At 36.8% G+C, this 144,179-nt stretch overlaps 1 pseudogene; it reads right to left on the bottom strand.

Annotated features, from left to right (window-relative positions):
• Positions 1-13,991: 13,991 nt before the first annotated feature.
• LOC114903919 lies at positions 13,992-74,087 on the bottom strand (annotated as a pseudogene).
• Between the last annotated feature and the right edge of the window lie 70,092 nt (positions 74,088-144,179).

Genomic DNA, 144,179 nt, shown 5'->3' on the forward strand with positions numbered 1-144,179 from the left:
GCTTTCAATACTTTTTCTTTGTCTTTAATTTTTGCCAATTTGATTACTATGTGTCTCGGTGTGTTTCTCCTGGATTTATTCTGTATGGGACTCGCTGTGCTTCCGGGACTTCCTTTCCCATGTTAAGGAAGTTTTAGACTATAACCTCTTCAAATATTTTCTCTGGTCCTTTCTCTCTCTCTCTTCTCCTTCTGGGACCCGTATAATATGAATGATGTTGCTGTCTTCATTTAGGCTGTCTTCATTTCTTTTCATTTTTTTACTTTATTCTGTTCTGCAGCAGTGAATTCCAACATTCTGTCTGTCTTAGTTCTTCTGAGTCAGTTATTCTGCTATTGATTCCTTCTAGTGTAATTTTCATTTCATTTATTGTATTGTTCATCTCTGTTTGTTTGTTCTTTAATTCTTCTAGGTCTTTGTTAAACATTTCTTGCATCTTCTTGTTCTTTGCCTCTATTCTTTTTCTGAGGTCCTGGATCATCTTCCCTATCATTATTCTGAATTCTTTTTCTGGAAGGTTGTCTATCTCCACTTTATTTAGTTGTTTTTCTGGGGTTGTATCTTGTTCCTTCATCTGGTACATAGTCCTCTGCCTTTTGATCTTGTCTGTCTTTCTGTGAATGTGGTTTTTGTTCCACAGGCTGCAGGATTGTAGTTCTTCTTTCTTCTGCTGTTTACCCTCTGGTGGATGAGGCTATCTAAGAGGCTTGATGGGAGGGACTGGTGGTGGGTAGAGCTTACTGCTGCTCTGGTGGGCAGAGCTCAGTAAAACTTTAGTCCACTTGACTGTTGATGGGTGGGCTGCGTTCCCTCCCTGTTGGTTGTTTGGCTTGAGGCAACCCAACACTGGAGCGTACCTGGGCTCTTTGATGGGGCTAATGACAGACTCTGGGAGGGATCAGGCCAAGGAGTACTTCCCAGAACTTCTGCTGCCAGTGTCCTTGTCCTCACGGAGAGACACAGCCACCCCCCGCCTCTGCAGGAGACCCTCCAACACTAGCAGGTAGGTCTGGTTCAGTCGCCCCTCGGGTCACTGCTCCTTCCCCTGGGTCCTGCTGCACACACTACTTTGTTTGTGCCCTCCAAGAGTGCAGTCTCTGTTTCCTCCAATCCTGTTGAATTCCTGCAATTAATTCCCACTAGGCTTCAAAGTCTGATTCTCTAGGAATTCTTCCTCCTGTTGCCGGACCCCCGTGTTGGGAAGCCTGACGTGGGACTCAGAACCTTCACTCCAGTGGGTGGATTTCTGTGCTATAAGTGTTCTCCAGTCTGTGAGTCACCCACCCACCAGTTATGGGATTTGATTTTACTATGGTTGCGGCCCTCCTACCGTCTCATTGTGGCTTCTCCTTTGTCTTTGGATGTGGAGTATCTTTTATGGTGATTTCCAGTGTCTTCCTGTTGATGATTGTCTAGCACATAGTTGTGATTCTGGTGTTCTCACAAGAGGGAGTGAGAGCACGTCCTTCTACGCTGCCATCTTGGCTCCTCTCCATATATTTTTTCTTTTTCTCTTTTTATGAATGTGTATGTGTATGTTTCTTTGTATGATTTTTTCTGTATAGCTTTTACCACTTGTCCAAGTGTTCTGTCTGTTGGTTTTTTGGGTTTTTTTGCTTGTTTCTTTTAGTATAGTTTTTAATGCTCGTTATCATTGGTGGATTTGTTTTTTGGTTTGGTTGCTCTTTTCTTTCTTTCTGTTTTTATTAACCTTTTATTTTTAATAATATTTATTTTTTATTTCAATAACTATTTATTTTATTTTTCTTTCTTATTTTCTCTTCTTTTCTCCTTTTTCTTCTGAGCTGTGTGGCTGAAGGGTCTTGGTGCTCTGGCTGGATGTCAGACCTGAGCCTCTGAGGTGGGAGAGCCATGTTCAGGACATTGGTCCATCAGAGACCTCTCAGCAGCACTTAATGTCAAATGGTGAAAGTTCTCCCAGAGATATCTATCTCAATGCTAAGACCCATCTCCACTCAACGACCAGCAAGCTACAGTGCTGGACACCCTATGCCAAACAACTAGCAAGACAAGAACGCAATCCCACCCATGAGCACAGAGGCTGCCTAATATCTTAAGAATTTCACAGACACCCCAAAACGCACCACTGGAAGCAGTCCTGCCTGCCAGAAAGACAAGATCCAGCCTCATCCACCAGAACACAGGCACCAGTCTCCTCCAAAAGGAAGCCTACAAAAGCCACTGAACCAACCATACCCACTGGGGGCAAACACCAAAGACGATGGAGCTATGAACCAGCAGCCTGCAAAAAGGAGAACCCAAAGACAGTAAGGTAAGCAAAATGAGAAGACAGAGAAATACAAAGCAGATGAAGGAGAAAGGTAAAAACCCATCAGACCAAATAAATGAAGAGGAAATAGGCAGTCTACCTGAAAAAGAATTTAGTGTAATGATAGTAAACATGAACCAAAGTTTTGGAAATAGAATGGAGAAAATACAAAAAACATTTAACAAGGACCTAGAAGAACTAAAGAGCAAACAAACAATGATGAAAAACACAACAAATGAAATTTAAAATTCTCTAGAAGGAATTAATGGCAGAATAACTGAGGCAGAAGAACAGAGAGGTGACCTGGAAGATAAAATAGTGGAAATAATGATCACAGAGCAGAATAAAAGAAAAAAGGAAAGAAAAGAATTGAGGACAGTCTCAGAGACCTCTGGGACAATATTAAATGCACCAACATTCTCACTATAGGGGTCCCAGAAGAAGAAGAGAAAAAAAAAAGGGACTGAGAAAGTATTTTAAGAGATTATAGTTGAAAACTTCCCGAATGTGGGAAAGGAAATAGTCATTCAACTCCAGGAAGCACAGAGAGTCCCTTACAGAATAAATCTAAGGAGAAACATGCCAAGACACATATAATCAAACTATCAAAAAATAGATACAAAGAAAAAATATTAAAAGCAGCAAGCAAAAGAAACAAATAACATACAAGGGAATCCCCATAAGGTTAACAGCTAATCTTTCAGTAGAAACTCTGCAAACCAGAAGGGAATGGCAGGACATATTTAAAGTGATGAAAGGGAAAAACCTACAACCAAGATTACTCTACCCAGCAACTATCTCATTCACATTCGATGGAGAAATTAAAAACGTAACAGACAAGCAAAAGCTAAGAAAACTCAGCACCAGCAAACCAGCTTTACAACAAATGCTAAAGGAACTTCTCTAGGCAGGAGACACAAGGGAAGGAAAAGACCTAAAAAAACAAACTCAAAACAATTAAGAAAATGGGAATAAGAATATACATATCGATAATTACCTTAAATGTAAATGGATTAAATGCTCCAGCCAAAAGATACAGACTTGCTGAATGGATACACAAACAAGACCCATATATATATATACTGCCTACAAGAGACCCACTTCAGACCTAGGGACACATACAGACTGAAAGTGAGAGGATGGATAAAGATATTCCATACAAATGGAAATCAAAAGAAAGCTGGAGTAGCAATTCTTATATCAGACAAAGTAGACTTTAAATTAAAGACTATTACAAGAGACAAAGAAGGACACTACATAATGATCAAGGGATCAATCCAAGAAGAAGATATAACAATTGTAAATATTTATTCACCCAACACAGGAGCATCGCAATACCTAAGGCAAATGTTAACAGCCATAAAACGGGAAATCAACAGTAACACAATAATAGTAGGGGATTTTAACACCCCACTTTCACCAATGGACAGATCATCCAAAATGAAAATAAATAAGGAAACACAAGCTTTAAATGAGACATTAAACAAGATGGACCTAATTGATATTTATAGGACATTCCATCCAAAAACAGAATACACATTCTTCTCAAGTGCTCATGGAATATTCTCCAGGATAGATCATATCTGGGGTCACAAATCAAGCCTTGGTAAAGTTAAGAAAATTGAAATCATATCAAGTATCTTTTCTGACCACAACGCTATTAGACTAGATATCAATTACTGGAAAAAATGTGTAAAAAATACAAATACATGGAGGCTAAACGATACATTACTAAATAACCAAGAGATCACTGAAGAAATCAAAGAGGAAATCTAAAAATACCTAGAAGCAAATGACAATGAAAACATGATGACCCATAATCTATGGGATGCAGTGAAAGCAGTTCTAAGAGGGAAGTTTATAGCAATACAATCCTACCTCAAGAAAAAAGAAACATCTCAAATAAACAACCTAACCTTACACCTAAAGCAATTAGAGAAAGAAGAAAAGAAAACCCCAAAGTTAGCAGAAGGAAAGAAATCATAAAGATCGGATCAGAAATAAATTAAAAGGAAATGAAGGACACAGTAGCTAAGATCAATAAAACTAAAAGCTGGTTCTTTGAGAAGATAAACAAAATTGATAAAATACTAGCCATACTCATCAAGAAGAAATGGGAGAAGACTCTAATCGATAGAATTATAAATAAAAAGAAGTAACAAATGACACTGCAGAAATAAAAAGGATCATGAGAGATTACTACAAGCAACTATATGCCAATATAATGGACAACCTGGAAGAAATGGACACATTCTTAGAAAAGCAAAACCTTCTGAGAAGGAACCAGGAAGAAATAGAAAATATAAACAGACCAATCACAAGCACTGAAATTGAAACTGTGATTCAAAATCTTCCAACAAACAAAAGTCCAGGACCAGATGGCTTCACAGGTGAATTCTATCAAACATTTAGAGAAGAGCTAACACCCATCCTTCTCAAACTCTTCCAAAATATAGCAGAGGGTGGAACACTCCTAAACCCATTCTATGGGGCCACCATCACCCTGATACCAAAAGCAAAGATGTCACAAAGAAAGAGAACTACAGGCCAATATCACTGATGAACATAGATGAAAAATCCTAAACAAAATTCTAGCAAACAGAATTCATCAGCACATTGAAAGGATCATACACCATGATCAAGTGGGGTTTATCCCAGGAATGCAAGGGTTCTTTAATATACACAAATCAGTCAATGTGATAAACCATATTAACAAGTTGAAAGAGAAAAACCGTATGATCATCTCAATAGATGCAGAGAAAGCTTTCAACATAATTCAACACCAATTTATGATAAAAGCCCTCCAGAATGTAGCCATAGAGGGAACTTACCTCAACATAATAAGGGCCATATGTGAGAAATCCACAGCCAAAATCGTTTTCAATGGTAAAATACTGAAACCATTTCAACTAAGATCAAGAACAAGACAAGGTTGCCCACTCTCACCATTATTATTCAACATAGTTTTGGAAGTTTTAGCCACAGCAATCAGAGAAGAAAAAGAAATAAAAGTAATCCAAATCAGAATAGAAGTAAAACTGTCACTGTCTGCAGATACTATACATAGAGAATCATAAAGATGCTACCAGAACACTACTAGAGCCAATCAATGAATTTGTTAGAGTAGCAGGTAATGCACAGAAATCTCTTGCATTCCTATATACTAATGACGAAAAATATGAAAGAGAAATTAAGGAAACACTCCCATTTACCACTGCCAAAAAAAGAATAAAATACCTAGGCATAAACCTACCTAAGGAGACAAAAGACCTGTATGCAGAAAACTATAAGACACTGATGAAAGAAATTAAAGATGATACAAACAGATGGAGCGATATACCATGTTTTTGGATTGGAAGAATCAACATTGTGATAATAACTATACTACCCAAAGCCATCTACAGATTCAATGCAATCCCCATCAAACTACCAATGACATTTTTCACAGAACAAGAATAAAAAATTTCACAATTTGTATGGAAACACAAAAGACCCCAAATAGCCAAAGCAATCTTGAGACAGAGAAACAGAGCTGGAGGAATCAGGCTCCCAGACTTCAGACTATACTACAAAGCCACAGTAATCAAGATGGTATGGTACTGGCACAAAGACAGAAATATAGAACAGTGGAACAGGATAGAAAGCCAGAGGTAAACCCACGCACATATGGTCACTGTGTCTTTGATAAAGGAGGCAAGAATATACAATGGATCAAAGACAGCCTCTTCAATAATTGGTGCTGGGAAAACTGGACAGCTACAGGTAAAAGCATGAAATTAAAACCCTCCCTAACACCACACACAAAAATAAACTCAAAAATGGATTAAAGACCTAAATGTAAGACCAGACACTATAAAACCCTTAGAGGAAAACATAGGCAGAACACTCTGTGACATAAATCACAGCAATATCCTTTTTGACCTACCTTCCAGAGAAATAGATATAAAAAGAAAAATAAACAAATGAGACCTAATGAAACTTAAAAGCTTTTGCTCAGCAAAGGACACCATAAAGACGATGAAAATCAACGCTCAGAGTGGGAGAAAATATTTGCAATCGAAGCAACTTACAAAGGATTTATCTCCAAAATATATAAGCAGCTCATGCAGCTCAATATCAAAAAAAACAAAGAACCCATTTCAAAAATGGACAGAAGACCTAAAGAGACATTTCTCCAAAGAAGATATGCAGATTTCCAACAAACACATAAAAGGATGCTCCACATCACTAATCATTAGAGAAATGCAGATCAAAACTACAATGTGGTATCACCTCATACTGGTCATAATGGCCATCATCAAAAAATCTACAAACAACAAATGCTGGAGAGGATGTGGAGAAAAGGGAACCCTGTTGCACTGTTGGTGGGAATGTAAACTGATACAGCCACTATGGAGAACAGTATGGAGGTTCCTTAAAAAACTAAAAATAGAACTACCATATTACCCAGCAATCTCACTACTGGGCATATAACCTGAGAAAACCATAATTTAAAAGCATCATGTACCACAATGTTCATTGCAGCTCTATTTACAATAGCCAGGACATGGAAGCAACCTAAGTGTCTGTTGACAGATGAATGGATAAAGATGTGGCACATATGCGCAATGGAATATTACTCAGCCATAAAAAGAAATGCAATTGAGTTATTTGTAGTGAGGTGGGTGGAACTAAAGACTGTCATAAAGAGTGAAGTAAGTCAGAAAGAGAAAAACAAATACTGTATGCTAACGCATATATATGGAATTAAAAAAAGATCGTTCTGTAGAACCTAGGGGCAGGACAGGAATAAAGATGCAGATGTAGAGAATGGACTTCAGGACACGAGGAGGGGGAAGTGTAAGCTTGGATGAGTGAGAGAGTGGCATGGACATATGTACACTACTAAATGTAAAATAGATAGCTAGTGGAAAGCAGCCGCATAGCACAGGGAGATCAACTCGGTGCTTTGTGTCCACCTACAGGGGTGGGATAGGGAGGGTGGGAGGGAGACGCAAGAGTGAGGAGATATGGGGATATATGTATATGTATAGCTGATTCACTTTGTTATAAAGCAGAAACTAACACCCCATTGTAAAGCAATTATACTCCAATAAAGATGTTAAAAAATAAAATAAATTAAATAAAATAAAGTAAAATAAAATAAAATAAAATGGATAACTAACAAGGACCTACTGTACAGCATAGGGAACTCTGTTCAATATTATGTAACAACCTAAATGGGAGAATTTGAAAAAGAATAGATACATGTACATATATAACTGAATCACTTTGCTGTACACCTGAAACTAACACAACATTGTTAATCAACTGTTCTCAAAATAAAGTAAAAAGTAAAAAAAAGAAGATCCTGACATCTACTGTTATGTTCTTGTCTTCCCTTTGCTTACTCCTTCTGCATATTACATACCAGAAAAACATGTTCCATAATCGTTTGTAAAGAGCAGGGACTAATTATGAAGCCTTGGGAGAATCACTTTTCCTAGCTAAACATGTTTTTTTTATCAGTAAGATAGGAATAATGATATCTTGTGCTAGCTTCCTTACAAGATTTAGATGGAGAGAAAATTAAATGTTAGATAAGAATAGGGTTTCTAAAAGTAAAATAATTCCATATTAAAGGGAATTTTACTTATAATTATGAGATTATGACGATTCCTTACAATGAACTAAATTTTAATCAACTTCTTAGTCAACTATATATATATATATATATATATATGCTGTAATATTATTATCTCCTTCTATGACTTTGAAATATACCATATATATTTTTCTACAAAAGAGTAGGCATATCTATAAATACTTACATAAAAGGCAAAAATATATTTTACTCTGAAAATTCTCCTGTAGATGTGAAAGTGTATATAAGTAGGTAGTTGAACCTGTCGTCCCTTATAATCACGGTTACTGAGACCACCTCTATGTGAGATGCAGCAAAAATCACCCATTACAACAGAAGAAACCATATACTTCCTGGTCCAGAGAACAATTGTTAAAATATTGTAAAATACTGTCTTGGTAAAAAATTCTATTGCTAAAATTGAGGAGGAAGATTTTCATTAACCAAAAAATAATAAAAAATATTTAAACTTAATGTTTCATAAACTGTAAGACCTAAATTGAAAGAATATTTTTGGAAATAAAAGGAATGGAATCAGGTTTATGGGGCTGTTTTTTCTGAAAAAGTGAAACTTCGTTTTCTGCTTGAAACTGAATGAGGAAAATGTATGATTTTTGTGTCATTGAAATACTGTCATCATGTGTCCAGGTGAATAATGCTTTTGGAAGGAACTGGACCATTTTGCTCTAATCAAAACATTAGAAAATAGCTGTAAATAATATCTTTTTCACCCCCTGGAAACTTAAAGTTCAAACTTTATTCATCTGAAAGAAGGTTTTTCCTTTCCTTAAAATTATGAGAAGAAAGTCTTTATGTATGATGATACTTTGAATTGATTTATATCCTATGATGTTCCAAAAAAAAAAAAAGACATATACATATAAGGTTTAACTAACTGATATCTTACAAGCATACCTGAGAGAGCCTCTGAAGAATGTTGCTACATTCAACCTGAAAAGTTACCTGGTAATCGGTGTACACCTTAAATCAGCTACATTGTTTAATGTCCTAAATAAGAAATGTCCATAACTACAGAGTTTCACTCACATTTATTCACCTAACATATACCTACTGAGTATCCATTGTGTGCCGGTACCAGGCATGTCTCTGCAAACAACATCCCTGTTCTCTTGGAATAACCCAGTGCAAGAAGCATGTCAGACAGTAATATGTACTATGAAGAAAAATATAAGAAAATAATTAAGGGAGATGGTGGGGACTGTGCTGGAGAATGTACTTTCGTATTAGATGGTCAGGGAAGACCCTCTGATAAGGTGACATTTGAGCCAAGATCTGGAGGAAATAATGGAGTGAGTCACCCATCTCAGGGGAGGCACTCTAGGAAGAGTAAGTTACAGTGGTCAAAGATCTGAAGGCAGGAATATGCTTTACATATTTGAAGAAAATATGGAGGTCATTGTAGATGGAGTAGAGAAAAAGGAAGGGTGGTCGTCCTTATAATATTTGGTTAGGGCATAAAGTCCCATGAAGGTCAAAGTAAAGACTATGTCTTAATATGAGTGATATGGAAGGCACTGCAGCATTTTAAGCAGAGTAACACAATTCAGTTCACAATTTGAAATTAATAATTTGGAAGCCACATGAAAAATACACACAGGTGTGTGAGCAGAGAGACTAGCTAGGGGCTCTTGCAATAATGCAAGTGAGAGATGATGATGACTTGGATAGGATGTAAACAGGTAAAGATAGTGAGAAGACAAAACTGTCTAGATTTGCTGATGGATTAGAAGTGTGAAAAAGTAGTCAAAGATGATGGCAAGACTTTGGCCTAAGCAATCAGAAGAACAGAGTTGCCATTTACTAAGAATAAGATGGATCTGAAAGTAACAGCTTCAGGGACTGGAGGGAATTAAGAGTTCAGTTTTGGAAATATTAAGTTTGAGATACCTTCTCCATGGGTAAATTATTTTTTAAAGGCACTTAAGTCCTCTGTCATCATTTCCTTCTTTTGTTAAATTAATTAATTTATTTATTTATTTATTTTTGGCTGCATTGGGTCTTCATTGCTGAGTGCAGGTTTTCTCTAGTTGTGGTCAGCAGGGACTACTCTTCACTGTGGTGCACAGGCTTCTCTTGTTGTGGAGCACGGGCTCTAGGCACGCAGGCTTCGGTAGTTGTGGCACGGGAGCTCCAGAGTGCAGGTTTAATAGTTTTGGCCCACGGACTTAGTTGCTCCGCGGCATGTGGGATCTTCCCAGACCAGGGCTTGAACCCGTGTTCCCTGCATTGGCAGGCTGATTCTTAACCACTGCACCACCAGGGACGTCCCTCCATGTGTAAATTTTGAGTAGGCCCTTAAGTACACAACTTTGGAAAGCTAGAGATATAAATTAGGAGTTTGTGTTTAAAGATATATAAAACTTTGAGACTTGATAAGATCACCTGGAGAACGAATGTAGAGGGAAACAGGGAGATGTCCTAGGACTAAGCCCCAGGGCACTATAACATTTAGAGGTTGGGGACATAAGGATGATTCAGCAAAGGAGACTAAGAAGGAGTAACTTGTTAAAGGAAAACCAAGATAATTTTATCCTGGTAGCGAACTGAAAAAGTTGTTTCAAAGAAAGTTAGTAATCGAGTGTTAACTACAGTTGATTGGTTGAGTAAAATGAACCTGAAAACTGATCATTGTACTTTTGCAGCATCCAGCCCATTGGTGACTTCCAGTTAGGGCACTTTCAGGGAAGAGATGGTGAAGAAAACCTGATAGACTGAAATCAAGAGAGAATGAGTTTCAGTTCCAGCCAAAGTGGAAGATTTACCATCCCATTTGAAACAATCAAAAGAGAAAAAAATAAACAGACAAAATATGGGACAACGGTTTTTAAGACCCTGGATTTCAGGCAATGCAGGACAGTGAACCCCAAGACACTGGAACAAAGAGGTTATCCTATAGGTTCTCCATTTTATTATTTTGAGAGAGTTTCCAGGCTATAACACCACAGGGAGGAAAACAGGGCAGAGGGTGACAAACTTGTTCCAATTTGCCTAAGATTTTCCCAATTTTAAACGTGAAAGTTCTGCATCCCATGATCCCCTTCCACCCAAATTCTGGGATAACTAGGACAGTTGGTCACTTTACCTAGACAACTCGAACTGAAATGGAGCTGAGAATCCAGGAAACTAAAGATACTACAGTTCACAAAAATAACAAAAAGGGAGAGCGGCACAGAGAAAGAACTCCAGAAATCTCCATAAGGTCAGTCTTCAGTTTTTTCAACCTAGAGTCTTAATTAAAATATGCATGGGAGGGAATTACCTGAGGCTGGGAAAAGAGCTAACTGAAAGAATTAGAGGGAACAGAATGTGTCACTCATATAGGACCATGAATAATGCCTGTTCCCATCTTCCAGGTTGGAAAATATCTCACTTCACAGAGTATTAGGTAAAGGAGTCAGAAGCATCTTGCTTCAGTACTGGGGACTAGTTAGCCCTAGACTAAACAATGCTGTGGTTGCAACCTAATAAGTCTTAAAAAGAGAACCTAAAACAATCAAAGTGTTACCAATAAATTAACTACATCCCAAAACAAAGCTCAAGAAAACTTATAGGAACACAAAAATATGCAATACTCACTGAGGCAAAATTCACAATAAATGATATCCAATCAAAAATACCAGGCATGGGAAAAAACATATAAATACCAATAATGAGGAGAAAAATGGCAAAACAGATCCGGAACCAATATAATTACTAAAATTAGCAGATAAAGATATTAAAAGTTATTTATTTTTATTTACTTATTTATTTATTTATTTTGCAGTGCGCGGGCCTCTCACTGTTGTGGCCTCTCCCGTTGCGGAGCACAGGCTCCGGACGCGCAGGCTTAGCGGCCATGGCTCACGGGCCCAGCCGCTCCATGGCATGTGGGATCCTCCCGGACCGGAGCACGAACCCACGTCCCCTGCATCGGCAGGCGGACTCTCAACCACTGCGCCACCAGGGAAGCCCTAAAACAGTTATTTTAACTGCATTCTAGATATTGAGGCATGGAAGAAGTTGCAAATCAAATTTGTATAGATGAAAACTACAATGCACATAATGAAAAGTACATGGGGTAGATTAAAAACAGATTAGACATTACAGAAAGAAAGATTAGTAAACTTGAAGACAGAACAAAAGAAACCATCTAAAAGGAAACACAGAAAGAAAATAAGAATTTGAAACCTTAGAAAGGATTATTCTATCAGTATCAGAGAGCTGAGCATTTAGAGTATAAGAGACATGATACGAAGTTGTAACAGGAAAAAGGAGATCAAAAACATTTGCCTTAAAGAGGACGTGTCCATGGGGCTCAAGCCCTGGATGAGAGGTTAAAATAAAATTCTTGAATAAACTTGGGTGCTTCACTGTAATAAGGTGCAAAGAGTAGCTCTCTTTAGATTTTATTTTATTTTGTATTTTGTATGTTATTATTTATTTAGATGTTTCAGCTCTTACACTAGGGTTTTTACAAGCTGCTGAACACTGACAAATGATATCTTCCACAGAACTCTAACCACACTTTCCCGACAGTATAAATGTATGGTTGAAATAACATTAATATACATCATAATTTTATCAGTTAACAAAAAAAAAAACCCAATGACCAAGTATCCAAATATTTGGTTGCACAATGCAAAAGATATAAATTATTAGATGTCTACTCAATTCATTAGCAGAAACCCACTTTTTTTTGCAAGAGACGTTGGCAAGAAAAGGGAAAAAAGTAACACTTCAAAGAAGAATAATAGTTGGTGAGCAGCTTCCAGTGTTCATAAGAAAATTATAAGAATTTCAGAGATTTGATAATTGAAAATTATTTTAAGCAGGATAAAGCATCCTACCCTTTAAAAATATTCACTAAATTAAAGGATATATCCTACATGTTCCATACAAGACAAAGACAACATTTTATGAAAAATATTTAATATCCCCTCCCACTGATTTTTTCAGACCCTCCCTGTTAAGTTGTGCCATAAAGTACAAACATAAGCTGTAAGGTTTTTTTATCTGGAGTCATTAAAAACATGTGCTTCTGTACAATGTAGATTTTCAAAATGGAGATTTTCCATAAGAACATAAAAGGAGGACTTCCCTGGTGGTGCAGTGGTTAAGAATCCGCCTGCCTAGGCAGGGGACATGGGTTCAATCCCTGGTCCAGTAAGATCCTACATGCCAAAAAGCAACTAAGCCTGTGCGCCACAACTACTGAGCTTGCACTCTAGAGCCCGTGAGCCACAACTACGGAGCCTGCCTGCCACAACTACTGAAGCCCACATGCCTAGAGCCCGTGTTCTGCAACAAAGAGAAGCCACCGCAATGAGAAGCCCATGCACCGCAACGAAGAGTAGCCCCCGCTCACTACAACTAGAGAAAGCCTGTGCGCAGCAACAAAGACCAAATGCAGCCAAAAATAAATCAAGAAAGAAAGAAAGAAATTTATATATAAAAAAAAGAACATAAAAGGAGATACATATGAAGGTGTTAAATAATCAACATAAGATTTGGTAAAAATTCAGTAAATACCAATGGTTGTACGAACCTAATGTGGACTGGTACAAATATGGGAGATGTAAACATAAATTGAGCAGGCAAATAACCATATAGGCCCTACTTTCAGTGTTTGAAATGACTGAAGAAATGAACCACATAAGTACTAGAATGTTCATAGTTCCTGGGATTTCAGTTTTGCGTGATACTAAAAATATACAAGTATTGTGTTGGATATTTTGGCACCTGATATCCCTAATTTTTTTATACTTTGATAAGATTCTGGCATGAGAATCAATTTAAAGACAACATAATTCTGCATGATTTCAGGAAAGGAACATTCCATTGGTACAAAAAATAAGTACATTTTAAATGCTGAACAATGAGAACCTTTCGTTAAGCATCCAAATAGGTTGACTGTAATTGAAACATAGAGATTATAATTATGCCAAGCTTGCGATCTGGTAAAACTACTTTTCAGCCTGCTATGGAAGCTTCATTAGACTTGCTCACTAAGCCACCATGTTGGCTAGTATGGACGTCAAATTAGGACCTGTCTCAAGTTCCACTTCTAAGGCAACAGCATCAGGCATCCTGGTTTTGTTGACTATAATAGTTGTTTCTAAGGTCATTGGAGTTTTGAAGCACATCCATATTTTAGCATAATATTTCTTCATATACAAAAGTTCCTTGCTGTTAAAAGCTCCACACTACTTTTGTCTTATGAACTGCACTGCATCTTCATATTTCATTCCACCTTCTGTTAATACCAGGATGACAAACACTGGAGCTCTGCTAAGACCTGCAACTCAGTAGCAAACAGCAACCATGTTTTTCACAAAACTTAACTTTTTACAAGACTTAACCAGTCATCAGCAATCTGGCTGGATGGCGGGACACCGTCATCAAAAGGCCACTTGTGAACATGGATACCTTCTTTCTTCACAAGGGCAGTGCTATCCTGTTGTGATAACTCCTTACTTCTTAAATTTCTCCATAAAATGTTTAAGGTTGCATTCGTTAGACTGAATGTAATGGGAAATCTCATGTTCTTGTATGAGACTTCCACAGGATCTGGAAGGTTTATTCAAGCTATGTTAGTTTAGTTAAAAACATCCAATAAGGTTATGAAAAAAAAAATTTTAATTGAATAAAGAAATGACATAAAGAAACTGGTCTATTTTAATATACTCCACTTGAAATTCTCAGTGCTTTGAGTGTGAAGCTGGAAGTAATAGGAAATGAAGTGAACTTCCTAACAAGAAGCAGAAATCTTTCAATCCAGTAATACTGAGGCAGTGGATAGGAAGTACACTGAGTTTTATCCCATCTAGGTCAGAACTCATTGCAAATATTCTGCAGATTTCAATTCAACACTCTGTGTCCAGGTTAAATGCTCTTATGGGGGCTTCTTGGTGAAATAGTGATGAATTTCTATATTTCACTTGTCTCCAGAGAGGCCATGCTGTGCCTGAAAGAATCTCCACTGGCCGTCAGAAACTCCATAAATGTGGCCAAGAAAGGAATACTCATTAAAGGCTGTGGTCTAATCATACAGCTGGACCGTAGGTGGCAGGGACACAGGTGGTGGGGGGGCATCACTTTCTACCATGCAGTGAGAGGCCCCGAGGAGAGCCTGGTGCTAAGTTGGCCCACAGCAGAGGGAGCCAATGTGCATGCTGAGGCCCAAAGATTAACTTTTATTCAAAGAAGGGAAAGCTGGGAAATGAGGGAATTCAAATGCACATTAATGAAAAAATTTATGAACTGAACCTATTTAGTCAAGAGACTTAATGGATAGAGGCAGGATGTTTATGTGTGTTTTGCATGGAGAAATGTAAGGATGTACGTGGGGCTGGGCAGAAATGTCTCTTAGCTGTTTCTCAGGATTACTCTAGTCTCTGTTTCCAACCGGTAGACCAGAACTTCCTGGCTGAAAACTCTCTGCTAACTTCCCTTGTTTCAGAATAAAATCCAGAATTTTCATCACGCCATATATTGTCTGGCCACAGCCTTACCTCTCCATCTTCAATTACCACTCATCCTCACCACATTCGCCCTGTGCTCTAGCAATTCAAGTCCCTTGGCATAACTCTAAGATGCATGATTTCATACTTCTGTCTCTTTTTAAAAAGGGCCGGTAAGAGTTAAAGCATGGATTCTCATGAAGGTCCAAATTTTCTAACATATTTAGCTTCCTTCTTGCTAAATGGAATCCAATTGTAGTATATAGCTAGCTTTAGAGGCCATCCTAAAATTGATATATCCATATCTTTGTACCATCAGTACAAAAATATAGGGCAGAATATGCCTTTAACTTTGGAGCCACCTGCCTCACTTACCACCTCCCAAGAGACAGGGTCAGTGGATTATCGAATTCCTGCTGATGATTCTGCTCAAAAGGCTGCTTTCAGCAATGCACAGGGCTCTAGTCGATGGAATCCTTATTTTTAGAAATGCTGCATTCCCTCTAGTCTAAAAATAGCCCCTGACAGTTCTCAACATCTAAAACCCCCTGGGTAAAATGTACCCAAATTTATACCTTTGAATTTATAGAATCTGACTAGGAAAATTTCACATGGGTATAAAATTCCAGGGATTGAAGATAAATAACTTGTATAATATTTTGAGCTCTGTGGACATAAATTGCTATATACATCTAAGGCACAGTAGAATAATAGAAAAAAAGAATAAGGGGAACTTAAAATAACTACTCATCAAACAGGAAAGCAAGTCTCCTCACTAACTTTCAGTTACATTGGTAAGGGATAACTGTGAATTTTGATGTTAAAGGACTCGTGATCTGGGTGGATGGTTTCCCAAGCTTTTCCCTTTGTTTTTCCCATGGACTTTCTATCCATTCCTCTAGTGCAGTTAAGACAGGAAGAAGGAAAAACACTTATTTTCTCTATGTGTTAGTGTCATTGAGTTTCCTAAACCAACAAGAAAGTCAGGGGGATATACGTATTCCCTATTCCCTCCTCCTCCTCTCATCCCAATCCAGATACTCTTTCTGCTGAGGTGGGAAGGATTTCAGTAATCCTCCTTTATCCCACAGTTTCATGCTAACCTCACAAACATCACACTTACCCTAGTTCTCTAGACTGCACCCACCAACCACATTACTCTTCTCACTGCTATGCTGACACTTTTCTGTTACATTCCGCACACTAACTCTTTAGAGTCCCTGATGAAGTAGCACCATCAGGAGTGTTTTTCTCTTGCCTCTCCCTATTTGTCCCTCAGGGAGACAGACCAACATTATCTGCTATCACAGCATTTCAAAATGGGGCAGATACATTTTAAGAAACACACTTACTGTACCATATTAGCCTGAAAGCATATATATCCCACTTCTCCAGGAAGAGTTTAGCCACCCCACAACCCCTCCAGAGCTGCATCTCCTTTCATCCCTGCATGCCTCTGAGACACCCATCTCATATCTATCCCCTCTTTTGGTCAGGGGAAAAGGTGGATAGATATGGGCTGTTCAACACTATTGAGGTTTAGGGATCCTAGTTTTCACAATTTATAGAGATAAACTTTTGAAACTTTATTAGACATGATTCATCAATCCCTTTGTAACTTTGGATTTCTCTTTTGCAAAATTTTAGCTCATGTAACAAACAAACTTCTGTATGACTATCTCTCATTTACCAGGATTTCAGTTCTAGTATACTTGAAATTCAGAACATTTCTATTGGGATACAACTTATAAATATTTTAATGGCTTTTCCATTAACAACCTCTAAATTACTATCTCTGAGTCCTGTAACCTGAGTCAGTCATTAATGTATCCAAATGAGGAAGTCAGAAAGAAATATGCTAAGTATTTGCATGGAGAACTACATACATTAAAATATATCTATGTAATGACCTATATGGAAATAGAATCTAAAAAAGAGTGGATATATGTGTATGTATAACTGACTCACTTTGCTGTATAGCAGAAACTAACACAACATTGTAAATCAACTATACTCCAATAAAAAATATTAATAACAAATTTAAAAAATATACCTATGATTTGTATATTTTACAGATACAAAAAGGATTTACAGAATCACGTTAAAAGAGTTTTAGTGAGCAATGTATGATAAATAAAAATAATTGGATAATAATTAGCATTTCTAATTTAAGATATGTACAATATAATTGGTAGTCTCTTAATTAAATGAGCTCTTATTATCCCTATCAAAATACCAAGGGCATTTTTCACAGAACTAGGAAAACTAATTTAAAAATTTGTATGGAAACACAAAGGACCTCAAATGGCCAAAACAATATTGAGAAAGAAGAACAGAGCTAGAGGAATCATGCTCCTTGACTTCAGACTGTACTACAAAGCTACAGTAATCAAAACAGTATGGTACTAACACAAAAACAGATACATAGATCACTGGAAAAGAAGAGACAGCCCAGAAATAAACCCATGCACTTATGGTCAATTAAACTATGTCAAAAAAGGCAAGAATATACAATGAAGAAAAGACAGTCTCTTCAATAAGCAGTGATGGGAAAACTGGACAGATAAATGTAAAAGAATGAGATTAGATCATTATCTAACACCATATACAAAAATAAACTCAAAATGGATTAAAGATCTAAATATAAAAGCAGAAACCACAAAACTCCCAAAAGGAAACATAGGCAGAACACTCTGACAAAAATTATAGCAATATTTTTTGGACCTATCTACTAAAGCAAAGGAAATAAAAACAAAAATAAACAAATAGGATCTGATTAAACTTAAAAGCTTTTGCACATCAAAGGACACCATCAACAAAATGAAAAGACAACCTACTGAATGGGAGAAAATATTTGCAAATGATATGGCCAATAAGGGGTTAATAGCCAAACTATCTAAACAGCTAATACGACTCAACACACACACACAAAAACCTGATTAAGAATGGGGGACTTCCTTGCAGTCCAATGTTTAAGATTTCATCTTCCAATGCAGGGGGTGCGGGTTCAATCCCTATTCGGGGAGCTAAGTTTCCACATGCCTCGTGGCCAAAAAACCAAAACATAAAACAGAAGCAATACTGTAACAAATTAAATAAAAACTTTAAAAATGGTCCACGTCAAAAAAAAATCTTAAAAACAAAAGAAATGCACAGAGACCTAAATAGACATTTTCCCAAGCAAGGCATACAGATGGACAACAGGCACATAAAAAGATGCTCAACACTGTTAATGATCAGACAAATGCAAATTAATACCACAATGAGATATCAACTCACAGCTGTCAGAATGGCTATGATCAACAAGAACACAAATAACAAATGTTGGTGAGTATATGGAAAAGAGGAAACCCTAGTACACTGTTGGTGGGAAGTGCAGCCACTATGAAAAACAGTATGGTGGTTTCTCAAAAAACTAAAAGTAGAACTACCATATGACTCAGCAATTCCTCTCCTGGGTATATACTCAATAAACTTCAAAAACACTAATTCAAATAGATACATGCACCCCAATGTTCACAGCAGTATTATTTACAATTGACAAGATATGGAAGCAACCTAAGTGCCCATCAACAGATGATTGGATAAAGAAGATGTCCCCCGAACACACATGCATGATAAAATACTACTCAGCCATGAAAAGAATGAAATTTTGCCATTTGCAACAACATGGATGGACTTGGGGGTATTTTGCTAAGTAAAATAAGTCAGACAGAGAAAGACAAATACTGTATGATATCACTTATATGTGAAATCCAAAAAATGAAACAAAGTAGTGAGTATAACAAAAAAAGAAACAGACTCACAGATATAGAGAACAAACTAGTGGTTACCAGTGGGGAGAGGGAAGGGGGAAGGGGCAAGTTAGGATTAGGGGACTAAAAGGTATAAACTACTATGTATAAAACAGATACGCTACTAGGATATATTGTACAACACAGGGAATATAGCCATTATTTTGCAATAATGGAGTGCCAAATAATATGGGGTCATATTCTTAAACCTCCACAATTTGCACTTTGGTCCAAAATTATTTGCATTATTTCCACTTTCAAAATACAGTCACTCTCTCCTGATAGCCTCCACAAGTTTGATCTCATTGCAGCCTCAGGCTCAGGGCTGAGGCCCAAGACCTCATTACAGAAGGGCACGCGGGTCCCTGGATTAGTTTCCTTGGATGCATCTCCTCAGGTGTGGTTTCTCTCAATTTTAAGATGTGTGAATTAAAATGAAAAGTTATTTTCCTCCTATACATCCAATATACACTGGTGGGGTAGGCATAGGATAAGTGCTATAGACACAACTATTCAAAAGGAAAGGGGAGGTGGAAATGGGAGGCACAAAGTTCACTGATACACAGCAATTTTGAAACCCAGTCAGACACGTTTGCAGTTCCTCGATTAGGAGCCAGTTCTGCAACCTGGGGCTGATTCTTCAGAGTTCTTGGTTCCATCTTATTGGATCCTTGTTCCGCCACTTGAGTTATCCTTCCTTTCCCATAAAAAGGAGGCTGTGTATGCAACTGAGTCATTTTCTCAAATTGTCTCCTGCCTGTAGAGACTCAAAGATCCAAATGCTCTTTTGTATTTTGTGTTGTCTTTGTCCCATTCTGTCCACACTAACACAATTACATTAAAAATGATATAGGCTTTCTGTGTAGCAACTTATAACTGATTCTTTTAGACAGAGATCAAACCCACAAATCTTTTCAAGATAAACACTTTTCTACCTTGAGTTACCTGCGAGGTTTCTATGGGAAAACGCTAAGATCCTTAGGGGCCTATTGTTTACCAGTGAGGGGGTGTGGTCTGCCAGGGATGCCCTTAAAATCTTTAGAAGGCTTTTTTTTCTGTTTGAAAGGAGTTATGTGACAGTTAAATTTTTCTGAGGTCTTAACAAGGAATCTTATAGGCCCACCCAGGATTTGGTCTTTGCCCTGAAGCTATTTCTTAATTTAAACGTTATATTATTTTATTTTTGCCATCTGGAGAGACTGGCACTGAGAAATGATTTTATCTTAACACCCAGAAAGCCCTGGATCCTTTATATTTCTTCCAAATTATGCTTGAAAAATGAGTAATTCCTTTTTGTGGTTCATCTGTTTATAACTTATTATACATGGCTAAAAGAGCTTATACTTCCAATATTCTGCACAAAAATCTTAGCTAGATCTATCAGTTCATGAGGTACATTTTCTATTTTTAATATTTCCATAATTAAGCGTTTTGTGAAACATTCTGCACTACATGAAATGAATCTCCTTTCCTCCAGCTTCAAATAACATTTTTCTTAATTTCCTTTAAGTCCTCACTAACAATCTCCTTGAGGCCTATCTAGCTTCTATTTACAGAATCCTCAAGTCCACTCAACTCCTGCTCACCACTGGAGTCCAAAGCCAATGTCAGCTGTTTTAGGTTTGTGTTACAGATACAGTCCAATTCCAGATACCAAATTATGTTCTTTTTCTCTGTTACCACATGAAAAATTAACTCAAAGCTTAATGGCTTAATATAGCAATCATTTTTGTTATGTCTCACAATTTCTGCAGGTCAAGAATTCCTAAAGAGCATGGCAGTATGTTCTGCCTTGGTGTCTTTCATCAGGTTGTACTTGGATGGTAGCTGGAGCTGGAAGAGAAGGGGGCTGGAGCAGCTGGCACCTGCTAGGGCTCTCTCACTCAGTCTCAGGCTTGTCCCTGTGATTTTGCATGGGCTCTATGGACTTCTACAGCATGGCAACCTCAGGGCTCTTGTACAAGTACTCCAGTGAGCAAGACTGTAGTCTTATTTCCTTTTGTGACCTAGCTCAAAAAGTCACTTACCATCATTTCTCTTGTAGTCACAAATTCTCCCAAATTCAAGGGGAGGGGGAAATATACACCCTACTTCTCAATGAATTGGGTGCTATATTTTAAAACTGCCACGATGAATTTGGCTTATTTTAATCATGCTTGTTAAAGGTCTTGTTTCTTAACCACAAAGTCTAAGTCTCCTACACAAATTTTTCAGGAATACAATTCTCATCTTGGGATGAAAGTACCATAGTATTAATTTGAATAGCTAAATCATGGACTTTTAAGCACCAAATAACATGGCACTAGGGTGTCCTAACCATCTTGTTTTTGTCCTTTCTGCCCTTCTAAAACAATGACTCGAATTCTAATAATCTAGCTTCCCTATAGATGAAGGCTTCTCTCTGTTCTGCTCAGTTATTCCCCTCTTCTGACCATTGCCAATTAAAACAAGATATTTTAAATCAATTACGCTAAATGGTATGATCTTTGAGAGAAAAACATGACCTTCTGCTCTGAAGAGTTTTTCCATTATACAGTTAACTTCTTTGCCCCCATAAAGGACCTGAAATTGAAGATTTCATTGCATCTATCACTTAGCACAAATATCTCATTGGAGTAATGCAGTCATTATGACAGGAGAAAGAGGACATTTTGGCTGCTTAATATTAACAGGCTACAATGCGATCCTGATGTATTCAATTTCCATAATCTTGATCTTATTTCTGCCTAAGGGAATACAAAACATCAAGATGCAAATAAAAATGTTTTTAACAACACTAGGTCATTAAGACAAAATTTGAGGTTTTTTCCTCTAGTCATTTTTATTTGAAAAGCTGATTGGAGTTTCAGTCTTACATGAAAATAAAACCCTTAAATAGTTGAAGTACTGCTCATTCCTTAGGAACAGTCTTTAAATATGATGTCATTATGTAAAACTCTTGGGTTACGTGTACATTGCAAGTCAATTTCACTATTCGTCATCCATCACAGCCATCATGGTATCACACCAGGAACATAGAGTACGGATTTGAAGTGGAGGTACTTAATCTTTCTCAATCTACCTGGCCTTTAATTATACTCGTTTAACAAGAGCACACACTTTCATTTGCAGTTGACAATCTCATGTGATTGGCCAGAACTGGATCTACCTACATGTTTAATTAAGGGGTGACTAAATTCTTCCATGACTCTGACTTTCTCATAATATAAAATTTTAAAAATCCAGGTAGTTAGAGTCAGAGGAATTGGCATTTTGGAAGATCTTTATCTTTTTCATTCAAAAGTTACCTGACTCTAAAATACTCTTAACTCATACTCATGAAATTGACCAGCTTGTCAGATGTACGAGGTAGTACAGCCTGGCCTCTCATCTCAGTGTTTTATACTATCAAACAGAAGCCACCAATGAATCTTAGTAGGTGTAATTAACTACATAAAGGATAAACCAAAAAGAAAATACATTGCTACTATCAACTTCTCTTAGCCTTATGGCCTATATTGTTAACTGGAGTACCACTTGGCATAGTTGTCTCTAGTTTTTACCCTCTGACCAGGTTAACTAAAGCAAATCTGTGGAAACAGGCAAAGCTTCTACCTAGAAAATGAGGCAGGAATCTATCAGAAGTTAGGTGCTTTTCCTTCTTCTGCAATGTAAGAAGACATCAATATGTGCAGACCATGTTCTCATTGATTGATTGGTTCATTCATCCATTTATTTATTCAACAAACATTATGTAGTATAAATCATGTTCCATGCAGAGAGAACCTTCCATATGTGCTCATTCTGACTTTAAACAATTACAAAGATCTCATCTCTTCCATTCAGGACAGATGAGAGATCAGACAAAATGGATTTTGATTGTCTTCCAGAAAGTCCTAGAAGGAAAATTCAGGAACACTGGCTGTCTTTTAACATCAGAAATCAAAACCTGAATGCAATTAGTTTGCAGAGTCAAATTTGATATAAAAAGAAAAAAATATTTTAATTGAATAATATTTTGCATTTCCAGACATTTCTATAGCATTTCATTATCTTCCGTAATTATCTTCAATATTATTTGCATGTGTCAAGTAAATTGCCTGGGGGCACTTGTTTGGAAGTCTTAAAATTAATTTGAACCTTTAAAAGCTTTAATTAAATTAATAATTATTTTATTCCTAGATAAAGTAAAACTCACTGACAATATACCAATTAGTAGGTAAAAATGTATACCTGTGTCTGTTCACACACACATATATACCTTTCATTTGTACGCCAAATACTCTTCAATTTTTTTCATATGAGATTTCTCTGTTGATTCTCACAAAGCAATTAGGATAAATATAAACCAAGTATGTATCCTAATTTTAGAAATTAAAGCATACCTAAATTTACCTAATTAGAGAATATACCAGTCAGGTTTATATCATAGAAACAGAACTGCTACAAGTGATACAGAATGAATAATGTATTTTAGGGGTTGGACATCATACAATTATGGGAGTTGTTGGAGAAGCCTATTATTTCTGTGTCTAGTGTTGAACCTCAAGTCACTATAGGTTAGCCAGAGGGGCAGTCAGAAAACTGGATGTGAATGAGAGCAAGGACAAACTGGAACTTGCAAAAATAGAAGGAGAAAAAGAATGGCAACTGGAACTTGTGAAAACAAACTGGAACTCATGTCTGTGTCTTACCATATCCAACCTCAATGCCATGGGTATATAGGACAAGCTGGCATCTTCACTACATAGTTGCACATGCTCTTGTGCATAAGCCGAATTGCCTGGTGCCCTGCACCAACCTTCAGAGCTGCCTCATTTCCATCTACCAAATCTTGTGCACAATATCTCCTATGGACCATGCAAACCCAGAATCATGCAGAGGAGCTCTAAAAAACATAGTTTAGCTTAGCTAAGCTGACCCAGTACAGAGCCAATGTAGGGAGATGTAGGATAGAATCTGGGTCTCCTAACTTAGGTCTTCTCCCAGTACATTTGCCAAGGCTAATGTCCAACAGTAAGCTGATGTCTAGCATTGTCCACAGAGAAGCAGAACTTGGAAGACAAACCACAAGAAAAAAAATCTAATCCACTTGAAATGTGATGACTTCTACAGTGGTATGGTAAAATCAACTTGCTCAACAAGGAAGAAGAAGAATCTTGTCTGTTGTTTATGCACCAGGCACATTTCAATAGAAAATTAACCTGTGCTTTGATCTTCACTACCTTTCATCATTTATGCTATTATTTCAATAAACTACTCTCTTTAGGCAGACCTTAGTAAGTAAATACAATCATAACAATAGTCATGAGGATTAGATTGATTATCTAATTGTCATTACTTACTTTGCTTCAGTGAAAATAATTATATCCCTGTGTTGAGCCATTGGATCCACGACCATGTGAAAATCCAGTGCTTGACCAGGGAATAAAGCACTATTAAATATGCAGGGACTTTCATCCTCTTCATTTATGATTTGTTTAGCCAATTAACAACACTTATTAGATGAGAAATCTAAATCTTTAGGAAACAATGAATTATAGAAAAATTTCTCTTCTGTTTATTTCCAAGGTGCCCTTTATCCTGATTTTTCTCCATCTCCCAATTAAGGGGAACCTGGGCCTGAGGAACGATAGGAAAGTCTAAAGTTTGTGTGTTCCATTGCCTCCTAGCTGCAGTTTGTAGAGCCTAGAGGAGATGTACAAGACAGAAGGTCCTGGGGAAGAAAGAAAACCTGTGAGACAGCTCTTCTAAATGAGTCCAAGGGACTAGAGAGAAAGTGAGAATTCAGGCACACAGAAACAAGGAACAAACAAGATGAAGAATGGGGATAAAGGTAGAAATGAAAGATAGGTGCCCAAACTCCTCAGGCAACCTTTGTTTTCAAGTGTGGACAGAGAGCCCCATGTGCCATGACCTTTTGGAAGAACTATTAGGGAGAAATGAGACTCAAACCCTAGAGAGGACTGCATGGTACAGAGGGATGGGATGGGGAGGGTGGGAGGGAGACGCAAGAGGGAGGGGATATGGGGATATATGTATACATATAGCTGATTCACTTTGTTGTACAGCAGAAACTAACACAACATTGTAAAGCAATTATACTCCAATAAAGATGTAAAAAAAATCTTTTAAAGAATAAATTATAGAAGAAACCTATAAAGAAAAAATAACTGCACATGAATCTTCAAATATCTCGATAAAAATTTCAAGTAAAACAAACAAAAAAACAAAATAAATGGTGGTCATTACTACACAGAGCCTAGAGATTGGAATTAAGAAGAGACAGGGTCAGAATCAAATACTGTAGAAACTGAAAAGAAAGATCAAAGCCTTGGAGCTTCCTCCAGTGCACCTTTACACTTTCAGGCCTATCCCAGAGTTACCCACCACGACCACATATAGGCCATTCTTCCCAACTGCTATACACTGAGAGGGATTTGTTAAAATTATAAAATTCAGTACAGAACTGTGATCTCTTTAGCATATTTTCCATCATGTCTAGCAGTACCTGATATGAGAACAAATCAGCAAGACTGACTGTTACACAGGAAATATTCCCCGGTCAGTAACAATAGCTCTCAAGTTTGCTGTGGAGGAGCAGAGGGGAAGCTGATGTGAGTGAACGTCAGCACCTGAGCTTGTAGCTGGGGTAATATTTACTTTTAATGGCTGCTACTTCTTTTGAAAGAGCTGACCTACTTTTTTTCTCTTCACTCAGCTTCCACCCCGCACTGGACCTGAGAAAAGGGGCAGGTTGAAGAAAAACCTGTCATAATATTATATCAGAACCTCTACAGAATCTCATGAGAGGAGAAAACATGGAAAATAACAGAGAGTTCTAAAACATTTTCTTTTGAGGAAAGGAAAGGTCAGATTTACTCTAGAATCACCCAGACATTCAGGGAGGATTTCATCTCATTCATCCATAGTTAAAATTTGGAAACACTTGAATTGGCAGGTGGACTAAACAAGATCTATTTGCTGTATTTAAACACCTGATATAATAGTCAACTTATGGTAATTCTTTAAATTGCAAGATTGCAAGCAGCTGGAGTTTTTCAAGTTCTAATGTGCTTAAATATACATAACTATGGCAGTGATCAAGCTAAATACGGTAGAAATAAAATAACATAAGAAACTATATTTACAATCATTTCAAAGCTCTAACTAGAATTAGAATGATGGAAGAGAAACTCTAAACTTACTCTTGCAGCTTTCTCTAACTTTGTAGAACAAAAAACTCTGAACTCTCACCTAAAGGGTAAACCCACCTGATGTGAGATGCTTTTAATTAGATTGAGCCAGACCCCAGAGTAGGTCAGGAAGGAAAAAAGAGGAAAAATGTTCCTCAGAGCTTTTCTTCTACCACTGTTCTCCTGAATAGGCCTAGAAAATAGTCCAAACTTTCTCCCTGGGACAAAAACATAAAGACATATCTTGTTTTTGAAAATAGTGCACGGTCTTTACATGATTTTCAACTCAATTCAACCCTCTTTGAGTACTATTCTATGCTAGGTACATATATTAGGCCCCAAACCTGGGCCCTAAATATGAAAAAGACACAATTCCTGAGCCTAAAGAATTTAGTCCATTATGGTAGACGAACCCTTTAGTACTAACTATAAAGCAAAGTGATGGCGATGTTTGAAAAAAGCAAAAATGCATGTCTATGGATCCCAAATGACTTCATTGGCCATCATTCATTTAAAGGCTTTTTCCATTGTCATATTGTTTTTATGTTAATGGGAGAATTTATGAGGCTGTGCTAGAGAAAAAAAAAATGTTAAAGGCATACCTATACAGAGCTAGCAATATCTCCTTTGTCAATAACAAATCTAGGTAATTTTAGTTCCTGCTCAATTATGCAAAAGGAAATTGATAGAAAACAGTATAAAACAGAGATGTGAATAATACTGAGTAACTCAAGGAGACGGAAATGGAGCGGATTATTCAGACTTCAAACAGGACTGCTAACAAAGATGACTTTTGTTTCTTGCCACTTCCTTTAGAGCTAGAGAGAACAAGATGATTTTACGTATTGCAAGTATAAATTGCTTGTACATAGAGTTCCCCTTTTCATCCTCAGATTGGATGAAAGGAAAATTCCTTAACTGATGGAGAGGCAGTAATAGGTTCAGTCTGATGGATATTATTTGAATTTCTCATTTTCTTCATAGCCCCTTGCCTAGTTTCTAGGGAGAGAGAAAGACACACTTAGAAATTTAAAAAGCTATTTTACTAAATCAGTAATGTTTTAGAACCCTTTATCTCAATGTAACACAGAAGGGTTAGAGAGGCTTACCTCCTTTCTGTGTCACAGAACCCCCCTGAAACTTTGGTACCTTGTGTTCTTCAGTTTTTCATTGATAGTACCAGGCAAAGAGCGATATCCACAGGGGCCATGAAGAGGTCTACTGGGGCAGACATTTGGGCGTACCCTAGAAACTCTCCCTGGAGATACCCAGAAATAAAGGGTTTTGATTGTGAGGAGGGGGAAACCTTTTCAAAGGGCCTGAATATCACGCATCAGAAAGTGTGAGCAAGTCCCAATTAAATCTGAGTTATTAGTACATGTGTGACTCTTTACCTGCCCAGATGTTAACGAGGCTTGGGGAATTTTGGTTAGAAAAATAATTGGAAGCAATATTAATTTTATAGGGCTGCCATAACAAATTACTACAAATTGAGTGGCTCAAAACAACAGAAATTTATTCTCTCACAGTTTTGGAGGCTTGAAGTCTAAAATTAAGACGTCGGTAAGATTGGTTTCTTCTGGAGGCTCTGAGGGAGAATTTGTTCCAGGCCTCTCTCCCAGGCCTTCTCTGCCAGCAATCATTTGGCATTCTTTGGCTTGTGAAGGCATCACTCCATTCTCTGCCTCTGTTTTCACATGGTGTCCTTCCTCTGTGGAAATCTCTGTGTGTCCTCTCCTGTTATTAAGGACACAAGTCATTGGATTTAGGGCCCACACTAATCCAGAATGACTTCACTTTATCTAATTATTTCTGCAAAAATCCCTATTTCCAGATAAGGTTGAATTTGGAGTGTCATCTGTGTTATATGGACAATGACTTCTATCTTTTGTGAGAGTATTTATATATTTAAGGTCCTAACTTAAGCAGTAACACTGAGTCCTCAGAGGGAATAAATGTCTGCAGCAAGTCATGGTTGAAACAGAAACCAGCAAAAAGCATGTTCATACTTGATCTACAAGGTAGATTTATTATAGGAAATTCTACTTTTAATTATTTCAAATGACATTCTTCTTGGTGCGCATTCAGAAATCCAGAATGTCTTTCATGTAGAATTCCACTGTTATTGGGCTTAATTTAGAATGACTCCTGGTAAGTCAATTCATTAAAAAATGGAAAATAAAGGTCATATCGTATTTCAGAAGAAAGGTCCAGGAAAACTGCCTGAATCAAGGGTTTGGAAGAACAATGGCTAGTGAAGGTCAAACATGACAAAATCAAATAAAAGATAACAGGGAGTCTGAGATTCTAAAGCCTGCTTTCAGTTGGCATAGTTTTCCTTTCATCCAATCTGAGGATGAAAAGGGGAAATCTATGTACAAGCAATTTATACTTGCAATACGTAAAATCATCTTGTTCTCTCTAGCTCTAAAGGAAGTGGCAAGAAACAAAAGCCATCTTTGTTAGCAGTCCTGTTTGAAGTATGAATAATCCGCTCCATTTCCGTCTCCTTGAGTTACTCTGTATTATTCACATCTCTGTTTTATACTGTTTTCTATCAATTTCCTTTTGCATAATTGAGCAGGAACTAAAATTACCTAGATTTGTTATTGACAAAGGAGATATTGCTAGCTCTGTATAAGTATGCCTTTAACATTTTTTTTTTCTCCAGCACAGCCTCATAAATCCTCCCATTAGCATAAAAACAATATGACAAAGGAAAACGCCTTTAAATGAATGATGGCTGATGAAGTCATTTGGGATCCATAGACATGCATTTTTGCTTTTTTCAAACATCGCCATCATTTTGCTTTATAGTTAGTACTAAAGGGTCCGTCTACCATAATGGACTAAATTCTTTAGGCTCAGGAATTGTGTCTTTTTCATATTTAGGGCCCAAGTTTGGGGCCTAACATGTGTACCTAGCATAGAATAGTACTCAAAGAGGGTTGAATTGAGTTGAAAATCATGTAAAGACCATGCACTATTTTTAAAAACAAGATATGTCTTTATGTTTTTGTCCCAGGGAGAAAGTTTGGACTATTTTCTAGGCCTATTCAGGAGAACAGTGGTAGAAGAAAAGCTCTGAGGAACATTTTTCCTCTTTTTTCCTTCCTGACCTACTCTGGGGTCTGGCTCAATCTAATTAAAAGCATCTCACATCAGGTGGGTTTACCCTTTAGGTGAGAGTTCAGAGTTTTTTGTTCTACAAAGTTAGAGAAAGCTGCAAGAGTAAGTTTAGAGTTTCTCTTCCATCATTCTAATTCTAGTTAGAGCTTTGAAATGATTGTAAATATAGTTTCTTATGTTATTTTATTTCTACCGTATTTAGCTTGATCACTGCCATATTGTATATTTAAGCACATTAGAACTTGAAAAACTCCAGCTGCTTGCAATCATTTAAAGAATTACCATAAGTTGACTATTATATCACGTGTTTAAATACAGATTGATAAGAATATGGATTTGCTGCACAGGAGAGAAGTCTCATGCTTCTTTCAGCAGTTGATTTCACATCCGAAACCTACGATATACTACTTAACTCATTTTCTGGCATCCAAAACAAAGTATATAAATAAGAAGTGGAGAAAATGTTCTTCTATTACCGACAAGAAAAACTCTGCCTTTATTCATGCTGAAAACCAAAGTCGGCCGAGGGAGAAACTGAAGCTCCTGGCAGGTGAAGGGAATGTCAGTTTTAGGACTTAGTGGAGCCTGGTTTTCACGTCTTCCTCTCACAGCCTCCAGCACTTTCTGAAGCCAAGTTTGAGGCTGTGGGCCAGACTAAAATATTGACGTGAAATCTCCCGCGCTACTTTGTATCCTTCTAATAAACAATGCTTTATCATAAGAAGTTTACCTTCCTATATTAAAAAGTAAAACATATTTTAGAATCCTGTGGAACTTACAATATTTCTGAAGGTCTAGCATTTTAAGGTCATAGCATAGTACGCTGCCACTGCAAGTTCCTGTTCAGATAAACCTTGTAAATTACAAAATGGATTCTCCCCAAAGCAAAATAATAATAATGGCTACATCTACCCCTCATTTTTATTACTTATCATCTGTGGTTCAGCATGTTAACTATAATGTAACAATTATAAAAGGTTAGAGCAGTTTCCATTACAATGATTAGCAGCATTATAATGTTAGCAGTGTTATAATGGTTCAAGTTAAGCTCATCCTTATAACTGAATGTTTCATAAGCACAAAGAATTGACTAGAAATGACACTTTAATGGGAATGTGACGGAAAGTTAAATTTCAATATCATCTAATGCACTATTGTTACCGTTAATGAGATCTAGTTCTATGTCAGAACAAAAAAATGCAAAACATAACGAAGAGAACTTCCAGGGACAGCCCACACTTGTCTTCAACTTACTAGTAGCACCTTCAGAGAGTAAAATTTATTAGTGGCACATTTAGAGGGTAAAATTGTGACCCATGTACCACATTTTGGTGGTTATGTCAAATATTTACTCATGATTCAGTTTTTGATTTGGACTTGAGGGCAATGTATATTAGCAGCACAGCTAGAAGTAATGTCAAGAAATAGATCAGTTGTTAAAATATTACTCCATGGCCTTTGTACTGCACTGTTCAGTCTTAAGTGACACTCTGACAGTGAATTTTTGCATTGATGCTTCAAAGTATAAAAATAATCTGCTGAATTGTATCTAGGGGAGAAGATGAAATTCTGATTATCACAACAAATATTTATGAGGACTGGAAACACTTAAAACAATGCTTAAGAATCCCAGAGCTAAAATGTCCTTTCTGAGATGGTCTAGCCAGTCCCAAAACATGAGATAGCATTGAAGCTAAGTAAGTACACTATTTGAGAAACTGGAGATTCTAATAAATTGTTTATTTTTCCCACAAAATATTCAACAGCTTTTAGACCTAGGAAATGTTTTCATCTAATCAACAACCTGTAGGTCTAAGTAAAAGTCCTTTTTCACTGTTACTCAGCATAATAAAGAGAAGATTTTGACATACACAGATTGTTAGCAGTACATTGCTCTTCCATCTCCAAATGAAAATTAACACATGAAGCATATTTGAAAAGGGCTCTGGAGGAAATAGCTCCTGAGGCCAGGGCTCTTCAGTTTTTTGTCGGACCAACCCACCTTCCATGTACGATCTGTCTTCCTCTTCCATACTTTGACAGCACTTTCATCATTATTGGCAACAGAATTGTCAGATGAGGTGATCCAGTTCAGACTAGAAGGACTATCTTCACACAGATCTGAGAGGTAAATGCTTGTCTCTCAGCATATATCCTTTTTAATATATTCACATTTTTCTTTCTAGATTACTTTTTGATGGAATGAGATTAATAGACATTTTTCTCATTGAAAAATTTGTAGCATGTTCTTCTTTTGCCCTAAACTTACCTCAATGACTTTAAACAGGAACTTTCAACCCATTGTCCTAATATTTAAAAATTCTCCATTTTATATTTAACATCTTTATTGGAGTATAATTGCTTTACAATGGTGTGTTAGTTTCTGCTTTGTAACAAAGTGTATCAGCTATACATATACATATATCCCCATATCTCCTCCCTCTTGCATCTCCCTCCTACGGGAAGTGGGAATGGTAAGCTGGGAAAAATTCTCTATTTCAAAATTTAATTACAGTTCTTTTTTCTTTGGAAGTGAAATTTACATACAGTGATATGCCTCTGTCTTAAGTGTACAAATCTATTAGTTTTGAAGAAGGCATACACCTGGGTAACTCATACTCATGTTAAAATATAAAACGTTTTCCTTACTTCAGACTATTGTCTCATGCTCTTCCTATGTAATTCCTCCCCATTAAAAGCGACTGTTTTTCTGATTTGTTTTGCCTGTTCTAGGGTTTCATTTAAATGGAATCACACACAGCATGCAGTCTTTAGATCTGGCTTATTTCCTTTGGTATAATGTTTATGAGATTCTTGCACATTGTCACATTGTTGTGTGTAATTTTTTTATTGTTGTTAAGAAGTAGTCCATTGCATGATTAAACAAGAATTTGATTATTTTATTGTTGATAAATATTTACATGGTTTCCAGTTTTATTGCTACTGTGAATAAAGCTGCTGGAACATTCTTGTACAAGTATCTATGTGGACAGGTTTTTATTCCTCTTGGGTAAGTGCCTAGGACTGAAATTTTTGGATCATAGAGTAGTAGTATATTTAACTTTATAAGAAACTTCCAAACTGTTTTCCAATTTTCTGTTTTTTATCATTTTACTCTCCCACTAATAACATATAAGAGTTTCCGTTGTTATCCAATCTCCCCAAAGATTGGTAGAGACAGCCTTTTTTTGTTTGTTTTTGCTTGTTTGTTTTTGTTTTTTTGGGGTTTTTTTTTTGTGGTACACGGGCCTCTCACTGTTGTGGCCTCTCCCGTTGCGGAGCACAGGCTCCGGACGCGCAGGCTTAGCGGCCATGACTCACGGGCCTAGCTGCTCCGCGGCATGTGGGATCTTCCCGGACCGGGGCACGAACCCGTGTCCCCTGCAACAGCAGGCGGACTCTCAACCACTGCGCCACCAGGGAAGCCCCTGACAGCCTTTTTAATTTTAGCCATTCTAGGGACTTGAAGTGACATGCTATTATGGTTTTAATATCTAATGTCCTGAAAACTAGTACAAGCTTGCATGTGTTTATCGGGCATTCATGTATCATCTTTATCAAGTCCTTTATATGTTTTTAAAACTGGGTTTTGTCTATTCTTGACTTATAAGAATTCTTAGTATATTCTGCATATAACTTGTCATATATATGTTATATAAATATTTGCTTGTTCATTTTCTTAAAGCTCTATTTTTATGAGTAGAAGTTTACATTTTGATTAAGTATACCATAACATTTTTTTTCTTTTATGGTTGCTTTCTGTGTCTGCCTAAGAGATGTTTACCTAACCCCAGGTCACAAAGATATTCTCATTCTCATGTCTTTTTTCTAGAAGTTATATAATGTTAGCTTTTAGATTTAGGTCAATAATCTTTCTCAAACTTCTTTTTTTGTATATAGTGAGACATTGGAGTTGAGGCTTACTTTTTTTCATACATATATTCAGTAATACAAAATCATATTCAAACCCATTAGTTGCAAATGGTTGAATTTTTATTGAATTGTTCCATTGAATTGTTTGGATCGCTGTATCAAAAATCAACTGGAAAAACTGAGAAATCCGAGACAGGATAACACAACAAGCAAAGAAAGTTTGAAAGGTGGAAAAAAGAAGGTGAACAGCCTAGGCTTCTGGGGACTTGAGGAACAACAGCGGTGAGTTCTTCTGTTTCCTCATTCCATATATCTCTGGACAGCGTGCTGCAGAAGCCTCCAACTCTGAATGCCAATAGGCACGGTTAAAAAGGCTTCAAGTAAACCCTTACCTCTAGCTTAAGGGCCCACAATAGAGTGACCCAACAAGAATAAACTTATTGGCAATTTCCACCCTACTCCAATCAAATACCAATGGAAAAAGTTCACCCCCACCCACTATCATTTCAGAAAGGCCAAGTGGAAATTAATTTTTCACGCACTCCTCAGTCCGACAGAAGCAGGCAGCACTCTGATTCACCTGTCCTATGCTGTGATGAGCCAAGCAGGAAGCTGATGTTACATCCTTGCTGGCGTACAGAAAGCTGTGCTCCAATTTCCCTAGCAAGGTGCTGTCAATGGGGTTCAGCAGCAACTGAACTTCTATTCCCACCCAGCAGCAACCGGCTTTGCAAAGCAGTGTGAGGTGGGACTCGGCACCGTCAGGCTTTACTCCCCCACCCATTTAGGGCCAAGGGGGTAACTAAGATACTATCCAATTATTCATCAACAAAGTAGAAGGAGGTGTGGGAAGCAGGGCTAGCTGGCATTCTGTTTCCCCCTCCCCTCTTCTGATATCAAAGGGTGAGGAGTTGACTATACATATCCAACTGGCCCTAGTGCTATACTTCAACATGAAGACTGCCTACTAATAAAAGATGATAAAAAGATAGAATCCATAGTCTCTCAACATAATATCCAAAATATCCAGGAGACAGTAGATAAAAATCACATACCAAGAACCAGGAGATGATTTAATTGTTGGAATTATCTGATAAAGATTTCAAAGCAGCATTTCATTAAAATGCTTTAATAAACAATTACATATTCTTTTGAAATACATTAGAAATTAGAAAATCTTAGCAAAGTAATAGAAACTATAAAAAATAATCAATATAAACTGTAGAGCTAAAAAATATAAATACCAAAATTTTAAAACTTAATAATGGAATGGGGATGACAGAGAATGGAATCAGTGAACTTGAGCATACAACAATAGAATTTACCCAGTCTGAACAACAGAGAGAAAATAAATTTTCTAAAAATGAACAGAGTCTCAGGGACCTTTGGAACAATAACAAAAAAGTTAATGTTTATATCATTAGAGTGCCAGAAGAAGAGAGTTGAACTGAAAAATTATTCAAAGAAATAACAGCTGAAAACTTCCCATATTTAGCAAAAGACATAAACCTACAGATTCAAGAAACCAAACTAATTTCAAGTAGGATAAACCAAGATACATCATCAGCAAATTTTAGAGAGCTAAAGACAAAGATAACAACCAGCCTGAAAAAAGCCCACAGTATCTATAGGGGAACACTGATTTAAATGGAGACCAGGAGGAAGTGACACAACATTTTTAAAGTTATGAAAAAGAAAGAACTGCCAGTGGCACATTTTATGTCCAGGGAAATATCCTTCAGAAAGGGGGAATAAAGGCATTTTCAGATGAATCCATAACCCGTGTGTGATCATGATATAAAAATCAGACAAATCTCAATTGAGGGACATTCTGCAAAATACCTAACCAGTACTCCTCGAAACTATCAAGGTTATCAAAAACAAGGAAAGTCTGAGAAACTGTAACCACCAAGTGGAACAAAAGAGACACAGAATGACTAAGTGTAATGTGGAAACCTCAACTGGACATGGAACAGAAAAAGGACATTAAGAAAAACTAAGGAAATATGAATAAAGTATAGATTTTAGTTAATATGTCAGTTCATTAATTGTGACAAATGTACCATACTAAAAGTAAGATGTTAATAATGGCAGAGTCTAGGTGGGGGCTATATGGGAACTCTCTGTACTCTCTTCGCAAGTTTTCTGTAAATCTAAACCTATTATAAAGTAAGAAGTTTATTTTTAAAAGATGCCCTTAAAATGTAAAGAAGTCTTACAACTGAATAATACGAGATAGCAATCCAAAACAAATGGCCAAAATATTTGAAAAGACCCTCAGAAAAGTACATAAAAAGATTACCAACACTATTAACTATTAAGGAAGTATGAACTAAGCTGCAATGAAATACCACTAGACACTCACTAGAATGACTGTAATCAAAAAGACTGACAATGCGAAGGGTTGGCAAGAATGCTGAATAAATGTTGCTAGAAATGCAAAATGGTACAGCTACTTTACAAACAGTTTGGCAGTTTCTTGTGAAGTTAAATATACATTTATAGAAGCCAGGGATCCCATGCCTAGATATTTGCCCAAGAGCAATTAAAACACAGCTCAATCAAAACACTTGAACAAAAAATTCTGAGGCCATTTTATTCATCAAAGTCTAAAAGTGAAAAGATCCCTAATATCTGTCAATTGTCAAATGGAAGAACAAATTGTGGTATATCCATATCATAGAATACTACTTAACAATTGTCATGTTTTTGTTATGTGCCAACTTGGTCACGCTGAACTAAAGTTCCCAGAATTCCTTTTTCATCTTTGTTTCTGGTTAGCATGTGATACTTTTAATGTTCTTATTTTCCATTTGTATATTCTCTTGGATAAACTGTTTTTTCAAGCCTTTTGCCCATTTGTTAGTTGGGTTGTTTTTTTCCTTTCTGTTGAGATATGAGAGTTCTTTACATATTCTTTATGTATTCTGGATACACATGTTTTGTTGGATATCAGATTTGCAAATATTTTTCCCAGTCTGCAGCTTGTCTTTTTATTCTCTTAGCAGTATTTCATTGTGTATTCACAGCAGTGTATCCGCTGAAAAAAATGTTAATTATGATGAAGTTTAATTTGGCAATCTTTTTTTCTCTTTGATGGACTGTTCTTTTAAAATCGTGTCTGGGAACTTTTAACCTAAATCCCAGTAATAAAGATTTTCTCCTATTTTAAAGTTTTATTATAGTTTTATGTTTTGAATTTAGTTCTATGGCTCATTTTGAATTATTTTTTGTATAAGGGATGAGGTTTGAGTCAAGATTGTTTTTTTGCATGTCAAATTATCCCAACACCATTTGTCAAAATGACAATCTATTCTGTATGAAAATGCCTTTGCAACTTTGTCAAATATCAATTGGCCAAATGAACTGAATTCTTCTGAATTGTACATTTAAAAGCATAAATGTGATTAACTTCATGTGTATTTTCCCACAATAAAATATCAGTTGGTCATATTTATGAGGAACTATTTATGGATTCTATGTTCAATGAAACATCTATCTGTTCTGTTGATACCTGTATCTGCTCATTCACTAGGACCATGCTGTCTTGATTATTTAGATTTTTATATGTGTTCAAATTGGGTAATGTGAGTCATTCGACTTTATTTTTCTTTTTCAAAATTACTTTGGTTATTCTATTTTTTTACCTTTCCCTATACATTTTTGAATCAACTTGTCTAGTATCTATCTACAAAAATTCCTGTTGGGATTTTTCTTCAATAAGTAGATTAGTTTGGAGAAAATTGACATCTTAACTATTTTTTTTTCAGCTTTGCTGAGGTATTATTGACAAAGAAAATTGTAAGATCATCTTAACTATTTTGAGTATTTCAGTCCAAGACATAGTATACCTTCTGATATACTTACATCATCCTTGAATTGTTTCATTAGTGATTCGTAACATTATGCATAGCGAGCCTGCACATGTTTTGGTAGATTTATGCCTACAAATTTCAAGTTTTGGTGCTAAAGTAAGTTATACTATTTTTCAAAATTTCATTTTCCAGTTATTCATTGCTAGTACAGAGAAATAAGATTGATATTTGTGTGTTGAACTTATGCCCTGCTGCTTTCCAAAACACTTATTAGTTCTAGAAAGTTTTTGATAGATTCCATGAACATTTTCACCTAGACAATCATGTAATCTGTGAGTAGGGACAGTTATATTTCTTTATTTCTGATATATATGCTTTTTATTTCTTTTCTCTACCTTATTGTACTGACTATGACTTATAATGGTGACTAGTAGTGGTGAGGGTAGACAGTTGGCTTTATTCACAAGGTTAGAGTGAACACATTTAGTTTCTTACTATTAAGTGATATTTGTGGTAGGTTTTTGTAGATGTTGTTTATCAAGTTGAGGAAGTGCCTTATATTCCCAGTTTGATTAGTTTTTGTGATGTTGAACTTTGTCAAATTCTTTTTCTGCATCAACTGATATGATTATGTGATTTTTTTCTTTATTGCGTTAATATGGTGGGTTACATTGATTGACTTTCAAATATTGAGCGAACTTTCCGTTCCTGGATTAAACATCATTCAGTTACGTTGTACTCTTTTTTCAATATGTAATTAGATTAGATTTGCTGGTATATTATTGAAGATTTTTTTGTGTTTGTATTTAAGAGAAATACTTGTCTATAGTTTACTTGTATGTCTTGGCAGAAGTTAGCATTAATTTATTATTATTATTGATGTTTTCAAAGAATCATCTTTGGGTTTCACTGATTTTCTCTATTGATATTTTCAACGAATCACCCTTGGGTCACTGATTTTCTCTTTTCAATTTTATTGAATAGATTTGGTTTTTATTATTTCCTTTCTTCTACTTACTCTGGGTTATTTTACATTTTTCAGCTTTTAAGATGAAAAAGTAGATTATTCAGTTGAGATCTTGCTTCTTTTCTAATATAAGCATTTAAGGGTATAAATTTACCTCTAAGCACTGCCTGAGATACATCCCACAAACTTTCATTTATTTGGACTTTCATACTCATTCAGTTCCAAATATTTTCCAATTTTCCTGTGACTTCCTTTTTAATCCATGTATCATTTAGATATGTTGTTTAATTTTCAAGTATTTGGAGATTTTCTTGTTATCTTTTTGTTAAGTTCTTGTTGAATTCCATATGGTCAGAGAACATAATTTGCATAATTTCAATTATGTTAAATTTGGTTAATGTTTGGTTTAAGATGTAGTTTTTTAAAGTTTATTTATTCATTTATTCAACAATTATTTTTAAAATACCTGTTATGTATTACACATTGCACTAGGCAATAGAGACACAACAGTAAACTATAGAGGAGAGGATAGTCCTTGCCCTTATGGGCAAGTGAGAGAAATTAAGTGGAGAAAAGAGATATTAGGTATGCAATTAGTTAATCATTTAAATATAATAGTGATAAGTATTACAAAATTGATCTATATAAGAGTTTTATCAGATTTTAATTTGAGTTAAAAAAACTACATATTTTCGCAGTATAGTACTTCTAATATAATATTTTATTTCAAAATAACACCTATTTGAAAACATTATGGCTATTTTGGTCTTAATTCATTTTTATAATGTATAATGTTTGCCACCTGATCATAAGAAAGTCAAAGAATGTTTTTATAGATTATAGTGAAACGGCTATATAAATCTGGAACAACTTGGCTCTAATCCTCCAAAGCAGAGGTTCTCCAAGTGTGGTTCTTGGATCATCAGCCTCAGCCTCACTTGGGAATTTGTTCAGCATTGCAAATTCTTGGGCCTCACCCCAGACCTACTGAATTAGAAACTCTGGAAGTAGGGTACAGCAAATAGGGTTGTAATAAGCCTTCCAGGTGATTCTGAGGCATGTTAAAGTTTGAGAACATGTGTTCTAAATGGTTAGATATTTGGCCACTCAAGGAAAGTAATATAGTATGTGAATAGTATTAATAAATTTGGGAAAATATGACAGTGGCATTTCTTCATTCTTGGGTTTTATAAAGATTTGATTTGATCTTTAAGAAATACAATGAGCCATTATCATTCTGGGATATATCTTGAGTACTTTGAGGATCCATAAATTTATGAATATATGATATAGTAGTTTTGTTTTAAGATACAGTTTGTCTTTTTTTTTTTTTTCTCTATTTCAGCAAATGATCCATAGGATTTGAAAATAATGTTTATTCTTCTGTTAGTTTGGGGTGTTTTCAAAATGCCATGTGTGTTGGTTACTGGTGTTATCTGGTTCTTTTTCTATATCCTATTGACTTTCTATTGGTTACTGAGAAAGGGGTTTTGAATCTCCAAACTATTATTGTTGGTTTGTTTATATCTCCTTTTAGTTCTATCAGTTTTTGTTTCTTCTAGTTTGAAATTCTATTGGTATGTGCTATATGCAAACACATTTAGGATTTTTGTGTCTTTTTGCTGACTTGACCTTTTGATTGTATGTACAGTTGACCCTTGAACAACAGGGATTTGAACTGTGTGGGTCAATTTATATGCAATCTTTTCAATAAATACATACTCCATAATCCACATTTGGTTGAATCTGGGTGCGGAACTGAAACTATAGAGGGCCGACTGTAAAGTTATATGTGGATTTTTGACTGTGCTAGGGTAGGTGCCCCTAACGCCCATGTTGTTCAAGGGTTAACTGTAATTTCCTTCTTTACTCTTGGTAATTTTACTTGATTCAATATAAACTTTTCTGACAGAATATATCTACTCCAGCTTTCTATTGATTAGAGTATATATGGGATATCTTTTTGTATCCTGTTCCTTGCGAATATTTTATTGTGCTAAAATATTCATAAAATAAAATTTACCATCTTAACCAATTTAAAGTGTACAGTTCAGTGGCATTAAGTATATTCACAATGTTGTGCAACTATCACCACCATCTAACTCTATAACTTTTTCATAATCCGAAACAGGATCTCTGTACCCATTAAACAATAACTCTCCATTCTCCCCACCCCACAGCCCCTAATAACATGTTTTACTTTCTGTCTCTAAGAATTTGCCTATTCTAGGTACCCTATATATGTGGAATTATACGATTGTTTTTTTGTGTCTGGCTTTCTTCCACTTAGCAAAATGTTCTCAAGGATCATCCAAGTTGTAGCATGTATCAGAATTTTATCCCTTTTAACTATTCCATTCTATGTATATGCCACATTTTGTTTATCCATTTACCTGTTGTGGATATTTGGGTTGTTTTCAACGTTTTGTCTATTGTGAATAATGCTGCTATGAACATAGGCATTCAAGTATCTGTTTGAATAAAGCTTTTAAGTATATAATGATAAGTGGAATTGCTGTATCATATAGTAATTCTTCTATTTTAGCTTTATGAGGACCCACCAAACTGTTTTGCACAGTGGATGAACCATTTTATATCCCTTCAAGAATGCACAAGATTTCCAATTTCTCCAGCATCTTCACTGATATTTATTTTCCTGTTTTTTATAATAGCCATGCTAATGAGTGTGAAGTAGTATCTCGTCGTGATTTTAATTTTAATTTACCCAATGGCTAATAATGTTGAGATATTTCCATGTGCTCACTGGTCATTTGCATATGTTCCTTGGAGAACTGTCTTTTCAAGTCCTTATGTATTTTTTAAATTAAATTGTTTATTTTTTAGTAGTTGCTGACTTATAGGAGTTCTTTATTCTGGACATCAATCCCTTATCAAATAAATGCTTTGCAGATATTTCCTCTCATTCTGAGGGTGGCTTTTTCACTCCCTAGATAATGTCATTTAATGGACAAAAGTGTTAAATTTTAATGAAGTCCAGTTTATCTACTTTTCTTATACTTTATGACAATATTTATGACAATATTCAAATCACTGGCAAATCAAATGTCATGAATATTTTCCTCTAGGTTTTTTTTTTTTAAAAAAGTTGTCACAGTTTTAGTTCTTACATTGAGATTTTAGTCCATTTTGAGTTAATTTTTGTATATGGTGTAAGGTAAGGGTATAATTTCAGTCTTTTACATATGGATATCTAATTTTCCCAGCACCCTTTGTCGAAAAGACTTTCCTTTCTCTGTTAATGGTCTTGACACCCTTGTCAAAAATCAATTGACCATATATGCAATAGTTTATTTCTTGACTCTCTATTTGATTTCATTTATCTATGTATCTGTTTCCCATGCTAGAATCATGCTGTTTGTTATGGTAGCTTTGTAGCAAGTTCTGAATTCAAGAAGTATGAGTTCTCCAACTTTATCTTTTTCAATATTGTTTTGGCTATGTGGGGTCACTTGAAATTACAAATGAACTTAAAGATAGATTTTTCTATTTATGCAAAAAACATTGTTGACATTTTGTTAGGAATTGCTTTGAATCTTCAGCTGGCTTTGGATAGTATTGCCATCTTAAAAATATTAAGTCTTCCAATCCATGAATGTGGGACTTTTTAAGTTTATTTTTATGTCTTCTTTAATATATTGCAGGAATGGTTTGTAGTTTGCAGTGTATAAGTCTTTTCCACCCTGGTTAAATTTATTCTTAAGTACTTTATTCTTTTTGATGCTATTTTTATGAAATTGTTTCTTAATATCATTTTTGGATTGCTCATTGTTAATGTATAGAAATACAACTGATTTTTGCATGCTGATTTTATATCCTACAACTTTCTGAATTTATGATCTCTAACTATTTTGTGGAATATTTAGGGTTTCTAAATATAAGATTATGTCGTCTGTGAACAGAAATCATTTTACATCTTCTTTTCTAATTTGGATGTCTTTTATGTTTTCTTGTGTTCTTTTTTACTTCTCCAATTGCTCTGGCTAGAACTTCCAATAGAATGTTAAATTGAAGAGAAACTATATTTGACATTAATAATAATAATAATATATATGTCAGACATTAAGCTAAATGTGTCATATACATGTTTCCATTTAATTTTCATTACAATGCTAAAAGATAGATATTATCATCCCCATTTTAGAGATAAGGAGAATGAAGCAGATGCTAAATAAATATCATGAGATTACATACCTAGAAAGTGATGGACCGACCTGGAGTTTGTTTGAATCAGGTGTGAGTGACCTCAATAACAATAAACTTTCCTATACACTTTGCCTTTATGTCAATTACAAAAGCAATACCATTAGTGCACTTTCTAAATTATGTATTTCTCATTTGCTAGGTAATGTTCCTTTACGTATCCTTTTTCCTCACTGATTTCTTTCAAAGGAAGGAGACCTAACAAAAATTTACATTTTGTGGATGTTTGGAATTTTAAATATTTGCTCAGAGGAAAAAGACTGAGTGTAAAATCTTTACTTACAGCAGATAAATTCTACATTCTTCTAAAACTGTGATAAAATCCATCAAGAGAAGTCATGGGTGACTTCTGGAGTCTGCATCATAAATGGAAATTCAGTAGCAGAAAATCTAAAAGATTCTTTAAGATCGATTTGTTTCTTATCTGAATCACTAATTAAAACCAGACTGTGTATACTTGTGTGATGATGCATGAAAAATGAAGATAAGTAATTTTGCATTTGTCTTTTAAGGGCAAATACACCATTAGAGGTAAAATCATAGATTAGCATCCTTCTTGGCATACTCCAAAAAGGATCCTATTTATGTGAAAAAACAGTAATTGCACAAGATGGACAGAGCATAAGTGTGGCAAGATCAATCCTGCACTCTGGTGAATGGCTGTAACTCAAAATTTCTTATTGTTTCCATAGTTTTGTAATCACTCTTTCACTTAACAGTCTTTTCTGTAATACTAGCTTTTTAAAAATGCTTTTTTCAGTACTCCCAAGAAATTATCAGCAGAAGCAAGAAGCTCGCTTCTGGAAGAACTATTAACTAATTCAAGAGTCAGCTGATGAGAAAGCCAATGGTCTTAGTATTGCTTACAGTCAGGCTTCTTAAAGGTTCAAAAGACAAACAGTTTCAGTGTACTAGATTCACTATAAATTTTTCATTATCATATATACATATATATATCTGATTTTATCAATATTGTATATACACATATAGCTAATATTTATAGTATAGATGAAGGATATAGTATGCTTCCTTGCATACCCTATGTAGAGACCTTACAATTAGGTTCTGTTAAGCACTGGGTGACACAAATTTGTATAAGACATGGAGACTTCCACCTGTGCTTTAAGAGCAGATGAAACATAGTAGAACTACCTCTGTAACATACGGCCTATCTGAATAATTCAGAATTCTATAGAAAGAGAAACTTAAATACTTTTGTCTTGTATTGTGATATAGCCACACAGTAATATAGCAACCAATAGAATAAAGTCATCAAGAAGGAGAATAAAAAAGTGGCACAGAATCAGATAGAGAATTAGGAAAGGTATCATAAAAAGGGAGACAGAACTTGCAAGACACATAAAAAAGAAAAGTTCTTCAGATAAGAAAATCAAGAGAATTATCAATTAATGAATGAGTAGGGAATATTAGAATTACACCGAACATTGAAAATATGGGGGTTTAAATACTATTAGGATCATAGATAGAAATTATGATCTTTTGAGTAAAAATAAATAATGTAAAACTTTTAGAAAGAACATGATCCATCTGCATCCATCTCACCAGACACATATCAGGAAGTTTGCAAGTTTAGACCATGAGATGAAGAGGAGGTGGGATCTTAAAGCAAAAGTTTTTGGTACAACACAAGAAACGGCTGGTAATAACTAAACAGTGGTAATATAACTTATACTAATATAAATAATAGTGAATGCTGTGTTACTGAAAGCATTCAAGCAGAACTTAAGTGACTATACATCAAGAGGTGATTGCTTTTTAAGAGTGAAAAATTAGAATAAGTAGATGACTTCTAAGCTTCATTTCAAATCTAAGATATTATTTTTCTATCACATTTAATTTTTTGTTTATATTCCTTTTCCTGATCCTATTCCTTTTAGTTACAAAAAATCACTTCCCCAGTATTGACTACTGCATGTTATTTACTGCAGCAAAAGTTATGACCTATGAAACTAAAAGAGTGGAAAACAGTCTTTCAGGAAATAACACCTCATTAAATATGCAACTTATGTCAAAAATGTCATGCTATTATAATATTTTATTATTATAGAATTAAAATATGTTCATTGTAGAAAATTTAGAAGATTCATATGAAATGTAAATTATCCTGTGGACCAAGAGAGGGAAACATTTTTTCTCTCCTCTCTTCCTCCTCTTTCACTGTCTGAAACAGAGATTTAACATTATAGGCTGTAGATTGGAATGCTGCTAGGGTATATTTTCCAGTGGTCAGAGTCATTATATTTTAAAAAGTTAAACACTGGATGAAATTTTTTTCCCCTCTTCACTCCTCCAAATAGGAGGCAGTAGTTGCAATTGAATCCAGGCCTTTCATGAGACCCTGTCTGTTCCCCTCTCTTTTCTCTGCCACAAGAGAAAAGAGAGGTCCCAAGATGAAGGCTGGACTTGGGAGTAGAGGGAAATGGGGGCTGAGAGAGCATTAGATTTAGAAGAGATTATTTATATCTCTATCCTGGGGCACCAGCTTGTTGGGATGTCAGATATACTGCCAGGTAACAAATTTGTTCCTTGGAGGATTTGTGTAGAAGAATGGCTGAAATATGGGATGGAAGTCCAGTATTACTTGATTAGCTGGTCAAATATTACCTACCAAAACTCTAATCTCACTCTGATTCCTAACAATTCCTCATACCCAGAGATGAATTTTGGAATACTTTAGTGTAAAGCCTTACTGTCTTCCTTCCATATTTTGAGTCCAGGAATTTTTTTTAATCTTCCAAAATACAGAGAACTGCAGTATTTATAAGTTAACAATTACTTTCCATGGTATGAAGTAAATTTATAACATAACTTTGAAAATTTCATTGCATCTATACCTAATTATTTCACACATGAGTGGCAAGAATGTTAGTACCTACCCAATGGCCATATTTTCTCCTTTTCCTGTCAATTTAACCCCGATTTTTCTTGGGGCTGCAGTGTATTTATCTCCTAGGAAATGATTGAAGAGTGTTCCATATAAATCATGGAAATTCTATCTCTTTTTCCAGGTACCTACTTTCCCAGCCTCCTTGCATCTAGAATTTGCCATGTGACCCACTTCTGGCCAATGACAGGTAGGGGCAAATCTACTGAGACAGGGAGACTTCTGGGAAATATCACCCCTCCCCATGATGAATGGAGGGCTTTATTTATCATTTACTTCATTTTCTCCAGGTTGCTGCTTGGATCTGTGGCCATAATTTTATGGCCAACAGAAAGAGGACTAAAAAAATGCTGCCCAATGAGGATGGCAGAGAAGAAGGATAGAGAGAGCCTAGTTTCTCAATCGGATTGCAAAAACAAACTAGGAGTAGACTATTTCCACACTATTAATATGATTTTCTGTGCCTTGCAGCAAAATACAACTTATGCTTCCCCTCTTACAAGCAGAGCTTTGATGAACATTTATACAGTTAAGTCTTTATTCACATTCATGATTATGTCTTTATGATAAATTTCTAAAGAGAGAATTATTAATTCATAGGATGTAAAACACTAAAGCTTTTGATGTATATTGCCAAAATTCCTCGAGAAAGACAGTAGACATTGAGGATTCAACAAACACTATAGAAACTCTTTTAGAAGTAAAATTGTACCAAAAATGTCAATTTTCCTTAAGAAGATCCTATATCTCTACAACTTTCTGGAGAGTCCAGAAAAATCCCAAGAGAAAACAGAGGGTCCATAAAGTCTGGAAAACATAATCAAATATATAGAATGTCATGAAAGACATTTTCTAACTGTAAATGCATGCATACAGAAAAAAAATTATCTAAGTTTCCAGATTTATGTACAACTGGTAGAACTATCAACTGACAATGCTGTTTGAGTTCAGAGTTTAAGTAACTTGATTAGGATGTGCAGGAAATCACTCCATAGCACAGCATAACTCTGCGGCTAATGTGCTGTCTTCTGAAGACTGTCACAGGAGAGCCTAAAGTAAAACTGGAATTCTATTCTCAGACACTTAGGGTGAGCTTCTAAACTTAAAAGTCCTCACTGTGCCATCTTCTCAGTCCCGCATCTTTGGTAAAGGTCATTCCAAAGAGTTATAAAGCCAAACATCAGCAATAGCATATTAAATGCAGTGAAATGGTAGGGAAACAGACGGCAGGCTTATTACTCCAATATAGCTCTAATTACTGACATAGCAGAACCCCATTATCAGGTTAGTTAACTGAGAGGTGAAAGAAAGGTTGAAGGTACAGAATGTCCTTTTGAGAAGTTTTTATTTTTTGATATCTGTGTTATAGCTCCATTCGACAAGTCTTTTCTGTGTATACCACTGTGACTATTTCTAATATCTAAATTTATATGCTAAGATATGTTTAAAGCAAAGTTCTGGGCCATAAAATGTTATTTCCCTTAATAAACAATTTATTTCCAGCTTCCTCTGGGGTCAGTTAACAGTAGGAATGCATGGGATTTTAAAAGATCTATTCACTCTAATAAGAATAACAAGTTCATTCCTACTATTGCTGACTGCTCTCTAATAAAATGGGCCCATTTACTTCTAGCTATATATTAAGTCTGTACATCACATACATGAAATGTGAGACCATCAACCTGGTCTTTCGCCTTGAAATGTTTACAAATTAATTGAGAAGAGAGTACAAGTATATAAGGAAAGTTAACTATGTTTCCCTATGTTAACACAGGGAAAATACCAGGTTAAGATTGGAATTATGCTGCCACAAGCCACCTTCAGTATGGGCTTCTGGCTACCAGGACTGTGAGGCAATACATTTCTGCTGTTCTTAGCCACCCAGTTTTGGGTACTTTGTAAAAGCAGCCCTAGGAAACTATGTTCTCCCTAGTACTTCTCACCATCTGAAAGTTACCTCATTTGTTTACTCATTTACATTCTATCTCCTCCACAGAATATGTTTCATGAGAGCAGGGACCACCACAGCAGTTAGAGATCCATAGATGGATGAAATATAATGTTTATCTTTGAGGGATTTAGGAAAGTATTATTAATTAAAAGGTAAAGCATTTACATATTCATTAATTGAACAAATATTTAAGCACTGTCTGTTCCAGGTACTGCTGCAAGTGCTGAGGTCACAGTTGGGGAACAAGAGCTTACATTCTGCAAGAAAGAAAAATAAATAAAAAGATATAAACAAGATAAAGAATATAAAATAGAGTAATGTGATAGAGACTGAAATTGTAAGAGAACTTTAAATTGATAGTCAAGAAAGATCAGTAAGAAATAAGCTAGGCCTATGTAAGGAGCAGAGTTGAGAAGTTAAAAAGGTGAGCTGTTTTTCTCTTTTTTTAGTATTTATTTATTTTTGGCAGTGTAGGGTCTTAGTGTGGCACACGGGATCTTTCACTGCAGCGCATGGGCTTCTCTCTAGTTGTGGTGCACAGGTTTCTCATCCAGTTGTGGCACACAGGCTCCAGAGCATGTGGGCTCAATAGTTGCAGCATGTGTGCTCTCTAGTTGTGGCACACAGGCTCCAGAATGCATGGACTCTGTAGTTGTGGTGCGTGGGCTCCAGAGTGTGTGGGCTCAGTAGTTACTGTGCCCAGGCTTAGTTGCCCTGCGGCATGTGGGATCTTAGTTCCCTGACCAAGGATCGAACCTGCATCCCCTGCACTGGAAGGCGGAGTCTTAATTACTGGACCACCAGGGAAGTCCCCAAAAGTTGAACGTTTAGATTAGGTGAATGAAGCATACGCTGGGACAAATAAGAATGAGGGGGGAAGATGTTTAATCTCATAGGACCTGGTAAGCTATGGTCAGGGTATGGATTTTACTCTAAGTACCACAGAGTTATTAGAAGCTTGCAGTTAAGAGTTTGCCATAGTCTTGACACTGTGCATAGAAAACGCTAAAGACACCACCAGAAAACTACTACAGTTCATCAATGAATTTGGTAAAGTTGCAGGATACAAAATTAATATACAGAAATCTATTGTGTTTCTATATACCAGCAACAAACTATCGGAAAGAGAAATTAAGGAAAAAATCCCATGTACCGTCACATCAAAAAGAATAAAATACCTAGGAATAAACCTACCTAAGGAGGTAAAAGACCTATACCTGGAAAACTATAAGACAATGATGAAAGAAATTGAAGACAACACAAACAGATGGAAAGATATACTGTATTCTTGGAATGGAAGAATAAATTTTGTTAAAATGTTTACACTACCAAAGGCAATCTACAGATTCAATGCAATCCCTATGAATATACCAAGGACATTTTTCACAGAATTAGAACAAATAATTTTAAAATTTGTATGGAAACACAAAGAACCCCAGATAACCAAAACATCTTGAGGAGAGGAACAGAGCTGGAGGAGGAATCAGGCTCCCTGACTTCAGACTATACTAAAAAGCTATGGTCATCAAAACAGTATGGTACTGGCACAAAAACAGAAAAATAGATGAAGGGAACAGAATAGACAGCCCATAAATAAACCCATGCACTTAAGGTCAATTAATCTACAACAAAGGAGGCAAGAATATACAATGGAGAAAAGACAGTCTCTTTAGTAAGTGGTGCTAGGAAAACTGGACAGCTACATGTAAAAGAATGACATTAGAACATTCTCTAACACCATACACAGAAATAAACTCAAAATGAATTAAAGACCTAAATGTAAGATTGGATATCACAAAACTTCTAGAGGAAAACATAGGCAGAACACTCTTTGACATAAATTGTAGCAATATTTTTTGGAACCATCTCCTAAAGCAAAGAAATAAAAACAAAAATAAGCAGATGCCATGTAATTAAACTTAAAAGATTTTGCACATCAAAGGAAACCATCAACAAACAAAAAGACAATGTACTGAATGGGAAAAAATATTTGCAAATGATATGACCAATAAGGGGCTAACATCCAATGCATATAAGCAGTTCATACAACTCAACATCAAAAAAAAAAAAAACAGATTAAGAAATGGGCAGAAGACCTGAGTGGACATTTTTCCAAAGAAGAAATGCAGATGGCCAATAGGCACATGAAAATATGCTCAACATTGCTAATCATCAGGGAAATGCAAGTCAAAACCACATTGAGACATCAACTCACACCTGTCAGAATGGCTGTCATCAGCAAGAACACAAATAATAAATGTGGGCGAGGATGTGGAGAAAAGGGAACCCTTGTACACTGTTGGCAGGAATGTAAATTGGTGCAGCCACCATAGAAAACAAAATGGAGGCTTCTCAAAAAACTAAAAATAGAACTGCCATATGACCCAGCAATTCTACACCTGGGTATATATCTGGAAAAAAACCTCACTCATTCAAAAAGATACATGGACCCCGATGTTCATAGCAGCATTATTTACAATTGCCAGTATATGAAAGCAACCTAAATGTCTATCAACAGATGAATGGATAAAGAAGATGTGGTATATATGTATATACAATGGAATACTACTCAGCCATAAAAAAGAATGAAATTTTGCCATTTGCAGCAACATGGTTGGACTTGGAGGGTATTATGCTAAGTGTAATAAGTCGAATAGAGAGAGACAAATGTGTGAAATCTAAAAAATACAACAAACTAGTGAATATAACAAAAAAGAAGCAGACTCACAGATATAGAGAACAAACTAGTGGTTACCAGTGGGGAGGGGCAGTGGGGCAGGGCAACATAGGGGTAGGAGATTAAGAGGTACAAACTGTTATGTATAAAATAAGCTACAAGGATATATTATACAGCAGGGGGAATATAGCAACTATTTTATAATAACTCTAAATGGAGCATAACCTTTAAAATTGTGAGTCACTATATTGTACACCTGTAATTTATATTATATTATACATCACCTAAACTTCAATCAAAAAGAAAAAAAACATTGCCATGTTCTGAATTATTTTCTAAAAATATCACTCTACTGCTGCGTAGTTAGATGGACTATAGGGAGACAAAACTGGAAACAGAAATATTAGTTAGGGGCCTGTTGCAGAAGCCCAGATGAGAGACAGTTGTAGCCTTGTCTAGAATGGTAGCAGTAGAATTGATGAGAAAGGTTATCAATGCATTTTGGAGGGATAGCTAATAGTACTAGCTGTTGGATGGAAGATAGAGGCACTGGAAAAGAAGAAATCAGGACAAATTCTTAGGTTTCTTCATGATCTCTTACTTTTATTTTTAAAACCTAACTCTATTGATTGAATGATAAATCTTTAATTGAGAAAAGTTTATTTTATGTTTAAATAGAAGAGAGTAGACAGGTGTTTGAGCTAAATGATATTTAAGCTCTTGGACAACTTGACTGTCTATGACCCTAATGCTCAGAGTAGAGCAGCTATTCTGCTATTGGTCAGTCAGTCTCAGGAATTGAGAAGCCCACTCAGTAAGAGGGTAGTTGGGACGAGGATGGCGACTCCATCTATACTGGATGCATGTTATTCATTAATTTTTCCAATTTCACATGACAGTGCTTTGATTAAATATAATCATTATCACTTCTGGCTACCCCTGTGTTCTAGGCTTGATGTTAATGCTTTAAATATGTTACCACATAATTCTCATAAAAATGCCATGCAGTAAGTAAAATTATTCCTCTCTTATAGATCAAGCAACTGATTCTGAGATAGCAGCAAAATGTCCAAGACCTTAAAGCTAGGAAATAACACAATCAGAATTTTAACCTAGATCTGTCTAACTTCCAAGATTGTTCTTAACTCCTATTTTGTAATTCTTCATCTCCGATTTGTAAAGATCTTCAGTGAATAATAAATAAGGGCTGTGAGAAGAATTAAAAATAGGGTGGATCAGATAAATATTTTTGTCTTATTTTAACTTAGTTTATTTGAAATCTGTCTTAGTATGAAATAGTGTGAATATGTTTTAGCGTGTAAATATATACATATATACACACACTTATACCCACATATGAAACACACACAGACACACACATATATCGACTCTCAATAGAAAAAGAAATCTCTTAGTAGTAAGACAGGTAAAATCCTCTTGTCATGGGTAACTTTAATTTCAGATCTACTCAACAGATCAATACTTTGGCTTATTGGAGAAGAAGCTTCCTTGAGCAAAAATGAGAGTGTTCTTTAAAAAAGAAGAAGAAGAAAAATGCCATTTTTATTGCTTGCTCTATGTTCCCATTCATTGGTTGCTTAGAGAATAAATCAAAGTGACAATGAGTTGAAATGAAAATCAAGTTTTGCTAGCATTTTCATTTAAAGAATTCTTCAAAAAGCTGAAAATGAAAGGAAAAAATGAAAGTCATTCTTATTGCTAATGAAATGTTTCCTTGCTGTCAAGCAGTGTGTGGCTGGAAGAAAAACGACTTGGACTTAACCAGAAACTCAAAATACGGTGCATTTTCAACCTGGTAATTAAGCAGATATGAGATGTCACAGTGACTGCTACAATGGACTGGCTCTGAAATGCACACTCTGGATTAAATGGTACCTGAAAGGTGAGGGCACCACTCTGTAGTCTTGGCTAATCTACGTGAAATAATGGCATTGGGAAGCCACTCCTGCTGGTTCCCACTAAAGCATGTCCCCATGCACCTGCTCGAAAAGCAGGTGTTTTTTTTTCCATAGATCTGATTTCAAAAATAAGGTTAAAAGAGGACAGCTGTGAGAAAATGAAGCCATTCTCTGGAGAGTAGCTGCCCTGTGGGATAAGGAAAACAGTTCTTGGAAGCCAGCCCTCCAGCACTTTATTAGTCAGGTGTAAAAGGAGCTGCCCCCTCTAGAACTTGAGCTGAAAGTTTCCTTTTAAGCCTCTCTTAGGCAATATAATTTTTCACTTTCTAAAAACTAAAAAAAATGAACATTTATACCAATATATTCATTTGACATTCATCCCACAAGTATCTGTTGAGCAATTACTAATATTAACAGCAATGCTAACATGCTCCTGAAAAAAGTAAAGAACTTTGTAAGTTAAGGAAATTTTGACGTGCCATAACCAAAGAAAGTTTTAATTCAGCATTTAGCATTTCTACACGCATGCTAACAGCTGTTACTGTTGATTAAGGTCATTTGGTGCTACTGCTCAGGGATATAAAAATCTTTCCATGAGAAACATTTCAAACTCAAATACAGTTATCAAATTACTATTTTGCACAAAGTATGTGTGCTGTGGAGGAATTTAATGATGAGAATCTGCTGAAGAAAGTAGACATATAGACAGTGAAATTCAAGTCACAATTATGCTTTCATGGTAAAAATGTCCTATAAGCACAGAACAGAGGAAAATAAAACCCAACTCGGGCAATTAGGGAATGACCTAATGGCATCATAGTTGAACCTGTATCTGGATATAAACAATAAATTAGGGTGGAATATTCTGGCAGAAGGACCAATAGAAGCAATGAAGGCCCAGAGACTACAAAATTTGGGGAATGACAACTAGTATTCTCGTTTGAGGGTAGAAGTGGGGGTGGGGGAAGGGAAGATTTTAATGGGAGATAAAAATGAAGTGAGTGACCACAAATATCATGCTAAAGAATGCGGGCTTTATTTTTGTAGCAAATCAGGAAACACTAGCAGCGCTTGAGCAGGAGTGGGTCATGATCACAACAGTGCTCTAGGAAGATAAAGCCTGTGGCTATAGTGGGGACAGAGAGATAGGATTGGTTTAAAGGCTGTCACAATAATCCAAACAAAAAGTAACGGGTCCTCAAGTGAGTACAATGGCAATAGGGATGAGGGAGGAAAGAGAAATCAGCAACACTGAAGAAATAGAATTAGTATTGGTTGTTAGTAGATTGAGTTTTTGGTTAGATGTGAAGATGTCCTGATAACTGTTGGAAACTCTGAACTCAGGTCAAGAGAAGCCAAGGTTAGTAATGTAGATCTGGGAGTCCTCTGCATCACATTTAAATTTTGGGTTTATAGCAGTGGATGAAGGTGTCCAGAAAAGGAAAATATAGCAATTACTAAGGAGGGGACCATGTGAAATATCAGTGTTTAATAGCTTAAGAAGTGGAAGCATCAAGGGAGGACGCCTAGTGAACCAAAAAGGCAAGAAGAGGCAGGAGTGGTCCAGGCTTTAGGGAAGCCAAGTCGGATGGAGTACAAAAAGCAGGAGTTGGTCCTGATGATTTGTAGGCATTGGTGACCATTGGCAGAGAAGATTCAGAGACAATGTAATGGCCAAATTAAAACTTCCTAAGGTTGGGGAGTAAAGAAAAAAGAATGGAGAGGTAGTGAACAGACATGGCTTTTTGTGACATTAGGAGTTTAGCATGGGAGAGTATGTTGAATGGGAAGCAGAGGCAAAAGTGATGTTTTTAGGAGTGAGGACACAAGAGAATGTGTGTCCTGGAGACCTGGAGAAAGAAACCTGAAGAATAAAGTTGTGAGGGAGAGGATCTAAGAAGAGTAAGGGGAGCACATAAGAGGACTGACTATATGGTTTGCCATGGCAAGACAGAATGTTGAAAAATGCAGAAGATATTGAGGTGGGTGAGAAGGAAGCCTACAAATCCAGTGAGTAAGAAGTACAGCAGTTTGAAGGGATGGCCAAGCACAAGCCTAATCCAGTTGGAATAAGGAATAAGGGATTAGAAATGAGGCTGAATGAAATTTATGTAAGGAGATCTGGTTAAGTCAACAGGGATGAAGGTAGAAGCAGATTAGGGGAAGAGAAAAACCTGATAACTAATAGGTGTTTCTATCTGTGATGGTTAATTTTATGTATCAGCTTGACTGGGCCGTGGGGTGCCCAGATTAAACATTATTTCTGGGTGTGTCTGTGAAGGTACTTGCCCTCCCCAATGTGGGTGGGTATCATCCAATCTGTTAAAGGCCTGAATAGAACAAAAAGAAGAGCAAGGGAGGATTTGTTCCCTTTCTGCCTGTCCATTTGATCTAGGGTATCAGTCTTCACCTACGTTTGGACTAGGATTTACACCACTGTCTCCTCTGGTTCTCAGGCCTTTGGACTCAGACTGGAATTACACTGCCAGGTCTCCTGGGTCTCCAGCTTGCATGGACTCAGACTCATCTATCTATCCATCCATTCATCCATCTTTCTATCTTTCCATCTATTCCCCATTGTTCTCTTTCTCTGAAGAACCCTGACTAATACACCATCTCTACCAGTATACCTATAGTATGTTTGTATGTGTATACATAGATATACATACATATACACATATATCCATTTTCCTTCCTATAAATATTTAATATCAATTTCTTTTCCTGCTTATTTATTCAGAAATGAGATTACATTTGAAGAAGTATCTTCAAGTCACTTAAATCAAGTTATTACAATAAGAATTAATTTAACTGATGAGGACAAAAGTTAAGGAATAAAAATGGAAAAGAGAAGTCTAATAGGTCACATGTATGTTGTATTTTTGCAGTGGTCAAAGCACTTTTACATACTATGGTGATCTTCTTTGAGCCATACAGTATAGCTCTGGAATCACTCAGGCAGGAATTATTTTCCCTATTCTTTCAGTGAAGAAACTGGTTTTGACCACACAGATTCCCATCTTCTAAATCCTGATACAGAGCAATTTCTGTTGCAGTTCTCACATCATGTTGTCTTTCTGTTCATATAAAGGTTTTAGGTTTTGTTTTTCAAAGGAGTGAAAATATGGAAGAGTAGAATCTTTTCAATGCTCAAGTTTTTATAAATGGTTAAGTTTAATGTCTAATATTTACACATTAATTTATTGTTTATAAGGAGTTTTAATAAAATCTCAATGTCCATTACATGTTCCTGTGAATTCCAAGACAGTCTTTTATTGCATCAGTATGAGCATTATCAATTTCACCTTCCAGCTTCCTCAAGGCTAGACCCTGTGAAAAGTGCTTCAGTCTGGCAAAAAAATCAGACTTTAGAAGAATTACTGGAGAGAAAAGAAACCACACTTTGATAGCATTAATTACTTAGTTGAAACTTGCAGTCTGAATATTCAAGAAGCTTCTGACATATACCACATTACAGTCAGGCACTAGAGAGACTAGCAACACAAAGATTCTCTTGTTGCCTGAGGCATGTTTTAATTTGAGGCTCAGTGATTCAGTCCTACATGAGCAACTGAAATACAGACTTTTCTTTTGGAAGTTGGCTTGTGAGGACTTTGGGGTTAACATCTCTGAAGAGCTTAAGTAACATCTGCCAGAGTAGGACTGTTGTTTCATTTGGTTTAGAATTGTTTATAGGTAAAGACAAACTTTTATTAAATTCTGACACGTTTTCATTCTCATTTAATAGGAAAGAAGATATGTCATAGGTTGGGCAGCAATAAAGACAGCATTCTTCAGGGAGTATGTTAAAGTCATTAACACAGCACTTCATCCTGGCTTCTTTTGGCAGGACCAGCATCAAGGGACAGTTTCTGTTGAGTCTCACCTGAAATTTATTATTTACCAAGTTGTTTAAGATCTGAAAAATGGTGGGGCTGAGTGTCTCAGTGCTTTCTTCAGCTTCAAGGGGTCCATCTTCTGAGGCTGGTTCTTTCCCCAGGGTTCTGTCTCAGGCGTGTAATTTAAGAAGACTGCCATATTATTTTGGAGGTTAAGCTGAGAGCTTCCTTGGGTAATTGAGGTCACCTTCATGTGGGCAGGAGTTGGTTTGAGGTAATTCCATTTCTTTTAATCTTTCTTTTTCCTTTTCTCTGAAGATATCTTCAGAGATGGCAGTGAAAAAGGACAGAGTGCTCTATTTTTTTAGCTGTGGTATGTTCATGAATGTTCAGGTTTTAAATTCTTTGCACAATGCATGTTATGTATAATGCTTTATATGTATAAAATAGTTCATTACAAACCTTTTAAATATTGTTTCCAAAATGTTTTTTAAAAGTGATATATTCTCAGAAATTAGACTCTTCCTTTACCCTATTCCCTGTGCTTTTCTCTGATTTCGGCACTTGTGAGGAGAGAAGCAAAATTAAAGTCTTCTAAAAAATCAACTCTTTCAAAGCCTAAGGATTATGGACTGGAGAGCTGGGTTGTAGCCAGTTAATTACCTTTAACAACTTAGAACTTAAAAGGGCATTTTATTTAATTTTTTTGTGTTTTCTCTCTCTCTCTTTTTTTTTTTTTTGCATTTTACCTGTGTTGTAGGATTTTTAAGACTTACTTTTAAAATGTTGCAGAGCTGTAGTACTGCAGAAACTGGATATAAAGCAGCATAAGAAGACCTAACGTTTAGAGTGAACTTGACTGAAATCAGATGGGAAAACATTTGGGTCTTCCTCCCTGCCACCCAGCCCCCAACCTTGCCTGCTAGGACATTATCTCCTTAAATTAAAGTAACCTTCCAAAAATCACAATTTACACAATGGCTTTCTTATCATTTCTTTCAGGAGTGAGGAAATAAGAGAATGACCATGAAAAGCAATTATCTGGAAAAGGAGAGAAGATGTGTGAGAGGGGATAAAAAGGGCAAAGCCAAAAAATGTAGGAGTGTCTATGCCATAACCACTTTAGAATGCCTTTGCTAATGTCTGAAGGCTTCTGAGCTAGGGGAGGGATGATCCCAGTGAATAAGATACGTGTCATAAAAGGAGAAGAATGAGGCACGTTCTTTTCCTATTCACTGGATATATGCGATTCAGGAGGATGATGGTGATGATGATTTTTGTAACATAAGGAAGAGAAAGCCAAGGAGAATGGTTTTGGCTTAGTGTGTGGAGGGTATACAATGGTCTTTCAGAGAATAAGACCAGTCCTCTGCTAAGAAAGTCTCAGAACAGGGCTATTAGCTTCTTTTCAAAATCACAATAACCATCCCGAATAAATGCTTGGTAATGCCATGCTGTCCTACTATGTTGTTCTGATCAACTCATTGTTCCACTCTCAACAGTGACACCATTCTCTATTCTTTTCAGAATTGTATACCATCTCTCCAGCTTTTTCCTCATTCTTGACAGATAGCCTCAGTTCATACACCACTTGGAAAACTGAAGCTATCAGATGGAAACTTCGCCAGCTCACTGCCTCTAAACCAACAAACCTATGTACATCTGTCCTCATCATCTCTTACTTTTATTTTTCCTATTTCATCAGATGAGTCCCTTTTCCTTCCTAAATCCACTTCTTCCACTGGTGCTTTAGATATGACCCTTTCTGCCCTTCTCAGGAATTTCACTCCACTATCCCTTGTCTCTTTTGTAGTGATCCTTCTGCTGGTTACATAAAACATGTACAGGTCTCACAGTTAAACCTTCCTTCAATCACAAATCCCCCTCCTATGCCTCACTGATCTTCTCCCCTTCACAGGGGAGAAGATCAGAAAATATGTACAGAAAATATGTACATATTTTCTGTCTCACTTTCTTATTTTATACTTATTCCCCAATCCATCCCCCTATCAATTCACCAAAGCAGTTCTTTCAAACATCACGGATGACCTCTATCTTCCTCAAAAGGCCAGTTTAATGAATTGCTTATTGTATCTGATTTGGTAGGAGTACTTGACGCAGTTGATTGCTCTCTCCTCCTTGAAACTTCTTTTGATTTTAATCATTCCACATTCTCCTAGATTTCCTTCTTTCTTTCACATGCTCCCTTTGTAGTTTCTTTTGCAGGATTGTCCTCCTTCACTCAGGCATCAAATGTTGTAGTTCCTCAAGCATGGGTTCTTGGCTGCATTCTCATTTCACTCTATGGAGTCTCCTTAGGCAATTTCTCCCAACCCATGATTCCAAATGCTCCCCTTACACGAATGGCTCCCAAAGTATATCTTTGGCTCTGGACCATATATGTCTAACATCTACTAATGTCTCTTATTGGATGTCACATAGGTACTTCAAATTCAAAGTACTCAGGATGGAAGTCAGTTGATTCTCCTCCACCCCAAATCTAATAAGACCTTTTCTACTATTCTTTGTACTAATGAAAGTCTCCACAAATCATCCAAGTGAAAATCAGAAATCTGGAGGGCATTTGTAATATTGCTCTCTCCCTCATTTGCTATCATGCACTGATTTCTAAAACTGGTCCAGCTTAATTTCCCGACTAACTCCCAATCCATTCCACTCGGCTCTATCCACTGTCCCCTAGTCCTGGACATCATCCTCTCTTGCTGGGATTATTACAGAACCTACTAACTAGTAATTCAGTTTTTATTCTGACAGGCTTCCCCATCACAATTCATTCTCTGAATTACAGCAGGTGTGATCTTTTCAAAACAGAAATCAAAAATCATGATGCATCCATTATCTTTTAAAACATTTCAAGGGCTGTCCATTGATCTCAGGACAAAGACTTCAATCTTCAGCAAGGTCAAAATGATCTAATGGTATAGATATTAGATACCTCTCCACCCTGTGCCAGTTTTTCTTTATATCTTTTCTCTAACAACTGCGGTCTTTCTCAGTTTCTCAATGAACCATGCTCTCTCCTGTTCTAGAACTTTAATATATTTTGTTCAATACTTCTCCCCACTAGCCCTCACCTCATTAATCCTTATCCATCCTCAAATCTCACCTTTAGTAACCTACCATGGTCTCAATCAGGTTCCATGTAATTCACTGACATAGAATAATGTCTTTTCCTTTGGACAATCTAAATTTGTAATTATTTATTAGCAAGATTTTATTATTAATCTCTCTCCCTCTCCCAGAAAGCTCCATGAAAGCATGGATCGAGCTTCTTTTTTGCTCACAATCATGTCTCCGTCACTTAATCAAGTGCACAGTGAATAGAAGCATTTAACAGTTTTTAAATAAATAAAATTCTGAATAAGGTCATCATTATCTTCTTGTCCCCATGTTAATGTTAAATCCATGGTGATATGAGGGAAAAGGAAATAGGTAGGAGACTAGAGAAGTTAAAGTAATACTGAACTTATAACTTCTTTGTGAAAATTTTCTGGGCTGAGCTTGGGCTGAGATCGGCGGTCTCCGACTCCTCTGCATTGTGCAGGGAAGCTAAGTATCTGTGACCTCCAGGGGGATATCTTATAGCACAGTCACTTCCTCATGCAATTCCCTCACTGGATCTTTGGTAGCCTATTTCACAGAATTCAGATACCTCATCCTGGATTGTAGGAGTTTTGGGGAACGTGAGTTTATGTACCTCACTAAAGAGAAGCCCTCCATTTTGAACACTCCTAATCTTTGTTCACTTTGCCTCATATGTTGCCCTTTCCTTTCCACTGTGCTTCACTCTGTCCCATGAATCAGTTGCCTTCTGGTATAATTAATTCCAGGGAGGCCAGGCTTGGTGAGGCCTTTCATTTTAAGTTATTCCTTGCAATTGAGCTTCTCTGTAGCCCACTTAGCATGACACTGGGGGCGGAGCGGGGAGACAAGAAAAATATAAATTAAAAAAATTAATGTCAATATATTTTTCTGCACAGATTTGTATTTTTGTATAACCCTATACATGTATTTCTCTGTAAATGTGCTATGTTGCTGTTTCATGCACTTTATTTGTACAATATAGCAGGTTTCTATAACATACACCCTACCTTACAGCAAGTACACATAAATATTGATAGACATCTTTGAAAAACTTTATCACTTTGTGCAACAGACTTAGGTTTCTCTGAAGACAAAAGCATCCCTGAAGCCAAGTTTTTTGTTTTAAAGCTTTGTACTCAATAGTAACGTAGGTAGTATATGTCATTACATTGTATAACCAGAGACAGGCTTGGAAGGATGAATTCACAACGTGAGTCAGTAGAGAGCCCAGAAATTTTGCCTTCTACAAATTAGTTGATCCTTCTCTTCTCACTTTTAAGTGGGAGAGATGACTATAAACATCTGAAAGCTTGTTAATGTATTATTCATGAAAGGATGTTGTTGATGCATGCTTTTCAGTCTGAAGGTACATGTACTTACATCTAAGAAAGAAAGCAGTGAACAGAAATCCTGTCAACAAGCACAAGGAAATATGTCATTATCAATTTGAGGATTCACTTTTTCTGGAAGGTTGTAAATATATCTTTTTAAAACTGCTGATCCAATAATGCATTGGTTATAAACCATTTTTACTTAATACTAAATTCAAGTATTCAGGATAATTGCAAAATAATGTAAAAAATAAAAGTGTTATTTTATTCAGTTATTTCTCATTGCATGATATATATGCATTGAATTAAAAGAATTATAAATGTCTATACATAAATTATTTTAGCTACATATATGAATTTGTGCCCTTCTAGTAAAACTCATCTGAAACTCTGAATTTTTAAAAATGGGCAAACAGAAATTGATTTTTTGGTCAAATTTATAAAAAGGTATTGTTCTGAACCCATGGCATTATGCTTATGGAAATAAAAATTCTTACCTAGTGGTACAAAAATATGGAAGTGAGTGTGAATGGTTTATGGTACCTTCCTACCTTCCCTAATCTAGCTCCTCTGTATGGGGTGCCATGTTGCACAAGTCTCCCCTTGAGGTGTACAATGCAGTAATATTGCCTGCCACTTTAATATTTCCCCATGTTACAGAAAGGTCTTCCCTGACAGGTGTTCTAACAATCCCCTCAGAACTTAGCTCTTCTTTTGTAATGTAGTTTCATTGTATAATAAAGCTTGATGAATAGTATTTCCTCCAATAATTAATATTAAATGTTCAAATGTAAAAAAATTAAAGAATATTACAATGAAAACCATATACATAACCCTTAGATTCTATATTTGACATTATACACTGTAATTTATTTATTACATACCAGTCCACCTATTTATCTGTCTGCCCACACATAAGTCCATCTAATTTTTGATATGTTTCCAAGTAAGTGAAACATCAATGCAGGTATCCCATAGTACTTCAATGTGCTCACACTAACCTAAGTTCCATCTTCGTTCACATTTCTTTTTCTTTTGAGATAAAATTTACATACAAGGAAATGAATACTTTTAAGTGTACTATTCTATAAGCTTTGTAAACAGGGTTTATCTAACTGCTATCCCTTTTAAGATACATTATAGAATATCCTAGAAAGTTTCGTCCTGACCTTTCTCAGTCCCTCCCGTTTCCTAGAGGCAAGTTCTGTTCTTATATATATTTTTAACAGTGATCAGTTTTGCCTGTTCTAGAATTTCATATAAATGAAATCGTACAATCTATACTCTTGTGTAATGCCTCTTTACTCAATGTTTTTGACATTCACCGATATTTTTGCATAAGACAATAGTTTGTTCCTTTTACTGTTAAGTATTATCCAGCCGAATGTCTGTATTACAGTTTGTTTATCCATATCCTATTGATGAACACTTGGACTCTTTTCAGTTTTTGGCTATACAATAAAATACAAATAATATTTCTAGACAGGTTTTTTCTTTCAGCCATTCTAGTTGATATGTAGTCGTGTTTCATTGTGATTTTAGCGTTCACTTTCCTGATGTAAATTAATGACACTGACCATTTTTTTACGTGCATACTTTTATGAAGTGTTTGTTCAAAACTTTGCCAATTTTTTCTTATGTTTTTAGTATTGTATTGTAGGAGTTCTTTATCTTGAATACCAGGATATTTTCCGATATATGTTTCACAAATATATTCTCTCAGTCTGTGACTTGCATGTATATTTTCTTAATGATGAATTTTGGTGATCACAGGTTTTAAATTTTGCAAAGTCCAATTTATTATTTTTTATTGTGCTTTAGTATCATGTCTACAAACTCTTTGATGTAGCCTCGGTCACAAAGATATTCTCCTATGGTTTCTTCTAAAAAATGTGTAATTCTACATTTGATCTATGATCCATTTTCAGTTAATTTTTGTATAAGGCATGATATTTAGATTGAGATTCATTGTTTTGCATATGGATGCGCAATTATTCCAACACCGTATGTTGAAAAGACCATCATTTCTACATTTAATTTCCTTTGTAACTTAAAAAAACACCCCCAAATATCGATATGTGTAAGGGTCTATTTCTGGACCATGATCTCAGTATCTTTCCCTTCATCAATATACCCATGTTGGGGGTATTGTAGGTTTATGTTAAGTTTTTAAAATTAAGCAGTATGATTCCTCCAACTTTGTCCTCTTTCAAAATTGTTTTAGCTATTCTAATATCTCTGCCCTTCCATTTAAATGTTAGAATCAGCTTATTTATAGGTAGCACAAATTCTGCTGGGACTTTGATTGAGCTTACATTAAGTCTATAGTTAATTTAGGGAGAATTGTTTATTTACATTGCTGATTATTCCAACCTATGAACTCAGTACTTGTCACCATTTATTTTAATCTACTTTCAGTTTTCAACATATAGGTCTTGTACTTGTTTTGTTAGATTTATATATAAGTATTATATATCTTAAGGGTACTATTTCAAATGGTATTGTGTTTTTAGTTAACAATATTTTCATTACTAATGTATAGAAATATGATTGATTTTTTGTGTGTATTGACCTTGCATCCTTTGATCTTGCTAAATCATTTATAAATTCCAGATTATTTGTAGACTGTGATATTTTAAATTTCTTAACATGTGCAAATTGGAAAAGTGTTTAGTTCTTTTTTTATACTATATATGCATTTTATTTCCATATCTTGACTTATTGCACTGGTTAGGACTTCCAATACCATGCTGAATAGAAATGGTGAGAGTAGTCATTCTGCCTTGTTCCTGATCTTATGGGGAAAGCATTCAGTCTCCCACCTTTAAGTAGGATGACAGATGTAGGATTTTTGTTCATGCTTTTTATCAGTTTGAAGAAGTTCCTCTCTCTTCTTGTTTTATTGAGAGTTTTTATCATAAATGGGGATTCAAATATTTCTCTGCATCTGATAATATGGTCATGAGTGTTTCCTTCCTTGGACTATAAGATGTAGAGTACATTGACTGATTTTTTTCCCAGCTTTATTGAGATATAATCATCAAATAACATCATATGAATTTGAGGTGTACAATATAATGATTTGATACATCTAAATTGAAAAATGTTTACCACAATAAGGTAAATATTAAAAATTAGTAAATGTAAAAAATTAGTCAACACAGCCTTGACCTCACATCTTTGGGTTGTTATTAAATGGTGAAACATTTAAGATCGACATGTACAGCAACTTTCAAGTGTAGAATATAGTATTGTTAACTATAGTCACCATGCTGTACATTAGATCCCTGGAACTTATTTCTCTTGTAGCTGAAAGTCTATACAGTTTGATCAATGCCTCCCCATTACCCACAACCCAGACCCTGGCAACCATCAATCTACTCTCCGTTTTCATGAATTTGATGTCTTTAGATTCTACATATAAGTAAGATCATACATTATTTGTCTTCCTCTGGCATTTCACTTAGCATAAGGCACAATGGCAGGATTTAATTATTTTTATGACTGAATATTCCATTGTGTATATATACCATATCTTCTTTATCCATTAATCCATAGGAGACACTTAGGTTGTTTCCATATCTTGGCTATTACAAATAATACTGCAATGAACGTGAGAATGCAGATATCTCTTTGAGATCCTGATTACATTTTCTTTGCATATATACACAAAAGTGGGATTAATGGATCCTACTGTATTTCTGTTTGTAATTTATGAGGAACATCTTACTGTTTTCCATAGTGGCTTCACCAATTTACATTCCCACGAACACTGCATGAGAATTCCTTTTCTCTACATCCTCACCAACACTTGTTATCGCTTGTCTCTTTAATAATAGTCATTCTAACAGGTGTAAGGTGATATCTCACTGTGGTTTTGATTTGCATTTCCCTGAGGATTAGCAATGTTGAACAACTTTTTATGTTTCTGTTGACCATTTGTGTGGCCAGTATGTTGTCTTTGGGAAAATGTCTTCTGTCCATTTTTAAATCAGATTTTTTTAAACTAGTGAGTTATATAAATTCCTTATATATTTTGGATATTAGTAACCCCTATCAGATAGATAGTTTGCAAATATTTTCTCCCATTCTGTAGGTTGATTTTTTGTTTTTTTGATTTTGTTTGTTTTTTGTTTGTTTGTTTTTGCTGTGCAGAAGCTTTTTTAGTTTGATGTAGCCCAACTTATTTCTTTTTGTTTTTGTTGCTTGTGCTTAAATCAAAAAAAAAAAAAAAATTTGCCTAGACCAGTATGAAGGATATTTTCTCCTATGTTTCCTTCTAGGAATTTTGCAGTGCAGGTCTTATATTTAAATCTTTAATCCATTTCAATTTAATTTTTGTTAGTGGTGTAAGATTGTCATCCAAATTTATTCTTCTGCATGTGATTATCTAGTTTTAGCAACACCAGTTATTGAAGAGACTATCCTTTCCCCATTGTATATTCCTGGTTCCCTTGGCAAATATTAGTGGGTTGTATATGTGAGGGTCTATTTTGGGGCTCTAAGTTCTGTTACATTGGTCCATGTATCTGGTTTTTTGTCAATACCATACTGTTTTGATGACTATAGCTTTGTAATATACTTTTAAATCAGGAAATAGGATGCCTCCAGCTTTGTTCTTTCTCACGGTTGCTTTGTCAATTTGTGGTCTTTGGTGATTCCACATGAATTTTTTGATTGTTTTTTCTATTTCTGTAAAAATATCATTGGAATTTTCATAGGGATTGCATTGAATATATGTATGGCTTTGAGTAGTATGAACATCATAACAATATTAACTCTTCTGATCCATGAACATGGGCTATCTTTCTGTTTATTTGTGTCTTCAGTTTCTTTCATCAGTATCTTATAATTTTCAGTGTATAAATCTTTCACTTCCTTGATTAAGTTTATTCCTAAATAGCTTATTATTTTTGATGTCATTGTAAATGAGATTTTTAAATTTCTTTTTCAAATGGTTCATCATTATAGAAATGCAACGGGTTTTTGTATATTTATCTGGTATCCTACAACTTCACTGAATTCATTGATTAGTTCTAACAATTTTTTGGTGGAGTTTAGACTTTTTCTATGTACAAGATCATGTCACCAGCAGACTATTTTACCTCTTTCTTTTCAATTTGGATGCCTTTTTTCTTGCCTAATTACTCTGGCTAGGATTTACAGTACTATGTTTAATATAGTTTGGCAGTATTTTATTGAGAATTATTATATCTATATTCATCAAGAATACTGGCCTATAGTTTTCTTTTCTTTCAATATCACTATCTAGCATTGCTATCAGGGTAATGTTGGCCTCATAAAATAAGTTTGGAAGTACTCCCTCCTCTTCAATATTTTGGATGAGTTTGAGTAAGATTGGCATTAATTCTTTTTTTAAATGTTTGGTAGAATTCACTATCTGGTCCTGGGCTTTTATTTGCTGGGAAGTTCTTGATTACTGATTCAATATCTTTATCCATTACTGATCTGTTTAGATTTTTTATTTCTTTATTATTTCATACTGATAAGTTATATGTTTTCTAGGAATTTATCCATTTCTTCTAGGTTATCCAGTTTGTTGGCATATAATTGTTCATAGTAATTTCTTATGACCCTTTGCATTTTTGTAATATCAGTTGTAATGTCTCCCCTTTCATTCCTAATTTTGAGTCCTCACTGTCTTTTTTGAAAAGTCTAGCTAAAGGTTTGTCAATTTTGTTTCTCTTTTCAAAAACCAACTTTTAATTTTATTGAGCTTTTTACTTATTTCTTCTCTAATCTATGTTATCTCCTTTCTTCTAACTTTGGACTTAGTTTTTTCTTCTTTTTAGTTCCTTAAGGCATAAAGTTAAGTTGTTTATTTGAGATTTTTTTTAATGTGCTCACTTATCACTGTCAGCTTCCCTCTTACCACTGCTTTTGCTGTATCTCATAAGCTTTGATATTTTGTGTTTCCATTTTTATTTGTTTCAAGATATTTTTTGATTTCCCTTTTGAGTTCATCTTTGACAATTTGGTTGTTCAGGATTGTATTGTTTAATTTCCACATACTTGTGAATTTTCCAGTTTTCCTCCTGTTATTGATTTCTAGTTTCATACTTTTGTGTTTGGAAAAGGCACTTGAAATGATTTCAGTCTTCTTAAATTTTAAGGGTATTTTTAATTTCTTCTCTCAGTTCTTTCAGTTTTTATGTATATTACATAAATACATGTGCTATACATATTTCAAAGATCTTTATTTTGTGCACCATCATTCAGGATTGTTTTGTCTTCTTGGTGAACTGCCACGTTTAGCCTTGATAATTTTGTTTGCCCTGAAGTCCACTAATCTGATGTTAATAAAACCACTGAAGATTTCTTTTGATTAGTACTTACAGGTTATATTTTTATAATGCTTTTTTAGAAAACCCATCTATAGCATTATATTTAAAGATGGGTTTCATGATTGGCAAGGCTCTGTCCCACAGTCTCTGAAAACCCCATTGGTGTGAGGGTGGGGTCCAACTCCTTTTGTAGAACTTGACTATAATAGGTCTGGTAGTCCAAAGGGTACTCTTCTGTAGGTCAGTCCTCTTCTCAGCCCTTGGCTAGGGTGTGGGCTTTCCTTGAGGCTAATTTTGTCTGCGTTGATTGTTGTTTCTGAGTTGCAAGCTGCTTTAGTTACCAGGAGACAAATATATGCTTACCCTAGGAAACTCACTGAAACATTATCCATTGAGTCTCAAGGTTCCAGCCAATTTGACTTCCTTTTCCCACTTTCAAAGACTTGTGATAGTTTTTTTATTTCTTTCAGGGTTTTAGTTTTAAATTTCTGAATGAATAGGGTGCACTGTTGTTAATTTATCTTGTCTAACACTGGGTGCCCAGACTTTTTTATTTCTGTATGAGTCAATTTTTTCTGTTCTTTCACATGTTTAGTTTGGTTTTTTTTTAAGGTGGATACTAAAGTTTATGATGGATACATTGTAGAGATTCTGAATTTAGTTATCTTTGTCTCGAGATTAATTCTTATTCTACCCTACAATTAACTAGATCAAACTTCAAATTCAGGTTTCTTGTTTAGATCAGCAGTTGAAATCTCTGATCAGTTCTTCCACCTTCAAGTTACTGTAGACACTGGTGTCTCCTCTGCAATTGCACAGTTTCTCAGTTAGCCAAAAATTTCAGTGATTTCACATTTTACATGCAGATTTTGGGGCTTCCATCTGTGGGACCTCCTCCTTCCTAGATTCTCTGCCCCTTAATTTTTGTTCTACCTGTCTCAAACGTTGTCTTCTGATACATAAAGCTAGTAAAGCTCAAGTTTTCTGACACCCTGACCAGTTTTCTGATGTCTTGAGCCATGGGAAGATTGGGGTATGAATCAGACAAAAAAGTTTTAAATTTACAAATATTGCCAGGATCTTATCTTTCCTGTGTCTCAAAGGAAGATTCCCATCCAGTTTCTACCTGATTTTGATCACTATCCAGTGCCTTGATGCAGTTGGGTGATATTATATGTTTGACCTCGATTTTATATCTGGTATCTCTTTCTGCTGTATCTGCTAGAGGTTTAGTCTCAGCATTCCACATTGCTGTTACTGGAATCTGTAAGCCCCCTTTACCATTTTTTGTGGATATCACATGTTATAATAGTGAAGGCCAGGGAAGCTGTCATTCATGCCATGGATCTGCCTCTTATTTTATGCTTAGTCTTGTTAACAAAAAATATAACCCCATCCCCCTTTTTAAACTTGTTGTTTAGTTCCAGCACTTGAACCAATAAGATTATGTGCCCACAATCTCACCCTTGAGGGAGTTATTTACAGACAGAGGCAGCCAGCAGTCTCCAGGGGTGCTGAGATTCCCTCTTCAGGTCAAGAGGGGCCAGCACTTAAGTCAGAGGTTCACAGGTGAAAGAGCACTGGTGTATCTGGACAGAGCATACCCTTTTTGCCTGAAAAACGTGTGTAAGAATGTTTCCTTTAGGGTATCTGAATAGAATCATGACCCCTATAAGAAAACTCCAGATATCTCCTGATAATATTTCTTTATCAAGTCAAATTAAGATATCCACATTCAAAACTTCCATTATAGCTACTGGCTTCCTGTTCTCTTTGTGGGGGTAGGGGGCATACACATACTCATCAGTGTTAGTAAAGTGGGAGAGCATATAAGAGAAAATTATAATGGCTTGATACTCAAACTGTGATATATGGACCAGCAGCATTAGCATCATCTGGAAACCTTTTAGAATGCAGAATACCAGGTCTTATGAATATACTGAATCAGAATGCTCAGTTTAGCAAGATCCCCAGGTGATTCACATGCACTTTAAAGTCTGAGAAACACTAAGCTAAAATATAGGCTGCCTAGAGAAGAGCTTCTTAAACTATTTGTGAATATTTTTAATTTTTTGTTTGTGTGTGGTTTATGTCCATTGTAGACCAATATAACTTAGCATACAATAAAAATGTATTAATATTAAAATGAAATAAATACAATATAAAATCCTGATCTTTATTAGATTCAATAGACATAGAATCACCTTTCAAAAGTGTAATCAGAACATACAATTTTAAAAAATGAAAATAATTATAAAAGCTGTATTTGTTCACTGAAAGAGTGCCTTTTAGATTATTCATATTCACATATAACATAATAAACATCTTCTGTTAACTTTATAATTCAATATTCTTCCTTTCAAATTATTCTTTTTGAGTGAATTTATTTGTAATGGTTTGTTTGAAAATTCCAATTAGGTTTTAATGGTTTCATTAGACAGTATATCTCTGCAAATAATACTCTATGGTTTTCTCACTTCATCATCAAATATGTTTACAAAACAAAATTAAATATAACTTGCATGATTTTTTTTTGTATTTTTTCAGAATCACTTCCATTTTTATCATTTGTTTCATTACTATTGCCACGTTAGGAAAAAGGGTGTCTTTGCTTGACAAAGAGTATGATGAAGATTGTTTAGCCACACGTAAGTTATATTTTAAAATAAATAATTCAAAATTGGCTTCCTTAATTTTGTTAGGAGTTATAAATATTAAATTTAGAAAAAAAACTTTTTGATTGATCAAAAGTTAAGTATAAAATAGTGTTATAAAAATAAAAGCTTATATTTTCTTATATTCTGAAATCTTTTGAAATGGCGATGACAGACACCTTAAAACATCACATCTCACTATATTGTCTTATAAGGCATGGTAGTAGGCACCTCTCACCATATGAAAATCATACCATGAATTCAACAGCTGAACTGGTCTAATCTTATTCAAAAAGTCAAATCCATTTATCATTCCTTTGGATGTCACAGTAATGTCAAATTACTATAAAAAATATACATGCTTACGCTCACTTATAGTACTTATCTTTTTGCAGATCTGCAACAGAGTTGGTGGCCTTTATCAATTCACAGACCATATGTTGAGCAGCATTGGTCTAGACTACTGAGATTGAAGACTAACTAATCCAGTGCACCAAGAAAGTGAGCATTTCCCATTTTCAAATTGACTATTTCTTTCATGCAACAATGCTGAATAATAGCATAAGTCAGGCAATGTGGATATAGCAACTTCGTGATTCATGTCCTATATCTAACTAACTAAAGTCTACTTGAGAAATGACAGGTAGCTAGTACCTAAATGGTTCTGAGACATATTGATTGGATTTGCACATTAAATTTAGATCAAAAGTCCCCTCTTCCTAAGTTGCTCATCCACTACAACCAGGTCCTTTACCAAAACCTCACTTGCTATGGTTATATAGTGCCCTCTGTCCTACAACAATATTTGGCTTGTACTTATGGCTTCTTCAATTTTCATTTTATTTCATTATAGAGACTAGATATTCCCTCTCCATTGTACCGTGTTAACAACAATTTTGTGTTAAAAAGATCTATATGTATTTGCATTTTTACTCTGTTCTTAGACAAAGCTGGTTTTTCTTAATTTTTTTTTTTTATTTATGTGTTTATTGCTAAACACTCTGGCACCTTCTTCAAAGCTTTATTTTAACCACCATCAACATCATCATAACAAGATGGATAATTTTACGACCTTAGAGCATAGTCTGGTCAGGCATGATTTGGAGATATTATGGGTTGGTTCCAGACCACCACAATAGTGAATCTCTCAATAAAGTGAGTCACACAAATTTTTTAGTTTTTCAGTGCATATAAATGTGATGCCTACACTGTACTATAGTCTGTTAAGTGTTCAATAGCACTCTGTCTTAAAAAACAATGTACAAACTTAATCAAAAAATAATTTATTGCTAAAAAATGTTAACCATCATCTGAGCCTTCAGTGAGTCATAATTTTTTGCTGGTGGAGTATCTTGCCTCAACATTGATGGTTACTGACAGATCAGGGTGTTGGCTGTTGGTTGCTGAAGGTTGGGGTGGCTTTGGTAATTTCTTAAAATAAGACACCAATGAAGTTTACCACATCCATTGACTCTTCCTTTCAGGAATAATTTCTCTGTAGCATTGCAATGATGTTTGATAGCATTTTACCCATGACAGATCTTCTTTCAAAATCAAAGTCAAATCCTCTCAGACTCTGCCACTGCTTTACCAACTTATTTGTATTCTAAATCCTTTGTTGTCATTTCAAGTCTTCACAGTATCTTCACCAGGAGTAGATTCCATTTCAAGAAACCACTTTCTTTGCTCATCCATAAGAAGCAACTTCTCATCTATTCAAGTTTTATCATGAGACTGCAGCAATTCAGTCACATCTTCAGGCTCCACTTCTAATTCTAGTTCTCTTGCTATTTCCACCACATCTGCAATGACTTCCTCCACTGAAGTCTTGAACCCCTCAAAGTCATCCATAAGGGTTGGAATCAACTTCTTCCAAACTCCTGCTAATGTTGATATTTAGACTCTTTCTATGAATTAGGAATATTCTTAAAGACATCTAAAATGGTGAATACTTTCTAGAAGGTTTTCAATTTATTTTGCCATATCCATCAGAGCAATAACTATCTTTAGCAGCTATAGCCTTACAAAATGTATTTCTTAAAGAATCAGACTTAAAAGTCAAACTTACTCCTTGATCCAAGGGCTGCAGAATGGATGTTTTGTTAGCAGGCATGAAAACAAGATTAGTTTCTTTGTATATCTGCATCAGAGCTCTTGGGTGACCAGGTGGATTGTCAGCGACTAGTAATATTTTAAGACAGATATTTCTTTCTGAGAAGTGGATCTCCTTCAGTGGGCTTAAAATATTCAGTAAACCACGTTGCAAACAGACATGCTGTCATTCAGGCTTTGTTGTTCTTATAAAACACAGGAAGAGTAGATTTAGCATAATTCTTAAGGACCCCAGGATTTTCTGAATGGTAAATACGCACTGGCTTCAACTTCAAGTCAGCAGCTGCCCTAGCCTCTAACAAGAGCGGCATCCTGATCTTTGAAGCTTTGAAGCCAGGCACTGACTTCTCTCTAGCTTTGAAAGTCCTCGGTGGCATCTTCTTCTAACAGAAGGCTGTTTCATTTACATTGGGTATCTATTGTTTACTGTGGCTACCTTCATGAATGATCTTAGCTAGATCTCCTGGATAACTTGCTGCAGTTTCTACTTCAGTGCTTGCTGCTTCACGTTGCACTCTTACATTATAAGGTGACTTCTTTCCTTAAGCCTCATGAACCAACCTCTGCTAGCTTCAAACTTCTCTTCTGCAGCTTCCTCACCTCTCTCCCTTCATAGAACTGAAAAGAGTTAGGGCTTTATTCTGGATATTAGGCTTTGGTTTAAGGGAACATTGCAGCTGGTTTGATCTATCCAGAGCACTAAATCTTTCTCCACATTAGCAATAAGGCTGTTTTCTTTCTTTCTTATCATTCGTGTGTTCACTGGAATAGCACTTTTCATTTCCTTCAAGAACTTTTCCTTTTCCTTCACAACTTGGCTAACAGTTTGGCACAAGAGGCCTTGCTTTAGGCCTATCTTTCAACCTCCCTTTTTTTTTTTTTTTTTTTTGACATGCTTTCCTCACTAAGCTTAATCACTTGTAGGTTTGATGTAAAGTGAGAGACGTGTGACTCTTCCTTTCACTCGAATACTTAGAAGACACTGTAGAGTTATTAATTGGCCTAATTTAAATATTGTTGTGTCTCAGAAAATAGGGAGGCCCAAGGAGAGGGAGAGAGATGGGGGAATTGCCAGTGGAGAGAGTAGTCAGAACTCACAACATTTATCAATAAAGTTCACCATCTCATATGGCTGCAATTCATGGCACCCCAAAACAATTACAGTAGTAACATCAAAGATCATTGATCACAATAACAAATATAATGGCTAAAGAGGGAGGGCATATGGGGATATATGTATACATATAGCTGATTCACTTTGCTGTACAGCAGAAACTAACAGAACATTGCAAAGCAATTACACTCCAATAAAGATATTTTAAAAAAATAGTTTTGAAAGAGTTTGAAATATTGTGAGTATTACCAAAGAGACAAACGTGAGCAAATGCTGTTGGAAAAATGGCACTGTTAGACTTGCTTGACACAGGGCTGCCACAAAACTTCAATTAAAAAAAATAATAATGTCACATCTATGAAGCACAATAAAGTAAAGCGCAATAAAACTAGTATGCCTGTAATCGTTGGAAGACAGTTCCATTAAGTGAGGACTGATGGTAGAGAAGGGGATAATCCTAAATGTTCACCACCTAAAAATCCACCTTAAGACAGATCTCACTATTGCCTAATCACCATCACAGATATTGGGGAAATCTATTTCCTTATTCACTAGGGTATTTGTACACTGGTTATTTCTAAGCCTTCAAAATCTTTCAATTGACCAAATAACGAAGCATTCCCTGAAGCATTCAGAATGCTGGAGCCATGCCATGTACCTTGGAGAAATGGGAATGGCCTCTCTTTCCCTACTATATATCACACATTGTGACGTGGATTCCAAATAACAGTATCTATAACACCCAGTCTCAAAGGATACCTAGTAAAAGAAATTGTTGCCTTCTGTAATGATTAAGGGGGGCATTAGGGGGGTGCATCCTGAAACAAAGAAATAAAACAGTATGAAAATTAATAGATTGGAAGTAATACCATTATGATAGCTAGGGTCCAGATAAAAAGTAATGGGGTCTGAATTAATGAAATGGGACAAGAAAGGACAGACTAGTTTTGAGGAACGTAACAGAGACTGACTGGACATGGGATGCTAGGGAATGTGGGGGTTTCAGAGAGATAATGATGTGGAAAGAAGAGTACATTTATACAATTTTGAATAAATAAAATTTGAAGTGCCAGTGGGATTCAAGTGGCAGCTTTCAATGTAGAGATCTGTATGATAAAAACAACCCCAAAGATTTCAAATAACGGCAAGTACAAGCATTTAGATAAAATTACAGGAAAATTGTTGTAAAAACAGTAATTCCAAGTAATGACTAAATGATGAGTCAAGAAATAACTGGGTGTTTTTTTATCGTGCCCAAATGACACTGAATTACTACAGGGGGATTCTGATCAAGGTGGCAGAGTAAGAGGGCATGGAGCTCACTTCTGCCCATGAACATATCAAAAATACATCTACGTGTAGAACAATTCTCACTGAAAACTAACTGGAAACTGGCAGAAGGACTTCCGTAAGACCAAAGCTTTAAGAAAGATCCACAGGTAATTGGCTTAGAAGAGGAGAAAAGCAATCCATTTGGGACCTGTGCCCCTGGGAGGGGACTCAGAGAAAAAGGGAGATTATACGGGTGGACACATAACCTGAGGAGTGAGCATTTCAAGCCGCAGGTTGAATGCTGCCGTCCTGGGTTCCCATGTGGGAGAGACAAGCCTCCTTGGCTGGTTGGAGGACCACTGTGACTAACAGAAGGGCTGTAAGAAGCCTGGACTGGCGCTCGCTGGTTTGCTCCCAGGCAGGGCAGAGAGAAGTCTATGCTTGCGGTTGCAGGGTTTCCCACAACTGACTCACTGAGTGCCACAGGCTGTGCCGAGCAAACACTCCGGCTCCGCTCACTGTACGCCACAGCGCAGTACTGGATCTTGGTAGCCATGCCCATGGGACTGGCTTGACCGTGGGTCAAAGACTTGACCAGGGGATGCAGAGGTAACCCCGTCCTGGGGCAGAGGCTGGGTGGGCGGCTGTAGCCATTGTTGATGCTTATTCAAGCAGCGCCTCGGAAGCAGCCCAGACCTCTGACAGCGCCCCTCCACCGCAGCTCACCCATCCCCAGTACATGCTGAGAGCCCACATGGGCCCCACCTGCCCCGCGGGCGGTTCCACGACAGGGCAGAGGTGGCGGAAGCTGAGGGCAGTGATGGGCTGTGAGGGACAAAGGGGACTTGCACCTGAGGCTGCCCGGGCCGCGCATTGGACCTCAGCCTGTGACTGACTTGAGCCGAAGCCTGCACAGGCCCCAGTGCTTTAGTACTTCCCACCGGGTTCAGGGAGAGGGCAAAACAGACACTTAGAGGGAACAAAACCTGTTCTGGCCTGACCCTTAGGGCTTCTGCTCCAGAAATCTGGGATTAGGCTCCCCACCAATAGGGTGGTGATGGCCACAGAGAGGAAGTCCTGCCCCGCACCTGGCGTCAGCTCTAGCCCCTTCATCTCCAACCCCACCCCTTACCAGGGTGATAGCTGCCAGCACACCCTGAGGAAAGACTTACTTCTTCCCCTTAATCCTTTAAACATCTTTGTCTTTAATTCTTTGAACCTATTTGTTTATCATAGCTGCTTTAAAGTCTTTGCCTGATTAATCCAACATCTGAGTCACTGTGCGTCAGTTCCTATAGACTACTTTTTATTCTATTGACTCTAAGTCATAGTTTTCTATTTCTTAAATGTCTACTAATATTTTCTTTTGTACTTGACATTGTAAATGAGACATTTTTAGAAACTCTGAAGTCTGTTATCTGCCCCTGGAAAGTGATTATTGTTCTATTTCAATGTTCAGTTCCTGGCTGAACATCATGAACTTGTGTATGCTGTTTTACATTTTGTTAGTGGGGATCTCTAAGAAGCTTACTACATTTCCCAAGCCCTTCTAACTTGATAGGACTCAATATTTAAACACTGCCTCCCCTGTATATGTGGCCAGGGCAGGGTTTTAGCCTTTATTAGGGCAGGTCTAGAGCAGGTCCTTTTTGTTGTTTGTTTTAAAGATAGGGGTTTCTGATGTCTCAGCTGAATGTCCACCATATTAGGAGAATGTTTACAAGTTTTCTACACTCTGGCTGAGCGCAATTCCATACCAGCTGTAATCCAGTAAGCCCCATGCTGTCTTGCCCTGCCCATGCACAGTTCGCCCCACTGCCAAGAACCCACTGGGAAACCCTCTACACAATTGCCTAATCTCCAATGTCTTTCCCCACATATTCCAATGACTTAAGTTGCCAGGAGGTCTTGATATCTGACTCCTAAATTCAGCATGACTTCCATGCTGTACTCTGGCTCAGTGTGCTGTGGTCAGAATATGATGTCCAGGTAGGTAGCTGCTCTGATTACAGATCTCACCTTCAGTTTCTCAGCTCTCATGGATTGCACTTTTGTATTGCCTGTTGTACAGTGCCCGAATGCTATTGCTTCATATATTTTGTTCAGTTTTATGACTATTTACAAGAAGAGGACTAGTCTAGTAGAGTTTTTTCTTTATAACCATTTAGATTTGGTGATGGGATCGATTCATATTTCTAGGTCAGTGCTATCTAAGAGAACTTTATGCAATGATGGAAAAGTTTTACACCCCTGCTACCCAATAAAGGAGCTACTAGCCACACACGGTTACCAACCGCTTAAAATGTGGCTAGTGACACTGAAGAACTGGACCTTTAAGTATTACTTAAATTTAAATAATCACACAAGGGTAGTAGCTATCATATTGGACAATGCAGTTCTGAGTAATAGGGATAAAAGCACATAACTCAAGCCAGAACAACTGCCTTATTTGAGTACCTCATCTTAATACTGTTATTTGAGTCAGCTTTCTAGCTAGTTTTGTTTTTTTCTTATTTATAGTTTGTTTGGTTCTCAGAAAATTGCTCACCCCAGTCATCATGACTCATTTTTTCTTTGATATGTGTTGTTTATCTGATAGTTCTGTTTCTGCATTGTGTCCCACATGATGCCAGTCTTGACTCCCACTCTTCTATTTCCTGATTTAGCCTGTTTCCTTGACATTGGTCCAGAGTTTTGCTCAAAAAAATTTTAGTGTAAGTACTAGGTCTCTAATAAATAGAAACTGTGTTCTAACCATACTGAAAACCACAATAGCACTGTACACTGTGCCTCACCACGAGTTCGTCTCTCTATTCTTATATTTTGACTCTAAGACTAAACTGGAGATTTGCATTTAGGAGAGGGTCAGAATTTAGAGAAACATTGATTGGAATTAATCTGGATTTATCAAGAAACATCGATAATCAGACCAAAGTTTGTTTTCCTCATATTGGTCTCAATTTATACCATTAGAATATTATGTCAAAACGAGATCATTTTTATTCCTAGCTATTTTTTGAAATCAGAATTCAGTGTGGAAGTAAAATCAGAGCTAAGCATAAATCTACTTGGCCAACCTAAAGACAGGGGTGTTTGTCTCTTAGATTTCAACATCTACCTACTGGAATGTAACAGAAATATAAATACATAAAATCTATACATTAAAATGAACAGGTTATGGGAGAATTAGATATGTCTATCTGAAAAAAATAAAATGATTGCAAACTTCTTATGGTTGCTAGCTCTTGATGTTTTGCTTTCAAAATTGTGTTGTGTGAGTGGGTGTGAGAGAGAGAGATGTATAGGGGAAACATGATTGCTTAACTAACTATTTGATCACATAAAAGAAATACAAATTTGCCACTTACATGGACTATGGACCATCTATATTTTTGCATTTATATTATGATAATTGTATGTCATTCAATGTGTGCTATATTTGTCTAATCATTTTATTTTATCATAATGCTAATTATGACTCTTATACTTCATAGTTTATTGCTTTGTAACATAGTACTTAATGCCTTTACAAGTTAAAAACACTAAAGAAAGATAACATGGTTAACTAATGCATTTCAATTGCCAGTATATTTGTTACTGTGGAAATATGCTGATAAAATACATCTATAAATAAAAATGCTGATGAGAATGAAAATAATTAATAGTTATTATTATCTAAAACATAGGACTGAAAGGAACCATGAAATAGTATTTCCCAATTTCCATTATGAAAGCAGAGCCACTGTTATTTTGTTTAAAAAAAAAAGTCACCGTCTTTTGTTCATGACATACTCCTTATAATCAAACCCATTGGCTTAAATTTATGTTCATTTTTGCTTACTCTGTAATCAGTGGAGATATGTAATATAAAACAGTTGCTATCCAGATAAAATTCTGTTCTTATTAAAACCACAGAAAATTAGTAGTATTTTGTTTGACATGTTCTTATATTGTATTACACCATTTGACTAAACATCTCAGTGTTTCAACTACACAGCATGCACTTCATAGATAAAGATTCCATATTCCTTTTCTCTTCTTGTCCTCCATAACACCTAGTTTGGTGTTTTATATAGAAGCACTCTAGTTATTTGAAATGACACAGACGTGCCCCCTCACATATTTAAAATGTGGAAATTTGGACCTATCTCTCTAACAGCCTGATATCACTATGGGCTCTCCCACCCTATGCTCTGTGCCCCTGTGGATTTGAACTTAAGCTTCTTATGCTTCTTAACCTGCCTGTCGACTATTCCCAAGTGGAGATCCTGGATTACTTCAGACTCCTCTATTGTGATTAGTCAGCACAATATGCACTAACTATTAAATACCTGAGATAGTAAAAGATGTTGGTTAGCTCCAATGGGTTGGTCGTCCAATTTTCAGTCTTTCCAATGGTGACATGGGCACCATGCTATGCAAATAGGGACAGACACCATAAGCAAATATACCAGATTGGAGAGAAGTGGAGGGAATGAGAAGAGGAGAGGACATAGAGATAATCAGCTCAGTGTCTGTGACATTTAAAAGATTTTGAGAACAAAGCAGAGAATGAAAAGACTTGAGGAAGTGATTTATGCTTTCAGGTTTTTGCTTCAGAAGAAAATAAATATTTATTTAATTTATAAACTTAACTTGCTGACATAGTGATAGTCTTATTTGATTTTGTTTAACATAACTTGTCAGGGAAGGGAGACGAGAGGGATTGAGGACAAGGAAAATATGAGGAAATTCAGGGTAGAGAGATGAAGTTTTGTAGAAAAGACTGAAAAGAGGGACATTGGCCAGAAGCCAGACTTCTTGCAGAGGAAGCTAGCATCCTAGGCTGTGGCTTGAAGGGATTACTCCCAGCAACTACCTGGTTTACAGCTTCTCTCTTTGCAGATCATGTCTTTCAACTTCCCTTCTCCAAGGAATTAAAGTTGTTTTTTTAAAAAAAAGCACATTTCTTTTAATTTACAACATTCCAAATAACTGTGTCCATGTTTCAAGGATAATCGTAAGGACTGTTGCTTCCTCACAAACCTATAGTCAACCTGACATATATTTGGCATTGATGCCAGATATTCCATTGTTTGGTTAGAAAGGCAATTTAGAACATCTTTTAAAATAAAAATAACTCCATAATTGGGATCAATAGAAGTAAGAGAGTACATGACTGCCACTCTTTCTAGAAGAGCTCGGCACTAGTCTTGAATATCCCAAAGAGAAAGAGAATAACATTTTTAGTATTCAACCATATTATTTTCACAATGGTGGTGAGAAAACTCTTGAATAAAGTCACCATTTGAACGTTGTTTATCATTTCAAACCCTTAACTTATAAACAAACTTGTGCAAAATAACATCGTGTATATTGGAAACCAGCAGTAACAAGATCGGACAAAAACACAAGAATGCCCTGAACAGTAATTTGAAAGAAAAACATGTTGACTGCAAATATCTTGGATATACAAAATGCTAGATGATAATGTTGATTATCTGAGACATTTTGATGACTTAAGCTCATTACTATGATTCATAAAAAGTAACTGTCAGTCATACTTAACATAATAAACATTCTTATACCAATTACCCTAAAGAAACAAAGCCTGTTCTACTGTATTAGCTTGTGTCTACAGTAGCCCAACTTATTTGATTTAGTGTAAACATTGGCCTGGTGTTAACCATTCATCAGTGCTTTGTTTATGTAAGTTAATTTTATGCAAAGCAAACTTTCCATGCTCAATAATTTGGTCCAGACAATCAAATTCATTTATTGTATCTCTTGTCAACCTTCAAACAATTATTTATGAATGTACTGACTCTAATTTTATAATTGTACCATATACAAGCAAAATTTTCAGTTCTGCTATTCAATTTTACTTGTAAAAACTTACTCCTAAAAGTACAGGCAATTAAATAAAGGTTAATCTGAATTTCTGATTCATGATGTAGCAATGCTGGTCAAGATAAGGAACTCTAGCTTATTTTCCTTCGTCTTAAGTGGATTCTAATACTTTCCTGGTGTTAATTAAATATTGAAAGACTTCTCTTTTCTAACCAGGACAATGGAATTAGAAACAGTTCAAAGCATGCACAGCTAGGAAATATAGCATAAACATGGTTTTAAGGAGAAAACTTTATTATTCATAATACCTTGCAATGTGTTGTCCTTTCTTTACCAAAATGATGCTTTGGACAGCTGAGAGAATTTTGTAATTATTTTCATAGTAATAAAGATGATAATACTTTTACATTGAGCTGAGCTGACCACTAAATCTGTCTCCTGTTGTGACCATTTTGCCATATTTACTAGGTGGCTGGCATTAATAGGATGCTGAAATAATCCTTAGAGCAGTTCATCTGTACTTTTTAATCCCACATGTTGAATTTTTTCCCAATATTTTAATTTCAAAAATTTTTGTTCTTGTTTTGTTTTCTGATAACTTCTTTTTCAGATCAGTCAGTTCTTACTTTACAAATGCAGTATCATTTCAAATCACTGTGAGGATACCAATTAGAATTATTTTTCTTTCTTGTAGTAATCTCTAATTTTTTCAGGGGCATTTTTTTTGTTACTTCATGTTATATATCTTTCGTTCTATTTATTTTCCTCAAATATTTGGTCACCTTTGGTTTTGTATTTTTTAATGAAAGGTAACTGGCATGTATACAGAATACAAAATATTTTAATACATAAAGCTATATTTATGAATAGACATACAAATTGTTTCCAGCTGCACAGTGTTTTTCTTTCATATTTATACATCCTAATATGAATTAAAAATTAAACATATTTTGGGAAATTTTTTTTCAATTTAAATATATAGAAATAAAAGAGTAACAGGGAGACTTGTGCTTCTAGACATTTTGGAATAGTTGGTATAGGATATGTAGCACAGTGGGGCTTCCCTGGTGGCACAGTGCTTAAGAATCCACCTGCCAATGCAGGCACATGGGTTTGAGCCCTGGTCCGGGAAGATCCCACATGCCACGGAGCAACTAAGCCCGTGCACCACAACTACTGAGCCTGCGCTCTAGAGCCTGCATGCCACAACTACTGAAGCCCGCACGTTAGAGCCCATGCTCTGCAACAAGAGAAGCCACCGCAACGAGAATCCCGTGCATGGCAACGAAGAGTAGCCCCCACTCGCCGCAACTAGAGAAAGCCTGCGCACAGCAATGAAGACCCAACGCAGCCAAAAGTAAATTTTTTTTAAAAAATTGAAAAAAATTTAAAAAACCCCAATTTTTCTCCTTTCTAAGTTTCTTTAAAAGATAACTGTGAAAGCAAAAAATTATTATCACTGTATTTTGGCTATATAACCATATGTAGAAGTAAAAGGTATGAAAACAAACTGCAAAGAATAAGAGGGGTAAAGGGTAACATACTGCTCTAAATTCCATGTATTATTTGGGAAATGGTATATTATTCTTTGAAAATACATCATGATAAGCTGAATATGCATATTTTAAACACCAGAGCAACCACTAATTTAATGGATATAGGTATAGCTAATAAACCAAAATGAGAGAAAGTGAAATACTAAGAGATACTAACTTAATCCAAAATAACATAGGAAAAGAGGAAAAATAAAATGAAGGATATGGGGCAAATAGAAAAAATATCAAGATAATAGACTTAAAACCTAGCCATGTAAGTAATTACATTAAATATAAATATTCTGAACACTCAAATTAAAAGACAGAGATTGCCATACAGGATATAAAAAGACTCAAATATGCTATCTACATGAAACATTTTAAATATAAATAAATATAGAGCTTAAGAGTAAAAGATAAAAAAAAGATCATAAAAACACATAAGAAAATTGGAGTCATTATATCAATACCAAAGAGGACTATAGAACAAAGAACACTACAACACAAAATAAAGTGACATTTCATAATGATAAGGTGTCAATTCATCAAGGAAACAAAAATAGTATTAGTCAAAATTGAAACCCATACTTTCATAAAACTAGAAATAAAAGGGAACGCTCAGCCTGATAAAGGACATCCATGCAAACTTGGTAGTTAATAGTGAAAGAGAAACTCTCCTTCTTAAGACTGGGAATGGGGCAAACATGTATGCTCTCATGCCGTCAACACTGTAGACTAAGTTCTAGACAGTGCAACAAGTCAAGAAAAAGAAATAAAATACCTACAGATAGCAAAAAATAAGTAAAACAGTATTTGCAGACAACATGATTGTGTATATAAACAATTCTAAAGGATCTACAAAAATGCTATTAGAATTAATAATATAGCAAGTTTTCAGGATAGTAGGTCAACATACAAAAATCAGGGTTATTTTATTCTTTAAGTTTCAGGTGTACAGCATTGTAATTGGACATCTGTATACACTACAAAATGATAACTGTAAGTCTAGTTACCATCCATTACAATACAGTTGACCTCCTTCACCAATTTTTCACCAATTCCCCTAGACCCTAACCCACTTGCCCTCTGATAACCAGCAATCTGTTCTGTATCTATAGCTTATTTTTTTGGTTTGTTTTGTTTTTTTAGATTCCACCTATGAGTGAAATCATACAGTATTTGTCTTTCTCTCTCTGACTTATTTCACTTAGCATAATACCTGCAAGTTACATCCATGTTGTCCCAAGTGGAAGGATTTTATTCTTTTACAGGGCTGAGTAGTATTCCACTGTATATATACCATATCCTCTTTATTCACTCATCTATCCATAGACACTTAGGTTGTTTCCTTATCTTAGGTATTGCAAATAATGCTGTATATATCTTTTCAAATTAATGTTTTGTGTTCTTTGGATAAATGCCCTGAAGTGGAATGTCTGGGTCATATGGTATTTCTATTCTTAATTGTTTGAGGAATCTCCATACTGCTTTCCACAGTGCCTGCACCAATTTATAGTCCTACCAACAGCATATGAGGGTGCCCTTTTCTCCACATCCTTTCCAACATTTGTTATTTCTTGTGTTTTTATAACAGTCATTCTAACAGGTGTAAGGTGTTTCTGATTTAATAATTAGTGATGCTGAAGATATTTTCATGTGTTTATTGTCCATCTGTATATCTTCTTTGAAAAATGTCTATTCGGATGCCCTGCCCACTTTTAATTGGGTTGTTTTCGTTTTTGTTGTTGAGTTTTAGGAGTTCTTTATATATTTTGATATTAACCTCTTATTAGATATATGATTTGCAAGCAGTTTCTCTAATTCAGTAGGTTGCCTTTTCATTTTGATAATGGTTTCCTCTGATGTGTCAAAGCTTTTGAGTTTGATGTAGTCCCATTTGTTTATTTTTCCCTTGCCTTTGAAGTTAGAGCCACAGAAGCATCACTAAGACCAATGTCAATAAGGTTACCCTACTTTTTTTTCTAGGAATTTTATGGTTTCAGGTCTTATATTCAAGACCTTTAATCCATTTTGAATTAATTTTGTGTATGCTGTAAAAGATAGTGGTCTAGTTTTACTCTTTTTCATGTGACTGTCCAGTTTTCCCAGCACCATTTATTGAAAAGACTGCCCTTTCTCCATTGTATGCTCTTTGTTCCTTTGTTGTAAATTAGTTTTCCATATGGATGAGGTTTTTCATTTTTCTTTTTCTTTATTTTGGGGGGGGGGTCTATACTAACAATGAACAATTAAAAAATAAAACTAAAAGAGAAAGTAGTTGAAATCCATGTATCTGACAAAGGACCTTTATCCACAAAATATAAAGAACTCTTTTACTCAATAAGGAGGTGAATTACTAAAAAAAAAAATGTATAGCAAGAGCACTTCCAGCTTCCAAGCTGACCTTAGAAGTTGTCATTCCCATTCTCACAACAAGAAAGAAAAACTGAGCAAACTGAATATCAACAACTCTTCTTAGAACCGTCAGAGAACTGAGGTCACAAGACAAACTACTGCTCTGAAATTCGGAGAGACAGACATGCAGATACAGAGAAGCACAACGTGTAGAGAGCAGAAGCCCCTATCAGTGGGAACACTTCAAACTGTAACTGATGAACTACTGGAGGCTCAGTGTAGAGTAGTCTGAGTGTTGATATTTCCAAGGGGGCCCATTCTTAAGGGATCCCCACACTTTCATGTGATTTACCTCCAGGAACCCCATTGGGTTCTCACTGTGAAAAATCAGAAAAAAATTCCCTTGTGCTTCCAGAATGGATTAAAAAAAGAAGTGGTACTCCTATAATAATGGAATGATATTCAGCAATAAAAAGAAACAAACTACTCTATACCAAGAACATGAATGGCTACCAAAACCAATATGCTGAATAAAATAAGCTAGACACAAGAGTCCATACAGTAGAATTCCATTTACATGAAATTCTAATCTATAGTGATAGGAAGCAGGTCAGTAGTTGCTTGGGGCCAGGTTAGGAGAATTGCTGGTAAGAAGCATTAGGGAACTTTGTGGGGTTATATACAGTTACACATATTTACCAAAACTTACTCAACTGTTCATTTAAATGAGTACAATTTATGTAAATTATCCTTCAATAAAATTGACTCTAAAAAACACTAGTATAAATTTTGGGGGTGAGAAGATTGACAAGATATTCTATAATTCACATGGAAAAAATAACAAGAATATCCAGCAAAATTTTGAAATATGAGGATAACAATAACCTGGCAAAGTGGTAGTCTCCAAATTGAAATAAAGAAGTCCATGTATTAAAATAACATTTATTATATCATCTTTTTTTTAATGTACATGTTTTAAATTTAATTTTTTTTGGAGTATAGCTGGTTTACAGTGTTGTGTTACTTTCAGGTGTACAGCTAAGTGATTCGGTTATACATATACATATATCCATTCTTTTTCAGATTCTTTTCCCATCTAGGTTATTACAGATTATTGAGTAGATTTCCCTGTGCTATACAGTAGGTCCTTGTTGATTATTTATTTTATATATCGTAGTGTGTATTTATCTATTTTATATATAGTAGTGTGTATATGTTAATCCCAAACTCCTAATTTATCCCTCCCCACCATGTTTCCCCTTTGGTAACCATAAGTGTTTTTGTTTTGTTTTGTTTTTTGCGGTGCGCGGGCCTCTCACTGTTGTGGCCTCTCCCGTTGCGGAGCACAGGCTCCGGACGCGCAGGCTCAGCGGCCATGGCTCACAGGCCCAGCCGCTCCGCGGCATGTGGGATCTTCCCGGACCGGGGCACGAATCCGTGTCCCCTGCATCGGCAGGCGGACTCTCAACCACTGCGCCACCAGGGAAGCCCCATAAGTGTTTTTGAAGTCTGTGAGTCTGTTTTGTATATAAGTTCATTTGTATCATTTTATTTTTAGATTCCACATATAAGTGATATATTTGTCTTTCTCTGCCTGACTTACTTCACTTAGTATGTTAATCTCTAGGTCCATCCATGTTGGTGCAAAAGGCACCATTTTGCACCATTATTTCATTCTTTTTTATAGCTAATAGCCCACGGTACCACATCTTCTTTATCCATTCCTCTGTCAATGGATATTTAGGTTGCTTTCATGTCTTGGCTATTGTAAATAGTGCTGCAATGAACATTGGGGTGCATGTATCTTTTCAAATTATGGTTTCCTCCAAGTATATGCCCGGGAGTGGGATTGCAGAATCACAAGTACTGAAACTGAAACTGTGATTTAAAAATTCCCAACAAACAAAAGCCCAGGACCAGATGACTTCACAGGCAAATTCTATCAAACATTTAGAGAAGAGTTAACACCTGCCCTTCTGACATTCTTCCAAAAAGTTGGAGAGGAAGAAATACTCCTAAACTCATTCTATCAGGCTACCATCACCCTGATAACAAAACCAAACAAAAATACCACAAAAAAAGAAAATTACAGGTCAATATCACTGATGAACATAGACACAAAAATCCTCAACAAAATACTAGCAAACCAAATCCAACAATACATTAAAAGGATCATACACCATGATCAAGTGGGATTTATCCCAGGGATGCAAGGAGTCTTCAGTATCCACACATCAATCAGTGTGACACACCACATCAACAAACTGAAGAATAAAAACCATATTGTCATCTCAATAGATGCAGAAAAAGCTTTAGACAAAATTCAACACCGATTTATGATTAAAAACTCTCCAGAAAGTGGGCATAAAGGGAAATTATCTCAACATAATAAAAGCCGTATATGACAAACCCACAGCTAAACATCCTTCTCAATGGTTAAGAGCTGAGAGCATTTCCTCTAAGATCAGGAACAAGACAAGGATTTCCACTCTTGCCACTTAACATTCAACATAGTTTTGGAAGTCAATCAGAGAAGAAAAAGAAATAAATGTACCCAGATTGGAAAAGAAGTAAAACGATCACAGTTTGCAGATGACATGATATTATACATAGAAAATCCTAAAGATGCTACCAGAAAACTGCTAGAACTCAACAATGAATTTGGTAAATTTGCAGGATACAAAATCAATATGCAGAAATCTCTTTCATTTCTATACATTAACAACGAAAGATGAGAAAGAGAATTTAAGGAAACAATCCCATTTACCATCACATCAAAAAGAATAAAATACCTAGGAATATTATGTCATCTTAAACCAAGATTAAATTATATTTCTGAGGAAACAGGATTGATAAACTTCAATATAAAATATATTAAATGAGATATTTAATGTATGAATATTCCTACCATTAACTATTAGCAGTATATACCTTTTGCTTGACTTGATAAAACATTGCAATAACACAATTACACAAATGTGTTTAACTTAAGTTAAATTTGAAACATTTTCCTGGATTATAGAAGGCTTGGGAGACAAGTTAATGTAAAAATTCCTGGTCAGCCATGAGTCAAATGAGCATAAATTAGGATTGATTTTTAAATGAGCAGAAATTTGGACTGCTCTTTAGTGCAGTTCAGAGTTATTAAACTATTTATTTTGAATTAAGTATTAAAACACTTACGAAGGCTTGTTGCAAAGCCTGCTCTAAAATATATCATACACCTTATTTCACATGGAAATGAACAAATATCTCAATCTCAGTATAGAATCCAATTAGACTTTCTTCAATTCAGTTTTGGTCCAGAATAGCTCTGACTGACCCGTTAGAAGAATTAGAAACTTTTTAGAATAAAAGAAGAACGCTTCAGGATCTTCTATCTTTTGACTTTCTGTTTTCTCTCTCTCTCTCTCTCTCATATATATATTCACTTGTTTATCAATTTATTTGCCAATACATGTACATTTATATATAAGTAAAGAATATGCATATATATTACATGTGAATTACATATATGTGTAAAGAAAACCTTCACATCTAGCTACAAAAAATGTTTGTCACTTACCAAAAGATGTTCATTAAAATATGCTCCAGTGAAAGTGTTTGGCTGCACCCTGCAGGCCTGCAAACCTTGTAATTTCCCAACTGCGAGACTGAAGAAAGAGCCTGGAGACACCCACAATGTATTGGATAGGTAATCTTACACATCTGAAGCAAAAGTCCTGCACCGACACTGCCGACAGCAGACGGACAGCAGACGGCAGGCAGGACATTGCAGCACCTTCGCTACCGAGGGGGAAGAAGGAGGCTACTAGTTAGATGGGGAATTGAGGTCAGGTTGGCTCGTCAGTTACCAGAGAAACCAGCAGCTGGCGCAGGGGCAAGCCTGTAGGCAATTACTGATTAAGCCCTATAATTAAGAGGACTGGCTAGTTATGTGAGTAGGGTGTAGGTGAAGCATGGACTAGTCAGGCAGAGAATGTACAGAGAACAGGAGAACGGCCATCTTGATGGCCTGATCATACTGGCTGTTAGTGAGCTCACTGTGATCTCGATAAATTGCCTACCCTGGAATATTCACATCAGATAAGTTCATAAAACCAAAACAAACCAGAAAAGAAACAGTAAGTTTGGCTTACTGCATTGTTTGAAAAGGAAAAAAATTAAACTAGGACTCTAATTACACTATTTAATCAATATTCGTGTCAGTAGAACAGTTCCATTTCACCTGTGAAATATACTAATTGTTAAGAAATTTTAAATTAATGAACACCAAACGCAAAAACACAAACACTAAGTGTGTCTTTATTTGGACAAGATTGTTTCCTAAGGATGGTAATCCAGAGGCTTTCAATGCACTTTGGAAGTGTATGGTTTCCCAATCATTTCTTACGTAACAGAATTGCAGATCACCAGTTCTCCATTTCCATGGAATAAAGAATGATTTCTGGCAGGTGACTATGGATGACCTGGGTTTTATTTTTGATCTCTAGCTCTGACCTTGGTTAAGTCACTTACTTCACCTACTTCAGGTTCTTCATCTGTAAAGTGGGGATGATAATCCTTGCGTTGAAAGGATTGGTAGTGAGGCAACCAAGTAATGAGTGTGAAAGGACTTTTAAAAGTGGTTTTCTTTGAAAATAAAGCTATTGTTTTTTTGTTTTGTTTTGTTTTTAACATCTTTATTGGAGTATAATTGCTTTACAATGGTGTGTTAGTTTCTGCTTTATATCAAAGTGCTTTCATTTGAGTTTATTCCTTGGAGGAAGATTTGTAGGTTTCTTTCCTTCTTGTTTTCAAGGCCTCACTATTCCATTTTAATGCATATATAGACTATGCTGCTTTTTGTTGTAGGTAAAGTGTACATTAAAATATTTATATCCAGAAACAAGTATAAATAAGCATTTTACTTCTTAATAGAATGAGGCAGGAATCACTTACATTTTAATCAACACTGGATCTGACCTGAGCTAGGCCATTTTAGGCCCCTCAGCTGCACACAGGAAATAGGTGGACACTCTGAATCCATTTTGGTGATTGCCATTTTAAAGATGATTGCCGATGCCACTGAAAGTGGGAATTAGGCACCAAATTAAGCACCAAAGCTGACAAGTAAAGCGGACTTTTACATCCTCAAAATAACCAAGTTAATTAGAGGAAGAGCATTATAAAAACAGAGCCTCAAAAAACAGATTTAAAGGAAAGCCATAAAACCCCCAGTGTCGGAGGTGATGACGGAAATCGTATTGCTAGTGTGGTGCCCATCACCACCTCAGGCATAGTTGAAACAAATCAATACATCCTTTGCAGGGAGTACACTTTTTCAAAGCTATATAAAGCTTAAATCCTTTTACACTTTATGTCATCTTTCAGGATTTCCTCCTCTTAGACTCCACTCACTCCACCCCCATCACCATCACAACACGTATCCCAAAAAAAGCAGCAGGAGCTTTATCAGGAGAGATGGGAGTGAGCTGCAATTTTACCCTGATTCCCAAATGGGAGCTATTTTTCTTTGGGGCTCTCCTGTCATGATATTATCATCGAACAGGTACATTTTCGTCTTGCACAGGAAAAAAAAAAGAATGTACAATTCTGGTATGTTTGATTTATTATTTGGGAATGCTGAATGTTGGAGACAATAAATGTAAAATTAAGCAATATTCTTAGAGACGAGATGTTGACCCATCCTTTATTTACTTTTTTTTTTGGAGTGCTGCTTCTTTAGTGGATATGCATATGCTCTAGATGCTCACCTTTTTTTCTTATTTCTTTTCCTATTTATTCAGCTTCTTATTTTAAACAAGCTACTCAGAGGAACTTTTCTTTTTCCTCTGCAGACTCTCCTCTCATTCTACCTTCTCTTCTGCAGGATCTCATCCAGTCTCTATGCTAAAATTACAAGTCGTACAAGTCAACGACTCTCAAAGTTATATCATTAGTCTAGAGCTCTCTTTTGATCTATACACCTAAATATTCAACAACCTATTGGGTATCTCCATTTGAATTTCCCCAGACCCTCAAGCTCATCACATAAATAAGAGAACCACTATTATCTACGTCGGCCAAATCTCTCCCCTTCAATGTTCACCACCTCAATCAATGAATGGTGTTATCCTTCTCCTCAGTGCCCAAGTCAGAACCCTCAGCATTTTTCCTGACACCTTTTCCTTTCTCACCTCTGCCTATGATCACCAGGTTTGCCAGTTCTACCTCCTATATATCTCTCAAATCAGTCCACCTATCACAGCCACCGTTATTTATCAAGTCCCCATCAATTCTTGTCTAGATCATTTTAAAGCCTCTCCATCACACTCTGCCTACAATTTTATCGCCCCTCTAGGTGATCCTCCATAAAGCTATCATAGTGGCCTTTTACTACTGTAAATCCAGTCATGTCAGTTCCCTGCTTAAAATGCTTCAGTGGTTTTTCAATCACCTCAGGGTTAAAATGCAAGCTCTTCAGCATGACATTCTCTAAGAGCTGGTCCCTGTAGCCTGTCCAGCCCCACGTCTGACTATTCCCTACCATTCATCTTGTCCTGCAGGTGTAACAAATACTGTTTTGCAGTTCTAGGAAATTGCCCCACTCTCAATCACTCCTCTCCTTTGGACATACTTTTCTCACTGCCTAGAATATTCTTGGTCTCTTTCTTTGCTTGCTTAGTCTCTGTCATCAACAATTCTGTTCAATTGTCACTTCCTGGAAAGTTGAACTCCTATATTCTAAAGGTCCTTAATCGCATCTCTGTTCTCACCAATTTCAGTATTTATGAAGAACTGAATACATGTGCCAGGCAGTGGGCTAAGAGCTAAAGATATACAAAGATGAAGACACACCTCTTCCCTCTATGAAGAACTTGGTCTAGTCTAGCTCCCCTTTCACATGCTGTAGTGTTTGTTTCTTTCATTATCATTACTTCATTTCATTATGTCTGTACACAGAGAGAGGTCCCTCTCTCTGACAGAATACTCAACTTGCTTTTCTTATTTTGCATTCCAGTTGCTTTCATAGACATCCTAGAGTGTTTCTTATTAACCCTCACTGGAGTGCCATGACAGCTGTAAACCATTAGTTATTGGGCTTGCCTGCAAAGCACCGTGCAATGATCGCATGATTGATTCAATTCATGCAACAACCATAATTCTGAATTTATGATGGGTTTGTAATAGTGATGGTTGGGGGAGATGTATCTCAGAGCTACTAAAATTCATTTTTCCTCCCAATCAATGCCAGAGTGAATTTGAGAAAGCATCTTTTTTGTTCTCAACAATCAAAAAGAAAAGAAAATTCATACTTCTTGCCTGATGAGGTAAATTGTAGATAGTCTCTGGAAATGTCTTGCAGAAAACAGCTCTCCAAAATTTACATTTGTCATTAGCTGCATGAATTGTCTGTACACAGAAAAAGGAAAGTGAGTTGGGAAATGTTTATGCACATCTCAAAAATGGCTCCCAACTGTTTCTATGCTGGTCTCTTTCTTCGCTAAGGAGATGAATGTCATTCACGTACTTACACAGTGGTGTCCCCCAGATTCTGGGGTCTCATCTAAAAGTACAGTGTTCCCAAAGGATCTCTGAAGAACGAAGCAAAGCTTGAACACTTCATTTATGTATTATTCTTTAGAAATCAAAAAGGAGATTAAAAAAGGAAAAACAAAATACATTATCTCAGTCAATATTAGCTACTCAAATAATTGACTAAATTTGAAATGGAGAAAATACAATGTTTCCATAGAACCTTGTATACATATCAATTCTTAACTCCCTCTCCTATGATTCCACTTTTACAGGATGCTGAAAGGGAAGGAAATATTCCTACACAAGATGACAGTCACTGTGGTACCACATTTGATTGCTAAATTTCCCAAGAATACTTTATTATTCATAAATTTATTCACTAAATTCTTCTCAAGTGACTATGACAGACACTGGTGTGGTGCTGAGAACTCAAAAGGGCTAAAAATAGACTACTTCCATGTTTTAATGAACTTATAGAAATAGAGATCAGCATTAAACATTTTCTCACAAAAATCAGCCTGATTATAGTTTATGCTAAAGGATATGAAGTAAAGAGCAGAATGTCAGAACATAAATTGTTAAGCAGCCATCTCCTCCCCGTCTTTCACCTGCCATAGCAGTGCTCCCAGAAATGGTGTGAGCTAACAATTCCTCAGCCCCAGTGTGAGCAGAGCAGCCTATTGTTTTGCTTGAGTCAAGGTGCGTTGGTGTGTTGGCCAGGAACCAGCTGGGGGAGCACCCTGCTGTCTGACAGCCAGGCATGCCCCCTGCCCTGGCCTGGAACTATCTATGATAGGCCACTGCCTGGGAAGTCTGTTTCAGGTCTGTCAAAAGAAAACTTGATATTTCTTGAAAGACAAGAAGACTTGAAACTTACTTTTCTAAGCTTCCAAGACCCTTTCCACAACAAAAAGATAACATCATTTATATATCACTGGCCAGTTCCAAGCTCATCCACGCACATTATCCAGCTTGAACTTTACATCCACCCAGGGATGCACAATTGAGTATTCTCATTTATGGGGAAATCAAGGCTCAGAAAGGATACATGACTTGCCCGAGGTTGCACAGTTTATACATTATAGTCCTGGGGTTGAGACCCAGCTCTCCTAAACCCAAAGCAGGAGCTCTTTCTACCATGTCATAGTGTTCACCCCTTGGAGGCATTCATCACCCCAGTTCCTGGATGATTGTTAAGATCCTCATTTTAGTTGCCATCTGATCTTTGAGCACTTCAGGAACAATTCTCTTCTTTCTGGAACCTCGTGGTGAGCAAAACGTGAGCCACGTGGAACAGACAGTGTAAAAGTGTCTTTTAGAAGGAGAGAGAAATTCAAATGGCCACTGTCAGTCTCTTTATGAGATGAGGGTCCAGGCAACTGAGAAATACAAAGTGACAGATAGGATCCTGAATGAAAAATCTATAGGAAGCAATACATTTAGTGAAAGAGATAAGGAATATTTTTGTTAGGCATGCAAGTCACTGTCCAAGTGGAAGATCTCATTTTAGAAAACTGAACATTTAGTTTAAACACTTCAGGAAGTTAGATTATTGTATTGATGTGAAAAATAAAACCCCAGAATAAGTCTTACTCTTTGAAGGATAAAAAGGCTTCTTTTTTTTTTTTGTAGCTCACACAAGGACCGGAGTTGAGGTGTTAAAGGAACAGTCCCAGTCAGCTTTTGCTCCTGCATAACGGGGGACAGAAAGAAGGGCTGTGAGCTAGACCTAAGAAAAGTTGCATATCAGTACATGTGCTTTACCTTAAGACATCCCAGTCTGCAGCTGGGATCAGCTTTTTTTTTCTTTCTGGCTTGCTTCAAGTGTACAGGGGTCTTTGTTTTCTCAATGAGTACAAGGTTTCTTTAAGGAGCAGAGGTAGTGCTCACATCCAACTAGTATGCAGTTATGCACTCAGTCTGGAATGCTCCAGAGTCTAGGAGGTAAGGTGGCCTTGGGAAAGCAGAAATTTGTATTTAGTACATTCTCTTCTATGTTTCTGGCTTGTCAGAGTCTGGGGTGCAAGAACAGCAGCATGATTAAAAGCACAAACTTTGAAATCAGGCTGCCTGGTGTTGAATCTTGGCTCTATTGCTTAGCCTCTGTAAGTCTGAGAGGAAGTTATTTAACTTCTGTTACCTCATCTATAAAATAGGAACGGAAGGAATTTTTCTCCTATTTTTTTTCTCCACTTCTTTTTTCTCTCTTGCATTCTTTCTTTTCTCTCTCTCTCCTTCCCTTCCTTCTTTTTAGCTGGCATCACACAACTTTCCTTTGCTTCCTTCTGAGGAATCTACCACTTGTATGTCTTCCCACCATGGAGGTCAAAGAGGCCAGACATCCTCTCAACCCGACCCCACCCCCATCCTATTGGTTAAGACTCCAACATGTGGCCAACAATTCTTCCTGCTGAGGCTTTGCCTCTGGAAGGAGGAGTGCACGCATATAAGGAGAGATGAGAATTGGATGATGCTAAAAGCACAGCAGAGGCAGTCTGGGGCATCCAGGAGCAGAAGCCTTAAGCAATATCTGAGCTGGCTGCCTCCTCCCACCCCTGGTGTACCGGCTCCCTACCCCATCCTCCAGCCTTCCTGAAGACTCTGTTAGCTTCCCCATGTCCATCCAACACAGTTCTTCTCTAAGCTAACCCAAGTCAGGTTCTATTGTTTTCCTCTAAGAATGCTGACAGATGAAATGTGAAAAATAATACAATCACAAGGACTAAATAGGAAAACACAGATTGAGCACTTAATACACTGACTGGCCTATAATATACAATTAATAAAATATTAGTTATTACACATATCATTATTAAAACTACTACTGTTCTAGCATTACAGGTTGTCTTATTATTTATAAAAGAAGTTGAAAGGTTTTTTTCTGGGCATAATTTAAAATATGTTTCTGACTAAAAGAGAATGAATGATAAAGTATAAGAAATTTTAAAAATAGAGACGATTATGAGGAAGGAAATGGAAATAGTTCTTTCTCTTCTTAAAAATCAATACACGTGAATGGATAAAGATTCATCTGTTGTATAATACAGTTGATGTGTTATATGTGGTATATACAGTTGAACCTTGAACAACATGGATCCAACAACTGTGTGGATCCACTTATATGCAGATTTTTTTCAATAAATACAATCCATGGTTGGTTGAATCCATGGAGGAAGAACTGGGGATACAGAGGGCTAACTACAGGACTTGAGCATCTGCAGATTTTGGTATTTGCAGAGGGTCCTGGAACAATCCCCCATAGATACCTGGGAATGACAGTATTATAACAATGGGATATAATTCAGCCATGAGAAAGAAGGACATACTGCCACTTGCAACAACATGGATAGATCTTGAGGGCATTAGGCTAAGTCAAATAAGTCAGACAGAGAAAGACAAATACTGTATATTATCACTTATATGCGGAAACTAAAATAGCTCAACTCATAGAAATAAAGACTAGAATGGTGCTTATCAGGGGCTGGGGATTGAGGGAAAAGGAGAGATGTTGGTCAAAGACTACAAGCTTCCAGTTATAAATGAAGAACCACTGGGATCTAATGTACAACATAATGCTTATAGTAATAAAACTGTACTATATACTTGAAAAACAAAAAAAGAGTAACTGGTGTGGCAGCTATGAAGATAAGTCACTTGGATCTCCCTTCAAGAAAGAACTCTCAGTGCAGCTGCAAGGAATGTAGTTAGCTGCCAGCCTTCAGCCTTGGAGATCCTCCTCAGCTTTGGAGCTGAGGCCATGCTCTTCCCAGCCAATAACTGAGCATGGTGGAGGTACCAGACCCTAGCTAATTCTGCCTAACATGAAACTCCTCTAATGGTCCACCTTTGCTCTGGAGCTCTCTTTTGGGTTGGCAGAGATGGTCAGATCTGCTTTGTGAAGAGGGCTTTCTCTACTCTCCCATGTCACAGGTATCAGATCTGTATAGTGGTCTAATGGCTACTTCTACCCAATCCTGCTTCCTCCTTTTATCTTTCACTCCCATGACAAACAGAGCACTTACACTCCTAATTCCATCATGACGTGTGCTTCCTGTATGAACCAACTAACATAAGGGAATATTTGCTTTCAGTCTTTTTTTTCTAAATGTCTGTGTTTGTGTGTATGTGTCTAATTTTTGTTACATAATTGAGTTCATATTATAGATTTAATTTTAAAAATTTTCTTGTCTATTAATTATTAAAATGTTTCCATGTCATTAAAGCTTTTTTCATCAATATCCTTTTTATATTTTTAATTTATGAAGCTTTATTCATCTGCTAAATCCTATCACCTTAATTATTTATTTATAAGTTGAAACTAGAAGACTAAAAAGTGAGATCAGGCCCCAACCTTCTATGCTATGACATTGACATTATTGGAGACATAGGAAACATCAAAGCCACCCCATTTTCTTAAGCTGTAACCAGATTGGACCAAAATGAACATTTTCTACTTAAGAGTGTATGTACTTGGGGCAGAGGGTTAACTATATTTAAATGTGTCACCATTGACACAGAGCACAATTTGCCTGGTATTTGAAACACATAAAAGAGACAACTTTTCTCTGGCTTAATTCCTCAAGTTTAAGTATTCCACTTTCTATTTGTGATGATATGACACAAAGATTTGGATGTGAAGAGGAACATCCCAATGCTTACGACCTTCACCAATCACAGTGTAATAAGACTCCAAAGTACTGCAACTCCATTTTTTCCTTACTCATAGAAACTCACTCATAGAACCTATATTTGCAGCTTCGACTTGACCTTGATTTTTGATGTCAAAATGAGGTTCCTTGCAGTCAGGAGTTCTTCCTGCAACAACGATATGTGAATTTTATGTTTAATAATGCACTTACATATCTGGGGTACTTACATATCAATATCTTTTTAAAGGTTAAATAATGATTATTTTACATACTTGTATACATTATCTCATTGAATTCTCACAACACCAACTCAAAATAGTCATTATTAACACCACTTTTATTGTGAGGAAACTAAGTTCAGAGAAGTCAAGAAACTTACCTGCAGGCACAAAGTAAGCAGAGCTGGGGAGTAGAGCCACCATTAGAACCCAGACTTGCCTACTCTGAGCCCATGCTGCTCCAACCTCCATGCTGCCTTGGCCCCTACCATACTCTTACGCACCAGAATCTGCATTTAATGACAACCTTTTACCTCTATTCCTTGTAGCACTTATCGTAGCCCTGGACAAAGAAAAAATTCCATGTGATAGACAACATGATAGAACTTTAAAGAAAGTTCTATGCGAACATAATCTGAGGAACAGAGTTGCAGTGAAGCCTTTTAAGGAAGCTGAGTTTAGTGGACTTATTGAGCATTCCAACACAGTTACAATATTTGCAAAAAGAATCCACGGTAATTTTAGGTATAACTAAAGGATTATGTGTGTGTGTGTTTTGAAGGAAAAGGAGAAAAAGGGTTAATAGATATTTGGACTGATTGTGTATCCCCAAAACTTATGTTGAAGTCCTAACAACTAGTATCTCAGAATGTGACTATATAGGCATACCTCAGAGATACTGCCAGTTTGGTTCCAGAACACTGCAATAATGCAAAATATTAAAATAAAGCAAGTAAGAGGAATTTTTTGGTTTCCCAGTTCATATAAAAGTTATGTTTATAATATACTGTAGTCTGTTAAGTGTGAAATAGAATTATATCTAAAAAAGTGTATACCTTAATTTAAAAAAATAATTTATTGCTAAAAATGCTAATCATCATGTGAACCTTCAGCTAGTTGTAATATTTTTGCTGGTGGAGGATCTTGCCTCAATGTTGATGGCTGCTGACAAATCAGACTGTTGGTTGCTGAAAGTAGGGGTGGCTTTGGCAATCTCCTAAAATAAGACATCAATGAAGTTTGCCACATCAATTGACTCTTCCATAAAGGAATGATTTCTCTGTAGCATGCAATGCTGTTTGCTAGAATTTTACCCACAGTAGAATTTCTTGCAAAATTAAGCGAGTCAATCCTCTCAGACTCTGCCACTGCTTTATCAACTAAGTTTATGTAATATTCTAAACCCTTTGTTGTCATTTCAACCATCTTCACAGCATCTTCACCAGAAGTAGGTTCCATTTCAAGAAACCACTTTCTCTGCTCATCCATAGGAAGCAACTTCTCATTAGTTCAAGTTTTATCATGAGATTGCAGAAATTCAGTCACATCTTCAGGCTCCACTTCTAGTTCTCCAGCTATTTATATCACATCTGCAGGGACTTCCTCCATTAAAGTCTTGAACCCCTCAAAGTCATCCATGAGGGTTGGAATCAACTTCTTCAAAACTCTTGTTAATGTTGATATTTTGACCTCTTCCCATGAACCATGAATGTTCTTGGTGGCATCTAGAATACTGAATTCTTTTCAGAAGTTTTTCAATATACATTGATTGTCCAGGTCCAACAGAAGAACCACTATCTATGGCAGCTATAGACTTATGAAATGTATTTCTTAAATAATAATACTTGAAAGTCAAAATTACTCCTTGACCCAAGGGCTGCAGAATGGATTGTGTTAGTAGGCATGAAAACAGCATTAATCTCTTTGTACAGCTCCATCAAAGCTCTTGGGTGACCAGGCACACCGTCAGTCAGCAGTAATATTTTGAAAGAAATCTTTTTCTTTTCCTGAGCAGTAGGTCTTCATGGTGGCTTAAAATATTCAGTAAACCATGTTGTAAACAGATACATTATCATCCAGGCTTTATTGTTCCATTTATAGAGCACAGGCAGAGTAGATTTAGCATAATTCTTAGGGGCCCTAGGATTTTCTGAATGGTAGATGAGCACTGGCTTCAACTTCAAGTCACCAGCCACATTTGCCTCTAACAAGAGAGGCAGCCTGTTTTTCAAAGATTTGAAGCCAGGCATTGACTTCTCCTCTCCAGCTATGATAAACCTAGGTGACATCTTCTTCCAACAGAAGGCTGTTTTGTCTACTTTGAATATCTATTATCTAGTGTCACCACCTTCATTAATTATCTCAGCTGATCATCTGAATAACTTGCTGCAGCTTCTACATCAGCACTTGCTGCTTCACCTTGCACTTTCATGTTATGGAGATGCTTCTTTCCTTAAACCTAATGATCCGATCTCTGCTACCTTCACACTTTTCTTCTGCAGTTTTCTCCCCTCTCTTAACTTTCAAGGAATTGAAGAGAGTTAGGGCCTTGCTCTGGATTAGGCTTAGCTTAGGGGAATGTTGTGGCTGGTTTGATCTTCTATCAAGATCACTAAAATTTTCTCCATTTCAAAAATAGGGCTGTTCTACTTTCTTATCATTTGCACATTCACTGGAGTAGCAATTCTAACTTCTTTCAAAAACTTTTCCTTTGTATTCACAACTTGTCTAACTACTTGGCACAAGAGCACTACCTTTCAGCCTATCTTGGCTTTTGACATGCTTTCCTCACTGAATTTAATAATTTCTAGCTTTTGATTTAAACTGAGAAACATGTAAGTCTTCTGTTCACTTAAACGGTTAGAGGTCATTGTAGGGTTATTAATTGGCCTAATTGCGATATTGTTGTGTCTGAGAAAATAGGGAGGACTGAGGAGAGGGAGAGAGATGGAGGAAAAGCTGGTTGATGGAGCAGTCAGAAGACACAAAACATCTTATCCCAAAACAGTGGTAACCACACCATCAAAGATCAGTAATCATAGATTACCATAACAAATATAATAATAATGGAAAAGCTTGAAATAACGTGAGAATTACCAAAATGTGAAACAGAGATGCAAAGTAAGCAAATGCTGTTGGAAAAGTGGTGCCAAAAGTCTTGCTCAATGCTTCAGGGTTGCCACAAACCCTCAACTTGTAAAAAATGCAGTACATGTGAAGTGTGATGAAGAAAAGTACAATAAAATGAGGTATGCCTGCATTTGGAGGTAGAATCTTTAAAAAGGTAATTAGGTTTAAATGAGGTCATTATGGTGGCCCCTAAATCAATGTGACTGGTGTCCCTATCATAAAAGGAAATTAGTACAGATACACAGAGAGGAAAGACCATGTTAAGGCACAGGGAGAAAAAGGCCATCTACAGGCCAAGAAGCAAGGCCTCAAGAAGAACCAATCATGACCACACTTTGATCTTGGACTTCTGTCCTCCAGAATCATGAGAAAATTAATTTCTTTTATTTAAACAACCCAACCTGTGGTACCTTGTTAACCCTTGCAAACTAATACAGGAGATGAGGCTAAAAAGGCAAGGAATTGATTAGTGAGGTCCTTATATGCCATGTTTAGGAGTTTATGCTTTTATTCAGAAAACAATGGGGAGCTACCAAAAGATTTAAATCAAGAAGAGAGGTAATAAAATTCAGGCTTTAGAAATGTTTAATCTTTGTAATCAATAAATCCACTTCTGTCCCTATCTAGCTCTTCCATGATGAAAGTAAATGGGTCTGAGGGGAAATGGAAGTAATTATTCAGTGACTGGTTCTTACATATCCGATCAGGCTTCAGGCTACATTTTCAACAATCCCACCTCTGCCTTGTCCTTATTTCCAGCTTTTTTTCCCCCCAGAGTAATCCCTGAGTCCACAGTCCAGACTCTTCTTCCAGGTCATGAGCCCTGCCTGACTCACCAAATCTCATCACTACCCATGACATAACATGACATTTAGGGGATATTGCAAAGACTTAAAAGGGTTGCAAAATGAAGTATTTATAATAGAGGCCCAATACTAAGCCTATACTGAGATCCCTACTCATCTGGGCATAGCTGAAAACATGGGTGTTGCCTGTGAGGTGCCCAGGGGACAAATAGTCTGGAAGCGCTTATCTCTGCCATCAATTTCTAGTCCAACCTATTGAATGTGTGCCAGGTTAATGGAGGGGGAAACTGAAGAAATTGGTTTCCTGGCGTTCTGGTGAGAGGTCAGGTGGCTGCATGTGATGGGGTGGTTAGCAGATATCTCCTCTTGTGCTTCACATATCACCCAGCACAGGCCCTGTGAGGAAGGGGTCTTACTCTTTGGGGAGCGTGGGGAGATAACAATGTTGGTGTGGAAATGAGAGTTTTCGCAGGAAGGAGGTAGACCATGAGAAAACAGTCTATAAAGACATCAAGCATCCTCTCCTCTCAGTCTCACTCCTGGGCTCACTCCTGACACTCATGATGGAACAGGGGTTAAGTAGTTGTATGGGGCAGGTTGCCAAAGGTCAATGAGCTAGTGAGGCCCTGAGGAACTTGGCATCACCAAGTCAAGGAATTACTCAGGTAACCATTGAGTGTCATTCACTAGTTTGTACTGCTGTCCTATCCCTGTTCTTTGTTTAGTGTGTCAGTGCTCATGTAGCATATCACATATCAAACTATTACATTTCTCCTTCAACTTCTGGGAGAAAATAAGGACACAAAGTAAGACTGACTTTTACCCTCTCTATATAACATGACTTCCTCATATATTTTCTTCTCAACTTTTCTGCCTGTATAAAGTGGTTTGGTAATTAATAATCACTTTATTTATAAAGTTATGAGAGAGTGGGAACAAGGTGCTATTTCCTCATAAAAATTATCTTCATGACATTTGGTATTAACCCACTCAAAGAATGCAGTAAAGATTCATTGTTGTACTCAGAGACACTTTGGCAGAATACTCAACAGACATGATACATTGAGTAGAGTGGGCTCTTTTTTTATGGTGGTGAGGAGAGTGGGTGGTGAGTTGCTAAGGAATTTCTTACAAGCTAAAAATATATAGGCCTAATCTGCTCTCCAGGTTATAAGCAATTAACTCATCTTCTCAGCTTTCCTCTTGAAACTGGGCCAGACTCTGTGGGATAAATAGAATGCAGCAGTACAGTCATCCTTTTGTATCTTCAGGGGATTGGTTCCAGGACCCCTGGGATACCAAAATCTGTGGATGATCAAGTCCCTTAATATAAAATGGCATAGTATTTGCATATAACCTATACATATCCTCCTGTATACTTTAAATCACCTCTAGATTGCTTATAATACTTAATACAATGTAAATGATATGTAAATAATTGCCAGCATGAGGCAAATTCAAGTTTTCCTTTTTGTAATTTCCCAGAATTATTTTCCCAAATATTTTTGATCTGTAGTGGGTTGAATCCATACCTGTGCAACTCAGAGATACAGAGGGGTGACTATAACTCTGTGTGACTTCTGAGATTGAGTCATCAAAGGCCATACAACTTCCACCTGCTTCTCTCTACTTTACTATGCTCACCCGCGGGAACAAGTCATCATGTTGTAAGGTAGCCCAGGCTCCATGGTGAGGCCATGCATATGTGTTTCAGCCTTTGGCTCCAGTAAGGTCCAAGGTGATAGCCAGCATCCCCTGGTAGATATGTGAGTAAACAAGCCTTCAGATGATTCTAGCCTTCAAGCTTCAAGCTGCCATTAGTGGAGTGGAGCTATTTCCACTGAGCCTTTCCAAAACTTCAGATCCACAAACAAACTAAAAGCTGTGATTGTTTTAGGGTGGTTATTCCACAGCACTGGTAAGCAGACAAATGGCTCCTTATTGCCAACAAGACATGGTTTCCATTGTGCTAGGGATGAGGTGTAGCGTTTTGCAGTTATCTTTGAGGCTAAAATTATGTAGTGGGAAAGAGCACAGGCTTTGGAAGCAGAAGAATCTAAGCTCAGATTCCAGCACTGGCCCCTACTAACAGCTGGGTGACCTCTGGCTGATTACTGAACCTCATCTTAAGAAGGGAACTTCTTTACTTACATCACTAAGCTGTTGTGGGACTAACTGAGAGCCTTTAAAGAACTTAATACAAACTATCATGTACTCTCTTAGGAACTAAGATCTCTGAATGAGTAGAGTTCAAATTTGGGGGGACAGGAAACAACACTTTGGGGAGTGGGTTATTAAAAGTAGTGAAGGAAGGAATCTCTTCCACTTCCACCCTTTGATTCCTGAATTTGTTGTGTTTTGGCTATGGAATTAAAAAGTACCATACTCTAGTCATTGGTCCATTACATATATACCACTTTCACTTAATAACAGTGTTGATGTCCATAGATTTCATTATGGTTTGTGGATTATATATCATTCAGTTCATGATGGGTAACTCAGGTTGTGTGACCACCTGGTACCCCGTTATTCAGTCATTAAGTATTTATCTGGGCAAGTAGCAAGCAGGAACCAGAGGTCTATACAACATCCTTGATGGCCACAGACTTCAGCACCATGACACCAGCTGGGTCAAAAGGCCTAAGTGATAGAGTAGCTTGCACTGCAGCCTGGCCTGCTTCAGACCTTGCTTTGCTTCAGGACTCACCCAAATGTCAATTACTAAGTTAATGAGTGAGAAGAACACACTCATAATGGTATATCCTGCTTTTAAAATTCAAAGAGATGATTGTGCCTCTTTCTTAATAGTAGGAAAATTATCCTTTACTTTGGAAGGAATATCCCAACAAGCCCCACACATCTGAACTCTTAGAAACTTTTCTAAAGAAACAGAGCCCTGAATTTTCATGGTGCTCATTTCCCACATTCGGGACATATTTGTCTTATTTAGGCTTCTAGGATTTCCGTCTTACACTGCTCCTCAGGCCCAGTCAATATAATGAGTGATCTATGTGATGTCAGGAGGGTCAAGGTTCTCCACAGTCTATTACAACTAAGAGGAGAAGGGTTGATAGGACCCTCTCCCCACCAGGTGAAAAAAATTGCCTCTGGTTGTCCTTGTTGTTTATATGGAGGAAAAAAAGCAATATGATCAATTTGTATATCAGCTGTCAAGGGCTGTTTAATTTGCTTCAATAAATATACCACATCCTGAGCTCTAAATGAAGTTACACCTAATTGGATGTATGATACTCCATAGTCATTCTCTAGAATCGACTTGCCAAACAGGGCAGTTGAATGAGAACATGACAGGAATCATCACCCCTGCAGCTTTCAAGTCTTTAATGAGAGCACTAATCTCTGTAGTACTCCCACATTTGAAGGCTTGGCTCTGGTTTACACACCAAAAAAGAAGGGGAGTTCCTGAACCAATGTGAAGATTTTGTCATTTGCTGAGTGTGTTTATTCTAATTCTGTATTTAGGAACTGAGGAAATAACCACATGATGGTTAGATCCATTGGGCCCACTGTGAGAGAGACTCTAAACAAACTCCATTTAAAAGTTGATCTCCATAAACCCTCACTAAGATCTTAGAACCCATTTCGACACATAGTTTCCAGGTTTCTACTGTTATACATTAACACTTTCTATTGTTTAGTTCAAACTCAACTCTATCCTGGTTAGAGGTTTTAAGTTTTCTTCTAGAACTTTCTGTACTATGGCTCTAAGTTATGGGTCTAGAAGTAATTAGGAGTAGTGGGGTGATACTAGGGGAGAATGAGCATCTTCCTGCAAGACACCTGCTTCAGAGGATCTTCAAGTGTTCAATTGGTTCCCCATGCTGTCTTCTATATACATTCTTTCTCTGGTTCAAACAGATTATATTTAAAGTGATTGTAAACATTAACCATGCCATGGACTGTTATCAGTATTACACTTTTCACTGGCAATGCACTCATCACTTTGTTCAAGACCATTCAGATTCTTATGTTTGATAAACTTTTTCCTGAGATCAAGTAGTTGTGATCTTCTCAGGAAGACAAAACAAGACAAAAAATTAGATACTTCAAGCATAGAGAATTGAATACAGGAAAACAGTTAAAATGTATGAAAAGGACTAGAGGAGCGGAAGGAAGAAAAGATGTCACCCTGAAATCAGAAAACCACTATCATCTCTGCAGTGGAGCCCATTTACCTGCACTTTCTAGCACACGGGGGCTAGAACTTCCAAATGGAGCTACACCCGCCAGAGCTGGAATCCAGGAAAAGCTGACCTGCTACAGTAAACGCACGGTCATCTGGTCTCCACTGCTCGTACAACCACCAGCTACTAGAGCAACTGTCCGTGCTTTCAGAGCCAGAATCAGAATTGTTCTTCTTTTCTCCTACTTTAAAATCTCCCATCAGTGACTTCTTTTTGGCAAAATTTAACAAGAAGCCAGCTGCCAAAAGAATCTGGGAAACATAGCTTGCAGAGTCCCATTGCCAGTAGTTCAGAGCAGAGTAGAGAAGAATAGGCATAAAGCTGGTAGAAAACAGATAAATAACCAAAGATGACTAGATGGAAAGATACATTTTGGGATGTTGGTGGCAAGGAGGAGTTGCTTCAGCAGCCCTGGGCTATTCTGTTACATGAAAAATAAGGTAAATTCTCATTTGTTTAAATAGCTGTTACTTGTATTCTCTGCTGCATTTGGCTGATTACCATCCTTGCCTTAAACAGAATTTGGTAAAAGGGGAAGTAAGATGCCAGAGTATAGGATTGACTTACAAGGACCTTGAGAGGGATGACGCACATATCGTCATGGAGAATTGGTGACCTTCGTTATGTGGTGGGGAAATATTTGGCCACTTTTTCTCCTGCTGTAACTTGAAACACAAGCCTTGTTCCTATTAAGTCTGCAGTGTTAGGGGAAATGGCAGGAAATCCAGATTTGTTTGGTGTATGCTGATTATATCTTGTCATTTTCGGCAAAAATGTCTTGATAGAGAAATATGAACACAAACTAGACCTCACCAGTCAAAAAGCTAAGATGGAAAGAAATAGGGCACTGCTAAGAGAGCTGTTCTCTGCCCCAGCCTGCAATCTAAATTGAATAAGAATCCCATAATTCACAGCCTAATAAAGTTGAAAATGTTGATTGCTTTTGTTTCCAAAACAAAAGTAGTTGTGGCACGCAGGCTTAGTTGCTCCATGGCATGTGGGATCTTCCTGGACCAGGGATCGAACCAGTGTCCCCTGCATTAGCAGGTGGATTCTTAACCACTGAGCCACCAGGGAAGTCCCAGCATGTCTCTTAAATAAGATTACAAAGAGCTTTGACCAGGACCCAGATTAAAAAAATAATTTTACATTGTAGCCTAGCATACATAAACATATATACATATACACATGTATATAATTAAAACAAACATTTTATGAAATAATATTTACATTTATTACCTGTGATGCTATCTGGTATTTTGTATTCAGTTCCATCCCCTTCCATTGTGAATGCTGACTATGACCCAGAAAACAGCCTTCATAATGCAGTTTTAAAACATTTTTCAAACTACTGGTCTACATCTTCACAAATACTATTACATTTTCATTCATGAACCCATTTCTCTTCTTCACTTCTCTCTTTGCCCAGTTTATATTATGCGGTCTATCTTTCTAATGATTCTCTTGCATCCTCTTCACCCTGTTACGTCTCCTTCTTACCATAATAGTTGTCATCATTAGTTAAATCCAACTCTTTACTTACCCCACACCTGCACTTGAGTAGAGGAATGTGACAGGAGAAATCACACAACTAAGCTAAAGGGTCTAAGGACAAAGCTCTTAGTGCTACCTATATTCCTAAATTCCTTTGTCTATTCACTCCCCAACTCTCCTAATAGGTTATTTCATGTTTTCTCCCCTTTTCTGGACATACTGCTTTCTATTTCAATCTCAGTTGGTATAAATTCCTTGTTATTTCACTGATAAAATAAAAGGAACAAAAAGAGAATGTCAAGATGCTTCCACTCTCAAATCAATGACCCTACCTGCATGCACTGTGCCATTCCTTCTTTCATAAATCATAATGTCAAACACCTCTACCCAAGCACTCAACTTCATATCCCCCAGCAGTTGTCACTTTTTACCTGCATCTCAATTTGTACCTCTCTGCTGCATCATTTCCAAAGTTATAAAAATATGTTCTAATATATCCCACCTTAAAAGAAAACTGCCTTGACCCCGTATTCTACCCCAGCTACTACACATTTCTGCGGTTCCTATTACAGCAAAACCCTAGCTACCACTGTCACTTCATCTCCTCCCAATATTTCTTAAATAAACCACAAGCAGGCTTTCATCATCACCACCACCTCTCCACAAAAATTCTATGTCAGTTTCAATACGACTTCTCAGGTCTCATCTTCTTCAGTCTATCAGCCAACCATTTATAGACACAGTGGCTGATTTTTTTCACGTGGCCTCCAGAATACCATTTTCTTTGCCCTTTCATATCACATCCTATGTTTTGTTAGACACATTTCTGAATACTTACCCATCTCTCAACCCTCTAAGCATTCGTTTGCCCTAGGTCTTAGCTTTACACATCTCTTTTTTTATAAATATTTTTGATTATGTCATTCAGTCCCATGAATTTTAATAATATCACTTTGGTAATGATTCTCAAATGTACATCTTGAGCACCAATTTCTACCCTGAGCTTCACTCTCAAATATATAAAACTGGTTACTTGACATCTCCACTTCACTCCATTCTATCAAACCTCTCAAACTTAATATTTCCTACACTGAACTCTTTACTCATCTCAAACTTGCCTCTCTCCTAGTGTTTCCAGTCTCAGAAATGGAAACAGCTTTTTTCTAGTCATTCAGGCCCAAGTCCTTGACTTTGTTTTTTACACTCACATTCACTCACACTGTTTATTACACCTTTGAGTAAATCATATCTGCTCTTTTTTTCTACATATTTCCAGAATCTGTTTATTTTTAATTCTCCTGCAACCAAATGTTTTAAGACACCATCAGGAGGAGCTTCAAGATGGCGGAAGAGTAAGATGTGGAGATCACCTTCCTCCCCACAAATACATCAGAAATACATCTACACGTGGAACAACGCCTACAGAACACCTACTGAACGCTGGCAGAAGACCTCAGACCACCCAAAAGGCAAGAAACTCCCCACGTACCTGGGTAGGGCAGAAGAAAAAAAGAATAAACAGAGACAAAAGGATAGGGATGGACCTGCACCAGTGAGAGGGAGCTATGAAGGAGGAAAGGTTTCCACACACTAGGAAGCCCCTTCACGTGTGGAGACTGCGGGTGGCGGAGGGGGGAGCTGTGGAGCCACGGAGGAGAGCACAGCAACAGGAGTGCAGAGGGCAAAGCGGAGAAATTCCCGCATAGAGGATCAGGGCCGACCAGCACTCACCAGCCCGAGAGGCTTGTCTGCTCCCCCGCCGGGGCAGGCAGGGCTGGGAGCTGAGGCTCGGGCTTTGGAGGTCGGGTCCCAGGTAGAGGACTGGGGTTGGCGGCATGAACACAGCCTGCAGGGGGCTAGTGTGCCACAGCTAGCCAGGAGGGAGTCTGGGAAAAAGTCTGAAGCTGTCGAAGAGGCAAGAGACCATTGTTTCCGGGTGCGCAAGGAGAGGGGATTCAGAGAACTGCTTAAAGGAGCTCCAGAGACAGGTGGGAGCAGCAGCTATCAGCGCAGACCCCAGAGACGGGCATGGGACGCTAAGGCTGCTGCTGTACCCACGAAGAAGCCTGTGTGCAAGCACAGGTCACTGTCCACACATCCCCTCCCAGGAGCCTGTGCAGCCCGCCACTGCCAGGGTCCCGTGATCCAGAGACAACTTTGCCGGGAGAAGACATACGGCGCACCTCAGGCTGGTGCAACGTCATGCCAGTCTCTGCCGCTGCAGGTTCACCCCACATCCGTACCCCTCCCTCCCCCCGGCCTGAGTGAGCCAGAGCCCCCGAAGCAGCTGCTCCTTTAACCCCGTCCTTTCTGAACGAAGAACAGACGCCCTCAGGCGACCTACACGCAGAGGCGGGGCCAAATCCAAAGCTGAACCCCAGGAGCTTTGTGAACAAAGAAGAGAAAGGGAAATCTCTCCCAGCAGCCTCAGGAGCAGTGGATAAAAGCTGCACAATCAACACGATGTACCTGCATCTGTGGAATACCTGAATAGAAAACGAATCATCCCAAATTGAGGAGGTGGACTTTGGGAGCGACGATATATATATTTTTTTATCCCTTTTTCTCTTTTTGTGAGTGTGTATGTGTATGCTTCTGTGTGTAATTTTGTCGGTATAGCTTTGCTTTTACCATTTGTCCTAGGATTCTGTCTGTCCGTTTTTTTTTTATTACTTAAAAGTATTTTTTCTTAATAATTATTTTTCATTTTAATAACTTCATTTTATTTTATTTTAACTTCTTCCTTCCTTCCTTCCTTCCTTCCTTTTTCTTTCTTTCTTTCTTTCTTTCTTTTCACCCTTTTATTCTGAGCCATGTGGAGGACAGGCTCTTGCAGCCCCAGCCAGGTGTCAGGTCTGTGCCACTGAGGTGGGAGAGCCAAGTTCAGGACAGTGGTGCACAAGAGACCTCCCAGCTACACATAATATCAAATGGTGAAAATCTCCCAGAGATCTCCATCTCAATGCCAAGACTCAGCTCCACTCAACAACTAGCAAGCTATACTGCTGGACACGCTATGCCAAACAACTATCAAGACAGGGATACAAACCCAGCCATTAGCACAGAGGCTGCCTAAAATCATAATAACGCCACAGACACCCCAAAACATACCACGAGACGTGGATCTACCCTCCAGAAAGACAATATCCAGCCTCATCCAACAGAACACAGGCACTGGCCCCATACACCAGGAAACCTACACAACCCACTAAACCAACCTTAGCCACTAGGGACAGACATCAAAAACAACGGAAACTACGAACATGCAACCTGCGAAAAGGAGACCCCAAACACAGTAAGTTAAGCAAAATGAGAAGACAGAGAAACACACAGCAAATGAAGGAGCAAGGCAAAAACCCACCAGACCTAACAAATGAAGAGGAAATAGGCAGTCTACCGGAAAAAGAATTCAGAATAATGATAGTAAAGATTATCCAAAGTCTTGGAAATAGAATAGAGAAAATGCAAGAGACATTTAACAAGGACCTAGGAGAACTAAAGAGCAAACCAACAGTGATGAACAACACAATAAATGAAATTAAAAATTCACTAGAAGGGATCAATAGCAGAATAACTGAGGCATTAGAACGAATAAGTAACCTGGAAGATAAAATAATGGAAATAACTACTGCAGAGCAGAATAAAGAAAAAAGAATGAAAAGAATTGAGGACAGTCTCAAAGACTTCTGGGACAACATTAAATGCACCAACATTCCAATTATAGGGGTCCAAGAGGAAGAAGAGAAAAAGAAAGGGACTGAGAAGATATTTGAAGAGATTATAGATGAAAACTTCCCCAATATGGGAAAGGAAATAGTTAATCAAGTCCAGGAAGAACAGAGAGTCCCATACAGGATAAATCCAAGGAGAAACACACCAAGACACATATTAATCAAACTATCAAAAATTAAACACAAAGAACAAATATTATGAGCAGCAAGGGAAAAACAACAAATAACACATAAGGGAATCCCTATAAGGTTAACCGGTGATCTTTCAGCAGAAACTCTGTAAGCCAGAAGGGAGTGGCAGGACATATTTAAAGTGATGAAGGAGAAAAACCTACAACAAAGATTACTCTACCCAGCAAGGATGTCATTCAGATTTGATGGAGAAATTAAAAACTTTACAGACAAGCAAATGCTAAGAGAATTCAGCACCACCAAACCAGCTTTACAACAAATGCTAAAGGAACTTCTCTAGGTAGAAAACACAACAGAAGGAAAATACCTCCAATAATAAACCCAAAACAATTAAGAAAATTGTAATAGGAACATACATATCGATAATTACCTTAAATGTAAATGGATTAAATGCTCCAACCAGAAGACATAGATTGGCTGAATGGATACAAAAGAAGACCCGTATATATGCTGTTTACAAAGGACCCACTTCAGACCTAGGGACACATACAGACTGAAAGTGAGGGGATAGAAAAAGATATTCAATACCAATGGAAATCAAAGGAAAGCTGGAGTAGTAATTATCATATCAGACAAAATAGACTTTAAAACAAAGACTATTACAAGAGACAAAGAAGTACACTACATAACGATCAAGGGATCAATCCAAGAAGAAGATATAACAATTGTAAATATTTATGCACAGAACATAGGAGCACCTCCATACATAAGTCAAATGCTAACAACAATAAAAGGGGAAATTGACTGTAACACAATCATAGTAGGGGACTTTAACACCCCACTTTCACCAATGGACAGATCATCCAAAATGAAAATAAATAAGGAAACACAAGCTTTAAATGACACATTAAACAAGATGGACTTAATTGATATTCATAGGACATTCCATCCAAAAACAACAGAAAACACATTCTTCTCAAGGGCTCATGGAACATTCTCCAGGATAGATCATATCTTGGGTGACAAATCAAGCCTTGGTAAATTTAAGAAAACTGAAATTGTATCAAGTATCTTTTCCGACCACAATGCTACAAGACTAGATATCAATTACAGGAAAAAATTTCTAAGAAATACAAACACATGGCAGCTAAGCAATACACTGCTTAATAACCAAGAGATCACTGAATAAATCAAAGATGAAATTAAAAAATACCTAGAAACAAAGGCCAATGAAAACACCACGACCCAAAACCTATGGGATGCAGCAAAAGCAGTTCTAAGAGAGAAATTTATAGCAATACAATCCTACCGTAAGAAACAAGAACCATCTCCAATAAACAACCTAAACTTACACCTAAAGCAATTAGAGAAAGAAGAACAAAAAACCCCAAAGTTAGTAGAAGGAAAGAAATCATAAATATCAGATCAGAAATAAATGAAAAAGAAATAAAAGGAAACGATAGCAAAGATCAATAAAACTAAAAGCTGGTTCTTTGAGGAGATAAACAAAATTGATAAATCTTTAGCCAGACTTACCAAGAAAAAATAGGGAGAAGATGCAAATCAATAGAAATAGAAATGATAAAAGGAGAAGTAACAACTGACACTGCAGAAATACAAGGGGTGATGAGAGATTACTACAAGCAAATATAGGCCAATAAAGTGGACAACCTGGAAGAAATGGACAAATTCTTAGAAATTCACAACATCCCTAGACTGAACCAGGAAGAAATAGAAAATATGAACAGACCAATCACAAGCAATGAACTTGAAACTGTGATTAAAAATCTTCCAACAAACAAAAGCCCAAGACCAGATGGCTTCACAGGCGAATTCTATGAAACATTTAGAGAAGAGCTAATACCTATCTTTCTCAAACTCTTCCAAAATATAGCACAGGGAAGAACACTCTCAAACTCATTCTACGAGACCACCATCAGCCTGATACCAAAACCAGACAAAGATGTCATAATGAAAGAAAACTACAGGCCAATATCACTAATGAACATAGATTTAAAAATCCTCAACAACATACTAGCAAAGAGAGTCCAAAAGCACCTTAAAAGTATCATACACTAGGGCTTCCCTGGTGGCACAGTGGTTGAGAGTCCAGGTTCGTGCCCTGGTCCAGGAAGATCCCAAATGCCGTGGAGCGGCTAGGCCCGTGAGCCATGGCCACTGAGCCGGCGCGTCTGGAGCCTGTGCTCTGCAACAGGAGAGGCCACAACAGTGAGAGGCCCGCGTACTGCCAAAAAAAATTTTTTTTAATGTATCATGCACTATGACCAAGTGGGGTTTATCCCAGGAATGCAAGGATTCTTCAATATATGCAAGTCAATCAACGTGATATACCATATTAACAAACTGAAGGGGAAAAACCATATGATCATCTCAATAGATGCAGAGAAAGCATTCGACGAAATTCAACACCCGTTTATGATAAAAACCTCCAGAAAGTAAACATAGAGGGAACTTTCCTAAACATAATAAAGGCCATATATGACAAACCCACAGCCAACGTCGTTCTCAATGGTGAAAAACTGAAACCACTTCCACTAAGATCAGGAACAAGACAAGGTTGCCCACTCCTCTCACCACTATTATTCAACATAGTTTTGGAAGTTTTAGCCACAGCAATCAGAGAAGAAAAAGAAATAAAAGGAATCCAAATTGGAAAAGAAGAAATAAAGCTGTCACTGTTTGCAGATGATGTGACACTACACATAGAGAATCCTAAAGATGCTACCAGAAAACTACTAGGGCTAATCAATGAATTTGGTAAAGTAGCAGGATACAAAATTAATGCACAGAAATCTCTTGCATTCCTCTACACTAATGATGAAAATTCTGAAAGTGAATTTAAGAAAACACTCCCATTTACCATTGCAACAAAAAGAATAAAATATCTAGGAATACACCTACCTAAGGAGACAAAAGACCTGTACTCAGAAAACTATAAGACACTGATGAAAGAAATTAAAGATGATACAAATAGATGGAGAGATATACCATGTACTTGGATTGGAAGAATCAACATTGTGAAAATGACTCTACTACCCAAAGCAATCTACAGATTGAAAGCAATCCCTATCAAACTACCACTGGCATTTTTCACAGAACTAGAACAAAAAATTTCACAATATTTCTGGAAACACAAAAGACCCCAAATAGCCAAAGCAATATTGAGAAAGAAAAAAGGAGCTGGTGAAGCAGGCTCTCTGACTTCAGACTATACTACAAAGCTACAGTGATCAAGACAGTATGGTACTGGCACAAAAACAGAAATATAGATCAATAGAACAGGATAGAAAACCCAGAGATAAACCCATGCACATATGGTCACCTTATCTTTGATAATGGAGGCAAGAATATACAGTGGAGAAAAGACAGCCTCTTCATAAGTGGTGCTGGGAAAACTGGACAGCTACATGTAAAAGAATGAAATTAGAACACTCCCTAACACGATACACAAAAATAAAGTCAAAATGGATTAAAGACCTAAATGTAAGGCCAGACACTATCAAACTCTTAGAGGAAAACATAGGCAGAACACTCTGTAACATAAATCACAGCAAGATCCTTTTTGACCTACCTCCTAGAGAAATGGAAATAAAAACAAAAATAAACAAATGGGACCTAGTGAAACTTAAAAGCTTTTGCACAGCAAAGTAAACCATAAACAAGACAAAAAGACAACCCTCAGAATGGGAGAAAATATTTGCAAATGAAGCAACTGACAAAGGATTAATCTTCAAAATTTACCAGGAGCTCATGCAGCTCAATATCAAAAGAAAACAACCCAATCCAAAAATGGGCAGAAGACCTAAATAGACATTTCTCCAAGGATGATATATAGATTGCCAACAGACACATGAAAGAATGCTGAACATCATTAATCATTAGAGAAATGCAAATCAAAACTACAATTAGGTATCATCTCACACCAGTCAGAATGGCCATCATCAGAAAATCTACAAACAATTAACGCTGGAGAAGATGTGGAGAAAAGGGAACCCTCTTGCACTATTGGTGGGAATGTAAATTGATACAGCCAATGTGGAGAACAGTATGGAGGTTCCTTAAGAAACTAAAAATAGAATTGCCATACAATCCAGCAATCCCACTACTGCACATATACCCTGAGAAAACCATAATTCAAAAAGAGTCATGTACCACAATGTTCGCTGCAGCTCTATTTACAATAGCCAGGACATTGAAGCAACCTAAGTGTCCATTGACAGATGAATGGATAAAGAAGATGTGGCACATATATACAATGGAATATTACTCAGTCATAAAAAGGAACATTACTCAGTCATAAAAAGGAACGAAACTGAGTTATTTGTAGTGAGGTGGATGGACCTAGAGACTGTCATACATAGTGAAGTAAGTCAGGAAGAGAAAAACAAATAATGTATGCTAACACATATATATGGAATCTGAAAAAAGGAAAAGAAAATGGTCATGAAGAACCTAGGGGCCAGACTGGAATAAAGATGCAGACCTACTAGAGAACAGACTTGAGGATATGGGGAGGGGGAAGGGGAAGCTGTGACAAAGTGAGAGAGTGGCATGGACATATATACGCTACCAAATGTAAAATAGATAGCTAGTGGGAAGCAGCTGCATAACACAGGGAGATCAGCTCCATGCTTTGTGACCACCTAGAGGGGTGGGAGAGAGAGGCTGGGAGGGAGGGAGACGCAAGAGGGAAGAGATATGGGGATATTTGTATATGTATAGCTGATTCACTCTGTTATAAAGCAGAAACTAACACACCACTGTAAAGCAATTATACTCCAATAAAGATGTTAAAAAAAAAAAAAGACACCATCATTTCTTACCTGGACTCTTGAAATAATATATGTATCCTATTTCCATGGCTTTCTTTTTAGAATTTTTTCTTCCTGTTTTATTGAGATCTAATTGACATACAGCATTGTATAAGTTTAAGGTATATAGGATAATGATTTGACTTACGTACATCACAAAATGATTATCACAAGTTTACTAAGATTCTGTCATCTCATATAAATATAAAATTAAAGGAATAGAAAAAAATTTCCTTGTGGTGAGAACTCTTAGGATTTACTCTCTTAACAAATTCTATATATAACATACAACAGTGTTAATTATATTTATCATGCTGTAATTATATTCCTAATACTTATTTATCTTGTAACTGAAAGTTTATAATTTTTGACTACTTTCCTCCAATTTTCCCTTCCCTCACCTCCTGCCTCTAGTAACCACAAATCTGATCTCTTTTTCTATGAGTTTGTTTGTTTTTGAAGTATAATTGACCTACAACACTAGGTTAGTTCCTGTTGCACAACACAGTGTTTCAATATTTCTATACATTTCAAAATGATCATCACGATAAGTCTAGTAATCATAGGTCATGATAAAGACATTACATATTTATTGACTATATTCCCCACACTGTACGTTTCATACCCATGATTTATTTATTTTACAACTGAGAGTTTGTACTTCTAAATCTCCCTCACCTATTAATTTCGTCTTCCTATCCCCGTCCCCTCTGACAACTACCTGTTTGTTCTCTGTATCTGTAACTCTGCTTCTGTTTTATGTTTGTTCATTTGTTTTGTTTTTTTAGATTTCACATATATGTGAAATCATACAGTTTTTGTCTTCCTCTGTCTGACTTACTTCACATAGCATGATACACTTAAGGCCCATTCATGTTGTCACAGATGGGAGGATTTCATTCTTTTCTTAGGGCTGAGTAGTATTCCATTGTTATTGTTGTCTTTTTAATAATAGCCATTCTGACAGGTGTGAGGTGATATCTCACTGTGGTTTTGATTTGCACTTCCCTGATGATTAGTGATGTTGATCATGTTTTTGTGTGCTGTTGGCTATCATTATGTCTTCTTTAGAAAAATGTCTATTCAGGTACTCTGCCCATTTTTTAATTAGGTTTTTTTTTATGTTGAGATGTATGAGTTATTTGTATATTTTACATATTAACCCCTTATCGGATATATCATTTGCAAATGTCTTCCCCTATTCAGCAGGTGGCCTTTTCATTTTCTTGATAGTTTCCTTCACTGTGCAAAAGCTTTTGAGTTTGATGTAGTCCCATGTGTTTATTTTTGCTTTTGTTTTCCTTGCTTGAGGAGGCACATCCCCCCAAAATATTTCTAAGACCAATGTCAAAAAACGTACTACCTATATTTACTTCCTGAAGTTTTATATTTTCTGGTCTTACATTTAAGTCTTTAAGCCATTTCAAATTTATTTTTGTGCATGGTGTGAGAGAGTAGTCCAGTGTGATTCTTTTGCATGTAGCTGTCCAGTTTTCCCAACACCATTTACTGAAAAGGCTATATTTTCCCTATTGTATATTCCTGCCTGCTTTGTGGTAGGTTAATTGCCCATATAGGTGTGGATTCATTTCTGGGCTCTCTATTCTTTTTCATTGATTTATGGATCTGTTTTTGTGCCAGTACAATACTGTTTTGATGACTGTAGTTTTAGAATCAGGTAGTATGATACCTTGAGCTTTGTTCTTTCTCAAGATCACTTTGGCTATTTAGGGTCTTTTGTGTTTCCATACAAATTTTAAAATTATTTTTTCTAGTTCTGTGAAAAACACCATTGGTTGTTTGCATTAGTTAGTATGGTCTTTTTAACAAAATTATTTCAACCAATTAATATGGTATATCTTTCCATCTGTTTGTGTTGTCTTCAATTTCTTTTATCCATGTCTTATAGTTTTCCAAGTTTTCACTTCCTTAGTTAGGTTTATTCCTAGGTATTTTATCCTTCTTGATGTGATTGTAAATGGGATTGTTTTCTTAATTTCCCTTCTGATAATTCATTGTTAGTGCAAATAAATGCAACGGATTTCTGTATATTAATTTTCTACCCTGCAACTTTACCAAATTCACTGATGAGTTTTAGTAGTTTCTTGGTGCATCTTTAGGATTTGTACTAAAGTAGATACCATGTCATCAGTACACAGTGACAGTTTTACTTCTTCCTTTCCAATTTGGATTTCTTTTATTATTTTTCTTGTCTGTTTGCTGTGGCTAGGACTTCCAACACTACGTTTAAAAAAGTGGCAAGAGTGGGCATCCTTGTTTTGTTCCTGATCTTAGAGAAAATGCTTTCAGCTTTTCACCATTGAGTGTGATGTTAGCTGTGGGCTTATCATATGTGGCCTTTATTATGTTGAGGCACTTTCCCTCTATACCCACTTCATTGAGAATTTTTATCAGAAGTGGATGTTAAATTTTGCCTAAAGCTTTTTCTTTATCTATTGAGACAATCAAATGATCCTTTTCTTCAATTTGTTAATGTCATGCATCATATTTGATTGATTTGTAGATAGTGAACCATCCTTGAATCCCTGGGGTAAATCACACTTGATCATGGTGTATGATCCTTGTAATGTATCATTGCATTTGGCTTGCTAATATTTTATTAAAGATTTTTGCATGTATGTTCATCAGTGATATAGACCTGTAATTTTATTGTGTGTGATATCTTTGTATGGTTTTGGTATCAGGGTAATGCTTGCCCTACAGTTGCTAAAATGTGAAATTTACAATAACTAAAAGTAATGCAGATCTGCTGCAACAGTTAAGAGAGAGCAATTAAACAGCACTGATCACTGCAAACATAAGAACCTGGTAGATGATAAATTTAATATTTCATACTAGTGAGAATATAATGGAAAATTCTAATTTTCAAATTAACCTCATCCATAATACTCTGGCATCAACCTCATTGCTAAAATACATTGTCTGTGAAATATGCAGTAAATGAGTTTCACATATAGTGCTACCTTTGTAATCTTGTTCTGGAATCCTTTTCTCATTCCATCAAAGAAACTGCTCCATAATGTTTACTTTTACACACTTCTAATTTTAAAAATTATGTGTATTAAATGTGGAAAACTGTACTAGTGGTCATCATTATTCAGTTCATCTCTATTTCCTGTGCACACAGGAAATGACACTTCCCACCATTTTACCATTAATGGAGCCATCAACCACTTCTGACCAGTGGAATGTAATTGGAAGTGACTTTTTCTCTTTTTTTTTTACTGCCTAAGGCAGTAAAAAGCCCCTGCATGAAGGTCCAGCCATTTCTTTTCCTGCTACAGTGACCTGGCAGCCTTTTGCTGAGAGGATGGAGCACAAGAGTGGAAGCACACTGGATCTCTAGGTCATTGCTTGAAAGTCCCCTTGGGAAGAAGCTATTAGACACATAGAAGACCTGGTAAAAGCAAGAAATAAACTTTTAATTTGTTAAGCCCTTGTAATTTTGATTTAATTTGTTACTAAATTATAGCACAGCCTCTCCTGGTGAATACATTAGATAATTCATTTTATGGTGAGACTATATAATCTCTGGTACATTTTCTTTCAGTGGTACACAAAGATGCAGTTATTTGTACAGTCATGATTGAAAAAAGAATCTTTAAAAAAATCTCTCAGCTTAAGAGCTGAGAGATGCTAAAAATACTTTTACTTTTATCCAACTCTATAGTCATTCACCCACCCTGGTAATTTATTCAAATATAGTACTATGTTCTCCAAATATGCAGGAGCAATGTTTCCCCTCCCTCTCCACAAGTCTTCCAACAGAACTTGCTGACAGAGAAATGCATTTCAGTTTATCACCACCCTCATTATTTTTCATATATCATTTCAGCCAACTTTGCTGTGGCAAAGAAGTAAGTATTTCCCTATTGATGTCTCTTTGTTTTCTCCTATTAGGGAAGAAAATTTCAACAGAAGACTCTAAATATTTATCAAATTCACTGAAAAATTTAAAGTAATGGACTGAGATTCACATAAATTTAAATGTTACTTTAAAAAGCTGTAGGATTTGTTTTCATATTCTGCATGCTTGGAGGCTGTATGTTTTAAATTCTGAGTGTTTTTCAGACAAATACAATGGTTTCATGTATATGGCATCTCAACATCCCATATACACTTTAGGTGAAGTTTATCCTTAAGTCTTTCAGACAATTTCAACATTTTTGCCTGATTTCTAGTCTGATCTGTTTGGATTGTGATCATTTTAGTCACAGAATGTGTGTGATAATGACCTTGTATTGTAGTTTGTGTTTCTTTTATTAGTAGTATTATCTTCATATCATAGTTTACTTGGACAAATCATTTTTAAGATACTTATCTTTTATGTGAGATCTCATTCAGTTATAATTAGATAATGTAACCCATAAATCCATCTCATCAAGAGTATGTAAGTTTAAATACATGACAATACACTGAAATTGAACAAATGAATAAACATGCCACATCAAGCCTCCTGCACTGGTGGAACTGCACGTGGCAAAAAGTAAAGGGTGAGCATTATTAGAACCTCTTTCTTTCTCAATCACTCAGTTTCCTCTAATATAGACAAGAGGAACAAAATAAACCAATTTCCAGTTCTTTCTTAATCTAGAAGTGGCCATGTGACACTGTTCTAGCCAATTAGATATAACCAAACCTGGAGAGAGTATCTCTTCCAAGATAACCCCTTGTTAGAAGGATTTTCATTCTTGATCTTTCCTTTCCTTTAAGCTAGGAATGTGGGTGTAATGCTCTAAGAAGCAGCAACCATCTTCCCTGAGGGTGAGAGACCTCAAGTATCAACTAGTAAGTGTCAACATGTGGACTATGATCCAGAAACGTCTGATTCCAAAACCGAAATGCTCTTAATCACTTTGGTACACCACCTCACCACAGCTAGAATGAAAGGAGCTAGCTTCCAGGGAGGGAGAGGACTTCAGAGAAAAGAAGAAAAACAATAGCAATGAGGAGTTAAGAATGATAAACTGGGTAGGACAATAAGATTTTAGGAGAATAAGAAGTTTCCACAACACAAGGCAAAAAAGGAACTCATGTCCTCCAGACATTTGTGGAGGTAGGGTATTATGATGAAGTATATTTAGTATTAAATATGACACATATAAATCAACTTTGTAGCATTAGATTCTAATTGTTGGTGATATTGTAATAAAAATGGAGATTGTTAAATGCTTTTTGTACTGTGGGATTTTTCTGAAGTCCATGGAGTAGGTAAAGAAAAGGGTGGTTAACATATTTTGACATTTTGGCAAGATTTTTCTACTTGTTTAAGAGGCAAGATTTCACTTGTTCTAGCATCAGATCCCTGGATATGAGCCTATTTTATATATTATGTTTTTTATTGAAGCTCAAGTTTGTTCTCAACTTTTTCCATTTTATACAAACAATTTCCATATTGTAAAAATTTAACACTACAATATTGCCTATAAAAATAATTAAAACCATTGGGCCTCATTGCATAGAATTTACATTTTTAGAAGAGTTTTTTTTTTTTTTCTATTGAACAAGTCTTGTACTTCAGAGAGAATTGTGGGAACAGACTATTTTTGAAACTTTAATTATACTGGCTTGAATACAGCAGGGTTCATAGGCAAAATTACTGAGAAATTAAACTTGAAGGTCAGTTGGAGTCAGGCTCTAATCTAATTGAATAGGTCCTGGAATTGAAGAGGACCATGGAGTTCAGGGTGGGGATTTGATGGTTTCAATCTATGGAATCAGAATGGAAAGATGGTAGCTTATTCAACAAATACTTGTTGAAAATCTACAACTGTATAAGACATTTGCAATTTTTGTATCAGGAATTAAGCTTACGTTTCCTATACTTTACTGAGTATTTTTCAGATATTCCACAATGTAATAAAATCTTGTTTTTAATAAGTTTGCAACCAACTCCTTCTACAATCCCTCTATGCCTGAGCAGTGATGACCAGAAAATGGAAGCTCTTCCAATCAAGACAGAAATGAGGAGAAATATGGAGAACAAGGCTCTTTGTGGAAAATTCCCTGTCATTAGTTTCATGAAGCTGGATTTTGAGCACTACTAATAGGAACACTGCTGCCAAGCTGAATATCATGGCACATGGGTAGATTTTGAAAGGCGTCCAGACTGAAAACCTCTTAGGAATTTGTAGCTGGTAGTTAGCACCCAGTGTTATAGTCTGACACACACTCAGAGCCTGGTCATGATGTGCTCGCTGCTGCATTTACCGTTTTGTCTGTGCCAGATGCCAAAGTGGAAAATAAAAGTAGAATAAACATTTCTATAATCCGATTATGGCAGTTTAAACCAGGTGGATCTACTTCGAGTTTGAAACACAGAAAATTTCAAAAATTCTTTCCCTTTCACTCTAAAGATTTCTCAACCTCAGCACTATTAACTTTTAGCTGGATAATTCTTTGTTATGAGGGGCTGTCTGTGCATTATAAGACATTTAGCAGCATCCCTGGCCTCTACCCACTAGAATCCAGTAGACTTCCTCCCCAGTCATGTCCATCAAAAAAACGTCTGTAGACACTTCCAAATGTGCCCTGAGGACAAAATTTCCCTCCCCTGACCTCTGCCCAGTTGAGAACCACTGCTCTATTTAGAGATTCAACCTATGCTGAAATATTGCAAATGACTCTGTGGTCCATAGTACCAAGAGAACATGGGGGGCATATAGAATAAGGGTTCAGAAAAAGCCATTCTGTTTGACATTGTGCACATCATAGGGGATGGAAAGATATGATTCTGGCAGAGTGAGAGTAATGTAGACTACACTCAAGGTCTGAGAGAAAGAGAGACCTGTGATTTTTTTAAAGTAGAAATTGTCTGCTTTTTCTGCAAGTTGGCATGAAGGGAGAGAAATAGGCTGATAGTTGGCAGGCCTCAGTGCCTCACTGAAAGGTGTCCTGAACAAATAGATATGTGTTTTTCTGTTTAACTTAGGACTTTTATTTTCCCCTCCAGGATACAGACAGCTGAGAAGGTTTGGAGTCAGGAAAGAGTTAATAGAATAGAGAAAGAATGAAGACAGACATAGAAAAAGAAAACATAGGTAGAAGCAAGAGCCCAGGGGGAGTAATGGGAGCTGGAGGGCGTCCCAGAAGGAGGATAATGACAGAGGAGACAGAATTACATAGCTGGAAGAATTTGGAATCCAGAACTAGACTATGGGACTTTTAATTCTGGGTGTATCATTTTTGAGATGTGTGACCTTGAAGATTTTTTTAGCCTCTTAAAATTTCCATTTTCTCATATGCAAAATGGAGATCATAATAACTCCCAAGCTTGAAGGTTCCTAGGATATGAAAATGTGATAATATCTGTAAGGCATGTGACACAGGGCCTGCCCTAAAGAGAAAATCTGTAGAACAGTACTGAGGGTATTATGGGGCACCAAGGACCACACAGACTCTATGTGTGTGGCTTCCACAGTGACTGTGAGGGTCTTTTGCGGTCCAGGTGCAGTGAAGGTCAACGGCAAGATATAGACATGACCCAGCTGGCACAATATAAAGGAGGAGGAAGATTAAAAGGCTTAGCAGGACCATAGGCCCAGGCTGAGCCAATAATCACCAACTTTCTTAACGAATATCTGAAATGGGTGAACAGAGGAGGAATTCAATGGCTAATCTGCCAGGAACATTGGCAAGCAAGAGAAAGGACAGGTAGAAAGCTGTGAAAAGTGCAGGAATGGAGACACCCAGGCCAAGATCTTAGCAGGAGAGCAGGCAGGAATGCTACATGAGTCTGTGGTCTAGGTGCTGTCCATATCGCCAGAGCATACGTCCTCTATAGGGGTGGGGCTTTGTGTTGAAATCCCAGCCTTTAAATGGAATCTCTCCCATGTAACTGCTCAATAAATACCAGATGAGTGAACAATAGGATTGAAGAATAAATGAGGGAAATCAATAACTCCTTTTCTGAAGTGAACTCTTGTTTCAAACCTTTTGAGGCAATTAAGTTTTATTTTTAACAACGAGTTACAAATTGTATTGGGAAATTTAATGTATCAACTTGACTGGGACTTGCAGTATGCAGAAATTTCGTCAAACATTATTCTGGTGTCTGTGCAGATGTTTTTGGATTAGATTATCATTTGGATCAGCAGACTGAGTAAAGCAGATTGTCCTCTTTGATGTGGGAGACCCACACCCAATCAGTTGAAGGCCTGAATAAACAAAAAGGCTGACCCTCCCACGAGAGAGAGAACTCTTCCTGCCTGACTGATTGAGCTGGGATATTGGTCTTTTCCCACCTTTGGACTTGAACTGAAAAATCAATTCTTGTTGGGTCTCAAGCCTACCATTCTGGACAGGAACTTACACCATCATCAGCAATCCTGATTCTCAGGTCTATGTATTCCAACTGGAACTATATCACTTCAGACAGGCTGGAATCTGGGGCCTGGGACCCTTTGCTGCAGTGTTTGCACCTGGACAAACATCTCCTGGAGCAACAAAATACAAAGACACTCTAAGGGACTAAAAATAGCTGCATGTATATAGCACCGGGGAAAATCATGGACAATAAGTTACAAAAAAGACCAAAAACCCAACTGCCACTTCTGAAGAGTCAGGAGCAAAAACATGGTACCAGGAGCAAAAGCAGGGTACTGCGCATGCCCCCTGCACACACCACCACTAAAGGGGTGGGCAAACCACCTAAGCCACACCTCCGGCCCCACTCCTGGACCCACCCCTACCCTCACCCCATATAAGGAACCAGCTCACCACCTCCCCCAGCAAGCAAGTGACCAAGGAAACCTGTTACTTGTTTTTGCTCCTCCCTGCTGCAGCAGGAGCCCCAAAAAAGCCTTGCCAGAATTTCTTGTCTGGCCTCTTTTCAATTTCTATTGATTAGGGAAGGCCAAGAACCCTGGTCAGTAACACAGTGACTCTCTCAGGTCTCCAACTTGCTAGATGCAGATCTCCATGAGCAATCCCTTATAATAAATCTCTTCCCATGTGTATATCTTGTAGGTTCTGTATCTCTGGAGAACTGTGACTAATACACATATTTTTCCTAGTGTTAATTACTGTATATTTGTCTTAGTTCTTTCATTAGACCAAAAATTCTTCAAGATGACTGTAACTTCTTAATTTTTATATTTGCTGTCTCATTGTACCTTATTTTCAATATCCAAGTACTATAGACATTTATAGAATTAAAATCTGTTTGAAGGCAATGATAGTGAAAAAAACGTTGCAAATCTGTGATATCAGATTGGCTGGAGGGTCATAATTGGGTTCAGTGTTTCTTCACCCTGAATCCATGCATACATTCTTGAGGATTTTTGAGATGAGGATTTTTTTTAATCTGTAGTTTTTATTTTGATGATAATCTAAATTAATATTTTATCAATTATAAAAATAAACTTGTTTTTTGAGGTGATAATGCACCATTGAAATATACTTTGATACTCTGAGCTCATAAGTCAGTGCTTCTCTGAGTTAGACTTTTAATTCATATTAAAAGAAATTACTCTATTATTCAAATTCAAGAAAATCTTTTTTGGGGAAGAACCCTGGGCTGAATACCAGGACAGCAGGGTCTAGCCCTGGCTCTGCTAACAACATTTGTCAAATCACTCAAGACATCAATTATGCTACCCATAAAACAAGGTTTTTGAAGTTTATTGATTTCTGAGTTTCCCCCTCAGCTCTAAACGTCCATGTTTCTAAGGCTATTGAAGTTAGCAGGGGAAGAGGAAGACAATAAAAATGTGAACAAGATTGTACAAATTTCAAGAAAGGTGAAAATGGTACCTATAAAGCAGTGAAAACAAGCATATATCAAGTATTTCCTTTTTTTAAAGCTGTATTTAGAGAATATATACGTCAGGCATGGTTCCAGGCATTTGGGATTCATCAGTATACAAATCAAAATCCCTGCCCTGAGGAAGCTTGCAATGAGGACAGCCTTCAATAAATGAGTAAGTGGGTTAAATAGAAAATAAACAAGTAAATAAATAAATGAATTAATATATAGTATGGAAAATACTTGTGCTTCAATGGAAAATGATGCACTGTCAAGAGGATATCCCTCCAGTTTATCTGCTTTTAATCATTCATCATCTTTCAGTAACTGTAGTTCTATAAATTGTAGACAACTGATAGCAATGCAAAATTATTCTTGTACACTTGCAAATTCTGTCCCATCTAGTAGAAGTACAGTTGACTTCCCCATTTCCTTCCACTCCCCCTGCCAGGAAAGTCAGTTTCATCTCCATTTGCAAATTCATTTCAATATGCCTGATCTACAAATTTGTCTGATTTACAGGTTGTCTTTTTTTTTTTTTTAGCATCTTTATTGGAGTATAATTGCTTTACAATGTTGTGTTAGTTTCTGTTGTATAACAAAGTGAATCAGCTATAAGTATATACATATTCCCATATCCCCTCCCTCTTGCATTTCCCTCCCACCCTCCCTATTACAGGTTGTCTTTTGAACTGGTTATAACACTGTATGGAGTAGAATAGAATCTTTAAATATTTATTTTTATGTCTTCCTGAGGGTTATAATTTTACGTTTTTCTGAAAGTCACCTTTTAACAATGGTTAAAGTCTATGAAGGAAATAACCCAGGTTAGTGAGACATAGAGGGATGAAGCTGGAGGAGGGGTTGGATAGCTTTAGACCTCTGGTCAGGAAAGACCTCTTAGAGGATGGAGCCAATGAGTTGAGAGCTGACTGATGAAAGGATCACCTCTCAAAGGCCTGGAGAATGATCATTCCAGGAAAAGGCAGCAAGAGGGGCAATGGTCCTGGACTGAGAATTTCTTTGGTGTGTTCAAGCTTCCAGAAGGCGGCCAGCATGTGTGGCTGGCACATACTGAGCAAAGGGAATAGAGTATGAGATAGAGATAGGTAGGCAAGTGTCAGATGTTTAGGGTATAAAAAGCCTTGATAGTATGTTTGATTTTTATTCTCAGTGCAATTAGAAAGACATAGAAATGATTTGGATTCTATTTTTAAATAACTTTCTATGACCAAGACACTTGACTTACCACTTTATGAGCATTACTTCAGTCGGTCCTCACGTTAATTCCATGGAATATGGAATAGGGATTATTACTTTACCCACCTCACAGATGAGGAAAATGAGGCTCAGAGGGTAAGTGCACAATTAATACCTACAAGGTCATGATTGCTATTCATCGATGTAAATAACAAGTATTTCTATTGTCAACTGTTCGTACAATGATTGCGATTAAGCTGTGAATAAGCTCAATCATAATCAACAGTACTTTTCTGAACCATTACACTGAATTAAGTTTTGTAGGTTTACTTTACAGAGTTTCTTATCCTCTCTTTTCAGATTATTTTCTGGCTCTGCTTTCAAGAATTATTTGAAAAGTAAATTTTGATTGTGAGTTTGAGTTAATATCAGTAACGAGTCAATGCTGGCTGTGAGGACTTTGTAAACTTATCCAGCTTCTACATTGTTTCTATGGGTTTTTATCTGTGCGTATAATGGAGCATACAGTAGCTTTCATTTTGTCTTAAACACAGAAGATATTTAATTGCCATAATTACATAATACACTTAAACTGATATGTTTCTCAGACCTACCCACTATATCAACAGCCAATAAAAATACAATATGTCTCATGTTTGTGATAGCTTTTAGGTTGCATTTGCAATATGATGACTATAATAATGACCTGGTCCTTTTTTTACAATTTAGTGAATCTATTAAAAATCTTATTATTCACATTGATACTTCACTGTTTAAAGCTTACAATATTCTCATTATTGGAGTAGGGAAATAGCATTTGGGAGAAAAAATCAGTGAATCAGCACGTAAAATCCTTCCAATGAGTTGTGATGAGACTTGTCAATATCTTCAATCTCTTTAGCTTGATACATTAACTTTTCAGTAATTATAATCCTTTCTCATGACATTCTTCTGCTTTTACTGTCATGATCAGTTTCACTTTCTTTTCTTAGCTAGGCTAGTTTACTGTGTACCCAACTTAGATGCTTTTCCATCTCAAAATTCAGATGATTTTGCCAAGCAAGACAATAGCAACTTGGACACACACTGACATGAACCACCAGTGGTTTGTCTGAAGAAGTAGAATGACTATTTTGTGAGAACATTTCTCCCTGAGTGCCCTGAATCATTGAGTTTGGCCACATCTCAATTTTTCTTTCAGCAGAAATGGAGAAAAGGAAAAAACTGGGATGACTAGCTAAGCAAAACACAAGCTGCTTAAAGACTAAAGAAGCACAAAGCCTATTTCAGGAAGGGCAGTCAACTGGAAGTCTGGAGTCAAAAACTATCAGCTTGTTGGATTAGAAAGGTTTAGGAATTTAGACTTTACAAGAGAAAATAAAACGACACCAGTCTTCGTGTGTGTGTTGATATAGTTACACTCGTGCATTTTACCTTTATTTTAAATAGATCTTCCAAGCAGATGGTCATGTCTGAGCAGATACCTTCCACACCCACAGTTGTACTGTGAGAAACAAAAATAAAACACTAAGCATATTAAAATGTGTAAATATTTTCTCCTACTGAGTTTGTTAGCTGAGTATCTCATTTGTACATTGCTCCTGCTTTAGCCCAGTAGTTTTACTCTCTTAATTCTGCATTTTACTTCAGGTTGGGCAGAATGCCTCTGAGGGGAAAGCAGCTGAACTCCCTGGACTCCCAGGTTGCCCTAGTGAAGGAATGCTTTTATTGCTTGCCCAAGTTTAAAAAACGCTGCTCGTTAAGCCTAAGAGATCAGAATACTGTCCTTAAAAAGCCCCGAAATAGGGCACCCTACATCACATATGCTCTGCAAATAACCCTTGGAGGAAAATAATCAAATGGAATAGCTTTTTTCTTGTAAATCAAGCAGTATGGTTAAGGAAAAATAGCGACTGTTCTTCTGATCAGACCTTGAAAGCTTTTATTGACTACCTTATTCTACACATAGGAGCTATTGTAGAAATTAAAATATCCATAATTAGGGATCATTTCTAGGGGAAAAAAAGCCTATTTACAGTTTAGCAACCACTTAACATTAGGATATAAGAAGTTCCATTAAACACATCAAATAATGATAGGAAAACGTTATAGATTGAGTCAAAACAGTTAACTCTAGGTTAGAAGTTCACTTTGTAAGGTCAGATCAATAAATATATTGCTTATTTTCAAGGTGGCAGGAAGAGTTACAACTGTCATTTTCCTTATATACTGAACATTTAACATGACTAATTACTAACAGTCATTTTTCAAAATGTTTAATGCACTGATGAATTGTTAACATATTTTAAGTGTTTGTTACTTAATGGATCTTTGTAGGGCTCTGACATTGCCTGAGTCTAGCACCGGTTATATAGCTTCTTTTGAAAGTTAATGGAGCAGAAGGATGGAATTCAATTACGTGGAGAGAAATATAACAAAGAGAGAAGAAAGGAGAAAACACCAGCCTTTCAGAAGCACGTACTGGAAAAACATCTTATGGCCTTTTATCGTTTTGACAAGCATTTTATTTTTTATTTTTTTTAAATCATTAGATTCTCAGTCATTATATTGTTACACAACTCTTACTTATTCCAGGCTTCCAAATAGCCTGGACTATTAATAGTCACTTTAAATATACCTGTGACTTTACCTGTGACTTTAAATATAGCTTAGAACTGCAGTCCTGAAATCCACGGAAACTGCTTTTTACCCTAAACTCTGTTCCAACCTAATCAGGACCTATATTGTATAACCAAGCAAAAAAACTGAAGACAATGAGATGGGACAAAAAGACACACGAGGGCCAAATTGCCTTGGGTTCTCAGGATGGCCAGCAAAACTGTCCACAGCTTCTTGCTCTGTTAATGAACCTTGATGTATCCCTGGGGTGGAAAATCAGGACAATCCCTATCCTAGAACTATCTATTATCCACCAAATAGCTTTCTCTGCTTCTCTTTAAAGTGATAAAATGTCCGACTTTAAATTTTAAAAAAATTAATCATAAAACTACCATATGATCCAGCTATTCCACTTCTCAGTATTTATCTAAAGAATACAAAAACACTACTTTGAAAAAATATATGTATCCCTATATTCATCACATTATTATATACAATAGCCAAGACATGGAAACAACCTAAGTGTCCATTGATAGATGAATGGATAAAGAAGTAATGGTATATATATGCAATGGAATATTACTTAGCCATAAAAAAGAATGAAATCTTGCCATTTGGGAGAACATGGATGGATCTTGAGGGTATTATGCTAAATGAAGTAAGTCAGACAGAGAAAGACAAATACCATATGATTTCACTCATATACAGAATGTAAAAAAACAAACAAAATAAATGAACAAAGCAAACCAAACAAAACAAACACATGGATAGAGTTCAGAGTAGTGGTTACCAAAGGGGAACGGGTGGAGGGGAGGTTGAAATGGGTAAAGGGGATCCAGAGTAAGATAATAAATGGAAACTACTTTTTGGTGGTGAGCATGCTATAATATATACAGAAGTAGAAATATATTGTTGTACACATGAAACTTACATAATGTTATAAACCAGTTACCACAATAAAAAGTAAGATGAAACAAAAGAAGTTACTTAGGCAGCTTCCAGAATTCTCTGTTCATCAATATATTTACTAGCAAAACCCTTATTGATTGATCAAGCACAAAAATCAAGACTGAACTTAAAACTCAAATTGCTTACAATGAACTGATGAAACTTAGAGACTGTTTTATGAATAACAAAAGGCATCTCCCATGGAAATGGTAGCTTATGTTTATGTGAGCTTTAACATTTTTGAAGTAGTTCTACACTGTATTCAACTTGATTTTTTTTGTTTGTTTGTTTGCAGTACACAGGCCTCTCACTGTTGTGGCCTCTCCCGTTGCGAAGCACAGGCTCCGGACGCACAGGCCCAGTGGCCATGGCTCACGGGCCCAGCCGCTCCACGGCATGCGGGATCTTCCCAGATCGGGGCATGAACCCATGTCCCCTGCATCGGCAGGCAGACTCTCAACCACTGCGCTACCAGGGAAGCCCTCAACTTGATTCTTATACCTGTCAGGATAGGATAGCTTTTGTTGTAAGGACAAACCACACCAACATACCATTGGCTTAAAACAATAAATGCATATTCTTGCTACTTGTTTATCATTGAGTCATCTGGGGAGGGAGTTTTGCCCTATATCATCCACATTCAGGGACTCAGACTAAGGTGATCTATCTCTGTGTTTCCAAGATTACAAAGGTGGGAAAAGGGAGTATGGTGACTGGTGTGCTTACTCTTAAGGTACCTGCTTGAAAGTGACTCATGACACTTCTGATCATAGTTTATGGGTCAAAGCAAGTCACACAATCCCTCCTAACTTCAAAAGAAGAAAGTTTAATCTTGCTCTGTGTCCAGAAAGAAAAGAACTTGAATGTTTAGATGAGATCAGTGACTATCATATTCATCTTTACATCTCTATGAGGAAATATAACCAGTAAGGCAAAGCCATGGAAACCAGGAAGATTTTTCTAAAGATGGTATCTAGCAAAAGAATGGAAAGTGACCCATATGTGGCAATGCTTTTCCTTTTTGTTCATAAATATCTTCCACTCACCATGCCCCAATGCCTAAAATATCATTCGTCACTTCTTTAGGCTAAGCAATGCCTTGCTTAAAAGGCCAATACCTTTCCTAACCTATTGGTGTTCCAGTTATCAAAAGACGATGGGAGGATGGTCTTCAAGATGGACAGGGTTTCCTGAGTGCAGCATGGTAGGTAATGAGGTCTCTATGACTCTTGCAGTATGGTGGGGTGTGGAGGACAGGGGTTAAAAGGCTCTTTTTATTGAAAGGCATGACAGTCTATATATATTTCCTGGGATAGGATCTCTGTAGACATTTTTACAGATAATACACAGTGAAGGAGTCAAGTTACATGTCTCCTGAAGTTGTAATTCTCAGAACTGTAAAGAGCAAATTAAAGGCAAAATAAGAATTAAACAGATGATGTATTTAAACTGTGAACTTTATAAAAATGCAAAGAGAGACAGAATTTCCTTGAAATTGCTGTCCTAGCACTATCCAGGTAATTGACCATACCAGTGAAGGTCAATTTAGAACCCCGAAATTCAGAATCAGAACCATGGAAGAAGAGACATCTGATGAGATGAGGAGACACATTTCTCCTAAATACACTGAAGTAGACTTAGACAGAAAGAACTGGAAGGTGACACCAAAATCATTCTGCATATTATTTGCTTGACATATGTATGTGCTTTCTTATGTTAACAAGGTGCTTTGGTGCTCTTGAAACTTTTTTGAAGCCTTCATGAAATCTCATATCAACTTCTGATTTTTTTTTCTTCTAGTGTTCTCATAAAACATTAGCATATTTTCAATCCATAACTTTATTCATTATTTTTGTTCAAAAGCTCCAATGGAAAGATACAAGTGGCTTTAGGCAAGTCATATATTATGGTGATAATTTTCCTTGCTTAAATTAAGAAGTACGAAAATATATCATAATTTTAAAATATGAAGGATTTTGCTCGAGTTTTTCATGAATTGGTGGCTTCAGGCTGATTTTTATATTCAGGGTATTCCAAATAATTGAAATTTTAAATTGTTGAAAACAAACTAAAAAGTTATAATGATTTTTGTTTAATACTAATTGCAGTGTTTGCTTCTAAAATATGTGATAATAAAATGAGTGTTTTCTTCCTTTTTTATCTTACTTTTTCCCATTTAACAATAAGTACTTAAATCGATCTATCCTATTAAAATTTACTATTCAATTCCTTAATATTAATTCAGTATACACCATTTAGTCATTAAGTTTTTATTCTGATTTCCAGTTTCTAAATTTGCAAAGCATTTTGTAATAAAGTTTGAAAAGAAATTGCATAACTTTATTGTTTTACTATTTATGCTGTATTTTTATTATCATAAAAACTATTTACAAAGATGTATTGTACAACACACACAAGGAATATAGCCAATATTTTGTAATAAGTATAAATGCAAAGTAACCTTTAAAAATTGTATAAAAATTTTTGAAAATTAAAAAAATATTTACTATCTTACAAGCTACTTTACAAAAATTAGAATATATTAAAAAGATCCATTGCTGAAATATATTTGTACCGTTTTACATTAGTGGCAGCCTTATTCTGAATTCCTATATAAAAATCAGGAGACACTACTTCATGCACTCTTTTGGCACACTGCTCACTGAAGTCGGAAGCCCACCAGGATTTGAGTTCTGGCTTTGCCTCTTACTAGCTTCCAGACCTAAGCCTAGCCATTTAGCAGCTCAGCTATGACATTCATCAAAAGGAAATAATATCTGTCCTGCTTTCCTAGTTTTTGTGTTGTGAAAATTAAATAAGTTTAAAATCATGAAAAATACTTTGACAATTCTAAAGGGTTATAGAAGCTTAAATAATTAATATCACGGTTGAATTATTATATATGTTTCCCTACCCTTTGGAGTAAAGAATTAACTTTAATTATAATGAGAATTAGAAATATTACTAAAAGATTTAGTTTATTTTTGTGGCAGTTGAAAGTCTTAAAGATTATAAATGCCAACATGCTGTCATGTGTAGATTATTTGCTATCTTGTCTATATTATGTGTTCTTACTGAGTTTATAAGACATGATTAACTGTGTTAAGGGAAACAAAATCAAATTCTTGTTTCATATACAATTTAGGACCTAAAAATACGCATACTTTGATAACAATCTCTTCTCAATCCTGGAGTAAAATTGATTTCTTTATGCAGAGCTAAAGAAATAGCGAGATGAACTGGCAAACAGGATAAAGATGATATGTTTAAATTGAAACAAGGGAGGCCAGGTGACTGATACAGTGGATTCATATCAATGTTCTTCAAGATACTTAGGTATGATTGGTTCATTCCAAGAATCTAATCCAGGGGATTCCCTGGTGGCACAGTGGTTGAGAGTCCACCTGCTGATGCAGGGGACATGGGTACATGCCCCGGTCCAGGAAGATCCCACATGCCGCGGAGCGGCTGGGCCTGTGAGCCATGGCCGCTGGGCCTGCGCGTCCGGAGCCTGTGCTCCGCAACAGGAGAGGCCACAACAGTGAGAGGCCCGCATACAGAAAAAAATAAAATAAAATAATATAATCCAGGAAGAAATGTAACTGAATCAAAGTACATATGAGAAAATTTCTCAGAGATCAAAAAGGCAAGTTTAATATAAGTACAGAATCTGTTTGCAGATAGATTTTTTAAACTCCAAATCTCAGAAATATGTGAAGTGCTAAATGAACTGATAGGGAGGGAGACTGGTTCAAGATGGCGGAGTAGAAGGACATGCTCTCACTCCCTCTTGCGAGAACACTGGAATCACAACTAACTGCTGAACAATCATTGACAGGAACACACTGGAACTCACCAAAAAAGATACCCCACATCAAAAGACAAATGAGAAACCACAATGAGATAGTAAGAGGGGCGCAATCACAATAAAATCAAATCCCATAACTTCTGGGTGGGTGCCTCAGAAACTAGAGAACACTTATACCACAGAAGTCCACCCACTGGAGTGAAGTTTCTGAGTCACATGTCAGGCTTCCGAACCTGGGGGTCCAGCAACGGGAGGAGGAATTCCTAGAGAATCAGACTTTGAACACTAGTGGGATTTGATTGCAGGACTTTGACAGGACTGGGAAAACAGAGACTCCCCACTAGTAGGGCACACACAAAGTCGTGTGAGCATAGGGACCCAGGGGAAGGAGCAGTGACCCCATAGACACTGAACCAGACCTACCTGCTAGTGTCAGAGAGTCTGCTGCAGAGGCAGGGGGTGGCTCTCTCTCACCGTGAGGACAAGGACACTGGCAGCAAAAGTTCTGGGAAGTACTCCTTAGCGTGAGCCCTCTCAGAGTCTGCCATTAGCCATACCAAAGAGCTCGGGTAGGCTCCAGTGCTGGGGCACCTCAGGCCAAACAACCACCAGGGAGGGGATTCAGCCCCACCCATCAGCAGACAAGCAGATTAAACTTTTACTGAGCTCTGCCCACCAGAGCAACAGTCAGCTCTACCCACCACCAGTCCCTCCCAACAGGAAACTTGCACAAGCCTCTTAGATAGCCTCATCCACCAGAGGGCAGACAGCAGAAGCAAGAACTACAATCCTGCAGCTGTGGAACAAAAACCACATTCACAAAAAGATAGACAAGACGAAAAGGCAGAGGGCTATGTACCAGATGAAGGAAAAACAGAAAACCCCAGAAAAATAACTAAATGAAGTGGAAATAGGCAACCTTCCAGGAAACTAATTCAGAATAATGACAGTGAAGATGATCCAGGACCTCGGAAAAAGAATGAAGGCAAAGATCGAGAAGATGCAAGAAATGATTAACAAAGATCTAGAAGAATTAAAGAACAAACAAACAGAGATGAACAATACAATAACTGAAATGAAAACTACACTAGAAGCAATCAATACCAGAATAACTGAGGCAGAAGAACGGATAAGTGACCTGGAAGACAGAATGGTGGAATTCACTGATGCAGAACAGAATAAAGAAAGAAGGATGTGATTCCCTGATGGCGCAGTGGTTGAGAGTCCGCCTGCCGATGCAGGGGACACGGGTTCGTGCCCTGGTCCGGGAAGATCCCACATGCCGTGGAGTGGCTGGACCCATGAGCCATGGCCGCTGAGCTTGCATGTCTGGAGCATGTGCTCCACAAGGGGAGAGGCAACAACAGTGAGAGGCCTGTATACCGTAAAAAAAAAAAAAGAATGAAAAGAAATTAAGACAGCTTAGAGACCTCTAGGACAACATTAAATGCAACAACATTCACATTATGGGGGTCCCAGAAGGGGAAGAGAGAGAGATAGGACCGAAGAAGATATTTGAAGAGATTATAGTCTAAAACTTCTCTAACATGGGAAAGGAAAGAGCCACCCAAGTCCAGCAAGCACAGAGAGTCCCATACAGGATAAACCCAAGGAGAAACAATCCAAGACACATAGTAATCGAATTGGCAAAAATTAAAGACAGAAAACTTATTGTAGGCAGAAAGGGAAAAACGACAAATAACATACAGGGGAACATCCATAAGGTTAACAGCTGATTTCTCAGCAGAAACTCTACAACCCAGAAGAGACTGGCATGATATACTTAAAGTGATGAAAGGGAAGAACCTACAACCAAGATTACTCTATCCAGCAAGGATCTCATTCAGATTCAATGGAGAAATCAAAAGTTTGACAGACAAGCAAAAGCTAAGAGAATTCAGCACCACCAAGCCAGCTCTACAACAAATTCTAAAGGAACTTCTCTAAGTGGGAAACACAAGAGAAGAAAATGATCTACAAAAACAAACACAAACAATTAAGAAAATGGTAATAAGAACATACATATCGATAATTACCTTAGACGTGAATGGATTAAATGCTCCAACCAAAAGAAACAGGCTCACTGAATGGATACAAAAATAAGACCCATATATATACTGTCTACAAGAGACCCACTTCAGCCCTAGGGACACATACAGACTGAAAGTGAGGGGATGGAAAAAGATATTCCATACAAATGGAAATCAAAGGAAAGCTGGAGTAGCAATACTCATATCAGATAAAATAGACTTTAAAATAAGGAATGTTACAAGAGACAAGGAAGGGCACTACATAATGATCAAGGGATCAATCCAAAAAGAAGATATAACAATTGTAAATATATATGCACCCAACATAGGAGCACCTCAATACATAAGGCAACTGCTAACAGCTATAAAAGGGAAAATTGACAGTAACACAATAATAGTGGGGGACTTTAACACCTCACTTACACCAATGGACAGATCAGCCAAACAGAAAATTAATAAGGAAAAAAAGCTTTAAATGACACAATAGACCAGATAGATTTAATTGATATTTATAGGACATTCCATCAAAAAACATCAGATTACACTTTCTTCTCAAGTGCTCATAGAACATTCATTCTCCAGGAGAGATCACATCTTGGGTCACAAATCAAGCCTCAGTAAATTTAAGAAAATTGAAATCATATCAAGCATCTTTTCTGACCACAACACTATGAGATCACAAATCAATTACAGGAAAAAATGTAAAAAACACAAACACATGGAGGCTAAACAATACGTTACCAAATAACCAAGAGATCACTGAAGAAATCAAAGAGGAAATCAAAAAATACCTAGAGACAAATGACAATGAAAACACGACGATCCAAAACCTATGGGATGCAGCAAAAGCAGTTCTAAGAGGGAGGTTTATAGCTATACAAGCCTACCTCAAGAGACAAAAAAATCTCTAATAAACAATCTGACCTTACACCTAAAGGAACTACAGAAAGAAGAATAAAGAAAACCCAAAGTTAGCAGATGGAAAGAAATCACAAAGATCAGAGCAGAAATAAATGATACAGAAACAAAGAAAACAATAGCAAAGATCAATAAAACTAAAAGCTGGTTCTTTGAGAAGATCAACAAAATTGATAAACCATTAGCCAGAGTCATCAAGAAAAAGAGGGAGAGAACTCAAATCAATAAAATTAGAAATGAAAAAGGAGAAGTTACAACACACACCACAGTAATACAAAGGATCATAAGAGACTACTACTCTATGCCAATAAAATGGACAACCTGAAAGAAATGGACAAATTCTTAGAAAGGTATAAACTTCCAAGACTGAATGAGGAAGAAATAGAAAATATGAACAGACCAATGAAAGTAATGAAATTGAAACTGTGATTAAAAACCTTCCAACAAACAAAAGTCCAGGACCAGATGGCTTCACAGGTGAATTCTATCAAATATTTAGAGAAGAGTTAACACCTATCCTTCTCAAACTCTTCCCAAAAATTGCAGAGTAAGGTGCACTCCCAAACTGATTCTATGAGGCTACCATCACCCTGATACCAAAACCAGACAAAGATACTAAAAAAAAAGAAAATTACAGACCAATATCACTGATGAATATAGATGCAAAAATCCTCAGGAAAATACTAGCAAAGAGAATCCAACGACACATTAAAAGGATCATATACCATGATCAATGGGATTTATCCTAGGGATGCAAGGATTCTTCGATATACTCAACTCAATCAATGTGATACACCATATTAACAAATTGAAAAAGAAAAACCATATGATCATCTCAATAGATGCAGAAAAAGCTTTTGACAAAAGTCAACACCCGTTTATGATGCAAACTCTCCAGAAAGTGGGCATAGAGGCAACCTACCTCAACATAATAAAGGCCATATATGACAAACCCACAGCAAACATCATTCTCAATGGTGAAAAACTGAAAGCATTTCCTGTAAGATCAGGAACAAGACAAGGATGTCCACTCTCACCACTATTACGCAACATAGTTTTGGAAGTCCTAGCCATGGCAATCAGAGAAGAAAAAGAAATAAAAGGAATACAAATTGGAAAAGAAGAAGTAAAACTGTCACTGTTTGCAGATGACATGATACTATATATAGAGAATCCTAAAGATGCCACCAGAAAATGACTAGAGCTAATCAATGAATTTGGTAAAGTTGCAGGATACAAAATTAATGCACAGAAATCTCTTGCATTCCTATACACTAATGATGAAAAATCTGAAAGAGAAAATAAGGAAACACTCCCATTTACCATTGCAACAAAAAGAATAAAATACCTAGGGACAAACCTACCTAGGGCGACAAAAGACCTGTATGCAGAAAACTATAGGACACTGATGAAAGAAATTAAAGATGAAACAAACAGATGGAGAGATATACCATGTTCGTGGATTGGAAGAATCAATATTGTTGGAATGACTATACTACCCAAAGCAATCTACAGATTCAATGCAATCCCTATGAAATTACCAATGGCATTTTTTACAGAACTGGAACAAAAACTGTGAAAATTTGTATGGAGACACAAGAGACCCCGAATAGCCAAAGCGGTCTTGAGGGAAAAAAACGGATTGGGAGGAATAAGGCTTCCAGACTTCAGACTATACTACAAAGCTATAGTAATCAAGACAGTATGGTATTGGCACAAAAACAGAAATATAGATCAATGGAACAAGGTAGAAAGCCCAGAGATAAACCCAGACACCTATGGTCAACTAATCTATGACAAAGGAGGCAAGGATATCCAATGGAGAAAAGACAGTCTCTTCAATAAGTGCTGCTGGGAAAACCAGACAGCTACATGTAAAAGAATGAAATTAGAACACTCCTTAACACCATACACAAAAATAAACTCAAAATGGATTAGAGGCCTAAATGTGAGACCGTACACTATAAAACTCTTAGAGGAAAACATAGGAAGAACACTCTTTAACATAAATCACAGCAAGATCTTTTTTGATCCACCTCCTAGAGTAATGGAAATAAAAACAAAAATAAACAAATGGGACCTAATGAAACTTAAAAACTTTTGTGCAGCAAAGGAAACCATAAGCAAGACATAAAGACAACCCTCACAGTGGGAGAAAATATTTACAAATGAATCAACGGACAAAGGATTAATCTCCAAAATATATAAACAGCTCATGCAGCTCAATATTAAAAAAACAAACAACCTAATCCAAAAATGGGCAGAATACCTAAATAGACATTTCTCCAAAGAAGACATACAGATGGCCCAGAAGCACATGAAAAGCTGCTCAGCATCACTGATTATTAAAGAAATGCAAATCAAAACTACAATGAGGTATTACCTCACACCAGTTAGAATGGGCATCATCAGAAAATCTACAAACAACAAATGCTGGAGATGGTGTGGAGAAAAGTGAACCCTCTTGCACTGTTTGTGGGAATGTAAATTGATACAGTCACCATGGAGAACAGTATGGAGGTTCCTTAAAAAACTGAAAATGGAATTACCGTATAACCCAGCAATCCCACTACTGGGCATATACCCAGAGAAATCCATAATTCAAAAAGACACATGCACCCCAATGTTCATTGCAGCACTATTTACAATCGCCAGGTCATGAAAGCAACCTAAATGCCCAAAAACAGACGAATGGATAAAGAAGATGTGGTACAATGGAATGGAATACAATGGAATATTACTCAGCCATAAAAGGAACGAAATTGAGTCATTTGTTGAGACGTGGATGGATCTAGAGACTGTCATACAGAGTGAAGTAAGTCAGAAAGAGAAAAACAAATATCGTATTTTAACGCATATAAGTGGAACCTAGATAAACGGTACAGATGAACCAGTTTGCAGGGCAGAAATTGAGACAAAGAGGTAGAGAACAAACGTATGGACACCAATGGGGGAAGTGGTGGGGGTGGGGTGCGGGTGATGTGATGAATTGGGAGATTGGGTTTGACATGTATACACTGATGTGTATAAAATGGATGACTAATAACCTGCTGTATAAAAAAATAAATTAAATAAAATAAAATTCAGAAATTCAAAAAAAATTACCCTGATAGGAAAATATATTTATGTTAAAAAGATATTACACTTTCTTCCTAAATATTATTATTGGATATACAAACTCTGCCACTTTAACAGTAAATGCCTCCTGGATAATGACTGGTCCTGCCAAATGTGGTTTGATTCTTCATTTCTTTATTTGTAAAATAACTCTAATTTTCTCCTGCCTTCTCCCCCTACAGTTTTTTGCCTATGGATAACTCTTTCTCCTCACTAAAGCAGCAAAACAATCATGATGTTTTTATCTGTGGTGGAAAGAAATCAAATTAAGGATCTCTGGTTTCTAGTATCACTAAGAATGTTAGGCTTCCCATTTCAAAGGAATAGCAGACTACATTTTTCAAACATCCTTTCTCCATTTCCCAAAAATGTTACTTGGGCAATTCCAGTATTAAGACAATCACCACGTGGGTACTTTCAGCAAATAATGGATAACAGGAGTTGTGTTTTCACTAATGCATGAGAGGTGTAAGAGGACAAAACTCTACCTGGGCAGGACTTTCAGAGAAAATAACAGGCTTATTATCACACTCAAACTACCAACGTATTTATTGTCAGCTGAACTTGAAAGCAGAGCCAGCTTCCCCTCCCACACACCCGTGTACAGCTGTAGTCAGTTCACTTTAGATTCCTCTTCCTTAATGATTCCAGTGCCAACTCCCTCCTTCTCACCTCCAGTTTAGACCTCTACATGTCGAAGTTCAGTGCTGTTTCCTCCATCTCGCATCCCTTTCAGTATATCAAGTGAAATCTTGCCTAAGTTCCTTTAATATTTTTTTTTTTCGGTACGTGGGCCTCTCACTGTTGTGGCCTCTCCTGTTGCGGAGCACAGGCTCCGGACGGGCAGGCTCAGTGGCCATGGCTCACGGGCCCAGCCGCTCCGCGGCATGTGGGATCTTCCCGGACCGGGGCACGAACCCGTGTCCCCTGCATCGGCAGGCAGACTCTCAACCACTGCACTTTAAGATGTACTTTAAAATTCTCTTGCCCTGCTGCACCACTCACGTACCACACACTCTACTCCCCACCACCCACCCCCTCACACAGGCAGTAGATATCTCTCTGCTTTCTTTGGCTAATGACTTTTTTGGAGCATTCAGCACAGTACATTCTGACTTCACTTCTATTAAATCATTTACCTGTCACTGGCAAGCCTTCTTCACTTCCTATTCCTGTACTAGAGGCTTTATTTCTCTCATAGGCTTACCACCATGTTACCATCCCCTTCAACCTGGATTGTAATTTCCATCATTCTTTTAATAAATATTTATTAAAAGAACACTAGCTGCAAAATCTTATGTGATTATTGCCTCCCTTGGAAGAGACGGCTGATGAGGTGCTTTGCAGAGGGGAGGGTCTGTTAAATACTCGAGTATCATTCAAGATGGAAGGATTATTTAGGTATTTTCTTCAGCCCTCTCAATTAGTTACAGAGTAGACTGTCGATAGTTCCTTATTGCTTTGGATGACTTGGCTATGGGGAGAAAACTTAGGAGAGTTGTTTTAAAGGAAGAATAGAATTTGAGGAATGTGATGGCCAAATTCTGAGTGCCTGGGGTCACAGAAAGCATATGGCATTAGGAGAAGCACCAGATAATGGATTATGTGGAAAAGGGTAGGGAAGTGGCTAAGATATGCCTGCCAAATGAGTTGGGAAGGGAGGGGACTGGGCAGGAAATAAGGTTCTGCATATAAATCTGTACTTATTCACATTTTGATTAGAATTAACTCTGGTCCTAGGGAGGTTATTTAAGAGGAGAGAGACATTATCAATGATTAATACTAGAGAGTGTAGCATCATAGACACATATAAAGACTACTTCCTAATTTGAGTTTGTAGGGTGGGGATAAGGAATCTACACTTTTAATAAGCATCCCAAGTGACTTTGTTGTATGTGGTCACAGGGCCATCCTTTGGGAAACACTGGTAGAGACTACAAGGTTTCACTTTCAAAATATGGCTAAGATGCCAGCATCTCCTAGTTAATTTACAGCCTGGCGCTGTTGTATGAATAGGAGGAAAATATCTAGATGTCTTCACACACAGATTGCTCGCTTTTCTTGTAGCCACCAGAGGTCCAATTTAAGAGAGAGGAAAGAATCTATAGTTTTGACATATTCAAATCTTGAGGCCCACATCTCCATTTAGTACTACGTGATTTCAACTGAACAGGATGTAGTTTTCCTTTCACATTGTTTAGGTTGCTTAAAGTCTAACATCATGCATAGTTTTCACTTGTAAAGGCTCTGTAGATCTCCCAATGATAATTCATAAAACGCACAGAAGCCAAACATGCAAGTATAAACACAATCCCTTTAGCTTTTCAACGTTCAAACTGTATCCAAAGAGCATAATTTTGTCTCCATACAGTAATTTTCTCATGAAAAATGGCGAGTAAATGTTTCCCATAGACAATTTACTTTAGTGTTATTGATTTTTTTTCCTCCTAAAAAGCTTTACTGAACAACAGCCATTAAGGCTTATAGAGCTTTGCAACATCTGCCTATGATTGCAGACAACTGCTCTATTCCTTATTCTTGAGACTGCTTATAATACCACAGAGAACACCTTCATTAGCTGCCTACTATTCCCCTTTCAGATGGCACCTGGGGAAAGGCATACAAAAGAGATAAATATCTGAAGGCAAAGCACTGGCTACTGTCCATAAATTACTTACATCATTTACCCACAGTGTCTGCTCTCTGGCGTTGTGTTAGAATATTTTGCTTCTGTATTCGTTACTTGGAATAACTGGGCTCAGTGTGTTTAGTGAATTAAATACATCCATTTTAAATTAGAGGCATACTAGCACATAGCCTTCCACTTAAACAGTTTTACATAAATAAAATTCACCAATAGTTATTAGTAAATTTTGTTAGCAGAAAGAAACAAAAATTGACTCTGGTCAATTGAAGCTGAAGGATTTTATCAACAAGATTGGATTAATTTAGGAAACTCCTCAGAAGTCTAGCAAATGAAATGAAAACAGGCAGGTGCCAGGACCACAGGAAATGTTATGTGAAGATATTTCTTCCTCTGCCACTGGAGATGAAACGGACACGGCTGCCGCTACCCAACCTGGGAAATGGGTGTGGCTTCCGCACAAATGAATGCGTCCCGCTGTCTCTGAATTTTGTGTGACTCCCTCAAATTTAAAATGCCAGGAGGATCTTGGCCTCGTTAGCCAAGGCTAGATCTCATTCATGAGAGAAGCTTGAACCTGAATTAACTGGGCTTTCTGGAATTGTGGTAGGATTCAGGCGCTACCTCCTACCAAGACATATAGTGAAAACATAGGAAGGCAGATGCCGGGCAGTCAAAAAATCCAGGTGTTGGGGCTTCCCTGGTGGCGCAGTGGTTGAGAGTCCGCCTGCCGATGCAGGGGACACGGGTTCGTGCCCCGGTCCGGGAAGATCCCACATGCCGCGGAGCGGCTGGGCCTGTGAGCCATGGCCGCTGAGCCTGCGCGTCTGGAGCCTGTGCTCCGCAACGGGAGAGGCCACAACAGTGAGAGGCCCGCGTACCGCAAAAAAAAAAAAAAACCAAAATAAAAAAAACCTTTAGACTCAAAATAGCTAACTTCTAACATGCTCCTTTTAACATCTGAAGGAGCAAAGTTAACTATCATATCACAATATTAGTCACTTCAAGGAGAGTAGACTGGTAGAGATTCTTCAGAGAATCGAATATCAAGGCCTCGAAAGATAAAGTTTATAAACATACAAATATGGAATTGAATAACATTAAATAAATAGGAAGTTTTGCATCATTCTTCCATCCCATCTGTCAATAAACATTCATTTAGTGTTTTCTATAAACTAGGTGCTCCGTTAGGTATCAGGAGTTCAGAGGTGAATTTAACCTTGTTCTTGTCTTCAATTAACCTATTATAATGCAAGACATGTGCAAACAGACAATGCAATAGTGCAGCTTTGGTGCTTTATGAAATTATGTATACAGCAAAGTGGAGGTACAATATGTGAGAAATCAAATCTACATAAGCAGAAGGAAACACCTCAGGTTAAAAAATAAATAAATGAACAAAGTCTTAGAAAATGAAGATGTGTTCTCTTGGGAAAGTACCAGAATGGATTCCCAGGCGTGAGAAAAGGTAGGGAAGTCGTGCATGTGATTTGGGTGAATGTTTGTATGTTGGTGGAGATGGGATGTGAAAGTAGGGAGAGGTGGAATCATGAAATAAGACTGGAGAAGTAGACAGAGTCAGAATTTGGAGAGCCTGTCCTAAACAGGGAATATGAGTTTATCACATAGGCAACTGAGAATCATTAAAAGTTTTTAATCAGGGAAATATTATACTTTACTTTTGTGCTTTATGTTTTATGGAATAGTATATGAAGGCTGTTGTGGTGTGAAGAATGAATTAGAGAAGACAAGAGGAGACAGGAATATCTGATAGTTTTGGTAATATCCTAGGGAAGAGAAAAGAGAGCTGTAACTAGTAAAATTGAAGTGTTAATGGAAAATGGGAGAAGAAATGAATTTGAGAAATGAAAGAGAAAAAAGAATTGTCAGGGCTGCACATAGGGAGTGAATGGAGGAGCATCTGGGCTAACAGTCAGACTTTGGTGGAGGTATGGAGTGCCAGTGGCAGAAGAGTAAAAGATTTGGTGGAAAAAGAAAAGATGTCCAGCAAATTGGAAATATATGGGTTTGGAATGCAAAGGAGATATTTTAGTTAGGAGTGCCACTATTAATCACCAGGATAGAGCATATGAGATCACACTGGGAGAATATGGACAACAGAGAGAGAGGAAGACAAAATACAGAGTATGGGAGCACACCAACATTTGAGGAATTGATGGAAAAAAAGGAGCCTGCAGTGGGAACAAAATAGAATGATCAGAGAAGTTAGATGAAACTGGGGACAGTTGTAACACAGAATGGTTGGATTGAGAGATATTGAAAAAAAATGGCATGATCAATACCCTATTAAACAAATTCTTTTCTTTGTCTGTAAGGCCCTCAGTAGAAGGGACAGTGATTTTTTTTTTAACCCCAAAAGACCCAACATCTAATAAAATATCTGGCACATGGTAAGTACTCAGAAGTGTTCTTTGGATTGAAGTGTAAAACATGGTTGCTGCCAAAGAAGGAGCTGGGGATACCATTCAAAATTTTCCCCTAAGGGAAGTCTACACATGAGTGAGTTAACAGGAATACCCTGCACTGAAACAGTCATGGTCGTGTCCTGACATCTGTATTTCTACCTTCCAATAAATGGGAGAACTACTGTCAGCTGAGTGTAATTGGGAAGTTATTCATCTGGCCTAGAGGAGTATCTCTTACCTATCAACTAGAAAAGAAAATAACAGTTACAAAAAACAGAAAGGTGGAACAAAGAAGAAACTGGTCAAAGACTTCAAAGAATTCAGATCAACCTTGGTTCCAGTGAGATACAAGGAGAGCACTCCTTCCCAGAGCAATAGTAATCAGTGGCAGGCATTTGCAGAGCATCTTACAGGGACCTGAAGCTTCCTTAGTATTGTGGTTGATGAAGGTGTAAAAGTGAACTGGGAATATTTGTTCATGTATCAGTTAAGAATACCTGGCAAGGGCCCTGATAAAATTACTGAGCATCTCAGGATAGATTAATGTGGGTCAAATGCAGCATGGAACTCTCAGAGAGCATCTGTATAATTATATAAGAAGAGAAGATGCTTCTTTAATAAGAAAGCAAACAAGTATGAGAAACTTATTGTGGAAAAGATATCATTTATAATAGCTACTTATGCTTGTGCTAAATGAATAGCAGAATGTGAAGTCTCTTCATTCCATAACACAGCTTCAGCTTGTTCAAATCTTTTGGTTGTGAATCCCTTCTGGTATATAGATTGATATAGACAGACAGACATGATATAGAGATAGAGATAGTTACAGATTCAGATATACCTATTTATATATATAGATATGAATATAAATATATTCATATGCATGTGAATATAGCTACAGATATAGAAAGGTTATAGATATGGTTATGAATATGAAGATAGAGATAGCTATTTG

Source organism: Monodon monoceros, unplaced genomic scaffold (genome assembly GCF_005190385.1).
Source record: "Monodon monoceros isolate NGI ecotype Baffin Bay Population unplaced genomic scaffold, NGI_Narwhal_1 Super_Scaffold_21, whole genome shotgun sequence".
In the NCBI taxonomy this organism is placed as follows: Eukaryota; Metazoa; Chordata; class Mammalia; order Artiodactyla; family Monodontidae; genus Monodon; species Monodon monoceros.